Here is a 107306-nt window from a genome sequence, read left to right as displayed (position 1 = left end):
ATGGGGCCTTTGTTTTTTTTTTGTTTTTGTTTTTGTTTTTAATTTAATTTAATTTAATTTTTTTTATTTTTTTTAATTTTTTATTTATTTTCAGCGTAACAGTATTCATTATTTTTTCACCACACCCAGTGCTCCATGCAATTTGTGCCCACCACCTGGTTCCCCCAACCTCCCACCCCCCACCCCTTCAAACCCTCAGGTTGTTTTTTAGAGTCCATAGTCTCTCATGGTTCACTTCCCCTTCCAATTTCCCTCAACTCCCTTCTCTCCATCTCCCCTTGTCCTCTATATTATTTGTTATGTTCCACAAATAAGTGAAACCATATGATACTCGACTCTCTCTGCTTGACTTATCTCACTCAGCATAATCTCTTCCAGTCCTGTCCATGTTGCTACAAAAGTTGGGTATTCGTCCTTTCTGATGGAGGCATAATACTCCATAGTGTATATGGACCACATCTTCCTTATCCATTCATCCATAGAAGGGCATCTTGGTTCTTTCCACAGTTTGGCGACCGTGGCCATTGCTGCTATAAACATTGGGGTACAGATGGCCCTTCTTTTCACTACATCTGTATCTTTGGGGTAAATACCCAGTAGTGCAATTGCAGGGTCATAGGGAAGCTCTATTTTTAACTTCTTGAGGAATCTCCACACTGTTCTCCAAAGTGGCTACACCAGTTTGCATTCCCACCAACAGTATAAGAGGGTTCCCCTTTCCCACATCCTCTCCAACACACGTTGTTTCCTGTCTTGCCAATTTTGGCCATTCTAACTGGTGTAAGGTGGTATCTCAATGTGGTTTTGATTTGAATCTCCCTGATGGCTAGTGATGATGAACATTTTTTCATGTGTCTGATAGCCATTTGTGTGTCTTCATTGGAGAAGTGTCTGTTCATATCTTCTGCCCATTTTTTATTTATTTTTATTTTTTTATTATTTTTTAAGATTTTATTTATTTATTTGTCAGAGAGAGTGAGCACAGGCAGACAGAGAGGCAGGCAGAGGCAGAGGGAGAAGCAGGCTCCCTGCCGAGCAAGGAGCCTGATGTGGGACTCGATTCCAGGACCCCGGGATCATGACCCGAGCCGAAGGCAGCTGACCAACCAACTGAGCCACCCGGACATCCCTCTTCTGCCCATTTTTTAATATGATTGTCTGTTTTGTGTGTGTTGAGTTTGAGGAATTTTTTATAGATCCTGGATAAAAACCTTTTGTCTGTACTGCCATTTGCAAATATCTTCTCCCATTCTGTGGGTTGCCTCTTTGTTTTGTTGACTGTTTCTTTTGCTGTGCAGATGGGGCCTTTGGAAGGTGATTAGAATTAGATGACGGATTAGTGTCCTTGTAAGAAGAGACAGGGGAGTACTTCCTCCTCCCCCTACACATGCTAAAAAAGAGGGCATCATGCAAACAAACAACAAGCTAGTGGTCATCAACAAGCCTAGAAGATAGTTCCCACCAGGAACCAAATTGATCAGAAGATTGATCTTAGACTTTCTAGCCTTCAGAACTATGAAAAAATAAATATCTGATGGTTAAGCCACTCAGTTTATGGATTTTGTTACAGCTTGAGAGGACAAAAGCAGCATCTTTGTGGAAACAAAATAATCCTTGATACTGCAAAAAATTTTTTTTGGGGGGGGATTATGGAATTATTTCCTTTTTAAAAATATAAAGCATCGGAGGCCAGCATTTAACTGAGGATGTGTCAGATTTCTCAAATGTATCTTTTAGAGGTATCAAATAGACAGGAGGTAAAAAATACAACTGAAATTATACACAGTATAAACAGTAACCTTAAAAGTTGTAAATGAAAAGGTCAGTAAGACATTTGGTGCAAATGCCTGGGGTCTTAAACAGGGAGAGGTTTATATCACCAAGGACTATAACTCTGGGCTTCAGTATAGTGGTGGTGGTGGTGGTGATGAGGTATTTAATATTATTTGTGAGTGAGGTATTAGCATATCTCGTTCACTGAAGACTAAAAAGAAGCAATTCCCTAAGGATCGTAGCCTGACATGATCACATTGTGTCAGTGTTAATTAGAATACATGTGTAAGCAAGAACTATGTTTGAAATATTAAATAGTCTATGAATAATCAGTACTTAATTTTGTTTTAAGCTGGCAAACGTACTTAATACAGATAGCAAATGCCCTGTTCTTGTTTATAAGTTGTGATAAAATGCCTTGGCAAAGTACCTGGGATTAGGATGTTAGAACAAAAACTAAGGCATCTTCTAATTAAGTTCATGCATATAAATAAAATAGATTGAATTCAAATGACAATGAAGAGAAGTTATTCATTGTGATTTGTTATCATTGTATTTATATAATGTTATGTAAATATTAGTTTTTAAATAAAATAAACATTATTTTTATATATGTTATAAAAGGCTCTTCCCAGTGAATGTTTCATCTTCCCACTTTTTTTTTGCATTTTTTCATATTTATTCAAATTCACTGCAGAAAGATTAAAGCAAAACAAAAAAATTCCCTCAATTCTTAAATCTTTAAGTAAGAGTTCAAATTAGTTGATCAAATTTGTGGGGAGGGGACAGCAACTAGGAGACACCCGGGGAAACTTCCAAACAGAAGGATCTGTTCTGCATGTCACTAAGAGGGTGGTTCCTTGGCTCTATGCATTCGCATCATTTGTGAAAAATGCATAGCACCATGGAACATAACAAGTAAATTTTATATGTAAACAAATAAAAATTAAGGAGACTGTTGGCAGATAACAGGAAAAAATGCATACTCTGACAAATGCATCTAACTCTACTGTAAATATATGATATAACCACACTGAAGTGTGGGATCAACTGGCCAATGTAACTTTGGACAATGGTGTTTTGATTAGAAACTGAAATTATAGACAAAAGGAACTGTATATAAACTCTGTATTCTAGTTTACAAATTTGTTTCTCATGGGGGTTCTAGTTCACAATTATGAAATTGGCATAGTATATTAGACCTGAACAAAGAATTAAATGTTTTCTTTAATTGGAAGGGTCTAGGTTTCTCACTGTTGGAGAGAACCTTATAGGTAAGCATAACCTTAAGTCTGGAATGAATCTTGTGGTACTGCCTTAGAGTGAAAGATGTCATAATGAACTCATGTTTAGCTGAATATATACACAGAGCTCTCTCCAATCCTCCAATGGAAAAACTTTCCTCAAAATTATGTAGAGGGTTTTAGAGGGGAGGGTGAGCCTGGTGGTGGGGATTAAGGAGGGCACGTATTGCACGGAACACTGGGTTTTGTACATAAACAATGAATCTTGGAACACTGCATCAAAAACTAATGATGTATTTTATGTTGGCTAAAATAACACCATTAAAATAAATAAATAAATAAATAAATAAATAAATAAATAAATAGACAAATAAATAAAAATTACATAGAGGATTGGGGAGTCTCTCTTTTCTTTTTCTCCTTTGATCCTCCTGTGGAAGCTCTAGAGAACTTGAAAGGTTTCATGGCATCTCCCATGAGAAAGTACCATTAGGACTAATTTGTCCCACATTCCTTCTCAAATTATAACAACAGAGTGATCTGGGAGAAGTTGGGGTTGAGCCTCTGAGAAATAAATATATTAACATAGTTGTTTAGAAATTTCCTCATATTATGGAACAAATTATAACAAATTATGGTAAATGATGACAGTGGAGGGCTGCCTAGGTGGCTCAGACGGTTAAGTGTATGCCTTTGGCTCAAGTCATGATCTCCAGGTTCTGGGATCCAGCCCTTCATCCGGCTCCTTGCTCAGCAAGGAATCTGCTTCTCCTTCTCCCTCTGCATCTCCCCTCTGCTGGTGCGCGCTCTCTCTCTCTAATGAAAAAAGAAAATCTGCAAAAACTGATGACAGTGGAAACACTGGATCTCCAAACACACGGTTAAAACTTCATTTATTTCAATAATATGTGAGATCAAATTTTAAATCAAACCCACACAACAATTTTTCTAATTCTATGTTTTCCCTAGCAGCATTACTGAAGAGAAGATATACTTCTTAACACTTTGGAAAGAGCAACCATTTTCCAAGCAACGTTAGCCATTCAGATCTCCAATTTTCCAAGCAATGAAATGTCATTTTTAAGTTAGATTTTACAATTGCAAAGCAATAGAAGCCCTGGTGAACTCCAGGTCCTCATGAGTACTACTGCAGCTCATAAAACTGCTTATTAGTGGAGGTACAAGTGGACATGGTTGTTTTAAGGAACGGAGGAGCCACAGACAGGGGTCAGGTGCAGTACTGGCGAGAGAGACTTCCATTGGCAAAGTCAAACTTTTGAGATGCCTGTGAGAAAGTGGAAATCAGAGAATTATGGGCTACAGGGGACTATAGACTATATTTAGATCTGTAGTTTTCAGACAGTGCTTTGAATAGTCATCTGATTCTGCAGAGAGGGCTCCAGTGTTGTTGAGTGGCCTGAAGGAATATGCTTAGAAAATGTGTTAAGAAGAACAATAGGGCCAATCTTTATGCTTCCATCCCATTCAATCAGAGGAGCCATAAACGGTATTGTTGTTATTATTAATAAGAACAGGGCTATTATTATAATAATTCATTTGTGACCAAAGTAATTTTGTAAAAGAAAACAAATTAAAGCCATATGCTTAGTACAACCCCATCATTTTCCAATGAGAGGGAAATAATGGATTTCCAAAAGTAATTTTACTAGTGGGTCTATGAAGAGTCAGGTTCACACCCGCTGACATTGACATCTATTCATTTGTCTTCCTTCTCCTAGAAGAAAAGGGATCCAGAGTTTTGTGGCTAACAATAAACTAGACCTGCCTATAAATCCTGAAGAATTAGTCAGGCTTTTATTTTTTTTCAGTTTTGTCTTTAATCATCCGAGCCTATTTTGTGATAAGAAGTACTGGAAACTCTCCAGAAAGACTCAGCATGCTGACAGTGACAAATGTCAAACAATTTTCATGTTTCAAGATAACTTGTTATCAAAGAGGCATTGTTTTCTGCCAAATTGTACAAATGATATAGCGTACAGAAATTATAAAACCATCTTAAGTTGAGTTTCCCAAAAAGGAGACACTGTCGTGGCCGGCGCGGCAAGGGTGTCAGGGCCAAGGGGCAAGGAATGCTAATGAAGACGAGAGGGACACCAGGATGATTATCCACAGAATGCCACATAGCGTTTATTAGTTCATTCTTTTGTAAGCTTACTTAATCACAGCAATGTGACTTGACCTTGACTACCATTTCTGGGCTGCTGAGCTTGTGTTAATAAAAGCCAGAGCGTCCTAGTTCAAGGTTGTATAAGATAAACACAACTGTGTTACTGGCAATGCCAAACCGCAGACCTTGTTCCTCTGCCAATCGGGAAAAGATGCAGGCAGCCGTTTATAGACTGTGCACCTGGTGTGGTGTCCTGGCTGAAGGGGCTCTGAGAACCTTTGCTCAATCAGGTTGGTGACCTGAGAGCCTTTTGCTCGATCAGATTAACCTCTTTCAGGCACAGGGCTCACCACAAGACACTGAGTCAGTAATTTGTATAAATGTAATTTATTAGGCATTATTCCCAAGGGCAGTCATTGAGTTGAGTTGGAAGTGAGGCTCCTGGGAAGGAAATAGATCAAGCATGGGTGCAGTACCAAAATCCCATAATAGAAACTTCAATTAGATTCCATGGAAGAGTTTTGGAAACAGGGTAGGTCACACTTTGCAGTTGCTCTAATGAATAGGCTAAGGAACTTGAGTGTTTATACTCCTGTGCATATAGCAGTAATTGGCTAAGGTGTATCCCTTGCAGGATGTAAATTCCCAATAACTTCATGGTCACCTGGAAGGCAGGCAAAACATCTTCACAAAACCTGATATCATTCTCCATCTTGAGACAGGGAAAACACCATGCAAATAAGGTAAAGGGATCACATGAGGCAGTAGTTATAAAAGTGTGGTCCTGGACAAGCAGCATCAAGCCACTTTGGGAACTTGTTGGAAATGCAAATTCTTTGGCTCCCCAAGAGAACTACTGAATCAGCAACTCTGGGGATTTGACCCAGCAATCTGTGTTTTAATGAGACTTTCAAAATGCTTGCTTAAGTTTGAGAACAAACCAAAGATGGTTCACAGAAGCAGCGCTGATTGTATCCATTGCAGATACATTTTACTAAAGAAGTAATTTTAAGACAAAAATTATGGTGATATTTAAATCCTAAATAACAAGTGCCTTAAACCAGGTGCATCTTTTAATGTGGAAGGTCCCTTTATGTGCTGATCACTTTGATGGGTTAGGTATATAACTTTGAGAGCAGAAGGTTGAGGGATCTTGGCTGCCCTGTATTAATTGGGAAGAATGTTGAACTGTCCAGTTCAATCTGGATGGCTTTTATTAAAGTAAAAAAAAAAAAAATAGACTTTAAGATAAGAAATGGTGCCAAAAACAAAGGGGTGTGTGTAATAATGATAGTATGGAAAAAAAAAAACAAAAACAAAAACAGAAAATTTAGCAATTATGAATTCATGTATAACTTACAAAGGCTCCCCAAAACATATGAAATAAAATGGGCAGAGAAGAACATTAAAACATAATTTAACTGGGATTTAATAACACTCAACAATTGATTGAGTAAATAAAAAGAAAATTATCAAGGCTATAGAAGAAGACTCGAAAAACACTCTTTACCACATTGACCTGAATAATAACTCTACAACAATTGTTTCAGAAACAATTGCTTAGGACAGGCTTTCTCAATTGATACTATTAGCTTTTTGGATTCGATCAGTTTTCTTGTGTGAGGGACTTGCCTGTACATTGTAGGTGATTAGTATCATCCTCAGCCTTGATCTTCTAGGTACAAATGGTCTTCCTTTATGCCATGTTGTCATGGTCAAAATCAATGATATTTCCATACATTGCCAAATGAAAATCACTCACAGTTGACACCACTGGCTTATAGTTTTCTCTTGGTATTTAATTTGGAATATATTACTGAAGCACTCATAAATATAAAAGCACTCTTATGATCCTAAACCAGCTGTTTGAGCTGTCTACACTTCTGTCTGATCTTGGCCATTATCTAGTTATGTAGCTATCAGATGACATAAAAAAGTAATGTACATATTGTTTCATTTGAGAAAAAAACATGATTTAAGTATTTCTGGTACTTTCTACATATAAATTTTAATTCTATGTCACACTTATTTACAAAGAATTCAGAGAGTGATACTATTTTGCAGTGAGCAAATGTTTATTGACCACCAATGGGACTCAACACATTCTACTAGTTTAGTTAATCAAGGAAAAAATCAGATTGTGAAGGAAAGTTGACTTTGATTTTTTCATTTCTTTTTTTTTTTTTTCATATTTTATAAAAACAAAGCCTGGTTTCTACTGATGATAACTTTTTTCAGGGCATCTTTTACATCCTTGTTCCTGAGGCTGTAGATTAAGGGGTTCAACATGGGAATGATCACTGTGTAGAAGACGGAGGCCATTTTGTCTGTGTCTAGGGAATGGTTTGAGCTTGGCTGTAAGTACATAAAGATGAGGGTCCCATAGTATATGGTGACTGCCAGCATGTGAGAGCCACATGTGGAGAAAGCCTTGCGCCTGCCCTCAGTTGAGCGCATCCTCAGGATGGCAGAAATAATAAACATGTAGGAGACAAAGACAATCAGAACAGAGGAAATGGACGTGATCCCAGCACAGGCAAAGATCCAAAGCTGTTTGAAGTGAGTGTCTGAGTAGGTTAGCCTGAGGAGAGGCATGTCATCACAATAGAAATGATTGATGATATTGGAGTGACAGTAGGAGAGACGAAAGGTGAGGATGGTATGAAACAGTGCCATCAGGAAGCTATAGCTGTAGGGGACAGCCACAAGCTGAATGCAGATTCCTGGGGACATTACAACCATGTAGAGGAGAGGGTTACAAATGGCCACATAGCGGTCATAGGCCATGGACGCCAGCAGCAAGCACTCAGATACCATGAACGTGAGGAAACAGCCTAACTGAGCAGCACATGCATTGAAGGAGATAACATTTTGTTTGTATAAGAAGTTTCCAAGCATTTTGGGTGTAATGACAGAAGAGTAACAGAAATCGACAAAAGCTAGGTTGCTAAGAAAGAAGTACATGGGTGTGTTGAGTCTGGAGTCTGTTCTAATGACTAAGATCAAACTTAGGTTGCCTGCTACTGTGAAAAGGTAGATAGATAAGAAAAGCACAAAGAAGGGCATCTTTAATTCCTTTTGATCTGTGAGGCCCATGAGAATGAAGTCCTTTACGTGGGTGCAATTTATCTGAGCCATATCTTTCCAAGACATCTGCATAAGGAAGTGAGAAAAGAGTTAAATTCAAGTTGACATTCCAATAAGTAGTAGTTTTTACTTTCATATGTTGTAAAGAGGCTTCATTGCTAATGTAGGGATTGTTAGCATTTTGAGATTCTGCGAATGAGATGGAGAACAGAAAGAGGTATATATGGGAACAGCCTATTTCTCTCCTCAAATGCAGTGTGTATACAAAGGTGGGACCCATGGAAAAGTTCACATTTTCCTGGTTTCTGTTCAAAGGTCTTGTGCATTAAGCTATTCAAAATTATAATGTAACCTGTGGAAATGTGTAAGTTATTGTTTTTATGGGAAACATATTAACATTAATAACATAAAGCAACATAACTCTTCTGTAGTGGCATCACCCTGACAGATCTGTCATTCTACCTGTGCAGAAACAAGTCCCCAGTGTCCCAGTGCTCGTGAAAACACTGTGTTTTCTATTTTACTTTGATAATTTATTGCTTAAAGGCCCTTCTAGGTTGCAAAATAATCTTCATAGTTATGTTACTAATTCAAATACTGAAGATGGGTAAGTATGGAAGGTACAATGAGGTATTTACTGGCCACATTTGAGCTCATTAAACCTTTATGTAAAAACCATATTATTATGCCCACCTTACAAGTGAGGAAGAAGAAATTGAAACAGTTAACACCTGAAACAAAAGCAGATAGCTGGTCTGAATACAGTTATTTAGATTTCACACCCAGATGTTTTTGACTCAGGAGTCCTTATCTCATTATTATTTTTAAATTTTGCTTGCTACATATAGTGCACAAACATCTTTATCTCTGAAGCATGTACCTACATGAACATAGGTAATGGACCCTCTCAAATTTTATAACATAAGGTATATTATATTTTACTATAACCTATGTTATGTTAACATATGTAATATATTTAATATAGTCTACATTATATATTATGTAATAATCATATCACTTATAATAAGCTACATATTATAAATTATAATAGTTTATAAATTGATCCTTTTCAAGGGATTTGGAAATCTATGTCTCTATAAGTCAGCTTATATTTCTTTCAATTTGCTTATCTTTTATTAAGGGAACATAGATTTGAATTGTGTCTCATATATTCATTTTCTTTTTCTTACTTTAAAATGGATCTCTATTTTTCTTATTCATTTTACCTAAATTTCTTTTTTTCTTTTTTGAAGGATTTATAATTAATGTGATTTATTATTTTGAAATAGAAAGTATTATTGTGCATTGCCCATGGAACTAACCAAGTTAGATCTCTCTATGTGTGCATCTATATAATTCTGCTAATTTTTAATCACTGGGTATTTAATCTTAAATTTAATCTGTAAAATGCAGATAATGACATTACCTAAGTCAGAAGAAGGGGACAGGTAGTTCTTGGCATTAGTGATTGATTTTCATATGCTTGACTTTTGTAATTGAATTATTGAGTATCTAAAATTTATGGAAATTTATCTTAGTAAGGCATAAAAATTATAGAATCATATTCTTACTATTAATGTCATCTCTCTCCTCTTTTCCTTCTCTCTCTCTCTTTTTATCTCTCTGTTTCTGTCTCTCTTTCCAACTCTTACACCTGAGAAATGAAAACAAATCTTGTCACATGATGTCATAGAGCTTATAAACATATCCAGAATAATAGTCTCAAGACTCAGCATATGCTTATGTTGCACATTCTTTTGTGTTCTACTAGAATCTGTTTTATTCTAATTATTCAAAATAATCTTGGTGAAGATTCTAAAAAGTGAACCATGATCTAGTAGTACTTACAACACAGCTTCAAAAGCTACACTCTGGCACAACACACGCCATCACTATTTTCACCAACCTCAGTCGATAAGTAACTCACCTACAAACAGACCTAAGCAATACCTCCTGCCCTGATGTATGAGCAAGACTGTGCACATTCTATCCTTCTCTTGATTATGTCCAACTGCCACTCCCTTAGAAGCCTATGACAATTCACTCATTGTCTCTTCCAATAACATATGTTGAGAACCATTGATTTCCAGGCACTACTGTCTGAAGACAGAGCAGCCAGAGATGAGGCAATCGACTAGAGTGGAAAGAAAGAAAGCTTTATTCAAATTCCCTTTACTTTTCTGGTCCTTTTTTCTTCTTAATTGTTTTGCTCTACTTCTGAAACAGAAAACTCTGACATTTATACATACAAACCACTTTACTTTGTATTGTATTGGTCTGCACTTGTCAATATCATGCCTTTCCATGCTTCTTTGCTTTGCTCTTGCTGTTCCTAGTACTCTGCTCCACAAGAGAAATGATGAAGGGAAATTCATTTATCCTTAAGGCCTGTTAATAAACATCATCTATTCTGTGAAGAGCTACTTCCCATGCTAACATATTTCATATTTTTGTTCTAGAATCCCTTTAGACATGATTCATTTATAGGTCTTGCCACATGTATAACAACCATTTCTTTCCATAACTCTTCCCTTGCTGGGTGTTAGTTAGACACTTACAGTTGAGAGCCATGCTGGCTTTTTGTCATTTCTTAATGCAGTCTCCTCTAAACGTTAGGTAGTGAAGAATTAAATATTAACGTTGAGTGAACTAATTTAAGACTATTATCATAGGGCACCTGGATGGTACAGTTAGTTGAATGTCTGCCTTATGCTCAGGTCATGGGGCCAGAGTTGGGCTCCCTGCTCAGTGGGGAGCCTGCTTCTCTGCACTTTCACCCCACCTTTGCCCTCTCTCAAATAAATAATAAAATCTAAAGATTAATATCATCATAATAATATTTGATTATTTCTTCCCCTTATTCTTATGTGATAGTGCTTTGGAAAATATTTGATGACCTTTGTCCAATATACTCCCTGCTAATCCTGAGTAAAATATTTAGCTACTGTTAATGCAGAAACACAGTTTTGATAGATTATAATATAGTAAATGATGGGCCTGATTTTTCCCAAATTTTCTAATAGATCCTAAACTGGAATTTTTATTTTTTTAATCTAAAAAGAAATTACATATATGAAATAAAATATATACATATACAATAAATATATAATCTAAAAGGAAAAGATACATTATATAAAATATATTTTTAACTCTAAAAGAATTATACATATACAACTAATGTAAAATCAGAGAAAACACTGTTCATGATACAAAAGATACTCCAACCTTTTTTATCTAGTCCATCGTATTATACTCTATTTGATTTTTAAAATTCTTGTCTTGAGCTGCTATAGGGATGTTATTACAAGTCAGTAAGTCAATGTTGGCCATTTAGAAAAATGCTCTTCTGACCTACCCAGGTAGAAGGCACTCCTGGTTCTCCTCATAATGGCTTTGAATAGCAGCTGACTACATGTACTTATTAGTGCCTCTGTCCCAAAGGATCTTACTTCAAATGCACATAAGATTATCAGAAAAGCTATAGTATGTGGTCAACAGGGATCTCAAGGCAGACTGAAGATCTATTGCTGTGATTCCCTGTTTTTGAAGAACTGCATATCTATAGCTCTGCCTTTAGTATAATGTTTTTGCTCTAAGATTCTCCCAACTCTTAAAATACTATTAGTTAATTTTTAAAAAGATTTTATTTATTTATTTGACAGAGAGAGAGATCACAAGTAGGCAGGGAGGCGGGCAGGGAGCGGAAGGAGGCTCCCCACTGAGCAGAGAGCCCACTGTGGGGCTCAATCCCAGGACCCTGAGATCATGACCTGAGCCCAAGGCAGAGACTTAACCCACTAAGCCACCCAGGTGCCCTTATTAGTTAATTTTTTTAAAAATTACTTTTTATGGTAGATTATGAGGGTCAGTTTTTGAAATTGGCTTTAAGGACAAGTATGAATCATCTTTAAAAAATTCTTATACTATATTGAACAAGAGTGGTGAGAGTGGGCATCCTCGTCGTGTTCCTGATCTCAACGGGAAGGCTGTGAGCTTTTTCCCATTGAGGATGATATTTGCCGTGGGTTTTTCACAGACAGATTTTATGAAGTTCAGGAATGTTCCCTCTATCCCTATACTTTGAAGCGTTTTAATCAGGAACGGATGCTGGATTTTGTCAAATGCCTTTTCTGCATCAATTGAGAGGACCATGTGGTTCTTCTCTCTTCTCTTACTGATTTGTTCTATCACACTGATTGATGTGAAAATGTTGAACCATCCTTGCAACCCAGGGATGAATCCCACCTGGTCATGGTGGATAATCTTTTTAATGTGCTGTTGCATCCTATTTGCTAGGATCTTGTTGAGAATCTTAGCATCCATATTCATCAGGGATATTGGTCTGAAATTCTCCTTTATGGTGGGGTCTTTACCTGGTTTGGGGATCAGGGTAATGCCGGCTTCATAAAAAAGAGTCTGGAAGTTTTCCTTCTGCTTCAATTTTTTGAAACAGCTTCAGGAGAATAGGTGTTATTTCTTCTTTGAAAGTTTGGTAGAATTCCCCAGGGAATCCGTCAGGTCCTGGGCTCTTGTTTTTTGGGAGGTTTTTGATCACTGCTTCAATCTCGTTACTAGATATCGGTCTATTCAGGTTGTCAATTTCTTCCTGGTTCAATTTTGGGAGTTTATAGTTTTCCAGGAATGCATCCATTTCATCTAGGTTGCTTAGCTTATTGGCATGTAACTGTTGATAATAACTTCTGATGATTGTTCCTATTTCCTTGGTGTTAGTTGTGATCTCTCCCTTTTCATTCATAATTTTATTAATTTGGGCCTTCTCTCCTTTCTTTTGGATTAGTGTGGCCAATGGATTATCAATCTTATTGATTCTTTCAGAAAACTAGATTCTAGTTTCATTGATGCATTCTACTGTATCTCTAGTTTCTATCTCATTGATCTCTGCTTTAATCTTGATTATTTCCCTTCTTGTGTGTGGAGTTGGCTTAATTTGTTGTTGATTCTCCAGTTCTTTATGGTGTAGAGACAGCTGGTGTATTCTGGATTTTTCAGTTTTTTTGAGGGAGGCTTAGATGGCTATGTATTGTGTTGGAGAGGATGTGCAGAAAGGGGAACCCTCTTACACTGTTGGTGGGAATGCAAGTTGGTGCAGCCACTTTGGAAAACAGTGTGGAGATTCCTTATGAAATTGAAAATAGAGCTTCCCTATGACCCTGCCATTGCACTACTGGGTATTTACCCCAAAGATACAGATGTAGTGAAAAGAAGGGCCATCTCTGCCCCAATGTTCATAGCAGCAATGGCCATGGTCACCAAACTGTGGAAAGAACCAAGATGCCCTTCAACAGATGAATGGATAAGGAAGATGTGGTCCATATACACTATGGAGTATTATGCCTCCATCAGAAAGGATGAATACCCAACTTTTGTAGCAACATGGAGGGGACTGGAAGAGATTATGCTGAGTGAAATAAGTCAAGCAGAGAGAGTCCATTATCATATGGTTTCACTTATTTGTGGAGCATAAGAAATAACACAGAGGACATGGGAAGATGGAGAGGAGAAGGGATTTGAGGGAAATTGGAGGGGGAGATAAATCATGAGAGACTATAGACTCTGAAGAACAATCTGAGGGTTTTGAAGGGGCGGGGGTGGGAAGTTGGGTGAGCCTGGTGGTGGGTATTATGGAGGGCACGTATTGCATGGAGCACTGGGTGTGGTGCATAAAAAATGAATTCTCATACACTGAAAAGAAATTTAAAAAATAAAAATTAAAAAAAATTCTTATAACTTTCTATGAAACATTCATCTTATTCCTCTAAAGACGTACCTCTTAATACTATATACACAAGGCATTCAGTAAAAGTTCTGGGCATTAACTTACATTCTAGTCACTCTGACCTAGATGATGAGTAAGAAATATAATGCCAATTTAGTGTATAGGGAAAGGAATGTGGATATGTGAGTTTTATATACTGACTATGAATTTAAAATGCCCCTTACTTTTCCTTTGATAAAAATGTAACTATAACCCTGGGCTACAATTTGATGAAGAAGGGGATGAAATCTAACATTTCTTTTTCATGATGTGTAAACAAAACTTTTGACTGAACGAGAAAATACAGCAAACACTTAAAAATCACAGCGCGCTTACATTTTGTAAATGATGATCAAGCTAGGTAAAGATCAGGATAGGGATCAAGATAGGGAATTGTGTATGTTGGAATTCTATGTTCCAGATATTAAATATTCCTTTTTATTTAATGTGTCTTTCTTCCTCCCCCCAGATTAAGGAACACATCTTGCACAATTGGCTAGATATCCTGTCTCTACTTGTGCCTTGTTATTAAATGTCATGACTTGTGCTTTGGTATTGAGATGATGGAACATTAAGTACAGTACTACACTTAACAGAAAAACAAACAAACGGAATCCTTAGGAATACCAGTCATTATTCTGAAGAAGCCATTCAACCCTAATGTGATTAAAAGGAAACTCTTCCCGGGGCTCCTGGGTGGCTCAGTGGGTTAAAACCTCTGCCTTCAGCTCAGGTCATGATCTCAGGGTCCTGGGATGGAGCCAGGCATCTGGCTCTCTGCTCAGCGGGGGTCTGCTTCCTCCTCTCTCTGTCTGCCTCTCTGCCTACTTGTGATCTCTGTCAAATAAATAAATAAAATCTTTAAAAAAAAAAAAAGGAAACTCTTCCCAATGAAGTAGAAATTTTTAAAGCATCCAGAAATTACATTTGCTTCCTCAATGCTTTTTTTTTTCTCCTCCTCAATGCTTTTTTATTTTGTATCTTAAAATATTGTATCAGGTCAAAGAATTAAATAAAATAGAACTGAAGAAGACATTTTAAAGAGGGCCATGGAAAACCAACCCTACATTTTCTAAGGGAGTTTATAAACTTTATTCAGTGAATCCTGCCTAAACTTCACATGATGTTCTTGTTTAACATCAGTTCACAGTTTTCTGTTCAGACTTGTACCAACCACTGTACGGATCCATATGTAACTTATGGTTCAGTTCCTCTTCAACATCCATTTCCTCACCCATGTCTCATCACAAATAAGATTTATAGTGCATCATGTTTGTGAATAAATGGGTAATAAAGACCATGTCCAGTGAACAGGGCTTGGTTGATCAGGCAAACCAATGTAGTAAATCAAGGATTTCCATCTTATAACATTAGACTACATCAATATATCAACATTTTAACATTGAATAACAGTGAGTGTGTACTAAAAGACTCTACATAATTTTGTTCTTTCCTATTATTTAGTGGATCTATTCATTCCCATGCCTACGTTCAGGGTAATAAGAAGATTCCAAAGGACTATGTGGCCTCCTCACTTTCCTAAAGCATCTGCTCTAGCTGTTCATTCTATAACTAGGACCATTCATCAATAATTTTATAATTAACTAGAGGAAGGAAGAAACAATGCAAAGTATCAACTAACAGCTTTGTCACAATGTTCGTGCAACTGATAAAAGAAAACTTTTCTCTGGGATGCCTCCTATTTCTTCTCTCTCCATTTGAGAACTAATTTAATTTAATCTGTAAGGAAATTAGTAGAGAACAGTTTAAAAAGGATTTGGGGAGTAATCCAAGGGCACCGTAATTACAACACTTTCATGTCTATGAATCTAATTTTGTTTTGTAGGATTACATCTCTTCTCTTATATCATAATTATTATGACTAAAGATTTAGTGCCTAGGGCACCTGGGTGGCTCAGTGGGTTAAGCTGCTGCCTTCGGCTCAGGTCATGATCCCAGGGTCCTGGGATCGAGTCCCGCATCCGGCTCTCTGCCTCAGCGGAAAGCCTGCTTCCCTCTCTCTCTCTCTGCCTGCCTCTCTGTCTACTGTGATCTCTCTCTGTCAAATAAATAAATAAAATCTTAAAAAAAAAAAGATTTAGTGCGTATACTTGAAGAAACTATTAACACTAAAATTCATTTATAAATAAAGTGAATGTACCCATAGAATATTAATAGGATTTTCCATATACAGACATATCTCAAGGATATTGAGGGTTTGGTTCCAGAACAATGAAATAAAGAAAGTATCACAATAAAGTAAATAAAATGATTCTTTTTGTTTCCCAAGGCATACAAATTTTATGTTTACAATATACTGTAGTCTATTAAGTGTGGAATTGTAGTACATCTAAAAAATGTACACACCTTAATTAAAAAAAAAAAAAACTTCATTGCTAAATTATGCTAACCATCAACTGAGTTTTCAGTGAGTCATCATTACTGATCCGAGATCACCATCACAAAAGTTTGAAGTATTGCAAGAATGACCAAAATGTGCCAGAGACACAGAGTGAGCAAATGCTATTGGAAACATGGTGCTGATAGACTTGCTCAAGGCAGGGTTGCCTCAGACTTTTTTTAAAAACTGTAATATCTGCCAAGTTCAATAAAGCATAGTGGAATGAAGTGACATATGCTGGCATCTCTTCCAGTATAGTTCTTGATAATTTGTCAAGACTCATTCTGAAGGTTAAATATCAGATCACCTATAGAGTTGATTAAAATATGGACTTATTGACCTTTATGTGTTGATGCTGATTTGAGAGGTCTGAGATACAGGCTGGTTACCTTTATGAAAATTGTACAACAGATTTTGGTGTACACTCACTGATCAAGAACTATCAGGAGACAGAATAAAAATGTTTACAAAAACAATTTAAATGTCCCACTAATGATATAAGGAATTCTCACACTCGATTCCTGGAATGTCTAATGATATCACAATACAATACATATATTGCACACAAGAAAGAAGGTTGATATTTAGAGTAGCGGGAGAAGAAAATCTTACAGAATCCAGTAAGTTTATGAATCAACATGAACCTATCAATGATTGCACTCTGGATCTTTCACTAAAAAGTTATATAAATTATACAAGTTGCATTAAAATAATTTCAATTATATTTGGTTAGCCTTCAGAATATAAATTTATCAGTGATATATGTATATATTTTTTTTCAATCAAACAGTATTAAGAAAGAGGAAGTTTTATTTTAAATACGCTTTCCAGTTTGATTTTACCAACTTGGCTATGAAAAGGATTTTAGCCTTCCATAATAACAGTTCCTCAGATGCCTTGATCCACTGCATCCCAACATACCCAGTCAGAAAGCAAAAAGGAAGCCAAAGGATAAGAAAGAACAACTTACTTCTCTCAGCCATATTGTAATGCTCTGTTCAAACCTATTTACAATTTTTTTTTTTTAATTTCTATGTATCCTGACTCCTGGAAATATTTCTTTGAAATTGGGTACCAACATATGAAGTTAGCAAATAATGCTCGTTCCAGTTTTAACCTCATATTTCCAAGAACTTCAGTTTACTTTTTGATTCAGTGCTTCCCAAATCCCAGCTGCTTTTAATTCCTGGAGTTACTTGTAAACCTATAAATCAGACACCTAATGTTTGTTTTCTCTGACCTGTGATACCTTATCTTAACCATTTCATCATTTACCTTTGGAGTTCTAAAATTACATTGATTTAAAAGAGCAGCATGAATTTGCCAGAAATCTCTGTAAGGCAGCCTTCACATCCTTGTTCCGCAGGCTTTAGATCATGGGATTCAACATGGGGATCACCAGTGTGTAAAACACGGAAGCAATTTTATCAGTATCCAATGAGTAGTTAGCTTGCGGCTGCAAGTACATGAATAGCAGTGTCCCGTAGAAAACTGTGACTGCCATCATATGCGAAGCACATGTGGAAAAGGCTTTTCTCCTCCCTTCTGATGAACGCATTCTTAGAATGGACAAAACAATGTTGAAATAAGATACTAGAACTATAACTAAAGATAATACCAAATTTGTAGCTGCGGATATAAACACGATTGTCTCTGGAAGGAAAGTATCAGAGCAGGACAATGTTAACAGCGGGACAATATCACAGAAAAAGTGATTGATTACATTGGAAGAGCAATAAGACAGAGAAAATATACAAGATGAAACCACAATAGCTGTGGAAAAGCTGTAGAGGTATGTGAGGGACACAAACAGGAGGCAGATCTGTGGAGAGACCACCACCATGTAGAGCAGGGGATTGCAAATGGCCACATAGCGGTCGTAGGCCATCACAGCTAACGTGAACACCTCAGCTACAATGAAGACCAAGAACCCTCCCAGCTGGGTGGCACATTCATAGTAGGAGGTGGTTTTCTTCTTTACCAAAAAATTGATTAGCATTTTAGGAGCAATGACAGTAGAATCACCAAGATTGATGATAGCCAAGTGCCTGAGGAAGAAGTACATGGGCGTTTGAAGCTGAGAGTCAACACTAGTGAGGATGATGATGCCCAGGTTCCCTGCCATGGTCAGCCCATAGATCACCAGGAAGACAAAGAAGAGTGGAATCTGGAGGTCTGGGCGATCTGAGACTCCTGTGAGAATAAACTCAGAGACCTGGGTGAGATTTCCAGGAGCCATGGAAGGGTTTGGATAGTCATCTGTTTGGAGAAGAAGAGGAGGAGTGATTACAAACTTTAAGGAATTATTTTCTAGGATGGTCACTAGATAGTATATTCCTTAGGTGAAATTTCCTGGAACCATGTACTAATCCAACTCAGATATTAATATCAGAGTGCAAGGACTAGTTAAATAGAAGTTGCAATCATTTGGAAGAGAGAAAAAGCAGGCATAGCAAATTAAACAGGTGATCTAGCATCATGCATCATTTGATGATTTACTTCCTCAGCATCTCTTTAAATTATGAGTATCTTATTAGCTTACAAACATTCGATGCCATGGTTCATATCTTCATATAATGTCTTTTGAGTGTGAGAAAGGCTTGAGGAATTGTATGCTTCCAAATAATCCAAGGTCTCCTTGTGATTTCCTAGTCCAGGACTTGATTTTTCTGAAGATTGGATGATTCTAGTCTCTATATTGTTTCATTTCCTTCATCCTATTTTTATATAACTTTTATTTGATGGGCATTGAATTTGCAATTTCTACCATCCATGTTTGTCAACTGCTTTTTTCTCATTTTCCATTTTGTCAACTCAGGCAAAAATACATGGACATATGTCTTTTATTTTTCTGATGACTGATTTTTTTCCCAGCTCTCAGAAAATAAGATCTGTGAAAATTACAAATTTTTATAAAACAACTCGCTATGCTTTATTTGGATACTAATTCCTTTTTCTTTCTTTCTTTCTTTTTTAAGATTTTATTTATTTATTTGACAGGGAGATAGAGCACAGTAGGCAGAGAGGCAGGCAGAGAGAGGGGGGGAAGCAGGCTCCTTGCTGCGCAGAGAGCCAGATGTGGGGCTGGATCCCAGGACCCTGAGATCATAACCTGAGCTGAAGGCAGAGGCTCAACCCACTAAGCCACCCAGGCAACCCCCTTTCCTTCCCATTCATAAACTTTCCTTCTTTTTTTTTTTTTTAAGATTTTATTTATTTATTTGTCAGAGACAGAAGAGTGTTTGAGCACAAGCAAGTGAGTTGCAGGCAGAGGGAGAAGCAGACTCTACCCCAGGACCCTGGGACCAGGACCTGAGCAGAAGGCAGGTGCTTAACTCACTAAGGCACCCAGGTGCCCATTACTTTTCCTTCTTGTCCCACAAGTTATAAAATTCCTTGTATTTTTTCCACTATGCTTATTTTTAAATAATATTTTTAATTAATAGAATTTTATAACATTATTTTTTTAATGTATAATTTACCTGGCCTTCATTTTTAGTTGATCTTTTTCTCAATGTATTTTCCTAGTTCTGACATTTTTCACTACTATAGTGATGATAAAACTCCTTACATTATAGAGCTTCTATGATAATCTCATTGCTTATATTTGCCAACCAATCAGTGTGTTATTATAACATGACTGAATATTCTAGACATGTTTGTTTCAAGGATGATCATCTTTTCCTAACTAAGCCAATTAGAATCCCTTCCCAATCCCAACTGATTGTTCTAGTGGTAGGCACCTGGTCCGAAGAAATCTTGTGATCGTGTCTTATCTGAAGACCTGGGCTTAAATTCTAGACAGTCAAGACTATATCATCATTTAACATAACATCTACCCTTGAACAAAAGTTTAAGTATGCATACACACAAGATAATAATAATAATAATAATAATAATAAATGTGGGTGGAAGGAAACATTTGGAGATGATGGATATAGATATGATACATTGTGGTGATGGTTTCACTGATGTATCTCCAAGCTCATAAACTGCACTCATCAAACATGTATACAGTTTTTTGTATGTCAACTCCCCAACCCCATGCCTCATTCTGATCTATCTTCTCTGTATTTACAATTTTTAATATTTTGTCTGCAGCTCTCAGACTCTCTATTGTCTTCCTTGGTGAGCATATCAACTATAAGCAAAAGAGAGTACTTCTAAATTAGATCAGCTCCTCTATTTCTGCTGAAATCTGATGTGTTGCTGGTTATATGCTCTATATTAAAGTGGAATAATAAATGTTAAAAATCAAGCATCTTAAAAGACAAACATCCTATTCATCCTCTAATTTTCTCCTTTAAATTTAAAATTCCATATGTATTACTGGCCAATTTCGATAAATACTTCCCCATCCTAAACATCCTCCTCTTCTACTTCTTTAGGTCAAGCTTTCATTAACACCATTACTGACTATTGCATCCTTCTTGCTTTCCATATCATAATTCTCTCAAAGTAGTTGGTAGACAAACAGCAGTCATTAAAGTTTATTGAATAATTATGGTATGTAAGCTGAGCTGTTTTTTAAAATAATAATTGCAAGATGCTTTAGATTTATTTTCAGTTCATTACACAATCAGGGCCATACCAATTTTCTGGTCATACTATCCTATCAGCACCCACTGAACATAAATTTTCATCTCTGGCCTTCTATGTCCTACTCATGTTGATTCTTCTGAGATTATCCCATTATTTGTATGTGAGAGGTGATGTGTTACCTGAACACAGTTTGCTTATCCTTTATAGCATGGGTCACATGTGACCAGAAAGTAGAAATGAATACAGTGTCAAATGAAGCCAGCAAACTTGAATTTTGGAGTATTAAAGAATGTCACTTCTGATCACACTCTAGGTATTTCAGGTTTTCTTATGAACACTAATGAGTAACAGGGAGGATAAAAAGATGATTTATCTTTAAATTGGTACCAAGGTATAATGGCTAATGAGATAATAATAGTCTTAAAGTATATATGGAAATAGTTTCCACACATTAAGAATTCTTTTGTATTATGAAATTATAAGGGAGATTTAAAAAAAATATGTATTTATTTGAGAGAGAGAGAGAGAGGGCATGAGTCGAGGGAAGGGACAGAGGGAAAGGGAGTAGCAGACTCCCTGCTGAGCAGGGAGTCCCACGTGGAGCTGGATCCCAGGACCCTGGGATCATGACCTGAGCTGAAGGCAGATGCTTAACCTACTAAGCTACCCAGGCATCCCTAGGGCAGAATTTTTTAAAACGTAAATTTATTTTGGGGGCACCTGCAGGCTCAGTCAGTTAAGTGTCTGACTCTTGATTTTAGCTCAGGTCATGATCTCGGGATCATGAGACTGAGCCCTGGTCAGGCTTCATGCTCAGCAGGGAGTTTGCTCGAGATTCTTTCCCTCTGTCCCTACCCCTGCTTGCACTGTCACCCTCTCTCTCTTTCTCTTAAAATAAATAAATAAATCTTTAGAAGAAGGTGAATTTATTTTTAAATGTCTTATTGTGGGTCATGTGAATTAAGGAAAACCCAGCAAATGAACATTTTCTTCTTGTGATTTATTTTCTCCTTGAGAATGTTACAGAGGTTCTGTATTATCAAACCAAGAATCTTGAGGTTTACAGTTTCTTAAAGTCCCACTCCCACTTATGCAGCGTCTTTCCTTAAATTGAAGATTTTTTTTTCTTTTTGAGATCTTTTTAACTGAAATGTCAACAGATTTACTTTACTATAAGATAGATGGCTTATCTAAATATGTTTTAGTATTACATTGATTACTTATTATGTTTCTATACATATTTTTACACGGTATTGTCAGATTTAATGGAAATTTTCTTGTGAAAATTTGTGATGTTGTATTCTCAAAAGGGGACATCATTTGGAGTTTGGATAGTGGTGTTTCTAGTTTCTTTTCACAGGTTGCCCCATGAAACATGCAGTTTTCATTTTAGCTAATATTGCAAAGCAGAACTATGATGAAGTGAGCAAAAATTCATTGTTTCTGTAGTGATATAATTTATTTAAGCACATAAGACATAATAATGCCAGTTCTGATTTGGAGACATAAATAGTTGGATTATATTAAACAACATATACTCTCCGCAAAGTTACAAATCTTGGAAACAGACTACTTTAAGTATTTTATTATTTGATTATACATAGTGTCAAGTGCCTTCCAAAATGAAATAAAACAGCTCAGTTTGAGGGTTTGTTTTGGATCTTTCAAAGGCCATTCGGCAAAAATAAAATAAATTTTTTCTACCTACCTCTAATGGAGAATCTGCTTCAGGCTCTTAGTGAGAATCTCGAAATGGGGTTTAATAAAATTGCTGAAGCACAGGTGATTCTAGGATCCACAAGTTGCCTTTTACATCCTTGGGGAAGATGCCACTTGGGAATGACTCCTTAACAAGATCTTCCCCTAGGAATTCAACCAGAGACTCTTTGAGTCATCTTTGCAGCGGTATGAACCTACATTACGGAAGTGAGTTCAATTCCCAGACATCTAAGAGACACGGTGATTAAGGTGTATCTGCCAAAATAACTCATTTGCACTCAGAGATTCATTATTGCAAAATTCCAATATTAAAGAGGTAGAAACCCAGTGAAGCAGTGAATTTAGAACAAACTCTATCTAGGGAATCTGAGTGGCTAATTCAGTTTAGTGGCTGCCTTCAGCTCAGGTCATGATCCCAAGGTCCTGGGATTGAGTTCCGCATCTGGCTTCCTGCTTATCGGGGAACCTGTTTCTCCCTCTGCCTTCTTCTCCGTCTGCCTGCTGCTCACCCTGCTTGTTCTCTCTCTCTGCCAAAAAAAACAAAAACAAACAAACCAAAAAACCAAACCAAAACACCCTCTATCTATAAATAGTATTTTTATTATGCCACCATTTCTCTTTTTCCTTCATTTTTACTTTAAAGAATATAATTAACAAATCATTATTTCAGGGAATAGAATCTTGATGTTTAAAGGAGGATGTGTCCTACCAAAAGAGTCTACAGGTGATGAGATTATTATTTTAATTATTTTTTTTAATGACTGTATTTCAGGTGAGAAAAGGTAAAACATAGCTAGTAGAGAAGAGTCAAACAGGGTATTTAAAATAGAAACCCTGGGTCATGTCCATAAATTTCCTGTCACCACATAAATATTTTAAAGACTAAATATTATATACATATGTTTAGTATTATACATATGTGTATATATACATATATAGTATTCAGTATTTAAATATATATGTATTGTTATATATAACACATATATAACATATAACATATATAAATAATATATGTGTATATATAAATATAATATATATCATAGTGTTTAAGTACATGTTTATTATTATATATACATATATAAATATATATGCATATATAATATTCAGTCTTTAAATATATATTATATAACATACATGTAAATAAACATATGTGTGTATATTGTGTGTGTGTATTCACACACACACACACACACACACACATATATATATATAAAATTCATGAATGACTAACAGAATTGTGTAGAAAGGAAACTATCCTATCAGATACAGATACAGATATCAGAACGCAAGAAAAACAGACTCACATGGAATATATCAAGGTGGTTACCTGGTGGTGGTAGAGGGAACAGAAGAAAGAAATAGAGATGAACGATATAGCGTTTACTAGAGCTGCATAGCAAAATATCACAGACTAAGTGGCCTAAACAACAGAAATATGTATTTTTGATTCTGGAGCCTTGAAGTCTAAGATCACGGGGTAAGCAGGTTTAGTTTCTTCTGAGGAGTTCCCTGGCTTGTGAATGGCCACCTTCTTGCTATGTCTTCACATGGTAGTTGTTGGGTGTGGGTACATGTCTGGTTCTCCTAATCTCCTCTTCTTATAAGGACACCACTCATATTGGATCAGCCAATTTTAATCAAATTACCTCAATAAAGGTTCTATCTCCAAATACAGTCATATTCAGAAACAGTGAGGGTAAGCCTTCAACATAGGAACTTTGGTGTGATACAATTTAACCCACAAAAAATTGAAATGAAAAATAAATTAAGAAAAGTGAGGGCCTTTTCCTGGCTCAGAGATGATAAAGTGTCATGAACTAAGAAACATAATTCTAAATTTATGCTTTGGGTCCAAAACCAGTTGAAAACACGTATATCTTCAGTATGCAGAGAGCTTGTTTCTGGAAATCTGTTCTGCAAAAGTAATGCAAGTTACTAAAATATATAAAAATCTTCATGAGTATGTTATCAGTACAATAAAATACTAGAAACTAAATAGTTTGGAAACTTATTAATTATATTATACACATGCATATTTATAATGTAATTTTAATGCAATATAATGAATAATATTATTTTATATATATTCTTTAAAACTTTGTATAAATTATATAGAAATTCAAAAGCTTCTGAGAAGAAAACTGAAAATAGTATTAAAAAAGCCATATTATGGGTACTTGGGTGGCTTAGTTGGTTAAGCGTCTGACTGGTGATTTTGGCTCAGGTCATGGTCTCATGGGTCGTAGGATTGAGCCCCACCTTGGGGTCCATGCTAAGTGGGAAGTCTGCTTGGGATTCTCTCTCTCTCCTCACTCCTGCACTTATGCTTTGTCTCTCAAATAAATAAATCTCTTTTTAAAGACAATATTAAAACAGCATACAGGTGTCTCAAAAAATTAAATACAGAGCAACCCTATGACCCAGCAATTGCACTACTAGGTATTTACTTAAAAAACACAAAAATACTAATTCGAAAGGATACATGCACCCTGATGTTTATAGCAGCATTATCAGCAATAGCCAAATTATGAAACAAACTCAAATTTCCACCAACTGATGAATGGATAAAGAAGATATGTATATATATGAATATTAATGAATATTAGCCACCAAAAAGAATGAAAGCTTGCCATTTGCAGTGACATGGATGGAGCTAGAGTGAAATGTCAGTCAGAGAAAGACAAATACCATATGATTTCACTTGTATGTGGAATTTAAGAAACAAAACAAACAAATATGGTGGGCGGGGGCAGGAGAGAGGCAAACCAAGAAACAGACTTTTTTTTTTTTTAAAGATTTTGTTTATTTATTTGACAGATAGAGATCACAAGTATACAGAGAGGCAGGCAGAGACAGAAAGGAGGAAGCAGGCTCCCTGCCGAGCAGAGAGCCCAAAGTGGGGCTCGATCCCAGAACCCCGGGATCATGACCTGAGCCGAAGGCAGAGGCTTTAACCCACTGAGCCACCCAGGAGCCCCAAGAAACAGACTCTTAACTATAGAGAATATACTGGTGATTACAGAGGGGTGGTTGGTGGGGGTGGGCTAAATAGGTGATGGGGATTAATGAGGGATTAATGTGGTGAGCACTTGATGTTATATGTAAGTGATGAATCACTAAATTCTACATCTGAAACTACTATTACATTGTATGATAACTAACTGAAATTTAAATAAAAATTTGGGGAAAAAAAAAGAAACAAAAACCATATTGTACCGGTTTCTTTTAAAACAATGTATAAAAAATATAAATAAAACAATACATTTTAAGTTGTAATTTAGGTAAAATCAAATGCCAAGTATGCATGGACAGTACTTGAAAAATAACATCTCCTGAGTTACTACTGCTTCCAATAAGAGAATATTTCAATACCTTAAAATGTTCCTGTTTCTTTGCAGCAAATTGTCCCCTACTATATACCAACCCAGAGTTACCATGATTTCTCTCACCATAGGTTCATTTTACCTGTTTTGGAACTTCATGTAAATGGAATAGTACAGTATGTTTGCATCTGGTTTCCTTTGTTCAACTTAATGCTATTGAAATTCATCCACTCTTTTGAATCCATGGACAGCTTATTCCATTTTACTGCTGAGTTGTACTCCATTCTAAGTATTTACTATAATTTATCATTGTATCTATTGATGGACAGGTGAAATATTTCCATTTTTTACTGTCATGAATACAGTTGTCAGTAGAATTAATATACATGTTTTCCTGGACATCTTTTCATTCTTCTTGGGTGAACATCCAGGAGGGCAATTCCTGGGATATTTAGTAGTGACATATTTCCAACGTGAAGGACTTCTGTGCACTCCAGTCAGCAATATGTGATAATTTCAGGAGCTACCATAATAGCTGATAGGATTCTTCACACTTGGGAATCTAGCATTTTAAATTTTATCCATGCTAGTGGGTGACAAGTCATATCTCATAGTTGTTTAATTTCTTTTTTCTGGTGGCTATGGATGTTAGGCCTTTTGTACATGTGTATTGATCTCTCATACTTCTGTGAAGTGCTTTCTGATCTTTTTCTCCAGTTTTATTAGGTTATTTATCTTTTTTACTGATTTTCATATATATATATGTATACACACACACACACACATAGCAGATAATTGAACATACACATGTGCACATGTTTCGGGCTCTCTATTCTGATTGATATAGGTTTATAGTTGGTCTTATAAACAGTATTGTAAGTTTTCCAACTTTGTTCTTTTTGAAAAAAATGTTTTAGCTATTCTGGATCTTTTCTGTACTGTATAGAATCAGACCTAAAGCCAGACATGAGGGAAATAGTTTATATACCATGAAGTTAAGTTTAAAATTTCCGTGTCTGAAAAGGGTCACATTTGGTAGTGGTTATTTAATTATGTTCTTAAGAATATTTGATCCTTAACATTGAGTCTTGTTGAAAGTCGTACCTTGGTCTCAAACCTGTGATGTTAAGGATTGAACCACCTGGATGCTTAGGATGACATATTAAGACAACATTCTTCTTTTTTGTGCCAACTATCTCCAGCTTCTTAAAGCAAGAATGGCTTTCTGTTCTACATGGGAAATTTTTAAGTGTTTGAGAAAATCCCTTCAAGAAAGAGTACATCCTGCTCTTTTTTAAAAACAGAGGTAATAGGAAAGGAATTCATGAAATCAATGCACAGTCCATGTAGGAGATCAATCTCAAGGACTTTTAGAAATAATCGGAGTGTGAGGTTTTCAGCTGAGTCATTAGGGCCTTGTAACTATTCCATTTAATAATTGATGCAAATACGTTCCAATTCCCAAGCTAAAAGCTTGGATGCATGAAGCTGTTAATTAGATATGCACTGAAAATACATCAAGGAAAACGAAAAGTTCTAGCTCTTGGAAAAAGTTTAAGAGTGTACAAATACTAAAGGATTTTCATGTAAGTTGATAGCATTATTTCTAAACTATTTATCATTATAATTATGATGAGAATATGTGCTTCATGGCCATTAAGGACAATGGCCCTATCCAATCAAATTGGAAATAGGGTAAATTTCCTGTAGAAAAGATGTAATATTTTAGAACCATCCATGTTTGATTTAAAATATTCAATAGCTAATGAAATTTTCACCTGATGATAATCACCCAATTATCAGCTGATGCTAATAATCACCTATTATTGACATTTTGCAATTTGATCATCATGCAATTGCATGGTGAAAATGAAAGGTCAGTAAATGTTAGTATCCCTTTTTAAGAAATAATAAAATAAAAATACTGCTTGAAAAAAAATCACAATGCATAGCACTTTTCTTCTGTATTCTCTTTTTCATTTCAAGTTATTATGCATATTTATAAAACATCTACCCAACATATCATTAAAATGTGAAAGAACCCTTACACATTAATTTTAGAAATAAAAAGCAATAGATATCATAAGTACAAGGTTATTTATTATGAGTTTTTTTTAATAATGGTGAAAGAAATAATAAGTTGCAAACAAGCAAATGTCCCTCAATCGAGGGAGGACAAATACAGAGTGATTGATACTCCACAGTTGTATGCTGATATTAAAAATTATATTTAATGTTTACTGACCAAGAAAGATGTTTATGATGAATTCTCAAGTAAGAAAAGTAAGTTGCAGGGGTATGCTGCATTATGATTTTTTTAAAGCCCTTTCTGTAATGGATGATATAGGAAAATGCTATTAATATTACTTTTTACTTTTGGTTCATGGATAACAATGGAGATGATAGAATTTGGGAAAGAAAAATATATTTGACTAAAAAAGACTATGTGGTATAATATAAAATGTTATTCTAGAAAATAAAAGGTATTCATAACAACATATATGCTTAGGAACAGGATCCAAAGCCAACATGATAAACAAAATTGATACAATCAGAGAAAAAAAAAAACTTTGTATTTCTTTTATTGTGTTTAGTTTATGTTTTATTTTAGTCAGTTTTTTAATTTTTAAAAATTAAAAAAATCCAGCTTTATTGAGGTTATGGGTGATAAATAAAACTTGCAATAATTAAGGTGTACAACATTGATGATTTTGTATATGCATTTATTGTGAAATCATCACCACAACCAAGCTAATTAACATATTCATCACCTGACATAGTTAAATTTTTTTTTATTTGTGGCAAGAATGCTTAAGATCTACTCTATAAATAAACTACAATGCACTAAAGAAGGGAAAAAATAAGCAAAATACATGGATTTGGGACAAGGAGGCCATGGTTCATATTTAATTTAATTCCCCACAGTTTTAACTTTGAATACTAAGTTAGACTGAAACAAACATTATTGGGGTAGTGTATATATTTTAGAAACCTTAAAAATGCCCACTAAACAACAAGGAGAATACAAAGATATAAGGAATCTGTTCATTTGCTAAGTGAGTGCACAATGTTAATGAAGCCTTGTGTTAGCATAGTCCATGCAAAATATCATCACTGTTTATACAGGCTGGTGAAGGAGACAAAATAGACATGAATGTTTCATTTATTTTTAATCTTTGCTATTACTGCTACAGATTTTTCAAAATGCTGATGTCATTATGGTAGATGACCAAATAACTACTTTATGGTGAGTTTGTTGATCCTAAATCAGCTTATCAGCAGGCTATCATAAATCAAAGTTAGCTACCTTGTGTGAGGATCTGTCAAGGGGGACCCAGAATCAGCCAATATTTTTCTTGTGCTCTTAATGAAAAAATCTTCCCAAAGGACCACTGTATCCTTGAGAGAAAATATAAACTCAATCCAGTTGAAAATTTCATTCTGAGCTGGTATACTTTATATTCCATTTAGGCTAGATTCTTGAAACAATTTGTTCATGTTGTGTTATAATCATATACTTACTTTCTTTCTTGCCTCCTGTCTAGCCTACACATTCCTCATGATTCAATCTTACTTATTGTTAATACAAAGTGACTGTTATAAAATATGCATTACTAATTTTCCAATTAATTTTCTTCTATTTGACTAAGATTTTTTTTTTAACCTCCACAAGAATGACATTCAGTATGATTTGCCTATAAGCTCCAATATGACCTTGGACATCACTTGGGACTTAAAGTATCTGGCTACAATGTTTATTTATTCAATTGGAGTGAAGAAGAATATAGGGAGATACAAGAGGAAGTGTTTCATGCAGAAAAAGAGGAAAACGATTGGGTAAAACATTTCTATTTTTTTTTTTAAGATTTTATTTATTTATTTATTTGACAGAGAGAGTTCACAAGTAGGCAGAGAGGCAGGCAGAGAGAGAGAGAGGAGGAAGCAGTCTCCCTGCTGAGCAGAGAGCCCGATGCGGGGCTCGATCCCAGGACCCTGAGATCATGACCTGAGCCAAAGGCAGAGGCTTTAACCCACTGAGCCACCCAGGCGCCCCAAACATTTCTATTTTTTGATGTTGCAATTTAACTGGCAGAGTATTAAACAAAGATTTTTGGACCCACCTTTGCAACTGCATAGGAAGACATTAAGTGGAATTTTTGCATCCAATGGTTAAAGTTCTCTTCAGAGCATCTTTTACTTCTTTGTTCCTTAAGCTGTAGATCAATGGATTCAGCATAGGGATCACCAGGGTGTAAAACACAGAGGCCATTTTATCAATGTCAAAAGTATGGCTAGACTTGGGTTGCAGGTAAATAAACAGTAATGTCCCATAGAACACAACCACCACTGTCAGATGGGAGCTACAGGTGGAGAAGACTTTGTATCTCCCCTCGGTTGAGTTCATCTTGAGAATGACCACAAGAATGAACAGGTAGGATATAAGAACAATCAAGAGGGAAGAGAGCAAATTACAGCCTGCAAAAATTAAAATGATCAATTCTAATTCATGCGTATCAGAACAAAGCATGGATATGAGAGGAAGGCAGTCACAGTAAAAGTAATTGATAATGTTAGAGCCACAGAAGGACAATTTAAATAGCTTAATTGTGAGAAAGAGTGACACAAATGTGCTGTAGAGGTAAGGTGCAAGGACCAGCACCCAACGCACCTTCCCCGCCATGATGACAATGTAGAGGAGAGGTTTACAGATGGCTACATAGCGATCATAGGCCATTGCTGAAAGAATAAACAGTTCAGTGATAATGAAAATCTCAAAGAATGCCAGCTGGGTGGCACACCAATTGTAGGAAATTGTATTTTGGGGCACCACAAAGTTTACCATCATCTTTGGGCCAATGACAGTGGAATAACCGAGATCAGTAATTGACAAATGTCTAAGAAAAAAGTACATGGGAGTATGTAGCTTGGAGTCCAAATGGGTCAAGATAACTATGCCCAGATTGCCTATCACTGTGACCAAGTATATGATGAGGAAGATTCCAAAGAAAGGTGCTTGCAGCCCAGGGTTGTTGGTGATCCCCATGAGAATAAATTCAGTCACCTCACTCACTGCAGTATGATTCTGTTTCTCCATATGGTTCATTTTGGTAATCTGTGTAAGGTATAAAATAATTATGTATTATATTTGAGATGTTATCTTCTAAGAGAATTTAAAATATTGTGTATGAGATACATGCATGAGATACAGATAACCTTTTTTAAAAGATTTTATTTATTTATTTATTTGAGAGAAAGACTGGGAGCTGGGAGAGAGAGAGAGAGAAAGAGGGAGAGGGAGAGAGAGAATCACAAGCAGAGTCTGTGCACTGAGCATCTGAGCCCCATGTGGGGCTCAATTCCAGGTCCCTGAGATCATGACCAGAGCCAACATCCACAGTCAGAAATTCAATTGACTGAGCCATCCAGGCACCTAGATACAGATATAATTTCTTTATCATGAAACCAAATGGAGACTCCTCTTACCATCAGGCCCAAACTAAGCAAACTTAACTCACAATGTAGTGTAGGTGCCTGACAATCAGTTTTTTATTGTAATGTAAATCCCTGAGATTAAGATTTTCATTGCCAAGGTGTCAATTTCAAAAACATCCATCTCAAATAAGCACGTTACCAGCTACACAACTAGGTAAAGAGCCAGCTCCCCACCCATGAAGTCTCCCTTTTAGAAAGCCCTGGGTGACTTAGAAGACCGACTGCTGGAGGGACCCAGCATTTCCCTTCCCAGGCTTTAATTCCTGCTCCTATGTTTTATAGTCACCAATACAGAGGAAACCCGTGAAACTCTAGACATTCCATCCTTGACCCCAATAAAGGTAGAAGTCCAGGTCCTCCAAGCTCTCCAAGACCAAGAGTAACATGGGTCCAGTGGCATCCCTAGCTGATAGCATTCCTGTGAGAGACTGCCGTCCATACACAACACAGTGATGGAAACTTTGCTCAAGCATTCTTCAAAGGGGCCAAATACTTTGAAGTGGTTGTTTTGAAACAATTACCTGCTTTTCTGGACCCAAAGTTAAGTATGTCAGAATATCTATTATACATCAGCCTTTTAAAATTTTGAAGCAAATCACAGACCTATACCCCTGGGGCTAATAATACATTATATGTTTATTAAAAAAAATTTAAAAAAAATTTTGAAGCAAAGAAAACAAATATCTATACCTAAACCATTAGCCTTTACCTTGTTGGCAATAATCGTATCTGTGTAAAGTAGCAAGACATAAAACAAACAAACAAACAAATAAAAACCTTTCTAAAAGTTTGGTGGACCAATGCATGAGGTGGTGTTCAGGAAACCTCTGACATTAAATACATATTTCAATATTCTCACTGCAATATGGCTCAATTGATTTACCCAATGCAAAATATGTGTAATATGTTAATTTCAGAATTTTGTTACTAATATCTTGTCCACATTTGCCACATCTGGTGTTTCTGCCTAGTGAATCGCTTTTTCTAATGCTCTTTCAATAATATATTCCTCTTGCACAAAAAGGATTTGACCATTCTCATTTTTTTATGAATTCTTTTTGGAGATTTATCTAGAGAGTCCCAATGGGAAGAAGAAGAATACAAATGGATATCAAGCACTGATAGAGAACTCATCATGTGCTGGACAGTTTTCTAAGCACTTTACATATATTAACTCATATAATGCACACAATACCTCTAGGAAGTAGAGAATATCACCATATCCATTTGGAAGTCAAAAAAATGACTTAACCAAGGTCACTCAGGTAAGTAGTGGAGTCAAAATTCAAAAAAGTTATTCTGTCTTCAGAATCTATTCTCATAAGCACAATAACAGTCTTTCTCTTAAGGTCACCTTGAGTCAGTTGATAGGAAATGAAAAGTGGGACAGGAGGACCATCAGGTAAATAAGGATGCACAAAGATTGTTGTTAAAATAGATGACAGAAGCAATGAGTTCTATGAAAACAAGGGTGCTCTAAAAAGCACAGCTCAGAGTACCAGAGAGTATAGAGCAAGTGTCTCCAACACATTAATCCTATTGATGATGGGAAAGTATAGTGCAAAGGAAGAAACCATTTTGTAGATCATAATGCCCTTCAAGACTTTGGTGATGATCCAGTTTAAGCTATACATCCTGACATTTTCAAAGGCCGGTGTTCTCAACTCACCTTACCGGAGAATCTACTTTGACTTCTGTTTAATCCTCACTGGTTGTTGCCAAATGTATTTAAACATTTTCCTACTCCCTTGAGACTCATTTTGTTAAAATTTTAATCTAACTCTATGGTTTTTAAAAAAATGCATGTAATTACTTGAGGGAGAGTACCGTGGGTCTCTGTTTATTCTTGGAACATCTCATTGAGAAAAGTCAAAGGTATTTTGTGCCTGTGTCTGACTGAATAAATAAATTATACAATATCAGTAAGACTGGAAATCATAAATATGCTTTTGTCAGCATCTCAGTTGTATATCATACATGTATTAGGTATATTACCCCCCCCACACACACACAACACATGATCAAATGGAAGAATGACTTCCTAGAAAAATACTATGTAATATTTGGGGCGCCTGGGTGGCTCAGTGGGTTAAAGCCTCTGCCTTCGGCTCAGGTCATGATCCCGGGGTCCTGGGATCGAGCCCCATATCGGGATCTCTGCTCAGCGGGGAACCTGCTTCCCTCTCTCTCTCTGCCTGCCTCTCTGCCTACTTGTGATCTTTGTCTGTCAAATAAATAAATAAAATCTTAAAAAAAATACTATGTAATATTTGATAATACAGCATCCACTATCCAAAGATAATTTTACTGGATATATAATTATGGGTTGATACAAGACAATGCTTTATGACTTGTATTGTTGCTGCCAGCGTATCAATGGTACATCTTCTTCTGTTCATAAAGTATCTTTCATCTCTGTTTTTAAGGATTTCTCTTTTATCATTGGTTCTTAGAAATTGGATTCTGATGTGGGTGTAATTTCCTTTCTATTTACCCTGCTTAGGATAATTTCAGCTTCTTATATCATATGCCTATATATAAACATGTACCTATATGTAAATGTATCATATAGTTGTTTTTAAATAAATTTGAAAAAAAAAATCTAGACATTTCTTCCAGTGGCTTTTCTGCTCTATATACTCTTTTTCCCCCTTGTTTAGTGTGGAGCTTGTTATTTTTCCACAGATCACTTAGTGTTTATCCAATTTTTGTTTCCTCTCTGGCTTCATTGGGGTAGCCTCCATTGTGATATGTTTAAGTGTGGTTGTCATTTCTTTTTCAGCTGCTACTACTCTCATTCAACATATATTTTTCTGCATCTAGTATTGTCTTAATTTATAGAAATTCCACTTGGTCATTTTTAATTTTTATTTGCATCCTCAAAATGTGAGTGTTTTTATTAAATCTTTCAGTATATTGGACATATTTATAATATCTTTTAAAATCCTTGCTTGATAATTCTATCATCACAATTTCAGGACTATTTTAATCATCTCCTGGTGGGGTCACATGTTTCTGCTTTCACATATGCATAGTATTTGTGATTAGACACTAAAAATTTTATATTCGGTACTATAATTTTGTGTCTTCCTCAGATAATATTAAGTCATAAACCATGTTAAACAATGTTAATAATGTTATAAACAAGGATGACTTGGTTTTTGTTTTGTTTTGTTTTGATTGTTTCCAAACTATATGAATAGAAAAGAGTCTAAAGTAGCTTTTACCTCTGAGATCTCTTTGGATGCCTAGGTTTTGAACATGGATGCTACACTCCAGCTTTCTGAAATTCTCATGTCTTCCTGCTCTGTGTGATCTCTGGAATTGTTCAACTTGCATTTCCAAGCTCATTCTTTTAACCACCTTCTGGACTTTCACTGTAGGCATGACCAGGTTGATGTTGGGCCATAAACTCAAGAAGACCTTGTAATGTAATTATTTTAATGTAAATAAATTAAATTCTCTGAAGGTAGGGATTGACAGAATGGATTAAAAAAAATCCTGATCCAATTATACATTATCTACAGGAGACTCACTTTGTTTATACTTTGTTGTGGGTTCAGAAAATACAGTGAAAACAGGATTGAGAAGATACCTACCACTTCCCACCAAAAAAGCCCTGACAGAAACAAACACACACTTGGTTTACTGATGCAGCATTTAATAAGGGTTTTTAGTGGGACAAATGTGAGGTTCACATTAAGAGAAACATTAAATCAAAAACAAGGAATATTTTGGGTGGGTGTATTTAATTAAGATCCAAAATATGAACTAAATATATAAATATATTGGTTGAAAATAAAAGAAAGAATTTGCACATTATAATTAGTCTCTGTTCTGGAGCCAAAAAGAATGTAATTTTATCTATTAGATTTTTAAGTGGCATTTGCCTTTATCATAGTTTATTATAACAATATTCCTTATTGAATATTAGATGCAAAGTTTGCATTGATTTTTAATGACCCTGTGGAAGGCAGTCTTTATCTCTTTGTTCCTTAGGCTGTAGATCAAGGGGTTAAGCATAGGGATCACTAATGTGTAAAACACAGAGGCCATTTTATCAGTATCAAAGGAATGGGCAGATTTGGGCTGCATGTACATAAAGAGTAGAGACCCATAGAACACAACTACCACTGTCAGATGAGAGCCACATGTGGAGAAAGCTTTTTTCCTGCCCTCTGCAGAATGCATTCGAAATATAGATATCAGAATTAGTATGTAGGACACTAGGACTGCCAGCAGGGAAGAGATCAAATTAAATGCTGAAAATACTATAATCAACAGTTCTATTTCTTGTGCATTTGAGCAGAGCATAATTAACAAGGGAACATCATCACAATAGAAATGACTGATAACATTAGAACCACAGAAGGTCAATGTAAAAATCTTAATAGTGAACATTAGAGCCTGAAAGGTACTGTAGAGGTATGGAATGCCCACCAGCACATGGCAAAGTCTCTGGGACATAATAACATTGTAGAGCAGAGGGTTACAGATGGCCAGATAGCGGTCATAGGCCATAGCTGACAAGATGAAAAGCTCACTGATAATGAACATAAGGAAGAAAGCCAACTGAGTGGCACATGCACAATAAGAAATGGTATTTTGATCCACAACAAAATTTACCAGCATCTTGGGACAAATGACAGTAGAATTACCAAGGTCAATAAAAGCCAGGTGTTTGATAAAAAAATACATAGGTGTGTGGAGGCGGGAGTCCAACTGGATCAAGGTGATCAGTCCCAGGTTGCTCACTACTGTGATTGTGTAGATGATGAGAAAGAGCCCAAATAGGGGAACCTGAAGCTCAGGCAGCCTTGTGACCCCCATCAGAATGAACCCAGTGAGCGACGTTAGATTCTGTGGGTCCATTTAGTCCAGTTAACTCTTCTAGGAAGAAACAGAGAGGTTGCCATCTGCTTTCACATAGTATCATTTAAACATATTACAATGTTTGCAGACAGAATGTAGATTTTTTCTTTGTAATGGGATAGAAAAATAATTCCCCTGTCTGATTTTGAAACTAAAAGAATTGACAGACCCTTCTACTTCTCAACAGGAGGGATCTACATGAAACACATGCACTGACATGGCTGATTAAACTCTAAATAGATTCAACAATATTTGGAACATATCCACTGATTTTTAAAAAGCCATATAAGTGTTGATACAGATTTATTAGATTTTATTTCTTCTATACAATGGTATCATAATTTTCCTTTAGTACACTTGCAGTTTCATATGAGAATTCCGGGGAAATTTTGATATTCTTAAAGAAAGAAGCAGAAGTAATATGGAACTAACGAAGTTTGAGATTTAAGTTCCCTCATGAGCATTTTCAAGGCCCTGGATGGGGACTTTGTAATGAACTAACAAAGTGATATATCTTTGTAAAAGTTGAAAATGTAAAATATTTTAATTTTTTAGCCTTGATCAATTAAGTCTGCTTTCTCTCTCCAATCCCACTTCTGCTCCACCATTCTTCAGCTAATATCAAGACGCATCGGTATGTCTGCAGGCATTTGTGGGGTCCAGTAAAGAGGAGGTTGAGTAAATAATCCTTTATTTGATGGTTAGTGAGTATATCTATGCTTCAAAATCAATGATATTCATCACTGAATAGTGCTATCTATTTTGGTGTAAGAACAGCTTCTAAGAACACTCATACCACCCAATAGCCTGAGATGTATGTAAGATTTCATTAATAAAAACATGTTCATAGATTTTATGATGATTTTGACTACAAGTGAACTTTTTTTTTTTTTTTAACATTTTATTTATTTATTTGACAGACAGAGATCACAAGTAGGCAGAGAGGCAGAGGGAGAGAGGGGGAAGCGGGCTCCCCGCTGAGCAGAGAGCCCGATGCGGGGCTTGATCCCAGGACCCTGAGATCATGACCTGAGCCGAAGGCAGAGGCTTTAACCCACTGAGCCACCCAGGCGCCCCTACAAGTGAACTTTTAATATTACTTTTCCACTCTAAACACTCACATTTACACCTCAATTTACATGCATAATTTTTATTTCCTTTTTTTTTTAAAGAAGACTCTTAAATTTGTATAAGCTTCAAAATGCACAAAATTTGGGTCCATTCCTCAGGTGCCTGGTGGCAAAGTTGGTTAAGTGTCTGAATCTTGGCTTTGGTTCAGATGGAGATCTCAGGGTCCTGAAATCTAGCCTTGTGTCAGGCTTCATGCTCAGCAGGGGTCTGCTGAGGACTCTCTCTCCCTCTCCTCTGCCCATCCTCCACACCAATAAATAGATTTTTAAAAAAGATTTTATCTATTTATTTGAAAGAGATAAAGAAAGCATGAGCAAGGGAGGGACAAAGGGAGACAGAGAAGAACACTCCCCAGTGAGCTGGGAGAGCAACACAGGATTCACAGGATTCAATTTCAGGACCCTGCGATCATGACCTGAGCAGAAGGCAGATGTTTAACTGACTGAGCCACTGCCCCCATAAATGAATCTTAAATGAATCTTAAAAAAAAAAAAAAAAGTGGATCCCTTTTTGTTAAAATATACAATTTACATCAATATTCAGGGATTTTCAATATTGAATTTTATATGCTATATTTCCTTTAATGTAGTCACTTATATTCATAAATTAATTCTTCCACTGTGGATATGATAAGGTCTATAAAGCATTTAACATACTTACTTGAACATTTATTCCATCAACTTATTTCTTGACCTGTGGACTGGGATAGATGAAGAGTTTAACACTGATTTGAAAATATTTCAGGGAAAAGTCTTTCCTTTTTCATTTCATAAAATTTACATGGGAAGTCAGTGAAGCAGAGTGATTAAAAACAGTGAACCTGCTTTAGCTTAATCCACTTGGATTCCCTTCCTTTCACATACAGAACATGTGGAATTCTGTAAGCACGATTTTCAACTAGAAGAGTAGTTGGAGTTGAACATATCTAGTCAGATAAATGGAGATTAGAATTACTATAATGTAACTAGGTGTCTAGCATTAGCCTGCACAACTATCAGTCTGAATGGGTCAAGGTAGACCCTTCTACAGAGTGGTGGGAACTCCTGGGACCCTCCCACAAGGTCAGCTGGAGTCTGAAGATACTTGGTGGCAGTTGGCCGAGTTCTAAGAATTCAGCTGCTACTTTTTAGTGTTGATTTAGGCAGTTCAATCCCAGAAATGGGCATGGAGGAGCAAAGATATATGGGAGATTGTTGAACTATTTATTTCCCATTTTGCTAGATGATATTGTCTGCTGTTCTTCCGTTGGGTCTCACCCAGCTTTCAGGGTACTTCCTCTTGCACAATAAATGCCAAGTGTTGCAGAATCTGCTATCATGGATTTTCCCACAGAATAGAAAATGCACTGGGCTAACCAAGTAATTCAGAATTCCAGTACCAATCCTACCACTTTGAAATCTTTAATGTGTGGCTAGCAATTATTCTAGTGAGTTTATTGAATTTATCTCCCTTTTTAGTGTCACTTATTATCTCCCTAGGAAGTCGGCTAAATTCTGTTACCCTGACCATTCTTTTTTTCATATTAATTTTTATTTTATTGCGGTAAGAATACTTAACATGAGATCTACCTCACTAAAAGATGTTTAAATGTATAATACAGTATTGTTAATCATATGCACATTGTTGTATAACACATCTGTAGTTTTATTAATCTTGCAGTAACTGAAACTTTATACCTGTTGGTTACCAATTCCCCATATGATCTAGGAACCCCACTTCACCCCCCCCATTTTATTTTATTTTATTTTCAGTGTTCCAAAATTCATTGTTTATGCACCACACCCAGTGCTCCATGCACGTGTCCCCCATAATACCCACCACCAGGCTCACCCAACCCCCCACCCCTTTCCCCTCCCAAACCCAGTTTGTTTCTCAGAGTCCACAGTCTCTCATGGTTCGTCTCCCCCTCCAATTCCCCCCAACTCACTTCTCTCCATCTCTCAATGTCCTCCATGTTATTCCTTATGCTCCACAAGTAGGTGAAACCATATGATAATGGACTCTCTCTGCTTGACTTATTTCACTCAGAATAATATTCTCCAGTCCCATCCATGTTGATACAAAAGTCGGGTACTCATCCTTTCTGATGGAGGCATAATACTCCATTGTATATGTGGACCATATCTTCTTTATCCATTTTTCCATTGAAGGGCATCTTGGTTCTTTCCACAGTTTGGCGACTGTGGCCATTGCTGCTATGAACATTGGGGTACAGATGGCCCTTTTCACTACATCTGTATCTTTGGGGTAAATACCCAGTAGTGCAATTGCAGGGTCACAGGGTAACTCTATTTTTAATTTTTTGAGAAATCTCCACACTGTTTTCCAAAGTGGCTGCACCAACTTGCATTCCCACCAACAGTGTAAGAGGGTTAGGAACCCTACTTCTGAGTATTTATCAAAAAGAATTGCTCTCAAGATCTTAAAGAAATAGTAATACTCTGTCCATTCTTCTTTTTTGAAAAAGATATATGATCAATTTTGAATATCATCATGTAAACATTTAAAATACTTCTATTTAGGGCTAACAGAGTATACGGGATATAAAAAGTATGCAAAGGGATGACTTTTTAATCTTTAGACATGGTAACATTAGTAAGGAGTTATTTGAGGTTCAGGACTTTGTTCATAACTCTTAGAAGTTATTCTACTCATTCAGTTTGTAAAGCCCATTCTGCACAAATAAAAAAAGTAGTAAGCAACCCAGTTGGGAAAACAAATGAATTACTAAAATGTCTACATGCTCATACCTGTGAGTCCTCACATTACAACTATTTGTAGTTTATAAAATACAGCATAGGAAATATATATCTTAAAATATTATTTTTCAAATATTTCACTGGATATATTTATATGAAAGAATATTATTAAACATCCCATAAGACATATACTGAAATTATTTGTTATATGAAATTCACATGTATCTTGGCATTCTGTATTTTATCTATAAATCCTAACCTTAATATTTTCTAGTTAATGAGACCAGTGATGATTTTTTTCAGGTAGTTCTAACCTTCTCTTTATTTATAATATCCAAATTCTGGTATAGATTCTCACAAATCAAACAGATCTATGACATCAGTCAATACATAGGACTTAGTGTCCTAAAAAGACCATTCCTCTCCAGGAAAGTACAGTTAACAAAACATGTAATGAATTTTTGTGGTGTGTTAGAAAGAATCAGCTGTCAGTCACCATAAGAGTGCCCATGGTCAGAAGTCAGGAGTCATGGGAAATTGCAAAGACTCAGGTGATAATCAAAATTAACAAGTCCTAACCACTCACCTTTAATGAACTGGGTTTTCTTCTTCCAAATTACTTTTACTTTTTCTTGGGGTAGGGACAATTTATGCTTTCTTCTCCTTGTGATGCTCTCTGAGGAAATAGCATGTAATTCACCCAGATGATGATGCCCAAATCATCTGAGAAATTTTTAAAAATTGTTGTCTGTTACCTACCAATTATCCAGGACACCCTACATATTCCCTAGTGAAAAATGTAACAGACAACTCAAGGAAAGGAACAAACAACTTAAATGATCTAGATAGTTCCATGGAGACTTATGTGATATAAGTGCAGTTATTCATACGAGCCAATGATTACAGTAACAACGGAAAATACTTTGACATCAGCTTTAGCCCAGTAAAACTGGAACAGTTTCAAAAACCGTGGATAAATTTGAAAATAACATCATAATCAGACGGGATTTTTTCTTTGAATTTATTATTCAAATACAAATATATCAGTGGCCACTGGGTAAAATATGTCATTTAATCTCAGCAAGATGGATATTACTATTCCCATATTCAGAGGACCCCAAGCTCATATAATTTGCCCAAAGTCACATGGTTGACAAGTAGAAGTTTTGAAACAAAGTCTCATCTTTAAAGGACTGATACACATGCCTTGTTCTTTCATATGGCAAATTTGTAATCATTACTGTAATGCAATGAGTTACTATAATATTTACCTCAAGGGTGGTGTCTCCTGAGCTGAGATCCTACCAACCGTGGATGTTTAGTGCAACCTGATTAAGAGTAAAATCTACTGTCTTGTTTTCAAATTCACTAATTCTTTTTCTGCAAGGTCTAGTCTGCTGTTAAAAAGTGAACAATAAAATGTTCATGTCTGATATTACCACCTGCCCCTGGTAACACATTTAGATTCTCTATCATAATTCCTGTTTCTCTTTTTAATGTCCGCATTTGCCTTTAAATTCTTGCAAATATTTGCAACTGTTTTAAAGCCCTTAGCTGCTAGTTCTGCCCTTATCTGCTAATTCTATTATCTCTGTTATTCCTAGGTCTAGTACGGATGATTTGTTTTTCCTGGGGTTATGGACAACTTTTTCCTGCTTCTTCAACCTGCAGAGAAATATAACTTTGCATGCTAAACATTGCAAACATTCTGCAGTTGAGTAGGGATTTTCTTTTTAAAGATTTTATTTACTTATTTGACAAAAAAAAAAAAAAAAAAAAAAAAGGCAAAAGCAGAGGGAGCTGCAGAGGGACAAGCAGGCTCCTGCTGAGCAGGGAGTCCAATACAGGGCTCCATTCCAAGACCCTGGGTTCATGACCTGAGCCAAAGGCAGACAACTTAACAGACTGAGCCACCCAGGGGTCCCTGAGTAGGGAACTGTTCTTTAAACAATGTTGCATTTTAGCAAACTTTTTTTACTTGCAAATTGACTTAATCCTTCTGAGAGTTAGTGTTGAGCTCTGTTACAATGCAGTTTAGTGAATCTTCTCCTCTGGGGCAAGTTCTCTCTTTTGCTGTCTGCACTAGAAGTTAGATATTCAGTGTTTCCTCACTAAGGTTTGACAGAATTTGAATGTATCTCACCTGTGTGAATCACTCACTTTCATCATACAGATCCCTGGTAGATTCTTTTTCTCTCATAGTTGTTCCTGACCTGGGATTATGGGGTCTCACCTTAATATGTGCACTTCAGAAGCTATCCGAAGTCTCAAACTCCATGCTGAATTCCTCTGCTTAGGTCTTTCTAATCCTGTACTTAACTCCCACATTCCAGCACTCAGCCCTTCCTGATCTCATCTTGTGCTTTCTTTTCAACTTGACTACTGTGTTTTCCATGTGCCCCAACCACTGCCCCATGTTAGGAATCAGTTAACACGCCCCTTTTCTCTAGATCAGAGTCCTGAACCACCATTTGCCAAATACCTGAAAACATTTGTTACCTGTGTGTTAACAATTTTCCAGTTATTTCAGTAGCAGAGTTATTAAAATCCAAGATTCCTGTTACAGAGATTGACAAAACTCCTGAGGAAACACATGCTACCAATTTCCCCTTATCAGTCTGATTTTTAGCATCCTTCTGGATGTAGGAAAGACAGTAGGGTTCAAAGCTCACAGGCAAGAAAGAATTCTTAAGATGTCTTTGGTGCAAAGAGGTGGTTTTATTAAAGCACAGGAGAGGATCTGTGGGCAGAAAGAGCAACCGGGGTCATGAGGAGTAGCCCATTATATACTTTCGAGTTGGAAGGGGTTAGAAATAGTGTAAGCCTCCCAGGTATTTTGGAAACAAGGTTTCCAGGATCCTGAGGGCCTTGCTATTGTTAGGAAAGGTCAATAGTTACCAACTGGGGTTGGGATAATGTTAAGCTAAGATTACCTTTTGCCTTTAACAGAGTATTAACATCTCAACAGCTAAGTTCCTAGAGGACTGTCACTCTGTTACAGAACCTGGACTGGATCCTGGTGGAAGAACCAAGGGGCACTTGGAGACTTTGGAGGATCAGAGGTTTATTTAACACCAGTGGGCTCAGAGGAGGTTGTTCTCCAAAGGTCTGAGCCCCAGCACAAGCAGAGAGGGGAATTTATACCCTTCTACTTCCACATACTTAGTACTTTTAGAGTGTGGGAAATGGAGAAGGGAAGAAGAACCTGGAAGGGTTTTGAGACAGGGACTGGATTCCCTTGCTGGTTTGGTCAGCCATCTTTAGAGCACAGTTTTTCCCTATCATTGCCCCCTTTGATGCCCCTTTAAACACCTAGTTTAGAGGGCATCATTATCATCTATTGTAATGGCCCTGCAAGGCTAGCATTTGGGCAGTGGCTTGCCTGGTAACAGTATTTTCTATGAATTTAGCAATCCATCTTAAGGTTCCTATGGCTGCCCGATAAGCAATGACAATAACACGTTTCTGCAAGAAAGTCCAATCAGAAGGGGCAGCAATGTAAAGTCCAACTCCTGAGGTGAGGGTGTCCGTGTCATGCTGACAAAAGCCAGGGACCACTGTGAACAGATGTCCATCAGTCGGTGGGATCTCATCAAAGGTGGACCCAGGGCAGGTCCATAGAATCTGATTGGGCTTTCCACTGATGTGGTTCATCCAACTGGTGAGAACCTTCTTTACTCTAGAGTGGTGGACCCATTTGGTGACACCTAAGACCCTGAGGGCAGTTGGGGTGGTTAAAACAACAGTGTGGGTCCCTGTCCACCAGGGTTGGAGGGGGTCCTTTCTAAAGCTTCTCAGGAGATGTGTCTTCGAGTTTTTCCCAGGGCTTGGAGGTGTTGGGACACTTCTAAGTTTCCAATCTGTTCGAGGTCTCCTCTAAGCCTACTTACTATGGAGTATGGTCTGCCATAGAGTCTTTGAGGTGAATTATAGATGTGACAATCTTTTTAATCCATTTGACTAGAATAAACAATATCAACGACCTCAAACAGTTATGCTCTGGAGAAGTATAACGTTCAGGTCCAGGCATAAAGGTAGCTGGATTTAAAATCTGACAGGTTTTAGTTATTCAGGCATCTCTATCAATATATTTAGTAAGTTGTCCTTCATCGTCCATCAGCGTCCTTTGGTTTCTAAGATCCTCTGGACCTGATGTGACATCATTACAGTCAGGTCCTGTTCCATAGCGAGCTTTGAGGGTCCTTTCACCAGGAGCACTGTTGTATGCTTAGCTAAAGCCTTTGTTTACAATTGTACTTCAATAGAGGTGGCTTCAAGGATAAATATAACTGAAAAATAACATTAAGCTCTTTGTTTGAGGTATTAACATTCTAATTACAAAAGATCACTGGCAAGTGGGAGAAAACTTGTCTCAGGAGATAAGGCTATCCCCAAGTGCATTACCCTAGCAATCATAAAGAAAGTGGTATTACCCATTATCTCCACAAGTCCGTAGTTAACCCTATGGAGTGGGGTAGGCTCTGGCTTTTAGGGAATGATTTCATTATCCCATTCACACAGAACTGGTCAAGGTGATACATTACACAATTGTTGGGGAATCAGTCCCATTTTCCAGTTGTTTAATCACATGCCATGGGGGCCTGTTATTTTTATCCCCACAGAATAATAAGCAAGAAGATTGTGTATGTATGAGTTACTGTGATGATTTCTCTTAATTTTACCTCAAGTTGTCTAGCCTTAGGTAAACAACAAACACTTAAAGAAAATCAAATCCAGAATTTAATATCCACAAAGGTGGGTATTATTTCAACAATTTTCTCTCTAAAATAACCCTCATTTCCAGAGATACCCAAGTCAAGACTAATTTACTCGAGAAACAAGTCCCGTTCTAACCAACCTGGCCTAATTATTTACATAAGATCAGCAAGAACAGTGAGTGATCATATAGATCTTTTAGAATCTGCTTTGCTGGAACTTTATAAGGAATATCTAGGTTGAACTTTTAGTAGCCTCTCCAGGCCAGAAGCCAAGCCACATACCTGTCATCAGACATGCCTGTAATACCTCTAAGATTTGGGCAGAGTCCTCTTCATGAGGTCTCCAAAATATCCTGAGTTCCTGTACCTGCCAGGAAGTCACATTCTTTACTCACCTGGTGAGGTTCCTGGGACCTCTGTAAGCAAGGTATCAGGCCAACAGTTCCAAAGGGCTTTATGGCTCCAGGTTTCATAAAGTCAACCTTAGCTCCTTAAAGCTGTCTGGTCATATCTGAGTCTATGCATGTCTTTCTCAAATATGACTTTCCAGTAAAAGCCTTGGTAAAATAACCAATGTTTCTAATGGTGTCCTGTTACAGGAGAACAGATTCTTACTGAACTTATGCAAATGACTAGGATTGCCATGGAAGAAGTTATACTTATGGAGACCTTTTTAGTTTAGTTAGTTTAGTTTTTAGTTTCAGAGGGTTCAGATAGAGAGAAAAGTTGCATGCTTTAGTTTGCTTACAAATGATTTTTATATCAAGTTTCTGTAGATCATAGAACTCTTATGTTTCCTTAATCAGGAAGAGTGAACATTAAGGAACCAGCAATGTTTTTCAAACAAGGATCACAAAACTATAATCATCTTTTTAGTTCATTTAGTCCCATGTTACTGATTCTTGTTCAGTCTGAATGCAACTTCTTAGTTCTGGAAGTTCTTACTCATTTCAGTTTTAGGATTTTTAATATACTGAGTTCCTATATCTCTCCTAAAAGTCCTTTATGTGAATCTCTTTGAAGATATAACTCACTTTACAAGAGAATTAGGACAATTTTAAGTGACAGACTCAGAATAGACATGGTTAATGACCTGATAGGAGAGTTCACTATGATCCGATTGACAAGGAAACTCAGTTATTCTGTGATACATAACACTTCAACAGCCAGAATCAGAATGTTACATACCAAACAAGCAAGCCTAATTAGTCAACAAGACTTTGTTCATGATTTAAATCTTAGGGAAGTTTATTTAAACCTTAGAAAGTTTTAAAGCACATGCCTACATAGCATTAGGGATGTTAAAGTCCTGATAAACTCAAGACATAGAAACTGGTTTTTCTAAGCAGATGGGGGGAAAACAACTATTTACATTTCCTTATCAAGGGGAGACCAACAATTGAGAATACTTTGTTTTTTTGAACAGAGAGAAAATCAACTTTCTATACCAGTGTCTTTTTAAAATTCTTTTCAGGGGACAGCTGGGTGGCTCAGCGGGTTAAGCCGCTGCCTTCGGCTCAGGTCATGATCCCGGGGTCCTGGGATCAAGTCCCACATCAGGCTCACTGTTCAGCAGGGAGCCTGCTTCTCCCTCTCTATCTGCCTGCCTCTCTGCCTACTTCTGCCTACTTGTGATTTCACTCTCTGTCAAATAAATAAATAAATAAACTTTTAAAAAAATAAAATTCATTTCAATCCTAGTCCATCCTGACCACACCTAGAATTCATTTCCAAAGATTTCCCATCACAAACCTTCTACAACTTTCTTTTGCATTCAGGTTTTTGTCCCAAGCTGTTTCTTTCCAAACAAACATTCTCATTTAGGACAAAATTACCTTCTCTTACCTTCAACAAATTGTATTCCCATTCCTTATCTTTCTTACATATCTCCTACTTTTCCACATACAGAGTTGTTTCCCTTATTTCCATCAGTCTTAGTTATAGTTAGCAGAATTTTGTACTCTTTAGAAAACTTAATCTCCAGTGAAGACTAAGGAGTAACCAACTGTGAACTGTTAAACCAGAATTCTTAAACGGCAAATCTGTGAATCAGTTAAGCACAAAACATATTTACCAATAGATTTAAATATTCTTAGTTCTTTGCAGTAAGTCAAAAGCACAAACCTATGTCCAGTAATCAATGCTTTAGCACTTTATCCCATTTGGAAAAGACCCAGATGTTAAAACATGTTAGATGTCCAACAAATTTAATTCCATTTGTCATCCAACCAAAAATTTAAGTTTCAGGTTACCAAAGACTTTGAAAGCTACTTTAACAATTACCCATGAAAACTTTGATGAGACAATTACATTTTATTCATCTTTTACTAACAACCGAACAGAGGTAATACAAGGTTGTAGGACCTTCAGTAAACCTTAATAGAATAAAAGTTTCATGTTTACCACTGATAACTTAAAAGACACATCTGTCTGAACTAAACCAACAAACTTAGTTTAAATGCTGAATTATGTTCCACCAGGATCTTCCCCATGGTCAATTTTCACCTGAGACACGTGGGGAAATCTGGAGTGGGTGGTGTTAGGTCCTGGGGTGCTCTTGTTGTTCCTTGACAGTGAAGGGAAGAGCCGTGGTGCCTGAGGCACTGAAGATGGTCTAAAAGCCAGTAATGCAGGCTGCACCCAAGGTGGTGCAGAAACAGGAAAAGGGGGATGGGGAGGCGAAAGAGACAAAGTGCTGCCAGGGGGCAGAGAAAGGTTCAGGGTTCAGGAGAAGATGCCATGTTTTCCCACCAACAAGGGTGGGGGTGGGGGTGGGGGATAGACAATCCATACTGGGCCAGAGAAGACAGGGAATTTCCCTGAAACAAAGGAGTTTGGGCAGCTGCGTGGGAATATTCCTGAAAGTCCCCATCCTGAAGGACACCTGGGATCGTGACCTGCGTGGAAGGCAGACGCTTAACTGACTGAGCCACTCAGGTGCCTCCCCCACTTTCTCTTAAAGGTAAATGTGAGAGCTCCTGTCATTTTACAACCTGTTTCTGTCTGGATCAAGTTTCCTGTGGGCTGTCAGAGCTGCTAAATCGGGTATCTCCCCACACATGCCTCTTACAAGAAGCAGGAGCACGGGCTTTCTGCAGCTCAGCTTTAGGCCCTGGGTCAGAGGACTGTGGTCCCCACACTTCCTGACGGGTTCATCCTTGTGCAGAGCTCATTCATGTTGCTGTCGCCAATGCCCCCGGGCCGGGCCTCCCTGATAGGCTTTGCTTCCTTACAGCCTTTGGGCTCTTTTACTTGGGTTACAAATTCCCTACTTTGGTCCTTCCTATTGGACCCATGGGGGCAGACTTTGGGCTATCTGAAGCCAAGAATCAATATATGGGAATTGGTCAGGGTGTCTGGGAGTCCCGGCCATAATTTTGTAAATGACCTGGACAGTGAGTAGGTCTTAGGGCCCCTCGGCAGGCCAGTTGACCCCAAAGTTGGCCCATTCCAATTCACATAATGTGCCTAATTTTCCAGATGTTTTCATCCCATAGTCTCCTGAGAATCCCTTCTTAAAATTTTGAGCATACACTCTAAGACAGTAGGTTTTAAAGAGCTTCCTCCCATGATGAACAGGGGGGCTCTCTTGGCCACCCTGTGTGTTCCCTCCCTGTGTCATTGGCATAAAGACAAACAAACAAAGGGTGGTGTCCCTCCAAAGGAAAGACCAGTCAGAGGACATCACAGAGGACACCTGGGTGCCTCTTAGCCATAGCGAGTCCATATAAACCCCAGGCTGCCACCCCAAACGGGTTTGCCTTAGACCCTATGAGATCACCATGGAAGCAATTTAGGCCACTCAGACTCCTTAGGCTTCTGGGGACCCTAAGGGTGCCCACACGTGGGGCCACAGAATCAGCCCGCCTGACAAACCAGGTCAAACTGCACATTCACTCATGCATTCACACTAAAGTTATTACAGTTCCTTCCCCCCGGAGGCCCTGACCTGTGGAATTCCTTTCAGAAATTCCTTCCCATCCCTCCTTATGGGGAGTTCCTGACCTGAAGGACCTCCCTGTCTGGGAGGCCCTACCTGTGAGACATCTAAGAGGTCTCTGGGAGGTGATCAGTCTCCCCATCCACTCACAGGGGTTGGGCCTGATTGGGTCCTGGTGATGAAGTTCTAGAACCTAGGTCAGGTTCGGTGGAGTGAGGTTCGGAGCCGACGGCTAAGAAAGAATTCTTAAGACGTCTCTGGTGCAAAAAGGTGGTTTATTAAAGCACGGGGACAGGACCCGTGGGCAGGCAGAGATGCAGCTGCCCCGGGGATGTGAGGAGTGGTTGGTTATATACACAGGAGTTAGGTAGGTGAGGACAAAGGGGGTGTTCAGAAGGGCTATCAGGGTAAAGAAGACTGTCAGGATATTGAAGTCCTTGTTACTATCCAGCCAAGGCCGCTTTCCCTCTAATGAGGCACTGACATAAAGACAATTGGGAGTCTCCTGGTGGAATGTCGCATTCCTGCTATCAAGCGTCCTTGTGAGTGAGATTTAGGTTTAGAAGCAATTTAACTTTATTTACTTATCCTTCTACCTCAGCCTCCTTCAGTTTTTATGGAGGGGAGGGTGATGTTAGGGCTTGAGGAACTGAGTTATGTGCCTCTGGAAATTGGGCTATTGATAAGGTAACTTCTTTGTTGTAAATCTCAAGGACATTTGTAAACCAAGGGAGACTCCTGCCTTGCAGGATTGTGATCTCTGCAAGTTAACTATTTGTTTCTCGTTTATGGCAGTCAGGGGTGCCTGAGGAATGTCACACGCATTTCCCAGGGGAGTGGGTGGAGAGGGGGTGCAAGGTGCCAGCTTTTGCTTTGTCCTCAGCCAGCCTCCTGCTCCCTCATCACTGGGGCCCCAGGCCTTACTGGAATCTGACATTGGGACCAGGTCCTGACCTACCAAGTCTCCTTTGAGTCCGGGTGGGAACAGCGGGGTGGCCAACCTGAGGCAACTGGAGGGAGACTGCCACAAATTCGGCAGGGCACGCCTTCTCCCTTAGATCCCTCATTCCGTCACTGCCCCACCACTGCCCCAAACCAGTGGCAACAATATGCCAGCATGGTTGGGTTTCCCAGTCAGGGAACCAAGTCTCACGGAACCTGGACTGGATCCTGGGAGAAGAAGCAAGCAGCACTCGGAGACTTTGGAGGATCAGAGGTTTATTTAACACTGGTGGCCTCAGACAAGGTTGTTCTCCAAACGTCTGAGCCCCAGCAGAAGCAGGCAAGGGTATTTATACCTTTCTACTTCCACATACTTGGTACTTTTGGTACACGGGGAATGGGGTAGGAAAGAAGAACCCGGAAGGGCTTTGAGAAAGGGACTAGAATTCCCTTGCTGGTTTGGTTAGCCATCTTAGAGTACAGTTTTTCTCTATCAAGTCTCCCTGTTTCAAGGACTTGTCAATGGGCTGCTAGATAGAAGAGATTAATAATTTTTCTTCTGCCTTTGTTTCCCATATCACTTCTCATTATCCCCCATGGTAATTATCCACTCTTTCTCAGATCAGATTTCTAAATATACTGATATAAGTGTTTTGGGGAAGATATTTAATTTTCAATCTTTCTAAAAGTGAATGTTCCATTATTTTTGATAACCTCTTATCTCTAGCATGCAGCATAATGCCTAGAGCATATCATACATCAATAAATAGTAGCCTGATGAATGTAAGTGCTTTGGGAAACAAAGGCAAAAGAAAAAAAAAATTCCTTATTGCCTAAAGCTCTTTGACAAGTGTTTGAAACAAATACTGAGTCACCTTCCTCTGGGACCTCAGCTGCAACAATGTTAATACTTTGCTAAAGGCAAAAGGCATTCTTAGCTTAACCTAACCTTCCTCTGGGAGCTCAGATGCCTCAGCATTAATACTTTGCTAAGAGCAAAAGGCAATTTTAGCTTAACATTATCCCAACACCCCAGGGTCCTCTAAGTCTACTTTAACATACAAAAATTCCTTTTGAAACTTCCTTTATCTCTATCTGTCAAGATGCATGTTCACAATCATCCTCCAAACATATGACCCACTGATCTCCATCTGAAGGGTCTCATGACTGAGTTTTAACACACAGTAATAAATGACCTTTTCCTAACAATAGCTAGTCCCCTCAAGGTTCTAAAAACCTTGTTTCCAAAATACCTGGGAGGCTTATTCTATCCCTAACCCACTCAACTTGAGAGTAAATAATGAGCAGCTCCTCATGACCCCAGTGCAGCTCTTTCTGCCTGTGGATCCTGTCCCCATGCTTTAATAAAACCACCTTTTTGCACCAAAGGTGTCTCAAGAATTCTATCTTGGCTGTTGGCTCCAAACCCCAACATCTTCCCTACATCATAAACACTGACTCTGAACAGGATTTCTAGCAAAATTTCTGCCAACTCATTTTGCATGTTAAACTGAGAATAGAGATAGGTGTCCTAACCATCAGAATTTGCTTGTTTACTGTGGATGTAGGTGTTGCTTTAAAGTAGTAACATTTGTCAGTTTCCTTATCTTGAACATCTGCTAAAGACAAAGTTTCTAACAAACCTAGAAACATCTATTTATCATTCCAGTAATTTACCTTTCTATTGAACAGATTATCTTCATTATTGTTCCTATTATATTTTGCTGAATTTCAAACATCTCCCAAAAAGATTAAAACATTTTTTTGCTTGATATTTTCTTAAGTTCTTTGTAGCATGTGAGTTAATTATGCCCATTAGGGAGGTATATGAATCAATGAAAAATGTAAAGTCCCTAGAGAAATAGTGATTCCTAAGCTTTCATTAGTTACCCTATAATGTGGAAGTGGTGCTTGATTTCCTCAGAGGCCCTTCTAAAGAGTATACATATAAATATATAGCTGTCCCCTCTATCCAAATTCATCCTCTTAGAGGAAAAAATTGAATATTCTAAAACTGTATTTATTAGTTTGTTATTCTGCTTTTTGTGCATTAATAGATAAGATTTGCCTTCAATTATTTTACCTGGGGTTATCTTCAGATATATACTATTAATATAATCACTCTTTATATTATATTATCATTAACTTAAATTGCTTTTGACTAAAGAGTGAAAAGCCAGAGAAAAAGATATGAAGTTTCTAAAGCTGAAAGTTTAAAGTAGTTTTTGGTAAGTTCAACTTCTTTCATAATTTTTTAAATTTGGAATTTCCTTATAGGAAGTAAATCAGTTAGAAAATTTGTTTTTAATCTGACAGAATCATATGGGTGTTAAAATGTTAGAGGTCAGGGTGCCTGGGTGGCTCAGTCAGTTAAGCAACTGCCTTCAGCTCCAGTCATGATCCTGGAGTCCCAGGATCGAGTTCCACATTGGGCTCTCTGCTCAGTGGGGAGTCTGCTTCTCCCTCTAACCCTCTCCCCTCTCATACTCTCTCTCTCTCATTCTCTCTCTCAAATACATAAAATATTTTTAAAAAAATTTAGAGGTGATTTCATCTAACTCCTCATCCTATCATCCAATTCTATTTCAACATCACCTTAAATTTTGCAGAGGATGAGCATCCCTGAAAAAATGATAGAGTTGAATTTCTAAATTCCTTTCAGAAATGGCATTTTTTAAAGTTATGTTTACAATGAGAACTGTCTACAATAGATAATCTTAACTTCAGAAATGTTTTTCAATTGGTGTTCTGAAAAGGTGAGTCAGATAGTTATATGAGAACTCTAACCAATACAACTTTCTGCAGTGATGGAAATGTCTATGATTTGTGCTGTTCAGGATAATGGTTACTAGTCATATATGGATATTGAGCACTTGAATGGGGACTAGTTCACAGAACTGAAATTTGATTCAGTTTCTATTTAAACATTTACATGACTGGCTACTGTACAGGAGAGTTCGGATGTGATGGACAATATTATATTTAGTTTTGAAAAGTCTGGGATTAACATTATTTGTTGAAAGTACTCATGCACTTTGGTGAATGTTTTGGTACTTTCTAAGCTACATATGAGAAATTGTAAAAATTTATGGGTTAGTAATTTGTCAAAGAAAATGTTAAACCACCCATATGAATTTACATTTAATAACATTTTAAATAAAATGAATGAGAGATTTAAAATGGAGAAAGGTAAATTGGCTGATTAAAGTACTTTTTTTCATGATTTATATTCATCCATATCTTCCTCTAGAAAAAACTCACATAGCAATTACCTATCAGTATATTGCTTATCTACCTACTTATATATCTTCTATTACCTATCATCTATCTATCCATTGTCTATCTCTCTCTGTCATCTATCTTTCTATTATTTATCTATCTTATTATCTGATAGCTATAATTTGAGTTCTTACACATTCAAAGCATTATTTAGAATTTTGCCTGCAATATTTCTTATTTTTTTCAATAATCATGTGATGTAGGTGTAATTACATGCAGTCTGAGAGAAAATAAATGAATTTGCCAAAGTCAATAAGTCAGTAAGTGATAGCAAGATATTTGAATCATTGAGATAATGTTAATCATTTCTCTTTTGTGGCAACTAAAATATATTACTTAAAATAAGTCAACAGAATATAAATAAGCCAATTTAAAAAAAATTCTTTAAATGAACATATAAAGTATTATTTGTTTCAGGGGTACAGTTCTGTGAATCATCAGTCTTACACAATTCACAGCACTCACCATAGCACATACCCTCTCCAGGGTCCTCAGTGTCCATCATCCAGCCACCATATCCCTTCCACCCCTCTCCCTTCCAGCAACCTTCAGTTTCTTTCATGAGATTAAGAATCTCTTATAGTTTGTCTCCCTCCCCTGTCTCATCTTGTTTCATTTTTTTCTCCTTCTCCCCACAACCCCCCACCCTGCCTCTCAAGTTCCTCATTTCAGAGAGATCATATGATAATTGTCTTTCTCTGATTGACTTATTTCACTTAGCATAATACCCTCTAGTTCCATCCAACAACATCCATTTGTTGTAAATGGCAAGATTTCATTTCTTTTGATGGCTGCATAGTATCCCATTGTATATATATACTAAAACTACTTTATCCATTCATCTGTTGATGGACATCTAGGTTCTTTCCATAGTTTGGCTATTGTGGACATTCAAATAAACTGAACTTTATCATTGTTTTTATTTCATTTCTAAAAATACACCCTTAAATGTAAAATATGGGAGAGAGAGTTCTATTCTATTATGGATATATTGGTTCTTACAGAAATACAATACAAGTTGAATAAAAAGTATAAAAAACCAAACTAATGAAAATTGGATTTAGAAAACTAAAAGGGCCGTATATACTTATTATTATATAAAGGATATGAGAAAAGTGTTCCAGCTCAATAGATGATTGTGGCTACGTACATTTTAAATTTTATCTTTTCTATATATATTGTGTGTGAGAGCTTTTATATACCTAGACCTATATTTATATATACATGTATATAGCAAATAATTAATTTCATTAAATAGCATATACATTATCTGTATAAGCATTTATATAATGACAAGCTAATAGCAAACATAAATATAAAATTTATTTATTCAGGGGCTCGGGTAACTTCTGGAATCTTCTAACTATTCCATTTAGTCAAGATATAGTTTTCAGTGCTCTGGGTCTCAGAGAAGGTGATTCCACTGAGAGTGTCTTTCCATGCTGCCCATCTGGAGGCATCAGAAGAGGCCAGAGATCCATGTACTTTAAGAAGTATCATGGCATCATCTTGAAGGACAACCCCTGCTGTATAATATTTGCCAATTCTCTGGTTACATCATAGTGCTTTTGTGGATTAACTGCATAGTTGACAGTACAGCTGATTTTAGATCTTCTTGTAATTTACTTCTCTTATATTTAAAAACAGAGCGTTGAAAATAAGGCTTGAATTTAATTTTTCAATTTCCTTTCACTTGTCATTAGTGTCCCTCATGCTGGTATCACCTTCCTATAGAAGCGGGAACTTTAGAGACAGATGGAAATTTTTTAGAGCATAAATGCTTTTGTACAAATGCTTTTGTACTTCCTTGTGGGATAGAATCATAAGTAACACTGAAAAAAAATTAAGAATCTAATCAAGCTCCTACTTTATAAATGAGGAGACCTTTGGGTCCTGGGTGGCTCATTGGTGAAGCATCTGCCTTGAGCTCAGGTCATGATCTCAGGGTCCTGGGAGCTCCCAGATTGGATTCCCTGCTCAGTGGAGGTCTGCTTCTTCCTCTCTCACCCACTGCCCTTCACCCCGTTCATGCTCTCTCTCTCTCACAAATAAATAAATAAAATCTTTAACAATAAATAAACAAGTGAGGAGACAGATTCAGCAAAATAATAATTTATTCAAGGACACAACTCTACGTATATTTCTATTTGTCTTTAAGAAATACCTGATTGTCCTGTCCTTTCTAATTCCCTTATTTTTTTCATCCCAGAGTTCAAGATAAGGAATTACCAAATGGCAGAAGAGAATTTCACGGCTGTTACTGAATTCATTCTTTTGGGACTGACAGACCGTGCTAACCTGAAAATTATATTTTTTGTGTTGTTCTTGGTGATTTATGCCATTACCTTGGTGGGGAATCTGGGCATGATCTTCATAATCCAAATCACTCCCAAGCTCCACACACCCATGTACTTTTTCCTCAGCTGCCTTTCATTTGTAGATGCCTGCTATTCCTCTGTTATTGCACCAAAAATGCTGATCAGCTTCTGGGTTGTGAGGGAAACCATTTCATTCTCTGCCTGCATAGTGCAGCATTTGTGTTTTGGGGTGTTTATCATCACAGAAGGTTTCTTGTTGTCAGTGATGGCCTATGACCATTATGTGGCCATTGTCAACCCTTTGCTTTACAGGGTAGCCATGTCTAAGAGGAAGTGTGTAGGGCTGGTCACTGGGTCATTCATAGGTGGAATGATTAACTCATTGACACACACAATAAGCTTGGGCAGACTGTCCTTTTGTGGGTCCAATGTTGTCAGGCACTTCTTCTGTGATGTTCCCCCACTCCTAAAGCTGTCTTGTTCTGATACTTCCATGAATGAATTATTGCTCTTAACCTTCTCTGGAGTCATTGCCATGGCCACCTTCTTGATTGTGATCATTTCCTACATGTTCATTGTTTTCGCTATCCTGAAGATCCGGTCAGCTTCAGGCAGACAGAAAGCCTTCTCCACCTGTGCCTCCCACCTGACTGCTGTGACCATATTCTATGGTACCTTAAGCTTTAGCTACATCCAGCCCAGTTCCCAGTATTCCGTAGAACAGGAGAAGGTGGTTTCTGTGTTCTATACACTAGTGATTCCCATGTTAAACCCACTTATTTACAGTCTGAGAAACAAAGAGGTAAAGGGTGCCGTGGGAAGGGCCACAGAAATGAAACATTTCCCCTGTTAATTTCAAGTCTCTGCTAATCCTACAATAGTCCATTAGTCTGTTCTTTACTAACATTCCCATGAATTTAATTAACTGGAGAGATTCTAAGTATAGTACAAATGATTTTATTCTGCATGCTCATTTTCACATGAGGAAACAAAACTACAAAGTAGATGTGATTTACTGTATTTGGGAACAGATAACTTAAACTTCAGCTTATGCGAGATACTTGATTATTGATATCTGCATGATTTTAATAAAATTTATTTTTTTCATCTATAGAATTGTAAATTTTCTAATATCTGGAAAACTAAAAGAAGAACTATGCATATACTTTTGGAGATATAAGGAATTAGGGATTTTTCTAAGATACTTAAAAATTACTTGCTCAGAAAATTAAGATAATTGTGTATAATTTTTTCCTTTATTTTTAAAACTTGCTTTCAATTTTAAATATTAGCAAATCTCCATGTTAACTAAAAAGAAGGGTGTTATACCAAAGGATATTTTCCAACTAGTAGCTACTCATTTACTCTAATACTTCTTCTTAGATATCAGTGACCTCAGCAACAAAGATGGATTATGAGACAATGATATCGTTAACAATCCTCAGCTTGCAATAATGAGCTTGCCCTCCCCCCAAGAAAATATCCATCCAAAAAGATAGGTACATGTATACAATGACTCCATTTTAAAGTAGGAAAAATTCAGGACTCTTCCCATCCATATCTCCCTTCAAGAGTCTACTTCATGCTCTTTCATAATTAAATTAAGAAGTCCAGCATTCTGAAAAAATCTCAGGATGGGTATTAATACCTGCCTAGAGGTTTAGTCCTATAATAGTGAATTGTTTGATTATATAACTTCATCACTTCCTACCATTTTAGAAACGCTGATCTGTTACCAGAAAGTTCTGTAAATAATATTATATTACATTTTAAAAATAAAAAGTATTTCTATCGTGCACAGTGTTCTGTATTTTGGAGCATCTATTAACTATGGACATTAGAGTAGACAACCTGAGGTGTTTAAAACTAGTGAGAAAGTTTTTAAAAGTGATTTTTGTCTTTCCTGTGAACAATGGCAACAACAAAGCTATTGTAAAAGGAGTTGTTTTTACCTATTTGTTTGTAAGACATGGGGCAGGAACATAGGTTGATTTCAAACAAATGTGCTGTTCATTCACATGGGATATAAGTCACATTCCATGAAGGTGTAGCCTTAAATAGAACGATCATCTTCATTGTTGTAACACTAATAATACTTCCTAGAAGAATGTAGTTTTTTGTTATTATTATTTGAGAGAGAGAGAGATTGAGAACAAGGGGGTGGCAGGAGGGGCAGAGGGAGAGGGAGAGTTAGGCTCCACACTGAGCAGGGGGGCTGATGTTGGGCTCCATCCCAGGACCCTGGGATCATGACCTGGGCCAAAGGCAGACTGTTAATCAAATAAGCCACCTAGACACCCATAGAATAATGTATTTAATTGAAGTAACACTCTGATTTCCAGGACAAGCAAACATATATGCATACAGATCTCCATGTATATTCCTATAACCTATAAAGAAGAATTAATATTAAAAAAAATCAGTGTAAGAAAATCAATTTTCCCATACTCTCTTAATTTTTTTAAAGATTTACTTATTTATTTTAGAGAGAGAGAGAGGGAGTGAGAACATGTGAGTGGGAGAGGGACAGAGAGAGAAAGAGGGAGAGGAATCTTAAGCAGACTCCCCACCCAGTGCAGAGCCTGATGGAGGGCTCATCTGAGGACCCTGGGATCATGACTTGAGCTGAAACCAAGAGTCAGAAGCTCAACCAACGGAGCCACCCAGGCACTGCTTCCCATGCTCCTTTTATATAACCTCAATCATCATTCATATTTGCAAAAAATCTGGTATAGTCACTATTTTTAGTATAGTCCTGAAAAGGGAGTTACAGATCCCATTAGTTAATTCAGATGCATTAAAATAAAAAATTTTAACATACGCCTCCTAAGCTGAACCTTTGGTTATTACATCTTGATCATCTTTTAGCATTTCTTGAGCTCTCTCTCTCTTTTTTAAAGATTTTATTTTTTAAAAAATTATTTTTTTTAAAGATTTTATTTATTTATTTGTCAGAAAAAGAGAGATCACAAGTAGGCAGAGAGACAGGCAGATAGGGAAGAGGAAGCAGGCTCTCTGCTAAGCAGAGAGCCCGATGTGGAGTTTGATCCCAGGACCCTGAGATCATGACCTGAGGCAAAGGGAGAGGCTTAACCCACTGAGCCACCTCTTTGATGTTAACCTAGATATGTTATTTTTCTTTAGTATTTCTTAGTACACATTTCTTATTCTTTATCTTCCAAATTTTTCGTGTCATTAAATTTTAGTTTTTGCACTGATTCATGTATATTTTATCATATGTATGTGCTTACTCAAATGTCTGAAACTGTTATTGACTTACATCCATTTATTTATTTATTTATTTTCCTTCAGACACATGAAAGCTTGCTTCTATGCCTAGGTAGTAATATTCATGCAAGTACATTTTTTTCCCCTAAAATTCTGGGAATCCTATGGTGTTCATAGTAGCCAGTTTAATTGGGTTAATTTTTAAAGAATTATTAAATTTGCTTCTGCTGAGTGCCAGAAGTACTCCTATGTTTATCCTGGAGTCTCCAGATCAACTCCGTCAGACATATCCTCATTACCACGCTGATTCTGGTTTTATTACCATGGCTATAATTCCCTATTTCAGCTAAAAATGTCTTGTTTGCTTTGTTCTTTTTGTTTGTTGGCTTTTGAAGGTCTTTGGCTTTCATTCAGTGCAGCAATATTTTGAAATTTATGGCTCATCTAGGATGCAGTTATGGTGTGACAGGGGTATCATTTTGGAGATCTTGTCCAGCATACAGTTAGAAGGGTAAATCTTGCTACATGTCACCAACATTCTCCTCTTTTTTAAGGATGCATATTACATATTTTAAGTTCCTGATTTGTTTATTTCATTATGTCAGGGGGTTTCTTTTTCTTTCTTTTTTTTTTTTTTTTTAATTTATTTATTTGTTAGAGAGAGAGCAAGCGAGCACAGGCAGACAGAGTGGTAGGCAGAGGCAGAGGGAGAAGCAGGCTCCCTGCGGAGCAAGGAGCCCGATGTGGGACTCGATCCCAGGACGCTGGGATCATGACCTGAGCCGAAGGCAGCTGCTCAACCAACTGAGCCACCCAGGCATCCCAGGGGGTTTCTTTTTCTTTCTTTTTCTGTTAGAGGAAGTAGAATTAGTAAGTTACCCTTTTCACTTTTATTTTTTAAAGATTTATTTATTATTTACTTCAAAGAGAGAGAGAGAGCCCAAGCAAGGAGGGGAAGAGGGAGAGAAAGAGAAGCAGACTCCTCACTGAGCATGGAACCTGACGTGGGGCTCAATCTCATGACCCAGAAATCATGACTGAGGTGAAGTCAAGAGCTGAACACTTAACTGACTGAGCCACCCAGGTGCCCCAGAATGTTACCCTTTTTTAGATGCCTAGTTATTTCCTTTGTGGAATTCCCCTGGGGAGTTCTTTCCCTAGAGCCACCATCTTTATCTTGGAGAAAGGGGCTCAAGTCCATAATTCAACATGGTATGTTATGAGGGGAAAGGTCTTCCTCATGGCAAGAGAACTCCACCTAGTTGTCATTTATCATCCCTTCCATAATACCGCCCATCTTATTGCACTGAATATCCCCTGTAAAAAAACCTCCTTTTAACTTTTCCCACTACAGTTTCAAAAAGCTTGTAGTCTTCAAGGTTAATGAGAGGGCAGAAAGGAGTATCACAAAGAGGGAATATGGAGTGCTCCTCTACTGAGACTTATATGTTATCCTTTTTTTGTCCACAACCTAATGTTTGCTGTGGACCCCAAGGGCCAAACTGGGTTGGCCTTTGCCTGATATCAGAATCAGTCGATAATTGAATTAATTCTGCCAGGACATTTTTGGAGGAGAGAAAATGAACAACTTAACACCTCTTCCTCAAACTAGTTTCTTGTTATGGTTTAATCCCTCTCACAAGGGTATATTTCCCACATCTAAAACATAACTTTCTGGGCGCCTGGGTGGCTCCGTGGGTTAAAGCCTCTGTCTTCAGCTCAGGTCATGATCCCAGGGTCCTGGAATCGAGCTCTGCGTCGGGCTCTCTGTTTGGCAGGGAGCCTGCTTCCTCCTCCTCTCTCTCTGTCTGCCTCTCTGCATACTTGTGATCTCTCTCTCTCTCTCAAATAAATAAAATCTCTAAAAAAATAAATAAAACATAACTTTCCTTTTGTCTAGCTAGATTTTCTCACAGGTATCACTCATTTATTCTTTCTTCCTAATCTCTTGTTTAGTACATTGCCAGTCAGTTAACTTTCAACCTTGGTCTTCTTGGAAGATGTTTTTTCCCTTTAGCTTTTTTCCTTTTAACCACTTGACAACTTTTATTTTTTAAAAACATTTTAAATATTTAAGTATATTTATTGTTTTCCATATTCTCATTTAGGAGGTGTTCTTTGTCATTGTGTTTTGCAATTGAATGGTGAGTTCATGTTTAGTAGGATCTTTGCTGTGATAATCATGGGTGGCCCATTCCATTAGTAGTTCCAAGTGGTAACACTCAGACCACAGTATTTAATTTCTCAGCAAGAAGTTTCCTCACTTAGGCAGACAGCAAAATCCAAACTTCCATCCATATGAGAAAAGGTTGCGGTTACTGATTCTCAGGTGAGATGTTTTCCTAACAAGATACCAGATCATGGTAGGCAAGTTTATTTATAATTTGTGCTGATAAGCAGATTTATCTAGCTAGGATTTGAATCAAATGCCAGTGTTTCAAGGATAGTGGATTTTTATTTGGGTTTTAGTGGAGTTCTGTGTTGTTCATGGACACAAAGTCTTAGCATTCTTTTGAACAAATTTAATGTTACATGTAAAGTTATAACGTTTTGCAAATGTCCCAGGAGAGTCATAGTGTTAGTGTACATGTTTACCTTTGATTTTTTTCTTTTTCTTCCTTTTGAAGCTAAAACAATTCCACTTATTTATTTATGTGTCATCTAAAAATGCTGTGGTATGTTTTACTTTTACATTCAGCATTTCAATGTATTCTCTTTCAAAATATTTTTTGAGGAAGATAGAGTTATATCTAGTCTTCCATTTTTGCTAGAAGCAGAAGTCCAACCGTGTTTGCTTATTTGTTGTTTTGGATAATCCCTATCCTTCTAGTGCCCAACATAATGTCTAGCTCTCCTTGGTCCTCAAGAAATATTTGTTAAATAGGAGGGTGGTTCAGTTGGTTAAGCATCTGACTCTTGATTTCAGCTGAGATCATGATCTCAGGGTTGTGAGATTGAGCCCTGCAATGGGCTCAGCAGTCAGCGCAGAGTCTGCCTGAGATCCCGAGATCCCTTCTCTCCCTCTCCCTCTGCCCCTCTTCACCTGCTCACACACCCTCTCTCTTTAAAAAAAAAAAAAAAAAAAGAAAAAGAAATGAAAAAGAAAGTAAACTAAAAAAAATCTTTAAAACAAGAAGTATTTGTTAAATGAATGAAAATATTTTTGAAGCTAAGTATAAGATCTGGTAGGAGTAAGACATAGCCATGTTCCATTCATTATATTCATTACATAGAATGAAGAATTAGATTCTGAGTAGAAGTGTGTGGATATGGGGTCTCCTGGGTGGCTCAGTCAGTTAGGCATCTGCCTTCAGCTCAGGTCATGATCCTGGAGTCCTGGGATCAAGTCCCACATCGGGCTTCCTGCTCTGCGGGAAGCCTGCCTCTCCCTCCCCCACTCTCCCTGCTTGTATTCCCTCTCTCACTGGTCTCTCTCTGTCAAGTAAATAAAGTCTTTAAAAAAAAAAAAAAGAAGTGTATGGATATGGGTGATGGGGTGCTACTTCCAAACTTTTTAGAAATAATAACCATTATCAAGCTGGATTCTACTTATGCAATTTTTCCTTGCTACCAATTGGCTCAGTCCATATGATATCTTAACGAAATGTTATCCACTTTGTGCAAATTATTTACAATCAATATTTCTATCCTCTCATTATCGGCTCTTCGTTCCTTTCCACTGTTTTTGACATTTTTCATATTACACATCTTAGAGAAACTAGTCTCATTGGAATACCTTGAGAGAGTCCCTGAGAAACCAGAATGCAATCAAAGTGTAATTTTATTGTTGTTGCTTTAGTGTAATTGGTATCTGAACTATAGGGTTTCTGGCCTAATTAGAACAACAACAAGAAAATACATATTTATGTGTGTATATACTTGTCCATTCTTTCAAATTTGCCCTCTATGAGGAAGGGATTAAAGATGTAAAACCATTGTTTCTTTTTTCCATTATGTTTGTTTTATAATGTGTTACTTGTATTTTTTAACCTAGAATTATCTTCAGTTACCTATCACTAAAATACTGATCATTCTGAATCTCAGAGAAATTATTAACTGATTTGATTTCTAAGAAGAGAGTAAGAAACAATGGAGACAGATCTGAGCATTCTAAATAAACTAATATCCTATGATTTTTCCATCTTTGGTAAGTTAAATTCAATCATTTTAATATCTTTCTTTTTTAATTTTTTTTTTTACTATTTAGCATTCTTTCTGTAGATAATTGAAAATTTCAAATATGATAGAATCATATCAATGTTTTGATCCTTAAAATTCATGTAGGTCAAGTCCATATCCTTTTATATAATTCAATTTACAATATTGCTATCACTTTTTTGCTGCCAAAGTTATATAGTTTTATATTTGGGCAACTAATTTAATTTTTAATTTCTTTAAAATATGGTTTTTCCTAAGTTATAGCTTATAATAAAATTCGTATTTGTAAGTGGTCTTCTTTTGTTAACAAAATCATTTCAGTCAATACTCTAAGAGTAACAGAAGAAAGAGCAGGTAGAAGATCTATGAAAATGCAGTTTTGAAACACTCAGACATCATTTGTTGTACAGACTCTTAGATACTGCCAAATGTGATGTAATCTTTAAAGAGCATATCAGAGATCATGAAGAAATACTTTTTTTAAAAAATCTCCCATTTAGGGACGCCTGGGTGGCTCAGTTGGTTAAGCAGCTGCCTTTGGCTCAGGTCATGATCCTCAGCGTCCTAGGATCGAGTCCCACATGGGGCTCCTTGCTCAGCAGGGAGCCTGCTTCTCCCTCTGCCTCCATCTGCCAGTGCTCACTCTCTCTCTCCCTCTCTAAAGAAAAAAAAAAAAAAATCTCCCATTTAACAAAACAAGTTTGTAAACAATAACTTGAGATGTTCATTTGACTACTATAATAAATAAATGAACAAATAAGTAAAAATCAATACCACTTAAGCATTGCAGACATGATCCAAAATAGAAATGTGGACTTGCAATGTTTACATGCTTTAAGAGTGATCACCACGAACCAAAAGAAGTTCATTGTATATCATTGTACATTGTGTATTAAATGTACATCACTGGTATATATTCAATTATCTAATGAAAATTGCATTTTGAGAAAGCCTTAAATTGTTTAAACTATCTATAATAGGATGAAGAATATGAAGAGGTATCACAAAGCATTTGGTGAGTATATATAGATATTCATATTCTGAATTAGTGTGTTGAAATTTCTATAACTACTTGAGATCTTAGAAAAAGGAAGAAGCAGGGGCGCCTGGGTGGCTCAGTGGGTTAAAGCCTCTGCCTTCGGCTCAGGTCATGATCCCAGGGTCCTGGATCCAGCCCTGCATTGGGCTCTCTGCTCAGCAGGGAGCTTGTTTCCCCTTTCTCTGCCTGTTGCTCTGCCTACTTGTGATCTCTCTCTGTCAAATAAATAAATAAAATCTTAAAAAAAAAAAAAAAAAGAAAGAAAAAGAAAAAGGAGGAAGCCTCCATTTGGTCCAGATATACAAGTTACGGAATTCTGTGTCGTCAGTCTCAAGTTAGTGACCTTCCAAAGATGTTCTCTTACTATGGTCTTGGGGAAGACTGTCCCAAAGCAAGAATCTTGGCTACTTTTAATAGTTATAAAGCAAGAGCCAGGCTTTTATTTCATGAGTTTCCAGAGTTAATTAAGTGTTGCCACCAAATGTCTCCCATGGTCACCAAAGCCAGAATTCTTGGTATTTTCAAATGCCATTATTATAGATACCTGAGTCACCTTACTTCATGACTGTAGTCACTTTGCTGTCTGTACTAATGTAGATCAATTCTATATATAACTTCAAAATAAATATAATTTGTTCAAAAACAAAAGATTAGAAGAGAATTTCATTGAATAACAATATACTTTATTCATGATCTATATTAGGCATGCTATGGATTTCAGTAGCTGTTAGTGTTTTCTTAATGCTAAGACAATTTTGCTACTGAGGTAGACATTTTAAAGACAGAGCAAAGCTGTGAGAGATAAACCATTTTTTTTTTGGAATATAATCATGTGAAACAGCACCGCTGGAAAGAAAATTAAAAACAATTTGTTGTTAATTACTAATTTAACTTGTTAATTTTGTTGGTCCGTTTGTTAATTTTATTGGTAAAGAAACTCAGATCCAAAGAAGGGATATTATTTACCCAAATGCTGACATCAGTAATTGTTCAAATTTTACATATATATATATATATATATATAAAAAATTACAGTTTACTAGGGAAATACATATATATTTCTAAATATATGTATTTCATATATATATATATACACATATATATATATTATATATATAATCTGTCATTCCTGGATCTTTTTTCACAGCAGCTTTAATGAGAAGAAACAAACAATGGCTGAAGAGAATTATACAGCTGTTACTGAGTTTATTCTTTTGGGACTGACAGACCGTGCTGACGTGAAAATTATGCTTTTTGTGTTGTTCCTGGTGATTTATGTCATTACCTTGGTGGGGAATCTGGGCATGGTCTTCATAATCCAAATCACTCCCAAGCTCCACACACCCATGTACTTTTTCCTCAGCTGCCTTTCATTTGTAGATGCCTGCTATTCCTCTGCAATTGAGGGGAACCATTACTTTCTCTGCTTGTATGGTCCAACATTTGTGTTTTGGGGTGTTTGTTACCACAGAAGGCTTCTTGTTGTCAGTGATGGCCTATGACCGTTATGTGGCCATTGTCAACCCTTTGCTTTACAGTGTAGCCATATCTAAGAGAAAGTGTGTAGGACTGGTCACTGGATCATGGATATGTGGAATAATTAACTCGTTAATACACACAATAAGTTTAGGCAGACTGTCCTTCTGTAGCCTGAATGTTGTCAGTCACTTCTTCTGTGATATTCCCTCACTCCTAAAGCTGTCTTGTTCTGATACTTCCATGAATGAATTATTGCTCTTAACCTTCTCTGGAGTCATTGCCATGGCCACCTTCTTGATTGTGATCATTTCCTACATGTTCATTGTTTTCGCTATCCTGAAGATCCGGTCAGCTTCAGGTAGACAGAAAGCCTTCTCCACCTGTGCCTCCCACCTGACTGCTGTGACCATATTCTATGGTACCTTAAGCTTTAGCTACATCCAGCCCAGTTCCCAGTATTCCGTAGAACAGGAGAAGGTGGTTTCTGTGTTCTATACACTAGTGATTCCCATGTTAAACCCACTTATTTACAGTCTAAGAAACAAAGAGGTAAAGGGTGCCGTGGGAAGGGCCATAGAAATGAAACATTTCCCCTGTTGATTTCAAATCCCTGCTAACCTACAACAGTCTACCAGTCAGTTCTTACCTCAGTGAATTTCATGAATGTGAAAGTTTTTAAGGATTGTACAGAACTTTTTATCCTACACACTTACATGTCATACAAGCAGACAACCAGAAAAAGCAAGCTATTTTATTCATAGAGTGGCATCATAAAAACAATAGTTTGTCATACAAGTCTTCTGATATTCTAGGGTGTGAATCTCTGAATCAATGCAAAATACTGCATTTCATATTTTGTGTGTGATTTAGAGAAAATAATTGTATAATAACATTTGCAAGTAAGGACATTAAAAAAGTATTTATTAAAAAATAATTTTTTTCTCAAAAACCCAAGACGATAGATATAATCATATAGCTGATATTTGCCTTCTATTAACTTGTATTTTATTTTAAAGAGTGCTTGTGATATTGCAATTGGTAATAAGAAGTGTATATTTGGGGCACCTGAGTGGCTCAGTGGGTTAAAGCCTCTGCCTTTGGCTCAGGTCATGATCTCAGGGTCCTGGGATCCAGCCCTGCTTAGGCTTTCTGCTCAGCAGGGAGCCTGCTCCCTCCTCTCTGCCTCTCTCTCTGCCTACTTGTGATCTCTGTGTGTCAAATAAATAAATAAAATCTTTGGAAAAAAAAAGAAATGTATATTTGATCTTCACCCAATTTCTGGCACAGAGCTTCAAAACCCCTTGGAATCTGGAAAGTGATAAGAGCAAAAAAGATGTCTTTTATTATGTTAATGAGGTAACTTTTGGAAAGTACCACAGGATGGGGGTTGTTGCTAGGGGAACAGACCATGAATAGGTGGGTGGAAGTTTCAGTTCTACCCCCTGATTTCTGGGGATGAGTGAGGGGTTGGAGGTTAAATCAGTTATCAATGGCCAGTGATTTAATTAATCTTGCTGTGTAATAAAGCCTCCATAAATACCCAGAAAGAACGGGTTTAGAAAGCTTCCAGGTTGGTGAATGAGAACACTTCCAAATGCCACTGTCCCAGGTCCCAAACTCCATGAGGACAGACGCTCCGTTCTTTGGGAACTTCCTCTGTGTATCTCTTCATTTGGCTGTTGGTTTGTATCCTTTGGCATTCTTTGTAACACACCAGTAATCTAGTGACTAAACTGTTTATCTGAGTTCCAAGAGATGCCTTAGCAAAGTATCAAGCCCATGAATGGGATCACTGGAACCTCTACTTTGGACTCAGTTGGTCAGAAACACCAGTAACAACCTGGTCTTGGGTTGGGTTGAATTGTAGGACTTCTTGTTGGTGGGAATTTCTTGCCACTAACATCAGCAGAATTGAGCTGATGAGGAAGGCTTCTCAAAGGCTGCCAAGAGCTGCCTGAGCGATGTCAGAAGCTCTCAGTTCTGACCACCAGTATGTAATGTTCTGGCTGAAAATTACATAAAGATTTAACTGTGAAAAAAGAGATGGCTGGGGCGCCTGGGTGACTCAGTGGGTTAAGCCTCTGCCTTCGGCTCAGGTCATGATCTCGGAGTCCTGGGATCGAGCCCCGCATCAGGCTCCCTGCTCAGCGGGGAGTCTGCTTCTCTCTCTCTCTCTCTGCCTGCCTCTCTGCCTACTTGTGACCTCTCTCTCTCTCTTTCTCTCTGTCAAATAAATAAATAAAATCTTAAAAAAAAAAAGAGGTGGGAAAATCACACACACACACACACACACACACTGAAATTTGGGTACAGAGTCATTCCATTTCAGCATTTCAAAAGCTTATTATTTGGTCCATGTTTCTTGCTTTTCTAGGTTTACTCTCTGAAGAGGGAGGGTGGTTGTCCTCTCAGTACTTTTGAGATTGTTATAGGAGCCTCAAGATTTCCATTTCAGATGTTTCATTTCTAGTTCTGTGTGTAGGATCACTAAAAGAGCAACTTTCTAGTAAAATCCAAAACCTTCCCTCTTTTTAAGCATCCTCTTCCTCTTTATTCAAGATTTAAAAGCAAAAAATGGTAAGAACACATGCTGGAAACATCATTTACAAAAATTCCACTGAATACACTTAAAAATCAGACTATGCAAGCTAACACGTACTTACTGGCTTAGTTCTGCAAGTACTCAGTGATTTGATAGCTTTCCTTCATAAATCTGAGGAAAATATATTTGCATTAAATTGAATGAAGTAAAATTTTTCTGTATTTTTGAATTCCAATACTGTTAAGGTCAGTAGTTGCCATCTGCGATCCTCAAAGCCCATGAGTCAGTTGAAGAAATATTCAGGTGATTTTTTTTGTTGCTAGTTTGTAAATGATAGGCCAGGCATATTAAACTGCTTAACAAAAATCTCTATAAACAGGAAAAAAATTGACACCTGGGGGTTCAGTCAGTCAGGATTCTGCATTCTGTTCAGGTCATGATCCTGGGATCAAGCCAGCAGGGAGTCTCCTTCTCCTCCTCCCTGCTCATGCTTTCTCTCACTATCTCTGTCTCTCTCCAATAAATAAATAAAATACTAAAAAAATTAATAGGAAAAGCAGTTTCATATATTCCTGTAATAAAATTGTACAAATTTACAATTATAAAATGATTGTATTTACAAATAGACTTTGGAGTGCATATGATATGGGTAGGAATTGATTTAAAATATTTATAATGATTAATCAGGAGAGATAAGACGCTAGTGTTGTAAAATTATTTCCAACAATATAACAGTTATCATAATTCTATTATTAATAATGCATACTGTCAGTATATATACAGAAGATATGCATAACTCATTTTATTGCGTTTCAGTTGACTGCACTTCACAGATACTGCTTTTTTTTTCTTTTTTAACAAATCAGAGATTTGTGGCAATCCTGTATCGAGCAAGTGCATTGGCACCATTTTTCTAATAGCATCTGCTCATTTTGTCACATTTTGGTAATCCTCACAATATTTTAAACTTTTTCATTATTATTATATTTGAACTACTGCAATCTCATAATAAAACTTGAATGGATGTGAGGCAGATGGAACAGGGAAATGCTGAGGAACTATGGGAGGAGGAAGGGGTGAGAACAAGGTGTCAGGTCAGCACTTCCCCTCCTACCTGCCTCATTCTAGAAAGTCAGGATTTCCCTGCTCTATGTGCCTCATTCCAGAACTCCCCCAGTCTCCAGCATCAGATGGAATTGTCTCTTCTGGATGAACAAAGAAAGTGGTTCTCTTGAGATGGATACTTCTCCTGATAAAGATGCTGCGAAGATTGCTGAAAGGACAACAATGGATTTAAAATAGTACATAAACGAAGTTGATAAAGCAGTGCAGGGTTTGAGAGGATTGATGCCAATTTTAAAATAGTTCTACCATGGGAAAAATGCTACCAAAAAGAATTTCATGCTACAGAGAAATTCATTTGTGAAAGGAAGAGTCCATCAATGCAGAAAATTTCATTGTCTTATTTTAGGAGATTGTCTCAGCCCCCTAACCTTCAGAATCCACTGCCCCATTTGTCAGCAGCCAGCAACATGGAGGTGATACCCTCCACCAGCAAAAGGATTATGACTTTTGGAAGCTCAGAGCTCTATCAGATGATGGTTAGCATTTTTATCAATAAAGAATTTTTAATTTTTATTCATTTTTTTAAGATTTTACTAATTTATTTGACAGAGATAGAGAGATAGTGTTATAAGGAGAGGGAACAACAGAGGGAGAGGGAGAAAAAGGCTCTCTCGTGAGCAGGGAGGGAGTCCAATGTGAGGCTCCATCCCAGGACTCTGGGATCATGACCTGAGCTGAAGATAGTCTCTTAACTGACTGAGCCACCCAGGTGCCCCAATAAAGTACTTTTTTTTTTTTAAGATTTTATTTATTTATCTGACAAAGATCACAAGTAGACAGGGAGGCAGGCAGAGAGAGAGGGGAGGAAGCAGGCTCCCCACCGAGCAGAGAGCCAGATGTGGGGCTCGATCCCAGGACCCTGGGATCATGACCTGAGCTGAAGGCAGAGGCTTTAACCCACTGAGCCACTCAGGCGCCCCTAAAGTACTTTTTAAAATTAAGTTATGTACATGGTTTTTTAGACATAATGTCATCACATACTTAGAGTACAGTGTAGTGTGAACACAACTTTTATAGACACTGGGGAATTCCTGAATTCATTTCGCTGACTATAGTGTGATACTGGCTTTATTGTGGTAGTGGAACTTAATCTGCAATATTTCCAAGGTATGCCTGTACAGTATATTGAGTGTTGTCCTGATTCATGTAACTATCAGGGCTGCCGACCACAATGATTAGGCAAATCAAAGGAACAAGGTACAATTCAGGAATGTCTATCAACCTTATAAAAAGAAACTTCACGAATCAACTTTGTATAGATTGTCATTGAAAGAGCTGCTGGAAACCAGAGGTGTCAACAGAAACCAAGTGGGGAATATGGACATATATTTCCATCTGGCAGCCATAAGACAGTTCCCTCCTTCCCCTGCTAGAGCATTGTCAGAGAAAGTCAATTAAACAGGAATTATAATATAAAACCCATTGTCTTATAATATAAAAATGCTCAAGTTTCAGATGTTAGAGACACCAGACACAAAAGTGCAGATATTGTATAAGTACACTGATATGACATGCCTGGATGGGTGAAGTCATAGGGGCAAGAAAGAAATTGTTGTTGCTTGAGGCTGGGGTTTGGAAGTATTGACAGAAAGTGAAGGCTAACTACTAATAAGCACAAGTCCTTTTTCTGGGATAATGAAATGTCCTAAAACTGATTGTGCTGTTGGTTGTACAACTCTGTGAATACACCATAATCACTGAATTATTTAATAGGTACTAAATTTTTATTTTTAAGATTTTATTTAGTTTCTTGAGAGAGAGAGAGAGAGCACACGAGCCTGGGTTTGGGGGGTGCAGAGGGAGAAGCAAACTCCCTGAAGAGCAGAAGCCCAATGTGGGACTTGATCCCAGGACACTGGGATCATGACCTGAGGAGCTAAAGGCAGCTGCTTCACCGACTGAACCACCCAGGTGCCCCAATAGGTATTAAATTCTTTATGGCTAGAGAAAATATGTCAAATTTGAGGGGAGACAAGATGGCGGGGAAGTAGGAGGAGGCGCCTTTTCAACCTGTACCCTAAAGTGAGCTGATTACCTACCAAAGAACTCCGATCACCCATGAAATCAGCCTGAGATCAGAATTATACACATCTGGATCTCCACAGGGGCCAGAAGACGCCAGTGGGCAGGTAAAGTGGAGTGGGAACGTCGGACTGATACCGGAAGATAAACAAAAGGGGGAGGGAGCCACCAGAGGTGACCGATTGGAAAATAATACCCCAATATGAGAGTGCCCTGCATCTGGGGACCAGCATTAACTTGGAGTCTTGTTGAAAGCACTCAAAAGAGCAAAGGATCGTGGGGGGAAATTGTGGGAATCGGGGCAGCTAGGGACAGGGGCTTAAGTCCCCAGACCCAGGACAGCCTCCCCTGGCACTGAGCCAGAGAGAGTGCGGCGGAGAAACCTGGTCTTTGTCCCTGAGCCGCCAGTGCGCCCGAGAACGGGTGGAGTCTGGCTCCCGTGAGGGGCTGGGAGCCACACCAGACGGCAGAACGCGCACCTTACTGGAGATGCACACGTGCCTCACCCTCCCCTGAGAGAGGTGCACGAATGCCCAGCCTGGTGTTCTCAGACCCACACGGCGATAGAGCCGATAGAGCCGATAGAGCTGGAGGCGCCACGCCCCAAACCCTCCCCTGGGAGAGGTGCGCGCAAGCCCGGTGCTCTTAGCCCCAGCCAGCGGGAAAATCTCAGTGTGCGATCTCTGCTTGGAACCTCTCTGCCCAGACAGCCACAGCTGCCTTGGTTTTGCGTACAAGCAGGAGATCCTGCATCCCCATGGACCGCGACTCAGAACCTGCTCTGCCAGCGTCCCAGTGGCTGCAGCACCTGCAGGGGAGCAGACTGAGGCTTCTCTCTCAAAGGGAGGTTGGGGTGCAGTTTTCTTTCCTCTAAACCTCCAAAAACCATCAAAAGCTGTCAAGGCGAGAGAAAAGAAGTGAACAAACATAAAAACCTCCAGAGAACAAAAACCTGAAAAAACTGTTTTTCTCAGAGCCCACCCCCTTGAGGCGGTCGGGAGGACTTAACTCAGGGAACATCATTGACTGAAAACCCACGTGGCAGCTCCCTCCCCCAGAAAACAAATCAGGAAACAAACAAACAAAAAAAGACTACAAGAGAACAACCACCACTACTTCATAGATACAACTTTTATTTTTAATTCTTTTCCACTATTCTGGTTCATTCTTTTTTCTTTTTTTATATAGATAATTTTTTAACCTATTTACCATCACAGTGAGATGTCCAGTACATCAAATTCCATGATAAACTTCTAACCTGAATTTTTTGATACATACACATGTGTTTTTCTTTTGCTTTTCTATTTTCTTAATTTTTAAAAAAATTTTTAATTTAGTTTAGTCCAGTTTATTCCTTTTTTATTTTTATTTTCTAATATTCATATAGAGTTAAACTTCAAGGTAACCCCCTTTCTCCAAGCAATGCTACCCCTATAGGTGAACCAATTTTTAATCCCCCTTTTTCTTAGGAAAGTTGAGTCCTTTAACAAAGATATCAAGATACATCCAGGAAGAATCAAAATAACCTTCCTCGCCCACACCGAGAATCTATAACCATGCTCCCATCTTTTTCTTCTGCCAGTGTCTCTGTGTATTTATGTTTGTCCTGATAGTATATAAATCTTATACTTGGGGTTCTTCTTGACGAGGCTCCTCCTTTTTTTTTTGCTTATATATATATTTTTTTTCTCTCGTCATATACTTTTATCAGTCTTTTTGTTTGTCTGTTTTTGTTTGTATACGTCATAAATCTTACCCTGGGGCCCATTTGGGCTGAACCTTCTCTTTTATCTTCCCTTTTTTTCCTGTCTCTCTCTCTCCCTCTTTTTTCTTTTTCTTTTCTTTTTTCTCTCGTTTGGTGGGGGGAATCCTGAGTGCTCAGAAGCGTTCCAGGGTGCACCTTGACTGCACCACGGTCGATACATCCAGCTACATCTGTCCAGTCATCTCTCACCAAAATGACTAGGAGGAGGAATCCCCAACAGAAGAAAAATACAGAGGATGGGCCTTCTGCAACAGAGCTAACGGCTATCAACATAGACAATATGTCAGAAAGAGAATTCAGGCTAACAATTATCCAGGCAATAGCTAGGTTGGAGAAAGCCATGGATGACCAAATGGAATTGATTAGGGCAGAACTGAAAGCGACCAGGGAGGATGTTCATAATGTTAGGGCAGAGCTGAAGGCCACCAGGGATGAGGTTCACAACGCTCTCAATGAGTTCCAATCTAATCTAAATTCTCTAAAAGCTAGGGTAACTGAGACAGAAGATAGAATTAGTGATCTGTAGGACAAACAGATAGAGAGAAAGGATCAGGAGGAAGCCTGGAACAAACAGCTTAGAAGCCACGAAAACAGAATCAGGGAAATAAATGATGCCATGAAACGTTCCAACGTCAGAATTATTGGAATCCCTGAAGGGGAGGAGAAAGAAAGAAGTCTAGAAGATATAGTGGAACAAATTTTTCATGAAAATTTTCCCAATCTTGCGAATGGAACAAGTGTTCATGTACTAGAAGTAGAAAGGTCCCCCCCCAAGATTATAAATTAAAAAAAAAACATCCAGGCACCTCATAGTAAAGTTGAGGAATCATAATTGTAGATACAATCTCTTGAAAGCCGCTAGGACAAAGAAGCTCCTTACATACAGAGGAAAGCCCATCAGAATAACGTCAGACCTGTCCACAGAGACCTGGCAAGCCAGAAAGGGCTGGCAACATATATTCAGGGCACTAAATGAGAAGAACATGCAGCCAAGAATACTTTATCCAGCAAGACTGACATTCAAAATGGATGGAGAGATAAAGAGTTTCCAAGACCGGCAAGGCTTGAAAGACTATGCAACCACCAAGCCGACACTGCAGGAAATATTAAGGGGGGTTCTATAAGAGAGGAAAATTCCTAAGAATAGCATTGAACAGAAATATAGAGACAATCGACAGAAAGAAAGACTTCAAAGATAACACAATGTCAATAAAAACGTATCTCTCAAAAATCACTCTCAATGTGAATGGCCTAAATGCACCCATAAAACGACACAGGGTTGCAGATTGGATAAAACGACAGGACCCATCCATATGTTGTCTACAAGAGACCCATTTTGAACCTAAAGATACACCCAGACTGAAAGTGAAGGGATGGCGAAGCATCTTTCACGCCAATGGGCCTCAAAAGAAGGCCGGGGTAGCGATTCTCATGTCAGATAAATTAGATTTTAAACTAAAGACGGTAGTCAGAGATACAGAAGGACACTACATAATTCTTAAAGGGACTATCCACCAAGATGATCTAACAATTGTAAATATCTATGCCCCCAATATGGGAGCAGCCAATTACATAAGAAAACTATTAATCAAGATAAAGAGTCATATTGATATGAATACATTAATAGTAGGAGATCTTAACACGCCTCTCTCAGAAATAGACAGATCATCGAAGCAGAAAATCAATAAAGAAATAAGAGCATTGAATGACACATTGGACCAGATGGACCTCATAGATATATACAGAACATTCCACCCTAAAACAACAGAATACTCATTCTTCTCAAGTGCCCATGGAACCTTCTCCAGAATAGACCACATACTGGGTCACAAATCAGGGCTCAACCGATACCAAAAGACTGAGATGATTCCCTGCATATTCTCAGATCACAATGCTTTGAAACTGGAGCTCAATCACAAGGAAAAGTTCAGAAGGAACTCAAACACCTGGAAGCTAAAGACCACCTTGCTTAAGAATGCTTGGATCAACCAGGAGATCAAAGAAGAACTTAAACAATTTATGGAAACCAATGAGAACGAAGACACTTCACTCCAAAACCTATGGGATACAGCAAAGGCGGTCCTAAGGGGGAAATCCATAGCCATCCAAGCCTCCCTCAAAAAAATTGAAAAATCCAGAATACACCAGCTGTCTCTACACCTTAAAGAACTAGAGAATCAACAACAAATCAAACCAACTCCACACATAAGAAGGGAAATAACCAAGATTAGAGCAGAGGTCAACGAGGTAGAAACCAGAGATACAGTAGAACGTATCAACGAAACTAGAAGCTGGTTTTTTGAAAGAATCAATAAGATCGATAAACCATTGGCCACACTAATCCAAAAGAAAAGAGAGAAAGCCCAAATTAATAAAATTATGAATGAAAAGGGAGAGATCACAACTAACACCAAGGAAGTAGAAACAATCATCAGAAGCTATTATCAACAGTTATATGCCAATAAGCTAAGCAACCTAGATGAAATGGATGCATTCCTGGAAAACTATAAACTCCCAAAATTGAACCAGGAAGAAATTGACAACCTGAATAGACCGATATCTAGTAACGAGATTGAAGCAGCGATCAAAAACCTCCCAAAAAACAAGAGCCCAGGACCTGACGGATTCCCTGGGGAATTCTATCAAACTTTCAAAGAAATAATACCTATTCTCCTGAAGCTGTTTCAAAAAATTGAAGCAGAAGGAAAACTTCCAGACTCTTTTTATGAAGCCAGCATTACCCTGATCCCCAAACCAGGCAAAGACCCTACCAAAAAGGAGAATTTCAGACCGATATCACTGATGAATATGGATGCTAAGATTCTCAACAAGATCCTAGCAAACAGGATCCAACAGCACATTAAAAAGATTATCCACCATGACCAGGTAGGATTCATCCCTGGGTTACAAGGATGGTTCAACATTCGCAAATCAATCAATGTGATAGAACAAATCAATAAGAGAAGAGAGAAGAACCACATGATCCTCTCCATTGATGCAGAAAAAGCTTTTGACAAAATCCAGCATCCGTTCCTGATTAAAACGCTTCAAAGTATAGGGATAGAGGGAACATTCCTGAACTTCATCAAATCTATCTATGAAAAACCCACAGCAAATATCATCCTCAATGGGAAAAAGCTTGCAGCCTTCCCATTGAGATCAGGAACACGACAAGGATGCCCACTCTCACCACTCTTGTTCAACATAGTATTAGAAGTCCTAGCAACAGCAATCAGACAACAAAGAGAAATAAAAGGTATCCAAATTGGCAAGGAAGAAGGCAAACTCTCTCTCTTCGCAGATGACATGATTCTTTATATGGAAAACCCGAAAGACTCCACCCCCAAACTACTAGAACTCATACAGCAATTCAGAATGTAGCAGGATACAAAGTCAATGTCCAGAAATCAGTGGCTTTCTTATACACTAACAATGAAAATACAGAAAGGCAAATTAGAGAATCGATTCCATTTACTATAGCACCAAAAACCATAAGATACCTCGGAATAAACCTAACCAAAGAGGTTAAAGATCTGTACTCGAGGAACTACAGAACACTCCTAAAAGAAATTGAAGAAGACACAAAAAGATGGAAGACCATTCCATGCTCTTGGATCGGAACAATAAACATCGTTAAAATGTCTATACTGCCCAGAGCAATCTATACTTTTAATGCCATTCCGATCAAAATTCCACCAGTATTTTTCAAAGAGCTGGAGCAAATAATCCTAAAATTTGTATGGAATCAGAAGAGACCCCGAATTGCTAAGGAAATGTTGAAAAACAAAAATAAAACTGGTGGCATCACGTTACCTGATTTCAAGCTTTACTACAAAGCTGTGATCACCAAGACAGCATGGTACTGGCATAAAAACAGACACATGGACCAGTGGAACAGAGTAGAGAGCCCAGATATGGACCCTCAACTCTATGGTCAAATAATCTTCGACAAAACAGGAAAAAATATCCAGTGGAAAAAAGACAGTCTCTTCAATAAATGGTGCTGGGAAAACTGGACAGCTATATGTAGAAGAATGAAACTTGACCATTCTCTTACACCGTACACAAAGATAAACTCGAAATGGATAAAAGACCTCAACGTGAGACAGGAATCCATCAGAATCCTCGAGGAGAACATAGGGAGTAACCTCTTTGATATCAGCCACAGCAATTTCTTTCAAGATATGTCTCCAAAGGCAAAGGAACCAAAGGCAAAGATGAACTTTTGGGACTTCATCAAGATCAAAAGCTTCTGCATAGCAAAAGAAACAGTCATCAAAACAAAGAGGCAACCCACGGAATGGGAGAAGATATTTGCAAATGACAGTACAGATAAAAGATTGATATCCAGGATCTATAAAGAACTCCTCAAACTCAACACACACAAAACAGATAATCATATTAAAAAATGGGCAGAAGATATGAACAGACACTTCTCCAATGAAGACATACAAATGGCTACCAGACACATGAAAAAATGTTCATCATCACTAGCCATCAGGGAGATTCAAATCAAAACCACATTGAGATACCACCTTACACCAGTTAGAATGGCCAAAATTAGCAAGACAGGAAACAACGTGTGTTGGAGAGGATGTGGACAAAAGGGAACCCTCTTACACTGTTGGTGGGAATGCAAACTGGTGCAGCCACTTTGGAGAACAGTGTGGAGATTCCTCAGGAAATTAAAAATAGAGCTTGCCTATGACCCTGCAATTGCACTGCTGGGTATTTACCCCAAAGATACAGATGTAGTGAAAAGAAGGGCCATCTGTACCCCAATGTTTATAGCAGCCATGGCCACGGTCGCAAAACTGTGGAAAGAACCAAGATGCCCTTCAACGGATGAATGGATAAGGAAGATGTGGTCCATATACACTATGGAGTATTATGCCTCCATCAGAAAGGACGAACCCAACTTTTGTAGCAACATGGACAGGACTGGAAGAGATTGTGCTGAGTGAAATAAGTCAAACAGAGAAAGTCAAGTATCATATGGTTTCACTTATTGGTGGAGCATAACAAATAATATAGAGGACAAGGATAGATGGAGAGGAGAAGGTAGTTGAGGGAAATTGGAAGGGGAGGTGAACCATGAGAGACTATGGACTCTGAAAAACAACCTGAGGGTTTTGAAGGGGCGGGGTGGGAGGGTGGGGGAACCAGGTGGTGGGTATTAGGGAGGGCACAGATTGCATGGAGCACAGGGTGTGGTGAAAAAACAATGAATACTGTTACGCTGAAAAGAAATAAAAAATTTAATTAAAAAAATATGTCAAATTTACTAACTGTAAAAAATAAAGTCTTGAAAGATATCTTTTTATTGTTCTATTTCTAAATCACTTTTTAAGAAATAAGTCTAAAAAATGTGGTAGAATGAAAAAAAAATCTATAATTTTTATGGAATCAATGTGCACTGTCACGGCTGAGGAAGAATTCTATGAAGGCGTAGGTTTTTAAAATGCCAGCATTTTCTATGTCAGAATAAAAACTGTATTTTTCCTTTGTCTACTCTATGGTTGACAGATTGCTATTATTCTGAGTTATAAACCAGGATATTGAGCTATGAATTATATTAATAACCAGATTCCTCTGACCATGTATTTTGCTATTATTTCATGCATCCCATCACGTAAGTTTGTTGGGATTTAAAGAATATCATGCAAAATACTTTAATCCTTATCATCAAGCAGACAATAAAGGTAAGATTGACTGTAAATATAATAAGAACTTCTGTTCAGATATGACACAGGAAAGAATAGGAAGGCATGCCCACACTGGTCCAGAATGTGTCACTCACACATACTACAAATTTGAGTAGAGTTTCTCCTGTAATATGACTTCTGAGGCTTCTCTACCTGCATTCCTATCCAGCTCTCTAGTGGTTCCTCTTTCTCCAGGGAATTCTGAGATATACGTGGCGCCCGTTGTCATTTCCCATATCCTTCTCCTTTCCCAATGGTGCTCTTCTCCAATTAAGAAATCATGTGCAGATGTAGTTAAACACCTGGGAGTATTATGATTATTATGGGTCATTAAATATTTAATGAATCACATATCATTCCTTATTCTAAATAAAATAACATTTAACTTTCGTACTCAAGCTTCTCAACTAGTAATCTCTCTCTCATGCTTTCAGGAGTTCTTTCAATGACAACCTGTGTAGGCTGATTAATAAAGTTTTTTTTTTTTTTTCATTAGATTGATAGAACTATAGCTTATTCTTTGTATCTGTGTAATCACTGTGGTGGGCAGCCTTTGGATGCTTACATGAATCAGGGCAATCTTCAATATATTGTACTTCTTTGGGGAGGTGTTTTGCACATCTTAGTCTATATGAATGGCATGCTCTAAAATAACATGCTGGCCAACCTTCCCAACTGCATGTGATGGTCTGCCTGTCCCCACTGTATCATTTAGGAAAGTTTTTCTCATACATGTAATGGATCACTCCACAAATACTGGCTGAAGATAGAGAGTTTCATTTAAAAATAAGTGATGGGGGGCGCCTGGGTGGCTCAGTTGTTAACTGTCAGCCTCTGGCTCAGGTCACGATCCCAGAGTCCTGGGATCAAGCCCCGCATTGGACTCCTTGCTTTGCGGGAAGCCTGCTTCTCCTTCTCCCACTCCCCCTGCTTGTGTTCCCTCTCTCGATGTGTCTCTCTCTGTCAAATAAATAAATAAAATCTTTTAAAAAAATAAAAATAAGTGATGGACTGTTGAGATTCATGGCTTTCACTAACTCCATAGCACGATATCAGAGTCAACATATTCTTTCGTCCTAAGTTGATTTCCCAAAGGGCTGAAGCTCAGATAAAATTTCTGCAAAGCCTAAGGAGCGGAAGATGGTAGAGAACAAATATTTCCCTACAGGCCTCTCTTTCGTTTGGGAAGGAATATCTATTTCTCGTACTGTCTGTAGTAGAATTTCCATGACAAATCATCAGTGGTAGACTTTTGGCGTTTTTTGGAATTCTGCTTCTTCTCCTTACCCTTCATTTCCCAAAGGCAGCCAAATATCTTAGAACAGAAATCATTTCCTAAAATAAAAACCTCCTTGTTTGTTTCTTTTCAGAATGTTTCTGACAACTTAATGCCAATTCCTGTCCTTCTTCTGATTTATTACAGATTTACTCAGGCTTTGTCCTGCATTCACTTTACTACGGCTTTCTATTTGAACAAAATTGCTCATATAAAATGCCTGATTAGTTAACTACTGAGTTAATTTATTTATTTTTCATTAACTAATTTTGTGTCTTTTTGAATTCTTTTTCTTTCTTAAAGATCTTACATATTTATTTGACAGAGAGAGTGAAAGAGCACAGAAGTGGGGAAGGCAGAGGGGGAAGGAGACTCCTCGCTGAGCAGGGAGCCCAACATGGAGCTTGGTCCCAGGACCCAGGGATCATGACCTGAGTCAAAGTGACTGATCCAACCAGGTGCCCCTTGCGTTCTTTTTCTATGCAGATATGGCTTTCACTATTTTATTAATTTCACTATTTTATTAATTCCTTTGCTGTTCCCCCTCTTCTAAGCTGACATCTGACAAAGTGACAGGTTACTCTCTGTCATCTTTGGGATGATGTCAGTAAAGCATAAAAATGACATTAAGAGACAATTTAGGGTACTTCTTAAAGGCATGAAGTCTCCAGTATGAACTAGACCCCCCGGCTTTGAACCTAACACCTCATGCATTGGTGTGTACTCTGACAATTAACTTCTCTGAAGTAATAGTTCAAAATATAAAAAATAAAAATTTTAATAGACTCTATCTCAGACATCTGTTTTGAGGAAAATTAATCCATACTTGAAGGATGCCTGTTATATAGTACCCAAAAATGAGATATTATTACCCAGTAGTTTTTATGACAATCACACAGATTCTTTCAAGTAGATCAACAGTTTGATAATATTTATCATCCTATGACACTGTTCATGAAATATTTTTTTTTTGTATTTTGAGACTATTTTTTAGAGAAGTTCTAGCTTCACTGCAAACTTAAGAAGAAGAACAGAGATTTCCCATATATGACCCAACAAATGCCTTGTCTCCCATCCCATTACCCACATCCCCCACTAGACTGGTACATTCATTACAATCGATGAACCTACACTTTTACATCATTTTCACTGGAACTTCATCATTTACATCAGGGTTTCCTTTGGGGTTTCACTTTTTCTTTTTCTTTTGTAATTTTATTTTATTTTATTTTTTTCAGTGTTCCAAGATTCATTGTTTATGCACCACACCCAGTGCTCCATGCAAGGGGTTTGACTTTCTATTGCTTTGAACAAATATATAATGACTTGTCTCTACCATTATCGTTTCATACAAAGTATTTTTGCTGCCCTAAAATTTTTCTTTGCTCCTCTATTCATCCCTTCCTCTGCTCTAACTCCTGTCAATCATTGATCTTTGTAGTGTCTCCATAGTTTTGCCTTTTTCAGACTGTTGTATAGTTGGAAGTTGGCATCATACAACATCTGTTCACTTAATGTTGCACCATATCTTTTCATGGCTTGGTAGTTCCTTTCTTTTTACTGCTGAATACTATTCCATTGTCTGCATGTGTCCTAGTTGGCTTACCCATACACCTACTGAAGGGCATCTGGGTTGCTTTGCATCAGCCCTTTCAAAATTTTATCTCAATGAATTCTTTTTATTAAATGGCCATTGGTTAAACAGATAATTTTATTGCATAATGGTGAACGAACCAAATACTACAAACAAATAACTTCAGTAAAATCCCAGAACTATTAAGAAGAATAAGGGAATGAGCAAATGGGAAATCAAAAATAAAAATAAGTGCATGGGAAAATGTGGAGTGATGTGGAGCAACTATGCACAAAAGGCAAGATCAGTATGTCTTTGCCATCTATCAGTCCTCATTCACCTTAGATATGTGGCATAGTGGGAAGGATGGGGTGGCTGGAGGATGGACACTGGGGACGGTGCGTGCTCTGGTGAGTGTTGTGAGTTGTGTAAGACTGATGAGTCACAGACCTGTACCCCTGAAACAAATAATACATTATATGTTAATTAAAAAATAAAAATAAAAAAAAGAAAGAAATGTGACATAGTGCAAACGACAGGATTATTTCCCTCAGATTCCCCCAAGTAGGACAATCAATAAATGTAGTTAGATGATGACAACCAATTAAAATATAGTATGCAATCAATATTGATAAATATTGGGAAAGATCAATCTAAGGAAAGAGAGGCAATACGATTAATGCACTGTAGAATAGTCCTCTTAGGCAAGGATACAAAAACAACAGAGGCATGCCTTTTAAATACAGATAATTACTCTTTTTAAAAAACATAAGGAAATGTTACAATATTCTAAACCAAAGAGCCAGTTATTAAGAAAGAACAGGAGCTCCTTGGTTCAGTGTTGGACACTTGGTTTTGGCTCAGGTCATGATCTTATGGGTTATGAGATTGAGCCCCACATCTGGGTCCACACTCAGCTTGGAATCTGATTGAAGATTCTCTCTCTCTGCACCTCTCCCACCAAATAAATAAACAAATCTGAAAGATAAGAAAGAAAAAAGAGAAAGAGAGAAAGAAGAAAGAAAGAAGAAAGAAAGAAAAGAAAGAAAGATGAATCACTGAGGAAAAAGCGCAAACTGAGAAGCCCTCAAAATATTACCTTAATTTGAATATTCTCTAATATCAACAACATGGACTTTTTGAGACAAACCAAGTGCCAATCAGATTGCTAGATTACAAAGTATGTTCAACTAATAGACTCATACACTGATGAGGAAAAAATGGGATCCCAATGCTCGTAATAAGGATGTTTGAATAAACTAATATGAGTACTTCAAACCAATAAGCATCACAGAAACAACCAGTATTGACTGTAATTCTAAAACATACCCGGGATGACTATGAAAGCTAAAACAGAAAGAAAGGACTTACACATGCAAACAGACACACACACACACATATGCACACACACATACATAGGGACTGCAATTTTATTGTAATACGTGAAAAAAACAGAATCCTTAACAACTTTGTGTGTGTGTGTGTGTGTGTGTGTGTACATCATCTAACACATTCTACAGTACTATAGTATTTATTTGATTAATGTATACACTCCACCTTTCTCTCTGAAGGAAGGCAGAATTTTTTTAGGAAGGCAAATTTTTTACTGTTTTGTTCACAAATCAATTTACAGCAGTTAGAAGTGTCTAGCATATGTAAAACAAGAGATAAAGATTATAAATAGATAATATATGTTGAACTTATTTGTGTTTGCTATTTTCTTTGGAGGGGCATAGAACAAAATTTTAAGTCCATAACCTAGTTCATAGGAATCATATTAGACAGTAAATTTTAGGAAAAAATACTCGTTATTTTTTTCCACATCCTTTGTCTTGCATATCTTACATCTTTGTTCCTCAAGCTATAGATCAAGGGATTCAGCATGGGGATAACAAGGGTATAAAATACAGATGCCACTTTATCAGTGTCAGAGGAATGACTGGACTCAGGTTGCACGTACATAAATATCAAAGTCCCATAGAACACTGTGGCCACTGTCAGGTGGGACCCACAGGTGGAAAACGCCTTGTGCCTACCCTCAGATGAGTTCATCCTGATGATGGCTACCAGGATCAGCAGGTAAGACACAAGAACTATCAGAAGGGATGAAATCAAATCAAAACCAGCTAAGACCAGAATAATTATTTCAGTGTCCTGTGTATTTGAGCAAAGCAAAGATAACAAGGGGACACAATCACAGTAAAAATGACTGATGACATTGTAGCCACAGAAGAATGAACTAAAAATCTTGATGGTGACTAGAAGAGACACAAATGTGCTGTAGAGGTAGGGGACTGCCACCAACACGTAACATACCCTTTGGGACATGATGACAGGGTAGAGCAGAGGGTTACAGATGGCCACATAGCGGTCATAGGACATTGCTGAGAGAATGAACAGCTCACTAATGATGAATACAAGAAAGAAAGCTAGTTGTACAGCACAAAAACAGTAAGAGATTGTATTTTGATCCACAACAAAATTTACTAACATTTTGGGACCCACAGCTGTTGAATAACCAAGATCAGTAAAAGCCAGGTGTTTGAGAAAGAAGTACATGGGTGTTTGGAGTCTGGAGTCCACCTTGGTAAGAATGATCATGCCCAGGTTGCCCACCACTGAGATCAAATAGATGATGAGGAACAGCCCAAATAATGGAGCCTGCAACTCGGGTTTGTCTGTGATCCCCATGAGAATGAACTCTTTGAGCACCGTAAGATTTTGAGTTTCCATGCAGGCTTACCAGGAAACCTATTCTGGATAGAGACATCAGCATGGTCAATAGATTTCATGCATTATCACCTGAGTGATTTTTAGCATGCAAGCTAGTACAAATAAAATGCATTCAAACTTTCCAATTTCAGATATTTGAAAATAAACCCTTCATGAAAGAACACTAAACATAAACATAGGTAGTCAGTGGTTTATACATAAACAAAGATAGTCAGTGGTTGTCAACTGAAATGATTTAACTAGCCAGATAACATTTTATCAATGTCTAGAACTAGACATTTAAGTTGTCACAACTGGAAGGTGGGGTTCTACTGGCTAATGACAGTTAAAGGTCAGTTATATTTCTGTTATATAATAAAATATAATGTATTATATTATATTTCTAAACATCCTACAAGACCCAATATCCTGTCCAAAATATGAATATTGGCAAGTTTGAGAAACCAAGATGGTATTGATAGATCGATAATAGAGAGGGAGAGAGAGAAGGAGAAAAAGATACATAGGTAGATACAGACACATATAGATATATAAATTTAGATACAGATATGGACATATATGTATGAAACATTTTAAAAAATCAAAACTATTTTAAAAATTTGAGTGTAACATATAAACTATATTGTGCTATATTTTAAAGTTTTCTATTAAAAAATAAAGTTTTCTATTAGTCATTGATATAATTGCAATTACACATTGGTATTTATAAATAGCACTTAATAATATGACTTAATACATGTCGATATATAATAAATTATATTATACAGTTATAATTTATTATATACTGACATATGTATTATGTATTCAAAAAATGTACGGGACCACTACTTCCACACATACTCCCATAAAATCCTTTACACCCACAGGTGATACAGGCTGACAGGTGAAACAGTTGACACCTTTGACAGATATTGGACAAGTGAATAAATAAAACTATAATAGACTGTAGTTGAGAATTGTCTTTTTTGCATAAATATAAGATATATTTGTATTGATATAGTCTGTATGATACCTCTGTTTATGACATATATGAGGTTTACTTTGGGCCAATAATTTAACTTGTCTAAACCTCTTTATTCTCCTATACAAAACAATACTTCCTACATAGAGTTATGGAGAGGGATGAATGAAGATCAAATGAACCAGTGTGCCTACGTAGTAGTTTTTTGTTTTTGTTTTTTAAATGGTGACCATAACTTAGCTCAAAGCAGATTTCTTTACTGTATGTATGTAAATTCTTCTGCACTATGAAATATCTTCTTTGCGCTATGATGATGAACAGGAAATACGTCAAGTAAGATGAAATGTGACATAATTCAGGCCCTGCCCTGAACCCTTCTGTAACTAAATTCAACCATCAAGGTGCTATTCTTTTAATTTTTATCTTTTAATTTTCTTAACTATTTTAACAAAATACTAATATGTTATTTTGATATAACATTTCTTTTTTTTAAAGATTTTATTTATTTATTTGAGAAAGAGAGAGTGAGAGAGACCATGAGAGGGGAAAGGGTCAGAGGGAGAAGCAGAGCCCCCCGCTGAACAGGGAGCCCGATGCAGGACTCGATCCTGAGACTCCAGGATCATGACCTGAGCCGAAGGCAGTCACCTAACCAACTGAGCCACCCAGGCGCCCTTGATATAACATTTCTTAATGCATGAAGGAGCATTTTCATTATAATTGTCATGTACTAACTTGCAAGTGACAAACCAAATACACTTCATCATGCAAGAACCTAGGAGAAAATGAGGAAACCTGGGAAAATTGGGAGAATAAGGAGCACCTGGATGGCTCAGTGGGTTACGTGACTGCCTTGGGCTCAGGCCATGATCTCAGGATTCTGGAATTGAGCCCCCACTTCCTTACTTTTGTCCTCCTTCCTGGATCCTCATCCCCTCTCCCTCTGCCCTCCTGTAACTCCTGCTCATTCTCTCAATCTCTCTCTCAAATAAATAAATAAAATGTTTTTAAAAAAATGGATGAATGAGCAGTCACTGGCGTTGTTTTCATATGATAAAAATTCATTGAAAAACTCCCTTTGGACAAAGAGATACTGTACTTAAAAACTGAATAAAGTCACAATAATATATGATACCATAGAGGTGAAATAAAATAGACTAAAGATGAGATCTGCATGGATCTTTTTGGTATTACGTTGAATTCCTCTATACCTTAAGACCACAAGAAGTTTCATAGCACAGATATACATTATAATTAGATAAAAATGTGTTTGACTATTCCCAATGATAAACATATTAAGAATATACCAGTAATAACTGGGTGGCAGATTAAGGTAAGAGAATTATTAAGTTTAAAATATTGCAAGCAGGATCCTTTCTTAAGAAAAGAGAAATAGAGGGGCACCTGGGTGGCTCAGTCAGTTAAAGCATCTGACTCTTGGTTTTGGCTGAGGTCATGATCTCAGGGTTCTGGGATCAAGCCCAGAGTCAGGCTCACCACTAAGCATGGAGTCTGCCTGTCCCTCCTTCTCTGCTCCTCCCCCACTCATGTGCTTTCCCTCAAAAATAAATAAATAAACAAATAGATAAATATATAAATAAATAAATACAATCTTGAAGATATAGAAATGGTACTGGTTATAATGATGAAAACTTACATTACAAAATAATGGGGCATTATAATATAGTTGCATTACATAATCACAGCAGTCTCTGCTCTATAAGAAAATAGAAACATATAATTTTATGACATTAACTGTAATAATGATTCCATAAAATCGGCATTTAATTTACTTAAAGCATTGCTTCTAATGTTGTGACCTCCTGGTCACCTACCCTGCCTTGATGCATGTGCCTTTCTTACATCAGAGAGATGGAAACATGTATTAGTTGGTAGTAATTTTAGAAAACTATTTTCAGCAAATGTGATAAGAAGTGGTATAAACCTTGTTTTTTGTTTTTTTGTTTCGCAAGTATGAAAGGTTGAGAAAAATCATACTAGGTAAGTTCTAATTGTCCTGTAAGCTAAGGAAAGATAAACATGTATTTTTATTTTCCTCTAAGCTTTACAGTTCTAGGGAAAGGATCAAATTGCTATTTCATAGTTTAACACATTTTTTGAAGACCAATGGTAATTTTTTTTAAGGCTACATTCTTTGAGATAATTTTATCTGCTTCTTGTCAGATCCTACTTAAAATTGAAGAACATGCTGAACATTGTACCATCACCATAAAACTGGGTACTTAGAAGTCTGCTAATATCCAAATAATGCTTTTTGCATCTCAGTGTGAGGTGGAAATCCCTTTTGTCTCATCAAGCAATCTGGAAAGAATCATATTTACATTTTTATTTAAATAATCATTACATCTTAAATTATACTGAGAGAGTCACAAAAAAGAACCTGGGGCAACTAAATAACTAAGAATTTGGAAAAGACATCAAACTGCAAGGCTGAATACAGGCAGCTTCTTAATTTTGCCAATTTTTAAAAATGGATATCTCTTTAGTTCTGCTTCATTTGCTCTCAATTTTGGCCTGCATTGGAGATAAAATTATTTATATAAAAAATAGTTTGTAAGCAATAGCATGACTTTGATTCAAAGATGTTTCTGAATATTCAGTCTGCGGATCCAGGTGAAAATACTCAGAAAAATAATGTGAATAGAAAAGGATTCCTGCTCAGGCATGATGGAGTAGTAGAAAGCCAAGCCAAGCCAAGCAAAACAAAACAAAACAAAACAAAACAAAAACCCGACAACGAAATTATAAATGCCAACTTTTTGCTAGAGCTTTGCTATTGAATTAAAGCATAACTTTGCTTATATCACTTGATCATTGTTGATGTTGGTAACATAAGATAGTCTGTGAAATATTCTGTCATTTTACCTGCAGTGAAGCCTCTGTCTTGACTCCCTCATGTGCCTCTTACACAGCATAGTGAGAACAATTTATGGATTTTTTTTTTTTTTTTACCTTTTGAGACTCTCCCTGAGGAGATTCCAAGCAATTTATTGACTATCCCTAAAGTATTTCAGAGCATAACAAAATGTCTGGATGTTGTCTTTTTAATTATTAGAGAAAATTTGTACTTACTGTCTTTTTAAATTTTTTTCATGTCTTTCTTTCTGACTTCCTTCCTGAATTCCTTCCTGACTTCCTCCCTTTACTCCCCCTCTCTCCCTACCTTCTTCGTTTCCTATTCTTTACTCTTGGTTAACTTTCCTTTTGTACCACAGGGGACTCTTGATTAAAATATCATATCTGTGGGACAGGCCATCAAGAATCTGCATTTCCATGGTGGTCTCCTCAAATGAATGGCACAGTGTAGAGGAGTTTAAACACTGTCCTGTCACATTATTTTAAAGCTTTTAGGGAAGTAAAATAATACACTGTGAAAATATGAGGTGGGTGCTACTTTCTGGATTTGTTGCTCAAGTTGTTTCCACTTTTCCTTCAGGGACAGAAAGTAGTTACTGTTACTTCTCATTTCCATCTGAGTTTCCATCTGTCTGTTCACCACTTCTCCTTTACTTTTTTTTTTTTTTTTCCTTTTACTGCATATTGCACCATTTCAGTGATTCCATTCTGTGCACCCTCCCCCCCTTCAAAACGGATCTATTCCCTTGCCAGAAAGTCCTATCCTGCTGCCCTTTATAGCGATGTCCACTGACTCCCCCTCTGCCACTTTTCCTAACTCCTGGTAATCACTAATCTCATTTCCATCACTATATTTTTGTCATTTAAAGAGTGTTTTATAAATAAAATACCATTTATAATCTTTTGAGATTAGATTTTTTTTTCATTCAACAGAATCCTCTTGAGATTCCCTTGTGTTTTGTGTAAATAAATCATTTGTTCCTTCATTGTTGCTGAGTAGTACTCCATGATACTGACAACAGAATTTCCATAACCATTTACTCACTGAAAGGCATTTGGGTTCTTTCTAGTTTTCAACTATGATGAGTAAAACATCTATAAACATTCACTTAAAGATGATTGCATGGATATAATTTTTCATTCCTTTAGGATAATTATCCAGAATGTGATTGGTAGGTTGTTTTAATTTGGATCAGGTCCAGTTTACCAGTATTTATTTTTATAGATTATGCTTTTCATATCATGTCTCTCTCTTTTTTTTTTTTTTTTTAAGATTTTATTCGTAAATTTGACAGAGAGAGAGAACACCAGCAGGGCAAGCAGCAGGCAGAGGAAGAGGGAGAAACAGGATCCCTCTGCCAAGAAGGGATCCCAGATAGGGCTGGATCCAGAGATCATGATCTAAGCCCAAGGCAGACGTTTAATCTACTGATCCACCCAGACGCCCCTTGTGTCATGTCTCTAAACTCTTCACTAACCCAAGGTGTTGAATATAGGCTTTCCCCTATGTTTTAACCTGAGTTTATTATAGTTTGCCAATTTACACTTAAGTTGTTATTCAATCTTTGCATAAAAGTTAAGCTAACATTATTTGTTTGTATATTTTCATTTCTGTACTCCCAATTACAATACCACTATTTTTTTAGGAGATTTTGTTTGTTTGTTTGTTTGTTTATTTATTTAGAGAGTGCAAGTAGGGGGAGGAGCCGAGGGAGAGAGAGAAAATCTCAAGCAGATTCCATGCAGAGCAAAGAGCATGTCAGGGGGCTTGATGTCAGGAACCTGAGGCATGACCTGATCTGAAATTTAGAGTTGATTGCTCAACAGGCTGAGCCACCCAGCCACCCCAACACCATTTTTTTTAAGCTATTCTCCTTTTGTTAAATTATCTTTGTATCTTTTGGAAAAATTAGTTGAACTATTTCCAAAGGTCTATTTCTGTCTATTTATTGTGACATTGATTTATGTGTTTGTATCTCCACCAATGTCATGTATTCTCCATTATTATGTCTATGTAGTAAATCTCAGCATGGAGCAGATGATTTTCTTCCTCCTTATGCTACATTTTAAAATGTATTTAATCTCTGCTAGTTTCTTGAACTTGCACATACATTTCAGTATAAAGTTGCCTTTACAAAAGTCTTGCTGGGTTTGCATTTCATCTATAGATCTGTTTATAAAGAATTGATATTTTTAGTGTATTGTCTTTTAATCTGTAAGCTTAGTATGTCTACTAATTTGTTCAGATCTTTTTTGATTTCTTTAATCACTATTTTGTACTTTTCTGTATATAGATCCTGTACATGATTTGCTTGTTTCTACTTGCATAGCTTAGGGTATGTGGGGGACTGTGAATGTTTTATTTTTTATTTCATTTCTATATGTATATATAGAATGATATTTGTTCATTAGTCATGTATCAGGTATCCTCACAGGACTCATAATTTTGTTTTAGACTTTTGTTTTTCAGATTTGTGGAAATTTTCTATTAGATAACATGTCATTTGCCTAATTGGGTTGGTTTCTTTTTTTTCTTTCCAAGTTGTATATATTTTATGTCCTTTTCTTTCACTTTCTGGGAATTCCTATTTGATCTGTTTTGTATAAATATAAATGATTTCAAATTTGTAGGTTTCTTTTATTGTAATTTCATTATAAATTAGGTGGTCTTTTTGTTCTGTCATCCTTTACTCAGAAAAATTAGTTTGAGATTATCCCCATTTTTGATGTGCCAATCCTTCATTACCTTTCATTGTGAGAGGCATTCCCTTGCTTGGAGAGCCTACAGTCCATTTGCAAGTGGATGGACATTTGGTTTGTTTCTGGTTTGGAGCCATCACAAATAAAACTTCACTAAAACTGTAGGGGAAGAAAAAAAATCCTCCTTTACCACCTTAACGTTTCCTCCTAACCCTGAGATTTAAACTGATGCGAGAGATTAATGGGACCAAAGCATACAAAGTTTATTTAGTAATTTTTTACTTATGTGGGAATCCTCATAAGAAGAAGGAAGACCCAAGAATGGGCGCAGTCTAAGTGCTTATATACAAGGTTGAACACAGACTAGCAATTATAGAAAAGTAACTAAAATATTTGGGGAGACTGAAGGCAGATAAGAGTTAGGTTTTCTTAAGATTTTATTTATTTATGTGACAGTGAGAAAGAGTGGGAGAGAGAGTACACAAGCAGGGGGAGCAGGAGAGGGAGAAACAGGCTCCCCACTGAGCAGGGAGCTCAATGTGGGGCTTGAAGGATCCCAGAGCCCCAGCATCATGACCTGAGCTGAAGATGGATGCTTAACCACGGAGCCCCCCGGGCACCCGGAGATGTTATTTTAACAAACTGTTTGTATAGGTTTCTCTTGGCTTCTAAGTTTCTGTCTCTGGTGATGAGAATTATTATTTTTTTTTTCCTTCTAGAATAAGGAGGGCATCTTTAAGATAGTAATTTCATTTTCTGCTTTCAGAGAGAAAGGAGAATTCAGAGTGCCTTTCTTGCACTTCCAGTGTTTTCAGTGTCTTTGGCTCAAAGTAATCTATATACCAAAGCAGCAGATTTGGGAGTGATAATGTTCTGAATTCTTTCAGTTGCTATGGACACTTGGGTACAAATCTCATGAAAGTTCCTGTTCTTCCATACACTCACCAACATCTAGGTGTTCTAATAGATTTATTGTGTTACCTCATTGAGGTTTTATTTTTTTTTAATTAATTTTTTTATTTATTTTCAGCGTAACAGTATTCATTGTTTTTTCACCACACCCAGTGCTCCATGCAATCTGTGCCCTCCCTAATACCCACCACCTGGTTCCCCCACCCTCCCACCCCGCCCCTTCAAAACCCTCAGGTTGTTTTTTAGAGTCCATAGTCTCTCATGGTTCACCTCCCCTTCCAATTTCCTTCAACTACCTTCTCCTCTCCATCTACCCTTGTCCTCTATATTATTTGTTATGCTCCACCAATAAGTGAAACCATATGATACTTGACTTTCTCTGTTTGACTTATTTCACTCAGCATAATCTCTTCCAGTCCTGTCTATGTTGCTACAAAAGTTGGGTTCGTCCTTTCTGATGGAGGCATAATACTCCATAGTGTATATGGACCACATCTTCCTTATCCATTCATCCGTTGAAGGGCATCTTGGTTCTTTCCACAGTTTTGCGACCGTGGCCATGGCTGCTATAAACATTGGGGTACAGATGGCCCTTCTTTTCACTACATCTGTATCTTTGGGGTAAATACCCAGCAGTGCAATTGCAGGGTCATAGGCAAGCTCTATTTTTAATTTCCTGAGGAATCTCCACACTGTTCTCCAAAGTGGCTGCACCAGTTTGCATTCCCACCAACAGTGTAAGAGGGTTCCCCTTTCTCCACATCCTCTCCAACACACGTTGTTTCCTGTCTTGCTAATTTTGGCCATTCTAACTGGTGTAAGGTGGTATCTCAATGTGGTTTTGATTTGAATCTCCCTGATGGCTAGTGATGATGAACATTTTTTCATGTGTCTGGTAGCCATTTGTATGTCTTCATTGGAGAAGTGTCTGTTCATATCTTCTGCCCATTTTTTAATATGATTATCTGTTTTGTGTGTGTTGAGTTTGAGGAGTTCTTTATAGATCCTGGATATCAACCTTTTATCTGTACTGTCATTTGCAAATATCTTCTCCCATTCCGTGGGTTGCCTCTTTGTTTTGATGACTGTTTCTTTTGCTATGCAGAAGCTTTTGATCTTGATGAAGTCCCAAAAGTTCATCTTTGCCTTTGGTTCCTTTGCCTTTGGAGACATATCTTGGAAGAAGTTGCTGTGGCTGATATCAAAGAGGTTACTCCCTATGTTCTCCTCGAGGATTCTGATGGATTCCTGTCTCACGTTGAGGTCTTTTATCCATTTCGAGTTTATCTTTGTGTACGGTGTAAGAGAATGGTCAAGTTTCATTCTTCTACATATAGCTGTCCAGTTTTCCCAGCACCATTTATTGAAGAGACTGTCTTTTTTCCACTGGATATTTTTTCCTGTTTTGTCGAAGATTATTTGACCATAGAGTTGAGGGTCCATATCTGGGCTCTCTACTCTGTTCCACTGGTCCATGTGTCTGTTTTTATGCCAGTACCATGCTGTCTTGGTGATCACAGCTTTGTAGTAAAGCTTGAAATCAGGTAACGTGATGCCACCAGTTTTATTTTTGTTTTTCAACATTTCCTTAGCAATTCGGGGTCTCTTCTGATTCCATACAAATTTTAGGATTATTTGCTCCAACTCTTTGAAAAATACCGGTGGAATTTTGATCGGAATGGCATTAAAAGTATAGATTGCTCTGGGCAGTATAGACATTTTAACGATGTTTATTGTTCCGATCCAAGAGCATGGAATGGTCTTCCATCTTTTTGTGTCTTCTTCAATTTCTTTTAGGAGTGTTCTGTAGTTCCTCGAGTACAGATCTTTAACCTCTTTGGTTAGGTTTATTCCGAGGTATCTTATGGTTTTTGGTGCTATAGTAAATGGAATCGATTCTCTAATTTGCCTTTCTGTATTTTCATTGTTAGTGTATAAGAAAGCCACTGATTTCTGGACATTGACTTTGTATCCTGCTACATTCTGAATTGCTGTATGAGTTCTAGTAGTTTGGGGGTGGAGTCTTTCGGGTTTTCCATATAAAGAATCATGTCATCTGCGAAGAGAGAGAGTTTGCCTTCTTCCTTGCCAATTTGGATACCTTTTATTTCTCTTTGTTGTCTGATTGCTGTTGCTAGGACTTCTAATACTATGTTGAACAAGAGTGGTGAGAGTGGGCATCCTTGTCGTGTTCCTGATCTCAATGGGAAGGCTGCAAGCTTTTTCCCATTGAGGATGATATTTGCTGTGGGTTTTTCATAGATAGATTTGATGAAGTTCAGGAATGTTCCCTCTATCCCTATACTTTGAAGCGTTTTAATCAGGAACGGATGCTGGATTTTGTCAAAAGCTTTTTCTGCATCAATGGAGAGGATCATGTGGTTCTTCTCTCTTCTCTTATTGATTTGTTCTATCACATTGATTGATTTGCGAATGTTGAACCATCCTTGTAACCCAGGGATGAATCCTACCTGGTCATGGTGGATAATCTTTTTAATGTGCTGTTGGATCCTGTTTGCTAGGATCTTGTTGAGAATCTTAGCATCCATATTCATCAGTGATATCGGTCTGAAATTCTCCTTTTTGGTAGGGTCTTTGCCTGGTTTGGGGATCAGGGTAATGCTGGCTTCATAAAAAGAGTCTGGAAGTTTTCCTTCTGCTTCAATTTTTTGAAACAGCTTCAGGAGAATAGGTATTATTTCTTTGAAAGTTTGATAGAATTCCCCAGGGAATCCGTCAGGTCCTGGGCTCTTGTTTTTTGGGAGGTTTTTGATCGCTGCTTCAATCTCGTTACTAGATATCGGTCTATTCAGGTTGTCAATTTCTTCCTGGTTCAATTTTGGGAGTTTATAGTTTTCCAGGAATGCATCCATTTCATCTAGGTTGCTTAGCTTATTGGCATATAACTGTTGATAATAGCTTCTGATGATTGTTTCTACTTCCTTGGTGTTAGTTGTGATCTCTCCCTTTTCATTCATAATTTTATTAATTTGGGCTTTCTCTCTTTTCTTTTGGATTAGTGTGGCCAATGGTTTATCGATCTTATTGATTCTTTCAAAAAACCAGCTTCTAGTTTCGTTGATACGTTCTACTGTATCTCTGGTTTCTACCTCGTTGACCTCTGCTCTAATCTTGGTTATTTCCCTTCTTATGTGTGGAGTTGGTTTGATTTGTTGTTGATTCTCTAGTTCTTTAAGGTGTAGAGACAGCTGGTGTATTCTGGATTTTTCAATTTTTTTGAGGGAGGCTTGGATGGCTATGGATTTCCCCCTTAGGACCGCCTTTGCTGTATCCCATAGGTTTTGGAGTGAAGTGTCTTCGTTCTCATTGGTTTCCATAAATTGTTTAAGTTCTTCTTTGATCTCCTGGTTGATCCAAGCATTCTTAAGCAAGGTGGTCTTTAGCTTCCAGGTGTTTGAGTTCCTTCTGAACTTTTCCTTGTGATTGAGCTCCAGTTTCAAAGCATTGTGATCTGAGAATATGCAGGGAATCATCTCAGTCTTTTGGTATCGGTTGAGCCCTGATTTGTGACCCAGTATGTGGTCTATTCTGGAGAAGGTTCCATGGGCACTTGAGAAGAATGAGTATTCTGTTGTTTTAGGGTGGAATGTTCTGTATATATCTATGAGGTCCATCTGGTCCAATGTGTCATTCAATGCTCTTATTTCTTTATTGATTTTCTGCTTCGATGATCTGTCTATTTCTGAGAGAGGCGTGTTAAGATCTCCTACTATTAATGTATTCATATCAATATGACTCTTTATCTTGATTAATAGTTTTCTTATGTAATTGGCTGCTCCCATATTGGGGGCATAGATATTTACAATTGTTAGATCATCTTGGTGGATAGTCCCTTTAAGAATTATGTAGTGTCCTTCTGTATCTCTGACTACCGTCTTTAGTTTAAAATCTAATTTATCTGACATGAGAATCGCTACCCCGGCCTTCTTTTGAGGCCCATTGGCGTGAAAGATGCTTCGCCATCCCTTCACTTTCAGTCTGGGTGTATCTTTAGGTTCAAAATGGGTCTCTTGTAGACAACATATGGATGGGTCCTGTCGTTTTATCCAATCTGCAACCCTGTGTCGTTTTATGGGTGCATTTAGGCCATTCACATTGAGAGTGATTTTTGAGAGATACGTTTTTATTGACATTGTGTTATCTTTGAAGTCTTTCTTTCTGTCGATTGTCTCTATATTTCTGTTCAATGCTATTCTTAGGAATTTTCCTCTCTTATAGAACCCCCCTTAATATTTCCTGCAGTGTCGGCTTGGTGGTTGCATAGTCTTTCAAGCCTTGCCGGTCTTGGAAACTCTTTATCTCTCCATCCATTTTGAATGTCAGTCTTGCTGGATAAAGTATTCTTGGCTGCATGTTCTTCTCATTTAGTGCCCTGAATATATGTTGCCAGCCCTTTCTGGCTTGCCAGGTCTCTGTGGACAGGTCTGACGTTATTCTGATGGGCTTTCCTCTGTATGTAAGGAGCTTCTTTGTCCTAGCGGCTTTCAAGAGATTGTATCTACAATTATGATTCCTCAACTTTACTATGAGGTGCCTGGATGTTTTTTTTTTAATTTATAATCTTGGGGGGGGACCTTTCTACTTCTAGTACATGAACACTTGTTCCATTCGCAAGATTGGGAAAATTTTCATGAAAAATTTGTTCCACTATATCTTCTAGACTTCTTTCTTTCTCCTCCCCTTCAGGGATTCCAATAATTCTGACGTTGGAACGTTTCATGGCATCATTTATTTCCCTGATTCTGTTTTCGTGGCTTCTAAGCTGTTTGTTCCAGGCTTCCTCCTGATCCTTTCTCTCTATCTGTTTGTCCTACAGATCACTAATTCTATCTTCTGTCTCAGTTACCCTAGCTTTTAGAGAATTTAGATTAGATTGGAACTCATTGAGAGCGTTGTGAACCTCATCCCTGGTGGCCTTCAGCTCTGCCCTAACATTATGAACATCCTCCCTGGTCGCTTTCAGTTCTGCCCTAATCAATTCCATTTGGTCATCCATGGCTTTCTCCAACCTAGCTATTGCCTGGATAATTGTTAGCCTGAATTCTCTTTCTGACATATTGTCTATGTTGATAGCCGTTAGCTCTGTTGCAGAAGGCCCATCCTCTGTATTTTTCTTCTGTTGGGGATTCCTCCTCCTAGTCATTTTGGTGAGAGATGACTGGACAGATGTAGCTGGATGTATCGACCGTGGTGCAGTCAAGGTGCACCCTGGAACGCTTCTGAGCACTCAGGATTCCCCCCACCAAACGAGAGAAAAAAGAAAAGAAAAAGAAAAAAGAGGGAGAGAGAGAGACAGGAAAAAAAGGGAAGATAAAAGAGAAGGTTCAGCCCAAATGGGCCCCAGGGTAAGATTTATGACGTATACAAACAAAAACAGACAAACAAAAAGACTGATAAAAGTATATGACGAGAGAAAAAAAATATATATATAAGCAAAAAAAAAAGGAGGAGCCTCGTCAAGAAGAACCCCAAGTATAAGATTTATATACTATCAGGACAAACATAAATACACAGAGACACTGGCAGAAGAAAAAGATGGGAGCATGGTTATAGATTCTCGGTGTGGGCGAGGAAGGTTATTTTGATTCTTCCTGGATGTATCTTGATATCTTTGTTAAAGGACTCAACTTTCCTAAGAAAAAGGGGGATTAAAAATTGGTTCACCTATAGGGGTAGCATTGCTTGGAGAAAGGGGGTTACCTTGAAATTTAACTCTATATGAATATTAGAAAATAAAAATAAAAAAGGAATAAACTGGACTAAACTAAATTAAAAATTTTTTTAAAAATTAAGAAAATAGAAAAGCAAAAGAAAAACACATGTGTATGTATCAAAAAATTCAGGTTAGAAGTTTATCATGGAATTTGATGTACTGGACATCTCACTGTGATGGTAAATAGGTTAAAAAATTATCTATATAAAAAAAGAAAAAAGAATGAACCAGAATAGTGGAAAAGAATTAAAAATAAAAGTTGTATCTATGAAGTAGTGGTGGTTGTTCTCTTGTAGTCTTTTTTTGTTTGTTTGTTTCCTGATTTGTTTTCTGGGGGAGGGAGCTGCCACGTGGGTTTTCAGTCAATGATGTTCCCTGAGTTAAGTCCTCCCGACCGCCTCAAGGGGGTGGGCTCTGAGAAAAACAGTTTTTTCAGGTTTTTGTTCTCTGGAGGTTTTTATGTTTGTTCACTTCTTTTCTCTCGCCTTGACAGCTTTTGATGGTTTTTGGAGGTTTAGAGGAAAGAAAACTGCACCCCAACCTCCCTTTGAGAGAGAAGCCTCAGTCTGCTCCCCTGCAGGTGCTGCAGCCACTGGGACGCTGGCAGAGCAGGTTCTGAGTCGCGGTCCATGGGGATGCAGGATCTCCTGCTTGTACGCAAAACCAAGGCAGCTGTGGCTGTCTGGGCAGCTCCAGACCACCAGAGAGGTTCCAAGCAGTGATCGCACACTGAGATTTTCCCGCTGGCTGGGGCTAAGAGCACCGGGCTTGCGCGCACCTCTCCCAGGGGAGGGTTTGGGGCGTGGCGCCTCCAGCTCTATCGGCTCTATCGGCTCTCTCGCCGCATGGGTCCGAGAACACCAGGCTGGGCATTCGTGCACCTCTCTCAGGGGAGGTTGAGGCACGCGAGCATCTCCAGTAAGGTGCGCGTTCTGCCGTCTGGTGTGGCTCCCAGCCCCTCACGGGAGCCGGACTCCACCCGTTCTCGGGCGCACTGGCGGCTCAGGGACAAAGACCAGGTTTCTCCGCCGCACTCTCTCTGGCTCAGTGCCAGGGGAGGCTGTCCTGGGTCTGGGGACTTAAGCCCCTGTCCCTAGCTGCCCCGATTCCCACAATTTCCCCCCGCGATCCTTTGCTCTTTTGTGTGCTTTCAACAAGACTCCAAGTTAATGCTGGTCCCCAGATGCAGGGCACTCTCGTATTGGGGTATTATTTTCCAATTGGTCGCCTCTGGTGGCTCCCTCCCCCTTTTGTTTATCTTCCGATATCAGTCCGACGTTCCCACTCCACTTTACCTGCCCACTAGCATCTTCTGGCCCCCATAGAGATCCAGACGTGTATAATTCTGATCTCAGGCTGATTTCATGGGTGATCGGAGTTCTTTGGTAGGTAATCAGCTCACTTTAGGGTACAGGTTGAAAAGGCGCCTCCTCCTACTTCCCCGCCATCTTGTCTCCCCCACAGTAACCTATATCACATCTTCTTAATCCATTCATCAGTTGATGAACACTTGGACTCTTTCCATAGTTTGTTATTTTTGATAGTGCTACTATAAATATCAGAGTACATGTATATCTTTGAGTTGGTGTTCTTGTAGTCTTTGGGTAAATAGCTTGTAGTGCAAATGCTGGGTCATAGGGTAGTTGTATTTTTAACTTTTTTAGGAACCTCCATACTGTTTTCCAGAGTAGCTGCACCACTTGGCATTTTCAACAACAGTGCAAGACAGTTCTCCTTTCTCTACATCTTTGTCAGCACCTATTGTTTCTTGTATTGTTGATTTTAGCCATTCTGAAAGTGTGAGGTGGTATCTCATTGTAGTTTTGATTTGTATTTCCCTGATGACCACTGATGTTGAGCATCTTTTCATGTGTCTGTTGGCCATTTGCATGTCTTCTTTGGAAACCTGTCTATTCATGTCTTCTGCCCATTTTTGGACTACACTGTATGCATAAACTATAAAATTGTTAAAAGTTTAACGATTTTATTAATTGTTAAGAGTTTATTAATTGTTAAGAATTTATCTAACCTAGAGTTCCTATTGACATTTTGGGCCTATATTTCTTTACTGGGGAGGAAGAGAGGCCTATACTGTACATTTTAAGGCATTTAGAAGCATCCTGGATTTCTATTCACAAGATGTCAGTAGCATTCTCCCAATCTAGGACAACTAAATGTATCCAAACATTGCCAAATATCTCTTTGGAGGCAAAATTACCCCCTGAGTGAGAACCACTGAACTTAGTCAAGACTATTTCTTTGTCCATAAAGCAAGTGAAACACATAAGAGTGAGGTCACTGCCTGAATATATTAGAATAACAATTTGGAAAGAACATCTCAGATGAGATTTTATCTTCTTCTGCATTATTTCCCTAATGTTGATTTATTTCAAAGATCCACCACATGAACACAGAAAATTAACACATAATTTAATAAAGTAAGCACATAAATTTAAAGCTGAATGAATATATATTAAGAAGTGAGCTATAAAAAAAAAGAAGTGAGCTATAGTTGAGAAAAATTATAATAAAGTAGGATATTTTGGTCATTACATCTTATGAGATTTATTTTTCTGCTTCTATGTTGAGAAAGAGAGGATGTTACCAGAGAAGCTACATTAATTTCAGTTACAAGAAAGCAAAATAGTATACAAATTTAAAATCCTAAAAATATTGTTCCTTTTGCAATAATATCTGCATATTTAATGCAGATCTTTTTTCAGGTCAGAAATAAAGTCTATGTGACAATTCTACATCTTTATTACCTTTACATTGAACATTGGAGTGAATTTCGTGGCAGGAGTTAAAAAATACCATTTTTTCTGTGACATGAAACCAAAAACAATTGTTGGTCATATTTAAAAGATATATTTTTAAATTAAATTAAATTTTATTTTATTTTAGTGTTTCAAAATTCTTTGTTTATGCACCACACCCAGGGCTCCAGGCAGTACGTGCCCACGCTAATACCCACCACAAGGCTCACCCATCCCCCCAGCCCTCCCCCTTCTAAAACCTTCAGTTTGTTTCTCAGAGTCCACTTAAAAAAAATACATCCGTAAGTAATTTTTGTCTGAGAAATAAATAAAAAATACTTTCCTGAAATACATGAGATGTTCGTCAAGTTGATAGAGACTGGGGGTGAGTATTAATTGAGAATCCATACTTTCTCTTAGTCAGCTGCTAAGCATGGTGAGGACATGCCATAATTTATAAATGATACATCGTTATTTGTTCTAATTAAGTATGTATATGCCCCATTGCATTGTTATATAAACACAGTCATCCTTGTTTATAAAAACCAGGATTTTATCATAACTTACCATTTTTCTCCTATAAGAAAGTAAAAGATTTTATGCTCCATAAAAATCATTTTTGTTTTATGTGTTCTTGAACAAACTAAAGGAAAATTTCTTTTTTTTCTTGGCACCACCTCCTGGTGTCATCCCTCCTCACAGATGGAAGCAACATCAAGTATACTGTTCTCATCAGCGTTTATCCCATTTTGAGATAATGTATGATAATCTGGCTGGATCTGCCATCATTATTTGAGAAGCAGGATGTGTGGCTTTTAACGTGTATTCTTAGGGAGGCAACAATCCCTCCTTCTTCCCATCAGAGGACAGGGTCTAATACCTATATGCCATGGCCAAACCCCGTTTTAGTCCTTTTCTGCAAACTCAAAATTCAACTAGCTGGGGGAGCACCAGCTTCTAAGGCTTGATGTTGAGGCTGAAAAACAAGCCTTACAACTGAGATCATGCAAGAAGATGAAGCCCTGGTATTGCCACAAAGGGGCACTACCACACATCAGGGTGAGCCAGAGCTGAAGTCCAAATCTTTCAGGTGTAGCTATAGAAATAATGTCAGAATATGTGACCTGAGTTGACCTGTCAGCATTTGTTCTGGTTGTATATTGCTCTAGTGGCTAAAAACAACAACCATTCATTTTGCTCAGGAATCTACCATGTGGGAAGAGGTAGATAAGGATAGTCTCCTTGCTCCCCAGTGTCTGATGTCTCATTTGGGGTGACCTGAATAGCTGGACATTGGCAAGGCATCTCTTTTCCATGCAGTGTTAGGACATCTTCTTCTGGTCTTTCCAAGTGTTCTCTTCAATAAATGGTTTTAGGATAATCCAAGAGCAAGTGTTCCAAAAGCCTAAGGCAGATGCTACTAACTTCTCATGTTCTAGCCTCAGAAGTCCCAGAACATCACTCCTTCTGTCTTCTGTTAAGAAGTAAGTCAGGCAGGTGCCTCCAGATTCAAGGGGAGGTGTGTCCATGAATTTACAGCCATCTTTGGTCCACCACAGCATTGTATCATAATTGATGTTCTTAACTTCTCAACCCTCTATACTTTTCATAGCCAGCAAAGAATTAGTTTTGAACAAATTGGCCCTTCACTCCAGTTCTTTCTTTCCTATTCCAAGATGGTGGCTTCCATGATTTCTACCACACTATGTCAGTGATCCTTTCCATTTCTACTAAAAAGTGCTGTCGACATGATCCCTGACATTGTTGCAGGAGCAAGTATTTAGGACTTAGGATTGTGAACATAGCAAAAAACGGTGTAGTGACACTTGATGCCTTTTACTAAACCAGGAACCAACCCATCTAAGATTCCTCCAAGAGAAGATGTCCAAGGATGGTGATGTACACTTTAGACAACCATTTGGGTTTTTCCCAGAAGGCTGCTGATGTTGATCTATATGCAACACAAGTCATGAACCAGGATGCATATACCTCCTTGGCTGCTTAAGAGAATAATTCTGAAATATCAAATTTTCCAGGCCAAACATTCTAGGCTAATTCACTTGCCCCCCACAAAAACTGGGTCGTCTTCTTGATTATATGGTATAGCATGGCAGGCAGACTTCAGTTGTTTTCATCAGCTCACTTACTTCATCTGATAAAAAGACCACCACCGGGGTTGTAGTTAGATCTTTTTCATTTCTTAGAAACCTGAGAAGCACTGCTCCTTAACATCCAAACCAAAGTGTGGTGGTGAAATTGTAGGTCATGGAAGAAGTATGGAAACATGAGAATGGTTAAGCGACAAGCCCCAGGGTACAGACCATGTTCACATGTGGCTGACAGGGGTGGACAATTGTCCACATAAAAAGATTAGTCTTATAGGAATAAATCATCCAGTAAGTAAGGTGTTATGTGAGTCAAACAGCCCATAGCTGTTATCACCATCATGAAAATAAATAGTATATAAATAAGGTTGAAATCTGTGGCTACAGTGTAAAACTGGGTAATTTTGCTTAGAAAAATTTTCCAACGACCATCTGGGAGGGTATGGTAGACAGAATAATGACCACCCAAAGATGCCACCTCAACACTTACGTATCGGGAAATATCAGCGTCCTCATGATTTGTTGAAGATCAAGAACCTCTGGTCCAAACCTCATAAGTGAAAATACAATAAATTAGGCAGGAGCCTGATCTACTAGCTCAGGCTTCATGGTTCAGGAACCATCTTTTTTCCCGGATTAATCAGGGGAATGGAGTCCAGTTGGTGATGTTGAAGCTTTTGACATGTGGCTTCCCTGCTTCCTCACCTCAGCACTTTCCTTTACTGCCTTCACATTGATCTGCAGCTGATTTCCATATAACATTGCAAGAGGACAGCCTTTAAGGAATCACTCCTGAATAAGTTAATCCTTACCTGTCATTTCTAATAGCCCATCTGTCTTAGCTTTTTATATTAACAAGTATCGGTTCACATTTCAGTAGTGAATATATTTTCACAGAATTTATGTCAGCCACAACGATCAGTTTGAATGCTGGCATCCATTTATAGAGGAATAGGCAATGGTTGATTATTTTGCTTGTGATGCAAATTTTTCATTCATTATTCTGGAATGCAACTTGATTATTCATTTATATCTGGCATCTTCACACATGCACACATGCACAATTTAATCGATCCCTTTATATTTTATAATTTTTGCAACTGTTATTTATTTCTACCTGAAACTGTAAAGATGGTGAGTACAGTAACATAAAATATATTCAGTTTTTCAGCTAATCGTTAATGTACAATTTGATACACCAAGCATTCTATCAGGCACTACTAGAGAAAGACATAGAAGGATTTTGACTATGGGACTCTGACAAAAGGCTTGTACAAGGAGGTAAAGTCTGACCTAGATCTATAAAACAAGGTTAAAGAATGTCTGTGATCTTGAACAGGAAGGGGGCTCAATGGTAGTGTTTCCCAGACATAGGTCTAGATATTGAAGAATGCCAAGTATATTCTAAGAACTGCATGCTAGTAATTCTTCTTAAATTTTTCCATTTCTAATCCTTACCTGAATAACAAATCATTCTTCATATGCTTGAACTTTGTACTTGAAAATGAAATTACAAAAGCTTTTAAAATAATCATGGGAATTCTAACATCTGTTCTAGGGTGCCTGGGTGGCTCAGTTGGTTAAGCATCTGTCTTCAGTTCGGGTCATGATCCTGGATCCTGGACGAGTCCCACACTGGTGCTCCCTACTCAGTGGGAAGTGGGTTTCTCCCTCTCTACCCCTTCCCCTGTTCCTGCTGCTCGTGCTCTCTCTCTCTCTCTCTCATGAGTAAATAAAAGTGTTTTTTTTTTTAAACTAATATATGTCCTAGGTTATCTATTGTTTTACAATTTATATTTAGATTTATATGGATATTCTCTCTCACCCTCTCCTCTCACTCTCTCTGTCTCTTCCCCTGTCCCTTCCTTCCTTTTCCTATTCTTTCCATCCTTCCTCCCTTCCTTCCTTTTGTCCCTCCCTCCTTCCTTCCTTCCTTCCTTCCTTCTGTCCTTTCTTTCTGTGTTATTTAATACTGGATTTCATAGATGCATATAGAAAGATATATTTTTTAATCCAATGTCACCAGAATTCCATGAATGATATGTGAGAAGCTGAATATAATGAAGTTTTCAGTGTGTAATCAGCAATTAATATAGTGATAAATTATCAGTATGTCAAACTTCAAATATTGTTTATCTAAAAGCTAGAAATTAATGTGAATAGTTATTTTGTTTTGGAATATTGAGCAAATTATTCCCCATCTATTTCTTGAAATGTGAATTATTTGTTAACTTCAAGAACCACTTTTCCACACAGAAATGTCTTTTCACTACCAATTTTCTATTATTTTATTCAACAAGCAATGTTTTGCTGTAATTGACATAAAAAATCAACTTTTCTCCTTGCATTTTGATTCAGAGTGCAAAACAGGATAGTCTAATTATAAAGCTAGTGAATTATAACAACCATTTCTTTAAGGCTCTTTAAAATTGCCATAATATATAATCTTATTTAATTAAACTGATTATGTTTTCAATTGAATTTATAGATTTCTTTCTATTTTCTCAAGCTTATTGGTCAACAAATTAAGTCAACACAAGAATATGAATGCCTTGTATTTTAATACATGACTATATTAATATGATGAATTCCAAATTGTCTTATTACTTTATACTCTCTAAAATCATACTAACATTCCCTTTAATTTTCAACAAAACACTCAGTTCTAGGTCAGTTTCTGATTATGTATTTGAAGTTGGTTTCGCAAACATGATCAGTCTGATGATATAATATAACAAGTTTTCTTAAACTCTGGGTTTTGTGAATTTAAGTTTATCATTTTTATAATAAATCTAACCTTCCTTGTATCCAAAATACTTCCCCATTTTTGAAGGAACTAACCCATCTCAAGAAAGACAGAGATTCCATTTCAGAAAACTTAAGTTGTATACCAGCCAAGATATTTTTGGCCAGCAAATACAGGATTTTCTTCTTGCCATTGACACTGATCCCTTGTTCGAGTTATTGTAGCAATGACTTCACAAGTTATGAAACAGTTGGTTTTAGAGTATGTGCCATTGATTTGGCTACATTTAACCATATTGCTTTTTTCCCTCCTGCTTCTAATTTGCAACTCTAATTCATTATGTAGCTAATTCCATTCCTCACTGACTGTTTTGTCGGATTCCAAAATTCTTTTCTCTCATTACATGGCAATATATTCTATTTTGTATCTAAAGACACTCTAATGTTGATTTATTGGAATCTTCACAACTGCATATAACTTGTGACAATTATTTGGTTTTTGTACAATATTTGGATTGATATGACTTCAATGCTTTAATTTATCTGTATATATTGTGACTTACTTTGCTTTCATGTTAAAAGTAACAACACACCTTCACAAAACCAACGGCCACCTTCTCCCAAACATACAGTAATAAATATATTATTTGTATGATTAAGAGAGCTAAATATAAATTATGCAAAAAGCTAATAAAGCTATGTGAAATATATGTAAAATCTTCACAGTGTCTTATGTGTCTACTCTTCGGTAGAATGGAAACTACAAAAGAATTATAAGACTTAATCCACAGTTCTGTGATGTTTATTGAATTATTAGAGAAAAGAAAAGCATACTGTTTTATACAAATAAACCGAAAGGAGATTATAAAGTTCAATTAATTCTGTATGTGTGTATGTGTGTAAAATCTCATAAAAATTTAATGCAAATTATTGTTAAAGTTTGGAGAGTATGATATCCTGCATTAATATATATCAACTTCATAAGGAACCAATGAGGATGATAGAACATGTGTGAATGTCCCCATTTTACAGGAAAAAAATATATATAATCTCAGCTGTTTCATCATTAGAACATTTGAAGATTTGTCTGAGTAGCATATATTTCTTTAGTTCCAGCATTGCATTTATTCTCTGTTTTGTGTCTATACCCCAAGATGTATGAGCGATTTATTTATAAAAGGAAGAGTGAAGTTTTATCAAAGTGAAGGCAAAGGCATCTAGAAGACCTTCAGGGGAATGATTATCTCCAGTCTCCAGAGACCAGAAAAGATGCTAATGATTCAGCCTGTGGACATCTAAGATTCACATCGACACATGAGCTACAGTTCATGTCCCCAAAAGAAAAGCAACCAAACATTAAAAAATCTCTACCCTCAGGAACTCAGTCTTTAAAGGATCATGAAAACCTGGTCTTCTCACTAGATACTCTGCTTATTCTGGACTTTGTTTTGTTGTGAATATGTTTGAGAAGTGGTGATGTAGGTTTATTTAAAACTTTTAATATTTCTTATCTCCCTACACTAAAAGAATCTGTCACTAGCTCTATGATTTCAGTATTGTTTCCAAATAGCCAGAAAACAATGTCCTTACTTGTGGGTTATTTATTTTTCAAAGATTTCAAAGGTTCCCATTTTATGGGAAAAGAGCAATATTTACATAATACCTAAATTCGATATTTTCATGTATGCTTGTGTGTTTATAATATTTAATATTTGGTGTATGTAGTAATGTAAGACTACTTACACATTTTTGGAAAATTCTTTTTAAAATAGAATATCTGAGAATTACAATGTATTTTAACTATATCACAAGGAAAGCCATTCCTTTCATATCTATATAATAGTATTTTGGAAATATTTTAGATATAATTTTATTTTATAAGTCCAATGATAATATTTTAAGAATTAGTTTCTATTTTTCTTTTTGTCACTATCTTGTCTCTAATAAAACTAGGGCATGCATACAGACATTTGATTTTCAGAGATGAAGACTGTTTTTGCTACAACAAGCTGATACTTCCCACTACAACCCTAGTGTGCCTGGATACAACAGACTTCAAATCAATGTGTATTGTTTTTAAATTAGACTACCTGAGCTATAAGGCTGTTGTTGATAGTGGATTTTTACATTTTTATTTGTGATTATTGTGTAAGTTTTATTTTGGGGGGTATTATCTGATTTTTTTTGCTTCCTTTGTCTTATAAGCAATTTTTAGCCATGAACTATACAGTATACGTCATTTCAAATTATAAGTGCATATATATACTTATGAGGTTATAGAATCATGAATTTAAATATATAAAAATATTTCATAAAATGCTTAATCAGTTATATATTTATTTGTATGTAATATTTTATAATAACAAGACCTATCTGATTTGTATAGTTTCAGTATCTTGCTCTAACACCCTGCCCCTTGACATTGGGTTTTTGGGGGGATTAGAATTAATGCTGATAAAAAACAAAGATGCAAGGCGAAGTTATCC

The 107306-nt window shown here is 37.4% G+C and overlaps 6 protein-coding genes across 7 annotated transcripts; 2 read left to right on the top strand and 4 right to left on the bottom strand.

Moving 5' to 3' along the window:
* Positions 1 to 7338: 7338 nt before the first annotated feature.
* Positions 7339 to 8283, bottom strand: LOC308351068 (olfactory receptor 8U1-like; the record flags this gene model as incomplete). The annotated part of the gene is made up of 1 exon (XM_080816551.1): positions 7339 to 8283. The coding sequence occupies one exon, from the start codon at positions 8281 to 8283 to the stop codon at positions 7339 to 7341; it is 945 nt and encodes a 314-aa protein (XP_080672677.1).
* Positions 8284 to 17778: 9495 nt separating this feature from the next.
* Positions 17779 to 18648, bottom strand: LOC308351172 (olfactory receptor 8J3; the record flags this gene model as incomplete). Its single annotated transcript, XM_080816637.1, has 1 exon — positions 17779 to 18648. One exon carries the CDS (start codon positions 18646 to 18648, stop codon positions 17779 to 17781), a length of 870 nt encoding a protein of 289 aa, XP_080672763.1.
* Positions 18649 to 30137: 11489 nt separating this feature from the next.
* LOC308351043 (olfactory receptor 8K1) lies at positions 30138 to 31097 on the bottom strand (the record flags this gene model as incomplete). Its single annotated transcript, XM_080816527.1, has 1 exon — positions 30138 to 31097. The coding sequence occupies one exon, from the start codon at positions 31095 to 31097 to the stop codon at positions 30138 to 30140; it is 960 nt and encodes a 319-aa protein (XP_080672653.1).
* Positions 31098 to 35416: 4319 nt separating this feature from the next.
* LOC308351081 (olfactory receptor 8K5-like) lies at positions 35417 to 84030 on the bottom strand (the record flags this gene model as incomplete). 2 transcript variants are annotated; one of them, XM_080816562.1, is made up of 2 exons in its annotated part: positions 35417 to 36208; positions 83881 to 84030. In XM_080816562.1, 2 exons carry the CDS (start codon positions 84028 to 84030, stop codon positions 35417 to 35419), a joined length of 942 nt encoding a protein of 313 aa, XP_080672688.1. The 2 variants fall into 2 exon arrangements, with proteins under 2 accessions (XP_080672688.1, XP_080672687.1); XM_080816561.1 differs by lacking the exon at positions 35417 to 36208 and having other exon boundaries at positions 83089 to 84030.
* LOC308351101 (olfactory receptor 5J3-like) lies at positions 55300 to 56238 on the top strand (the record flags this gene model as incomplete). The annotated part of the gene is made up of 1 exon (XM_080816580.1): positions 55300 to 56238. One exon carries the CDS (start codon positions 55300 to 55302, stop codon positions 56236 to 56238), a length of 939 nt encoding a protein of 312 aa, XP_080672706.1.
* LOC308351164 (olfactory receptor 5J2-like) lies at positions 64983 to 65889 on the top strand (the record flags this gene model as incomplete). Its single annotated transcript, XM_080816629.1, is given in 2 exon segments — positions 64983 to 65212; positions 65214 to 65889. Coding segments are annotated over 2 exon segments (906 nt in total).
* Positions 84031 to 107306: the final 23276 nt, after the last annotated feature.

This window comes from Martes martes (genome assembly GCF_963455335.1).
Source record: "Martes martes genome assembly, chromosome: 10".
In the NCBI taxonomy this organism is placed as follows: domain Eukaryota; kingdom Metazoa; phylum Chordata; class Mammalia; order Carnivora; family Mustelidae; genus Martes; species Martes martes.
The sequence above is the reverse complement of the archived record's forward strand: the minus strand, read 5'-3'. Positions and strand labels throughout refer to the sequence as shown.